The sequence below is a fragment of the Panicum virgatum genome, chromosome 2N (assembly GCF_016808335.1).
Source record: "Panicum virgatum strain AP13 chromosome 2N, P.virgatum_v5, whole genome shotgun sequence".
Taxonomy (NCBI): Eukaryota; Viridiplantae; Streptophyta; class Magnoliopsida; order Poales; family Poaceae; genus Panicum; species Panicum virgatum.
Window position 1 is genome coordinate 56,385,810 of NC_053146.1, and position 133,724 is coordinate 56,519,533.

At 48.0% G+C, this 133,724-nt stretch overlaps 13 protein-coding genes and 2 long non-coding RNA genes across 30 annotated transcripts in view; 8 read left to right on the forward strand and 7 right to left on the reverse strand.

Moving 5' to 3' along the window:
* The window catches only part of LOC120658363 (nicotinate-nucleotide pyrophosphorylase [carboxylating], chloroplastic-like), a 4,717-nt gene extending 1,358 nt beyond the window's left edge, over positions 1-3,359 (forward strand). Inside the window, exons 2-11 of one of the 2 annotated variants that reach the window (XR_005668601.1) lie at positions 87-220; positions 322-385; positions 497-579; positions 962-1,045; positions 1,139-1,291; positions 1,491-1,667; positions 1,812-1,879; positions 2,532-2,669; positions 2,743-2,817; positions 3,045-3,359. Coding sequence is in view for 1 of the 2 variants with exons in the window: in XM_039936630.1 (XP_039792564.1) it covers positions 87-220; positions 322-385; positions 497-579; positions 962-1,045; positions 1,139-1,291; positions 1,491-1,667; positions 1,812-1,879; positions 2,532-2,628 (860 nt within the window). In the remaining variant the exon portion in view is untranslated. Of the gene's footprint in view, positions 1-86; positions 221-321; positions 386-496; positions 580-961; positions 1,046-1,138; positions 1,292-1,490; positions 1,668-1,811; positions 1,880-2,531; positions 2,670-2,742 lie in introns of both variants that reach the window. The other variant, XM_039936630.1, reaches the window with a different exon arrangement.
* Positions 3,360-6,068: 2,709 nt separating this feature from the next.
* On the reverse strand, positions 6,069-7,549 carry LOC120658397. The gene has a single exon (XM_039936671.1). It carries the CDS (start codon positions 7,287-7,289, stop codon positions 6,480-6,482), a length of 810 nt encoding a protein of 269 aa, XP_039792605.1. The 5' UTR covers positions 7,290-7,549; the 3' UTR covers positions 6,069-6,479.
* Positions 7,550-11,876: 4,327 nt separating this feature from the next.
* LOC120658451 lies at positions 11,877-13,900 on the forward strand. Its single transcript, XM_039936733.1, has 3 exons — positions 11,877-12,122; positions 13,300-13,407; positions 13,498-13,900. Exons 1-3 carry the CDS (start codon positions 12,060-12,062, stop codon positions 13,717-13,719), a joined length of 393 nt encoding a protein of 130 aa, XP_039792667.1. The 5' UTR covers positions 11,877-12,059; the 3' UTR covers positions 13,720-13,900.
* A 482-nt stretch (positions 13,901-14,382) lies between these two features.
* On the forward strand, positions 14,383-17,391 carry LOC120658281 (protein PLASTID MOVEMENT IMPAIRED 1). Of its 2 annotated transcripts, XM_039936524.1 has the most exons (2): positions 14,383-17,089; positions 17,123-17,391. In XM_039936524.1, the coding sequence occupies exons 1-2, from the start codon at positions 14,576-14,578 to the stop codon at positions 17,219-17,221; spliced, it is 2,613 nt and encodes an 870-aa protein (XP_039792458.1). In that variant the 5' UTR covers positions 14,383-14,575; the 3' UTR covers positions 17,222-17,391. The 2 variants fall into 2 exon arrangements, with proteins under 2 accessions (XP_039792458.1, XP_039792457.1); XM_039936523.1 differs by having other exon boundaries at positions 14,383-17,391.
* A 110-nt stretch (positions 17,392-17,501) lies between these two features.
* Positions 17,502-20,944, reverse strand: LOC120658383 (mitochondrial phosphate carrier protein 1, mitochondrial-like). Its single transcript, XM_039936658.1, has 6 exons — positions 20,680-20,944; positions 19,859-20,208; positions 19,696-19,739; positions 18,952-19,166; positions 18,716-18,840; positions 17,502-17,957 (listed from the first exon to the last, which is right to left on the reverse strand). Exons 1-6 carry the CDS (start codon positions 20,848-20,850, stop codon positions 17,909-17,911), a joined length of 954 nt encoding a protein of 317 aa, XP_039792592.1. The 5' UTR covers positions 20,851-20,944; the 3' UTR covers positions 17,502-17,908.
* Positions 20,945-40,568: 19,624 nt separating this feature from the next.
* Positions 40,569-41,861, reverse strand: LOC120658430 (RING-H2 finger protein ATL74-like). The gene has a single exon (XM_039936709.1). The coding sequence runs from the start codon at positions 41,399-41,401 to the stop codon at positions 40,823-40,825; it is 579 nt and encodes a 192-aa protein (XP_039792643.1). The 5' UTR covers positions 41,402-41,861; the 3' UTR covers positions 40,569-40,822.
* A 5,435-nt stretch (positions 41,862-47,296) lies between these two features.
* Positions 47,297-52,438, forward strand: LOC120658352 (protein PIN-LIKES 7-like). 3 transcript variants are annotated; one of them, XM_039936615.1, is made up of 12 exons: positions 47,340-47,529; positions 47,747-48,159; positions 48,261-48,510; positions 48,602-48,681; positions 48,798-48,922; positions 49,013-49,137; positions 49,229-49,465; positions 51,082-51,198; positions 51,292-51,392; positions 51,494-51,546; positions 51,674-51,859; positions 51,988-52,438. In XM_039936615.1, the coding sequence occupies exons 3-12, from the start codon at positions 48,376-48,378 to the stop codon at positions 52,110-52,112; spliced, it is 1,284 nt and encodes a 427-aa protein (XP_039792549.1). In that variant the 5' UTR covers positions 47,340-47,529; positions 47,747-48,159; positions 48,261-48,375; the 3' UTR covers positions 52,113-52,438. The 3 variants fall into 3 exon arrangements, with proteins under 3 accessions (XP_039792547.1, XP_039792549.1, XP_039792548.1); XM_039936613.1 differs by lacking the exon at positions 47,747-48,159 and having other exon boundaries at positions 47,297-47,529; XM_039936614.1 differs by lacking the exon at positions 47,747-48,159 and having other exon boundaries at positions 48,258-48,510.
* A 317-nt stretch (positions 52,439-52,755) lies between these two features.
* On the forward strand, positions 52,756-60,953 carry LOC120658346. 3 transcript variants are annotated; one of them, XR_005668597.1, is made up of 3 exons: positions 52,756-52,908; positions 52,972-55,556; positions 60,466-60,953. XR_005668597.1 is itself a non-coding variant. In XM_039936607.1 (2 exons), exons 1-2 carry the CDS (start codon positions 55,067-55,069, stop codon positions 60,615-60,617), a joined length of 642 nt encoding a protein of 213 aa, XP_039792541.1. In that variant the 5' UTR covers positions 52,756-55,066; the 3' UTR covers positions 60,618-60,953. The 3 variants fall into 2 exon arrangements, 1 of the variants encoding a protein (XP_039792541.1); XR_005668596.1 differs by having other exon boundaries at positions 52,756-55,556.
* A 630-nt stretch (positions 60,954-61,583) lies between these two features.
* LOC120658297 (F-box/kelch-repeat protein At5g42360-like) lies at positions 61,584-64,204 on the forward strand. Its single transcript, XM_039936549.1, has 2 exons — positions 61,584-63,762; positions 64,078-64,204. Exon 1 carries the CDS (start codon positions 61,963-61,965, stop codon positions 63,715-63,717), a length of 1,755 nt encoding a protein of 584 aa, XP_039792483.1. The 5' UTR covers positions 61,584-61,962; the 3' UTR covers positions 63,718-63,762; positions 64,078-64,204.
* Positions 64,205-64,851: 647 nt separating this feature from the next.
* On the reverse strand, positions 64,852-76,566 carry LOC120658303 (pentatricopeptide repeat-containing protein At2g22410, mitochondrial-like). Its single transcript, XM_039936555.1, has 3 exons — positions 73,533-76,566; positions 65,686-65,873; positions 64,852-65,601 (listed from the first exon to the last, which is right to left on the reverse strand). The coding sequence occupies exon 1, from the start codon at positions 75,690-75,692 to the stop codon at positions 73,701-73,703; it is 1,992 nt and encodes a 663-aa protein (XP_039792489.1). The 5' UTR covers positions 75,693-76,566; the 3' UTR covers positions 64,852-65,601; positions 65,686-65,873; positions 73,533-73,700.
* A 66-nt stretch (positions 76,567-76,632) lies between these two features.
* On the forward strand, positions 76,633-77,240 carry LOC120658467. Its single transcript, XR_005668670.1, has 2 exons — positions 76,633-76,788; positions 76,896-77,240. It is a non-coding gene; the product is annotated as an uncharacterized LOC120658467 (long non-coding RNA).
* A 798-nt stretch (positions 77,241-78,038) lies between these two features.
* On the reverse strand, positions 78,039-79,067 carry LOC120662794 (ubiquitin-like). Its single transcript, XM_039941868.1, has 3 exons — positions 79,057-79,067; positions 78,806-78,864; positions 78,039-78,295 (listed from the first exon to the last, which is right to left on the reverse strand). The coding sequence occupies exons 1-3, from the start codon at positions 79,065-79,067 to the stop codon at positions 78,039-78,041; spliced, it is 327 nt and encodes a 108-aa protein (XP_039797802.1).
* Positions 79,068-80,614: 1,547 nt separating this feature from the next.
* On the reverse strand, positions 80,615-84,827 carry LOC120658348 (phytoene synthase 3, chloroplastic-like). The gene is made up of 5 exons (XM_039936610.1): positions 83,840-84,827; positions 83,240-83,290; positions 81,511-81,919; positions 81,208-81,400; positions 80,615-81,068 (listed from the first exon to the last, which is right to left on the reverse strand). The coding sequence occupies exons 1-5, from the start codon at positions 84,306-84,308 to the stop codon at positions 80,877-80,879; spliced, it is 1,314 nt and encodes a 437-aa protein (XP_039792544.1). The 5' UTR covers positions 84,309-84,827; the 3' UTR covers positions 80,615-80,876.
* Positions 80,946-81,492, forward strand: LOC120658485. The gene is made up of 2 exons (XR_005668698.1): positions 80,946-81,094; positions 81,168-81,492. It is a non-coding gene; the product is annotated as an uncharacterized LOC120658485 (long non-coding RNA).
* A 2,343-nt stretch (positions 84,828-87,170) lies between the features above and the next one.
* Positions 87,171-95,527, reverse strand: LOC120658295 (protein ACCUMULATION AND REPLICATION OF CHLOROPLASTS 3-like). Of its 10 annotated transcripts, none has more exons than XR_005668578.1 (17): positions 95,145-95,523; positions 93,995-94,053; positions 93,817-93,881; positions 93,461-93,595; positions 93,301-93,349; positions 92,686-92,798; positions 92,530-92,601; positions 92,331-92,441; positions 91,905-92,086; positions 90,028-90,288; positions 89,821-89,912; positions 89,372-89,748; positions 88,609-88,713; positions 88,399-88,536; positions 87,941-88,087; positions 87,678-87,824; positions 87,171-87,556 (listed from the first exon to the last, which is right to left on the reverse strand). XR_005668578.1 is itself a non-coding variant. In XM_039936544.1 (16 exons), the coding sequence occupies exons 1-16, from the start codon at positions 95,399-95,401 to the stop codon at positions 87,816-87,818; spliced, it is 2,172 nt and encodes a 723-aa protein (XP_039792478.1). In that variant the 5' UTR covers positions 95,402-95,523; the 3' UTR covers positions 87,171-87,815. The 10 variants fall into 10 exon arrangements, 6 of the variants coding, with proteins under 6 accessions (XP_039792478.1, XP_039792477.1, XP_039792479.1 ...); XR_005668576.1 differs by having other exon boundaries at positions 87,171-87,543; positions 87,921-88,087; positions 95,145-95,521; XR_005668577.1 differs by having other exon boundaries at positions 87,210-87,521; positions 87,921-88,087; positions 95,145-95,521.
* Positions 95,528-133,724: the final 38,197 nt, after the last annotated feature.

Sequence of the window (133,724 nt, forward strand, 5' to 3'; positions counted from 1 at the left end):
CCATTTTTATGCGAAACTATCTGCATTTGCAATGGATGCACATCTGTTAGTGCAAGAGTATGCTAATTGTTTGCTGACGCCTTCAGGGGATGTGTCTTGTTTGGCCACAATTCCTTCGGACGTGGAAGCTGAAGCCACGTTTATTGCTAAAGCAGATGGTGTTATTGCTGGAATAAGCCTAGCAGACATGATATTTAACCAAGTTGATCCATCGTTGAAGGTATCTACTTTGCATCTTTTCTCCCATTTTCAGTTTTGGCATGCGATGATTCTGTTGGTATTACAGGGAGTATTAACTGTCCTGACTTTACTGATTTCTAGGTTGAATGGTTTGAAAGTGATGGAAATTATGTCCATAAAGGGTTGCAATTTGGCAAAGTATATGGTAAAAATGTTCAATAAGATAGTCTGTTTTAGGTAGCAGTAGTTAGCATCTTGAACTTATAAATTCTTTTAGTACCTAACTAATTTTTCCCAATGCTATCTTTGGGTCAAGGGTGCGCTAGGAGCATCATCATTGCTGAAAGGGTTGTGCTCAATTTCATGCAGAGGATGAGTGGTATTGCGACCTTAACAAAGGTTATTTTTGCCCTTATTTTCATAATTAAGATGCTGCCCCTTTCCAGGGTGAACTGAAATTGGGTCCTTCTTTCCCTTAGGGTCTTGGCAGTGCTACAGTTTTGGAATTCAATATGTGTGCCCCTTAAATCGTTTCCTGATTTGTCCAACACATGCATAATATTCAATTCTCAGCCATCTGGATACTTGCATCCTTACAGGGCTGTTTGTATTCATTTGTCTCGGAGTCTACACCTAATACGCTTTGCTGCGTTTTTCGATTGCCACGAATAGCTGCCAAATGCTTGTTCTTCAGATTTCATATTTTGCAATCTTTCTGTTTTCTAGATCATGTCATTTTTTTTATATATTTCACTAAGCCTTCTGTCCTTACTCTCTCTAGGCTATGTCTGATGCTGCACGTCCAGCATGCATATTGGAAACAAGGAAAACTGCCCCAGGTTTACGTCTGGTTGACAAGTGGGCAGTAAGGATACTCTTTATGGTGTTGTTGATGTTCACCACTTTTGGCTTGTTAATCCTAATGTTGCAAATTTGCTTGTCCTTCGTGCTCATTTAGGTACTGATAGGTGGTGGAAAGAACCACAGGCTTGGTTTATTTGATATGGTTATGATAAAGGATAATCATATTTCTGTTGCTGGCGGGATTGCAAATGCAGTGAGATCCGTTGACCAATTCCTGGAGAAGGAAAAACTTACAATTCCTGTAGAGGTACTTTTTATTGACGCTCATGTTGAAAAGGTCATGCCTACGTGTCTGTGTTCATATTTTTTGGTTCACTTTTGTTGTTTAGTCTGATTTGGGCTTTCTACCTATTTACTTGTTTTCTTCAACTATGTCCATAAATGTCCTCATAGGAAAAGAAAGAAAATAAAAAAAATCATTGCATCTGTCATTTATAATAAATCAGGTTGAGACAAGGACATTTGAAGAAGTGAAAGATGTGCTGAAGTATGCTGCTGAGAACAGAACTTCATTAACCCATATAATGTTGGACAACATGGTCGTTCCTCTTCCAAATGGGGATGTGGATGTATCAATGCTTAAGGATGCAGTTCAATTGATAAATGGTAGATTTGAGACTGAGGTATGCAGATTCAACTTTGCAAGACATGCATTTTCTTATATGATGTAGTGCTAGTGGCAATGCTATTTTGTTGAAAGCAACTGGTTCTATCTGTTACTATCACCTTTGGTTGCTGAAGGGTAATAACATTATTTTTAACTGCAGGCATCTGGAAATGTGACAATCGATACAGTGAAGAAAATAGGAGAAACAGGAGTTACCTATATTTCAAGGTATTATTCTTTTCGAGATCAAAACTGACCAGTTTAAGGCCCTGTTTATTCCCAAAAAATTTCCTACAGTACCCGTCACATCAAATCTCCGGACACATGCATGGAGCATTAAATGCAGTTGAAAAAAATAACTAACTACACAGTTCAACTGGAAATGACGAGATAAATCTTTTAAGTCTAATTAGTCCATAATTGGACACTAATTATCAAATAACAACGAAAGTGTTACAGTACCAACAACAACAACAACATAGCCTTTTTTTCCCAAGCAAGTTGGGGTAGGCTAGAGATGAAACCCGAAAGAAATAAGTTCAAAGTTCAGGCACATTGATAGCTAGTCTCCAAGCGCTCCTATCCAAAGCTATCTCTTTAGAGATGTTCCAATCTTTAAGGTCTCTCTTAACCGACTTATCCCATGTCAGTTTAGGTCTACCTCTACCCCTCTTTACATTACGCACCGGCGCCTCAGGAGGCCTTCGTTGGACAAAAGTGTTACAGTACCAAAAGTCAAATTTTCATGAACTAAACACAGCCTAAACTTGTATTGAATGGGACAGAGTTTGTCAGCTGATTAGGTCTCTGATCTGTTTCGAAATTAATGACAACCCCCTGCTCGAATCATTAGTTCAATGGCTTCTTTGATTCGTTTCAGCGGAGCATTAACGCATTCTGTGAAGGCTCTTGACATCTCTCTCAAGATAGACACCGAGCTCGCTCTTCAAGTCGGAAGACGTACAAATCGTGCCTGACTCCACTGCATTATGTTGTACCCGCCTTGCCACATCTACAAGGCCTGTCCTTATATAGTAACTTGACTTTTATTCCCCTACTTCGCTAAGCCAGATCTTTGCTTCTGTCGCCAGGATGGTAGATTAACCCAGCGTGGCAAATCAAGTTAAATAACTTATCAAATCTGCGCCGGCCGCGTGGTGCTGAGAACTGTGACTGCTACAAAATGGGATTCATTATTCAGTTTTAGGTTTTCAGCCGAAATACACAAACACCACAATATGGAACAGAATAATTGGCAGGGTGGTAGGTTGCTTCTCGCATATGTTCTGGCACCAGATTTGGAAGCTGGAAAAGGAGCGGCTGCTGCGTTCTGCGGCAGGTAGCTCATAGCCGGTGAGGTAGATCTCCCTGCAACCTGCCCGGAAGGTAGGTTACTGTGAACGGGATGCCCCACTGAAGTTGTGAAGTTGCAATAATCTCTGTGTTCGCTTGGCTTGTCAACCAATCAGCCAGGAACACTGTTCTATCATACTAAATCAGCACCAGTTATGAGCCATTAGCTACTAGTCAGTCAGCAGTACTGTTCTCTCATAACACATCAACACCAGTTATCAGCCGCAGCCAAGGGCAACACAGCGAATACCACAGACAAAATAACGAGAGATCAACTCTGCCTCGGTGACGTGACACAAGACTAGATGAACAAAAAGTAAGGGGAGGTTGCAAGGTCAACTCCGTACTTCGCGTCTATTATTGGTCATGTTTAGTTCCCTAAAACCCGCAAAAAATTTTGCATTGAAGACCGTGCCCCCTCTCACGGAGCACACTTTCCAATATAAAAATCTACATTTTTTCTCAACTAAACACACCCATTGCGTCGTTACTGGTAATGCGCATTCTCAGACATGCTCCAAGCCCCCTAAACCGCCCCCCACCCTACTACGTAGGGGGGCTTTGGGGGAGCGAGCGCTCCAACGGCTCCCCCCACAGCTCCCCCCTATATGTGGGGGGAGTTGAAACTCCCCCCACGTATAGAGTGAGTTCGAACTCTCTTTATATTTTTAATCACACCGTTTCTTCGCGATATTAATCCCGTTTGAGCCCCGTAACTTGATGATAATGCGTATTATGACAGTATAAATACTGTATGATTTTTTTAAATTCAAAAATATTAAATAAATAATTAGTTAATGAGTGATAGTATATAAGGGAAATAGATATGGGGGAATGGTTAGAGAAAAGGAGTTATAGGGGAGGAATCTTTTGGAGGGATGTAGTAAAATATAGTAAATAGTATGTTTGGAGGGAGTTGGATGGGGGGAATGGTTGGAGATAGCCTTAGTCTACTACTATGCAGACAACCAATTACCGGACAAGCGCTCTGAAACAAAGAAAATGTAGGTCCCAGGGGTCATTTTTTATTTGAGGGCCACAAGGATCAATTTTTCCGCTGTTGTGCTTGAGAGCTCGTTTAGTTCCCGAAAATTTTGTCCCGCTATAGTAATTTACAACGTTTGACTACTAATTTGGAGTATTAAATGTGGATAACTAACAAAACCTATTTCATAACCTCCGGGTGAAATCGTGAGACGAATCTAATGAATCTAATTATGCAATGATTAGACAATGTTGTGCTACAGTAACAACCTCTAATGACAGATTAATTAGTCTTAATAGATTCGCATCGCGATTTCTCGTCCATCTGTATAATTAGTTTTATAATTAATTTATATTTATTACTCCTAATTAGCGGTCAAACAGCCTCAAAAAATTTCCCCCTGAAGTTTTCTGGCTAGGGTGTACGTACGGTTCACGGTCCCGAATCTTGACGCATGCCAGACCTGCTGCAAGGGGGCTCACAATTTCACAAAAAGACGAATGTCCGCATGGAGTATTAAATGAAGTCTATTTGCAAAACTTTTTCAGGGATGAGTGTAACTTTTCGAGACAAATCTAATGACTCAAGTTTCATCATGATTGGCTACAGTGATGCTACAGTGACCGCGCTCAATTATTCACTAATCGTACGGCCAAAGGCCTCATTAGTTAGAGCAACTGCTACAGTACCATAGTTGTGGAGTTAATTTTGTAATTTGACTTTATTTAATACCCTTAATTGGTGGTCAAAGTATCAAAAAGTTTTCCTCAAAACATTTTCACCCCTCATCCAACACATGGCCTCTAACACGGGGATGCTGGGCACACGGGACACCCGACCGCAGGTGACGATGGCTCATCCTCATCCCTATCCGATAAGAAAAATACGAGTTGGTGGCGTGGTGCCGGTGAGTGCAGCCCGCTGTTTTGGCAATCTGCTACGTCACGCGCCCCCATTGGGAACGGACAACCGAGTCGATCAAATCAAATTCAATGGGAAAGTGGGTAGGGGGTGTGGAGCTTCCGGTTCGCAGCTCACAAGCTACCCCGTTTAGTGCGGTGGTGCTCCATGCAGCGCTCGCTCTCTGTCCTCTGGCGCCGCCTGTTCGGTGCGCCGGGGGAGCCGTTTAATTTGGAGCTTCGATCGCATCAACGGCCGCGCCGCGTGAATGGCACGGTCATTTAGTCCCGGGATTTGATTTGCTTTGTTTGCGTCAGACGGTCAGCCGTCCTTCAGTCGTCGTTGCCTCGTTGGGGTGCTACCTGTTGGGTCATGCAGTCATGCTTCCTGCTGTTCTAGACTGCTACTGTATTCGCCTTGTCCATTTCGTCATGTCGTTTGGGGGTGTCAAGGTGTGTACCGAGTTCTGACCGGGATCAGCTGAACGAAACGTGAGATTGGGAACGGTGTTTACCAAAAGAAGAAGAAAGCCGGTGAGACCGTGAAGAGACAAGAATCCTGAAGCCGAAGTGTGCTTTATTTAACAGAGAGCTGCGAGAAGGAATGGCAAAGAAAAGAAAAGGAGAGGGAATATTCAGAGTCTTTTCCTTTGAACGAAAATTCCAAGACGTGAAGAGAGGAAAACTACTGAAGGCCCGCAGCCCGCTGGCTCCTCCAAGGCGGGTCAGAGCTTTCAGCATCTTCCTCGGGCCAACGCTTTCCCGACTCTATATTCTCCCGTCTCCCAACTCTCGCTTTGCCACGGCCGGACACCACTTCCTCCACTCCTCGGATCTCCGGAGTTGTTCTCTCCCCGGAGGCCAGCCACGTCTGGCCTAATCCCAAACTGCCATTCTGCACGGTGCATCCAACCGGGCGGGGCATTGAAGGCGTCCATATCACCACCATTCGCCACCCAACGCTCCAACAGCAACACCTCGGAAGGCGTCGGCACACCGAACGCGCACGCACACCTAAAAATGAGACGCACGCACACCTAAAAATGAGACCCTCTCGTCTCGTGGTTGGGTTCCAACGGCTCATCATCAATCAGATGCGGAGATGCTCCAGTTCGGCACCCGCGCCACCGTCTTCCCCTACCAATCGCCCAACAACCCGTGAGCAGGGCACAGATCAGGATTTGGTTCATCGTCACTCGGCAGATTAAGGAACAAAAGAACATGTCGGGATCACAGTTTTTTTCACAACAGAAACAGATTACTGGTACTACCACTGCACTAAAAAGGTTGGTAAGAGGTTGGGGGGCTAGCTTCCCTTTGGAGATCTACGCGGGCAGGAGACCTGCGCATTCCATCGTCGTCCTCCGGGCTGGCTGCCTGCCTGATTCTACAAAGAACACGGGATAAAATCAAAGCTAGACGGCATCAAACTAACAGGGATGCAACGAAGAGTAATTCTAGGCTATCTGCTGCTGATGCTGATGCTTCCTACTCTTCACCGCGACATCTGCACAGGGAAATGGGAAACCGTATGTACAGTTTCGGTACGGCAGAGGGGCCGGGTCCGGTCAGGTAGCGGTTGCTCTATGCTTCAGTTCTCCATGGCGCCCGCCGTGCCCGCCTCCTCGCCGGCGGCGGCGACGCTCTCGGAGGGCGCGGGCTCGTCGGCGGCGTCCACGACGCAGCCGTCGCGGTGGCGGTCCCGGCAGAGCTCCTCGACGGCCAGGAGACGGCGGCGGAGGTCGGCCATGTCGCGCTCCATCAGGAAGAGGCGCTCGCGGAGGGTGAGGTTCTCCTCCTCCAGCCTCGCCGCGCGCGCCTCCTCGTCCTCTTCCTCGTCGTCGTCCTCCTCGCCCAGGGCGGCCGGGGCAGGGAGCTGGACCATCTCGAAGCGGCTGAGGTCGTGGTCCAGGCGGCGCTCCACCTCAACGTGCTCTTCCACGTCGCTCTCGCCGGAGCCCTCCTCGCCGGCGGCCTCCCCGGCGTCGGCGCGGAGGCGGATGAGGCCCTTCATCGACCCGTACCCGTCCACGCCCCACGCCTCCTTGGCCATCTCCACAAGCACCTCCCGCGCCGGCGACAGCACCGGCGTCGGCAGCACCGCCGGCGTCACCGGGCACGGCGACACCAGCGACGCCACGCCGCCCGCCCGCTTCGCCCGGATCAGGAACGACGTCGTGTTGCGCGGGGCCGCCGCGCCGCCCCACCGGGCGCCGCCCGACGCCGCCGGCGGGGCCTTGCGCTTCCAGGGCGTCCGCGCCGACCGCTTCCACGCCGGCCGCGCCGGCTTGAACCCCAGCACCGGAGGCTCCATCGCCGGCGGGGGAGCCGCCGGCGCCGCCCCCCACATCGGGTGGTGGTACGGCAGCGGCGCCGGCGGTCGCATCATCTGCTCATTCATGGTGTGGCAAGGAAGAACTAATCCTCCCAGATCCGAAACCCTAACACTAAATCACAACCCCAAAACACCCCAAAAATCACACGATTAGCTCCGGGCCCTAATCGCGGGATCGGAACGTTTTCGTTTTAATCTCTTCAATCCCGTTCACCGTGTGTTTTTAGAGATTATTTAACGAATTCGTTTGATCCGATTTGGGGAGGAGGAAGCGGTGGGGAGAGAGGGAGGAGGGAGAGAGGAGAGAGAGACGGCGTGATCTAGGTAGGTGTGGGGGGCAGGGGGTACGCGGGTATATAAAGAGAGGTGGGCGGGTACGGACGGCTGGATCGGGGTAGTGGGGCACGGGCGGCTGAGATCGAGCCGGGAGGGTTCGTGCGGTTGCGTGTCGTGGATGGACAGCAGGGGCTGTGCCGCCATCGGACGCCTTCGGGTTGGGTGCGCAGATAAGGAAGCGGCAAAAGTGCACGGTTTGTTTTTCTTTTTTCCAGGCTTATCTTTCTCAACCTCATTTGGAACATTGTATTGGCACGGAGAGGTGATGTAATTTTTGTCCATTTTATGTGGAACTTTGTTTTTGCAACAAGAGGAGGCGAGCGAATACTAATGTGCGTTCAACGTGAGGAGAGTGTGTTGTTTTATTAGTGCAATTTGTTGTTTAATTTGCCATATTTGTGTTGCATATCGCATGAGCAATTTAAAACTTCTCTACTTTTACGAGATGATATCATGACATTGGACATGTTGCTTTCTACGTTTTCACTTTTCAATTCATGAAGGATGACATCCTTTATAGACGTGACAAGATATAATTTTGTAAAGAATAACTTATGCCGAAAAAGAGTTGAGAATGATTGACACTTCATGTCTTAACTTCAAAAGAGCACAAACCTTCTTTTGACAGAAGCGTAATTACTGCAGCTGGCAATGCACATCTGTAACAAGCAATGGGCAATGTTGTAGGTTTGGAGTAACTATAGCTCGTGAAAACTGTTAATCTATTTTTACAACAAGAGATATGCAGAGGCAATGCTAAGAAAAGAACGCCAACCTTTTCAATAAACTCCCTCTTAACCTGCTTCGCTCTTCAATAGAATGTAAGATTTATCTATTTACCAAGGTAAAGAATACATCATGTTTAATTTGAAGCATATTTTTATACTCTTCTTTTCCTTTCGCGAAGGGAACAATCTAAAATCATGTAGAAGGAATCATTGGGTTTCTACGAAATTCTATTGAAGCTTAAGCTCAAATTTGATGGTTGGCCCAAATTAAACTCGTTGATCAACAAAATGTGATTCATGTGCCAATAAGACTTAACACGTTACTCTATGAACTATACTTCATATACAAATTACAAACATGTACTTTGAACCATATACGAAATGAATTAATCAAGAAAATTATGGTTAGCTAATTGTGCTCTTCAATAGGTCGAAGATTAAAAAACACTAGTTAGACACAATCCCACTATAGAATAACTTTATTACGGTCTTAAATTCTTGACTCTTTCTCTAAATAGCTCGCTGCCTACCATTTCAATTCTCTTGTAGGCGATGCCATGCTACTTGCGTGTTTATGACATGGTAGTACTAAACCCTCGCCTGATTGGTGTTTATGATGCAACCATGCCCTATTATTCGGTTAGCACTTAGCAATTGTGTGCTTATGCTATGAATCTGTAATTTTGCAAGTTATAGTTCTCATATGGGTGGTATCTTGGCTTAACCCTTCCATTTCTTTACCTTTTTAGTTTTTATCAACTAATAAATTAAAAATAAGAAAGATTTTGAGAACTGAGCCTAGCTCAGTTAGTTTCAGAAGTGCTATTCTGTCGATATGTTTTGGCCCTGTTTGGATCCATGGGTTAGAGTTAGATTGGGTTAGATTGGAGCCATCTAACCCAAAAGTAGCCAAACAGGGTGGGTTAGATACATCTAACCCACCCCAAAAAACTATCCCCTCTAAGGGGTGCTTATTTGGGTTAGATTGAGGTGGGGCCCACTCTTTTTCCTCTTTCTCTCCCCTCCCCGGATCCATCTGTGGCCGCCGCCCTCCCCCTCCGCACCGCACCCCGAATCCCCGATCCGGACCCAGGAGCGCCGCCAGCCCGCTATCCCTCCGAGTGTGCTCGTCCGCCGGTCGCCGCTCCGAGCGCCGCCGTTCGCCGCCGCCGTGTGCGCTCGTCCACCGGTCGCCACTCCGAGCGCCGCCGTCCGCGTGCGCTAGTCCACCGATGGCCGCTCCGAGCGCCCGCGTTGCCCGGCAAGATCCGCCGCTCCGAGCTTGAGGCGGCCGAGCTCGAGGCGGCCGGAGAAGAGAGAGGGAGGAGGGAGGCACCGTGGGACCGGTGTGCTTGCTCTGCGCGCTCGCCGGCGCGCCCTCGCCACCATGCGTGCTTGCTGCGCGCGCCTGCTGCCGCCTGCTCGGCCTGCGCGCAGCCGTCCGCGCTCGGCAGCCTGCTCCACCCGCGCGCCGCCGCCAGCTCCGTCCACGTGCGCCGGATCTGAAGGAGCGCCAGAATGGGGAGTGAACGCGGCCGGCCGGAGATCCCACCGCCGGGGCGGAGCTCGAGCTCGAGCCGGGCCGCCACGAGCTCCACCGGGGAGGCTCCGCCGCCTGAGGGCAGGGGCAGGGGCAGGCGCCGGGCCACGCGTGCGCGGCCGCCGGGGCAGGGACGGGCGGCCGCCCGCGCACGGAGCTTCGCCGCCAGGGAGCAGGGTCAGGCGCCGGAGGAGGACCTCGGCGCCGCGGATCCGGTCGAGCTCGATGCCGGCGAGGTCGAGGTGGTCCGGGGTCCCGCCGCTGGAGTGCCGGAGCAGGGGAGGGGCGCGCGGGTGAAGCGAGAGAGAGAAGGAAGGACGGCCGGCCCGGCGAGGGAGGAGGATCGCCGGCGATGGAAGAGGGGAGGGAGGGAGGCGCACCGCGGGCAGTTGAGCGCCTTCTCCTTCTGCGGCCAAGCAAATGGGGTGGTGTGGGAGGGAGAGAGGAGCTAGGAGGAGGGCACACAAAGCTAGCCACACCAAATCTTGCTAGAGAGAGACCAAATGATTGGAAAAGTGCATTTAATCTAACTCTAACCCTTGCATCCAAACATATTTTTAGTTAGAGTTAGTTTTGTGTTAGTCATGAGCTAGAAACTAACTCTAACTTCTAACCAAGTTAGACTATCCAAACAGGGCCTTTGTGGTAGGGGATACGCCCGCAGATTTATGAGAAAAAAAAAGAAAGTAAGAAAAATCATCAAAGTCATGCGCCGGGGAGTCAAACCAAAGAAAAGCAAAGAATGTCATCAATTAGACGCCCTCTCATGATCTCATTGGTCTCACCACATCCTGTTTTGACTCCCGCCAAACATTTCGCTGCGTGCCTACCGTTCCAGGTCTGCTAGCGCGTCGGCTGCTCGCGGCGCGACCTCGTCCCGAGAAGCAGCAGCAGCCAGCAGCCATGCCGCGTCAGCTAGGGAAAAAAAAAGCCCAACGAACCCTCGCCGGCTCGCCCAGATTGCCACCCTTACCGGGGGTCACCGACCGCGCGCGCGCCGTGTCACGCTCAGGTTCCCCTTACCGGTGGGAACCGGTCCGGTTTCGGTTTGGGCCGGTATCAAACCGGCACAAATTCAAAATTTAAATTTGAATTCAAAAAATGAAAAATTTCTAAAAATACTTCAAGATGCGACGAATCTAATGGTGTCAAATTTTCTCAAAAATTCGTTCGTTTAACATACTTTTTCGTGCATTTAAAGTTAAAACAAAAAAGAAAAGGAAAAAAAAGAGACGGCCCATTAAAACCCACTTGATAAACCGGTCAAACTGGCCGTTAAACCGGTCTAACCGGCCGGTATACCGGTCGAAACCGGTTACACATGCGATTTTAAATTTGGATTTGAATTCCAACTGGTCAAACCGGCCGGTAAACCGGTCAAACCGACCGGTAAACCGGTATAACCGGTCGGTATACGGGTACGAACCGGTTGAACTGAGTTTTTTGAATTCAAATTTGAATTTGACCGGTTTCTATCGGTAACCGGTCAAACCGATCCAATAAATCGGAACCGGAGGCCGGCGGTTACCGCTAACCGGTCGGATATTTTAACCCTGGTCACGCAACGCGCACGGCCTCGTGGTCTCGTGGCCCCCCACCGACCAGGCGCGGGGAGAGCGGCGCGGCTCGATTCGATCCCGCTGCTGGCGTCCGTCGCGCGGGCGCCAACGGTTGCTTCCGCCGCATCATGCCTGCCTGATGCTGTGGTTAACGGGCGCCTTCCGGGGACGCCGCGGCCGCAAGGAAACGGCCGTGTCCGTCCGGCACGACCAGGCCAGGCGCGAATCGTGATGGACGATGGATGATGTGATGGGCGAGTCGTCACTCTCTCCCTCCCGTTGAGTTTTGGACGGTTGCTGCGGCACTATCCGGGCGGGCTGTTTGCTCGGCCAACCAGCCCAGCTCACCCGACAACGTGGGCCTTGCAATGTCCGTCTGGGAATCTCTCGCTCGCCCGCCACAGGCCAAGCTGGGCTCTTACCCGATTGCGAGTCTGGGAAGCCCAACGATACCTCGGGCCGAATCCGCTCACGGATCATCGGTCTTCCTCGACAATTCTCAAAAAAAAAAAAAACCCGAAACGGAGTGCCAACAGCCGATCCTGCCCCGGGCGGATCCCCAACCGCTGCACGGCAATACCGGCGAGCCGAGGAGGAGGGAGGAAGGGAAGAGCAGGGCGCGAATTCCACCCAGAAATCGAAGGTTTCGAGCAGAAAAAACGAGCGAGTCTCGATGGCGGAGGGGTCGAAGCCGGACGTGCCGCTGTTCCAGCTCCTCACCGACCTTCTCCAGCAGGTACGCTACGCCTCCATGGCCGCCGATCTGTCAATCGACCCAGTTCCTGCATGGCCGCCGATTTGGGGGAAATTTTGTCTCGCGGCCGCGCTAATTTTCGCCGATCCGGAGCATTACCGCGCTTTGTGGCTCCAGAGTCTTGTTTCCGGGATCTCCACTAGACCTATGGATACTACTGTTAGTATCAATTTTCTGTCCATCCAAATCAGCCGCGGAACGTTGGAGTCGCGGTATCTCATATCGCCGCCTAGGCGCCTAGTAAACCTAAGTAGTTGCTAGCATGAACCTGTTGCTGGCATGCCTATCCGGTTGATGCTGGATTGCCCTGCTTCACTGGTATTTTCCTTGCTGGCCATCATACCAGCATGCTTTGAATTGGGTTATCCGATTACTGCTTACAGTAAAAATCGGTAACCCAAGCTGAGTTTTCTATTGATTTACATCTACCTTACCACGACGTGCAGTGGTGAACCAACCGAACTCCTTGTACGCTATTCCTGAGCAAACATCTTTTCCTTTCTGCTTCTCACATGTGTGTGTTTCGCTTGTGGTGTCACAAGACAAAACTGGGATAATCATAATTTTGTTTTTGTTGTGATGACAAAATTGGAACAATCAGAATCATCATTTACTGTCTCCCTTGCGTCCACCAAACTACCAAAGGCCAGGTAGAGCCAGATGAGTTGATTTTGTCAGTTTATGTATAATGCCAGTCTGGCTGAAAACAACTTGGGTCACCTGCATTTTAGTTTTGCCAGATTACTCAACATGGAGCATAGCTATGGTCCTTTTCCTAGAAAAAAAGGGGAACATAGTTGGAGCCGGCAGAAACACCTATTTTGTGCTAATTAAAAATCGGACCCATTCTAGCACTAGGCACAAAGTAAAAGGAATCGAACAAATAGGCTAGTTAAATGATCCATAACATTTTGTGGGAAATGCCAAATTTGATCCATGTCTTAGTAGCATCAGCTTTTACTCCCCTGAGATGATGTGTGGTTTGTTTGCTGTGAATTTTGCTTCCGTTCATTTGCATTACCTTTCAAATTGGATCTTGGTTATGTGCCGTTATGGGAACTTCTATTTTCTGTTCCATATTTCAGACTTATGGTAACAAAGAAAGAAACACATTTGTTGTTTGATTATTGACAATAGGTATATGATTCAAAAAATGTAGGTGGAGTCAATGAGCAACCAGGAAGAAGTAGAGTTGCGTGCTAAGATCGAAGCATTAGGATTAGAAGTCACCAAGGTACCAGAGCAGGCACCTAAGCATCTTGATGAGGTAAACACAAATGCTCGAATCACGTTTAATTGTTCTCTGCACCGTGAACCTTTATAAATGGTCTCTTCCGCTTCTGTTGGACCGCTTTAGCTAGAAATAGCTGCAGAGCTGGACAAACTATCATCACGGCTTGATAACGTCGACAAGATGATATCATCTGCCATGGCCTCAGATCCGGAGGTGAAATCTCTATTGAGCAGCACTGCTGATATCTGGATGCCGGTCATAACTGCGTCCGCCGAGGAGAGACGGGGTTTTGCAGGGACGAGCAGTGAAGGCAACCAGGATGAGAAGGAGAATTCCAAGCAATAGCTGGCATACGGGCTGTATTTGTTTCATTTTATGGCTTTGTATCAATCTGATATATGTTCATTCAAACCAGTGTTCTCATCGGGGTCATGTATCGAAAGATTTTTGACGAAATATACAAATAAACACACGTTTAGCATGTACAATAATTCAATAATGAGTGCCATGATCTAAATTGTGAACCCTCAAGTTGGCCTTAATGTAACACTAATCTGTTTTCAGCTGTCACTTCAGTTCTTCTGCATCAAAGCTGCCCATGGTATTGAGCGTTGGCCGTACGCTTCCATGGGCAAAAAAAGGCCAGACAGCAGTATGATCCATGATGTTGATTGGAGCCAAATCTGATGAACAACCAGTGGATTGTGGATGGCACGATCGTGATGTTCTGTCACCTTGTTTCTCACAATCAGATTAGTGACTGCGTCTGTTAATCCAGCATGCCACGTCGATTGCCACGTACCATCCACGCATTATCCGAAGAAACCTTTTTTTTTGTGTGCTCGATGTGCTCTGCTTTATCATTTAACAGATTACAGGTAACCGAATTATCCATCCAGAATTCCAGACATACATCGGGACCAATTTGGCGCCAAACCAACGGCCACGCGGACACCACAAGTTTGCTCATCTCTTCTCCTCCATCCCCTTCTTCCAAATCCCTCCAAAACTGTCACCAAACCATGGCGCCGTCAGCGTCCTGCCGTCCTCCCTCTCGTAGTCTCGTCCCGCCATACACTTCACCGTCTCCTGATCTCCTCCTCTCCCTCACTTATCCGCTCGGGAGACTTCACTTGCTTCTCAGGTGGACGAGCTTAGATTGCTAGCGGCCGCCGGTGAGGTCGAGCGTTGCCACATCGCAATGGCCGGGGACGGCAGGTCCGACGATCAGATCCTCAATGAGCTCGACGCGCTCAGCCACACGCTCTACCAGCCGCACACCAAGCGCCGCACCGCCTCCCTCGCGCTCCCCCGCGCGCCCGGCGACGGCAATGCCGGCGGCGCCGACGCCGCCCGCGCAGAGGCGCGCCCGCTCTCCCGCCGCCTGTCCATGTCTCCGTTCCGGTCGAGGCCCAAGCTGGACAAGAACTTGAATGACGACGACGACGACGACGACGATGTGGCGGCGGGCGTGGCGCTGCCGTCCAAGAGCCAGAGCTTCGCCGCGGTGACCACGACGTCGTCCGTGGCCGGGGAGAAGAAGGGGATATGGGGCTGGAAGCCGATCCGCGCGCTGTCGCACATCGGCATGCAGCGGATGGGCTGCCTCTTCTCCGTGGAGGTGGTGGCCGCGCAGGGCCTCCCGCCGTCCATGGACGGGCTGCGCCTCGCCGTGGCCGTGCGCAAGAAGGAGACGCGCGACGGCGCCGTGCAGACCATGCCGTCGCGCGTGCAGCAGGGCGGGGCGGACTTCGAGGAGATGCTCTTCGTCCGGTGCAACCTCTACTGCAGCGGCGGCGGCGCCACGGGCAAGCCGCTCAGGTTCGAGCCCCGGCCGTTCCTCATATCGGCGGTCGCCGTGGAGGCGCCGGGGCTCGACCTCGGCCGGAACGCCGTGGACTTGAGCCTTCTCGTGAAGGAGTCCTCGGAAAAGAGCCGGCAAGGGGAGCGCGTCCGGCAGTGGGACATGGCGTTCCCGCTCGCCGGGAAGGCCAAGGGCGGCGAGATCGTCGTCAAGCTGTCGTTCCAGATCATGGACGATGGAGGCGTCGGGCTGTACAGCGAACCAGCTGTTGCAGGTAGGACTAGCTCATCTGCGTCCTCCTCCTTGTATGCTCGGAAGCAGAGCAAGTCGTCGTTCAGCATCGCGAGCCCCAAGGTGGCGCGCCCGGAGCCGGCGCTGACACCGTCCAAGGGCGAGCCATCGCCGGTTTTGCTGGGCATTGACGACTTCAAGCTCGACGAGCCTAGCCCGGTAGTGGCCGAGGTCAAGCAGGAGGAGCAGAAAGCAGAGCCAGAGCGCGAGGCCGAGGATGAGAAAGCCGATGACTCAGAGTTCCTGGAGTTCGACGTCGTCGACAAGGGCGTGGAAGGGGAAGAAGAGAAGGATGAACCGAAACAAGAGGTTGAAGACAAGAAAGAAGCTGAAAAGGAGGAGGAGGAGCAGGAGGCTGCTTCCGCGGCCGGTGGCGACGAGGTGGTCAAGGAGGTGGTGCACGACAGCGCGCACACATGGCGCCTCAACGAACTCGAGGCGATCACCAACCAGATCAAGGCCCTCGAGAATCTGATGCACAGCGACGTGCCGGACGCGGGCGCCGAGTCGCCGGAGCGCCAGGAGGCGGCGCCTGGGCTCGACGCCGACGAGGAGGAAGTGACTAGAGAGTTCTTGATGCTGCTGGAACAAGGAGAGGGCGGGGGCGGGACGGGCAAGCCGATGGCTGGCCAGCAGGTGTTCTCGCTCAAGTCCGGCGCGAAGCCTGGCTCCGGCGACGATGCCACGTGTTACATCTCCGACCTGGGCAAGGGGCTCGGCCCCGTCGTGCAGACCCGGGACGGCGGCTACCTGGCCGCCATGAACCCGTTCGACATCCCGGTGGAGCGGAAGGAGCTCCCCAAGCTCGCCATGCAGCTGTCCAAGCCGTTCATTCTCCGCGACCAGAAGCTTCCCGGCGGCGGCGCCGAGGTGTTCCAACGCCTGTGCGCCGGTGGATACGAAGCCCTGTGCGCGAAGCTGTGCGCGCTCATCTCCATGGACGATGTCGCTGGCAAGACGGCCGAACAGATCGCGTTCGAGGGCATGGCGTCGGCGATCATCACCGCACGGAGCAAGGAGCTCGTCGCGAGCTCCACCGCGGCGCAGTCCGTCTCGTTGCTCCGGACAATGTCCATGGCGATGAACGCCGGGCGCCAGGACAGGATCGCCACGGGCATCTGGTACGCCCAGGAAGCGCCGGTGACCGTCGACGAGATCCTGGCGTTCGCGCTGCAGAAGATAGAGACGATGGCCATCGAGGCGCTCAAGGTCCAGGCCGACATGATCGACGACCAGGCACCGTTCGAGGTGTCGCCAGAGAAGACACAGGCCGGGCACCTCCTGGACACCGCCGCGCCGCCGGAGGAGTGGGCGAGCGCCTGCGCCGGCGCGGACGCGGTCTCGTTGCTCGTGGTGGTCCAGCTGAGGGATCCCCTGCGCCGGTACGAGGCCGTCGGCGCGCCGTCGGTCGTGATCATCCAGGCCGGACGAGCCGCCGGCAGTGAGGACGACGAGCCGAGGTTCAAGGTAGCAAACCTTCACCTGGGTGGCCTGCGTCTGAAGGCCGACCGGCGAAACATGTGGGACGGCGAGAAGCAGCGGCTCACGGCAATGCACTGGCTCGTTGCCTACGGGCTCGGCAAGGCCGGCAGGAAGAGCCGGGCAGCAGCGGCGGGGAAGGCCGGGGATAGCCGGGCAGCAGCGGCGGGGAAGGCCGGGGATGAGGTGTTGTGGAGCATGTCGTCAAGGGTGATGGCTGACATGTGGCTGAAGCCGCTGCGCAACCCGGACGTGAAGATCCCCCAGAAGTAGCTGTAGAAATCTTTGTTCCTACAGCTCATGATTGTAAAATAGTGCATTCCTGCATTGTTGCAATGTGGTGAATCCAAAAATAAAGGACTGTTCGGTTTCCTATTTGTGTTTGAGAAAATTGTAAGAATCCATACTATGAACAAGGAATATTATGTTACAGTAAGTGAACAGATGTTTGGCCCAAACATGCAAAGAAACTGAAGATTAAGCAATGAAACAGCTGCCATTGCTGAACCTGAACATAGGCAGTGGTGAATGCGTTCAAGATGTATCAACCATGTGATTGAAAGAAAAATTAAGAGCATTAACATAACATAGAATTTCACTCAAATCTCGATTCTTCAAAATGATTATTTACACCACGAGGTTGCATTTATACATGAGAAATGCATAATTTTCTCATATACATGAACCTTAACAAATACAGAGCATCATGAATGCACCGGCACCACCTGACCACAATGTTGTACCTGGAGGGTGCTGAGGCTCAAGTTAAGTAAGATGTGCAGAAACATACAATGTGAGGCAGCCATTTTTCATATGCAGCTGCAGAAACCTTAATGATGTATTTTGGTCAGTTGTTTGCTGAAACTACCAATCATACTCTTCCCCGTAGCAAGTCAGAACCATAGAAAATACTAGTCCGTTCAAAAAATGCATCACGAAACCTATCTGAAACTGTTCAGATTATATGTTAACTTTTTCCAAATCACGGGGGAGACCTCCACTCGTTGGCCTGAAATGAACAGTTTTACTGTCATAATAAAGCTAGCACAGAAATGTATCAGGAATCCAAATAAATGCATCATGCTAATTAAAAATAAATGGATGGATATTGGCACATTTTTGAGATGGATATTTAAGTGTTTGCCTTGTTGATACTGACAAGGATGGCACCAAGTTTTCATTGTCCAACTGGTACTTGTAAGATAGTGGTGCGTCTGAATGTACATAACTAAAAAAAATTCCCACGAATTTCACATAAGGAGCTTGCACGGCAATGTTAGCATCAGTGGAAACTGGAAGAGCCAATCAAAAGGAGCATTGACAAACCAATCGTAGGAGGCAACATGGGATTTCTTTATTATCACTACCAATGTATGGCTAAATGCACTGTTGAAAGATGGTGCTCGTGTAGACTGTAGAGAAACCAGACATCAGCTAATGGTTAGAAGTGCATGTTTTTTATTTCAACAAATCTTCATCCTTTTAACAATCTAATACACAATTTTCATGTTCTTTATTTCAACACAGTTTTAATTTAGTCCATCCATCTTTTTGACAGATAGGTTTCAATTTAGATACCTGCACAGGCTGTCTTTCTTCTTTGTGGCAGTTTAACTAGGCCACTTTATACTTATATAGTATGACATCAAGCTTGATATACTATGAAATAGTCATAATTGTAAAATTAAAGTCCAGGTGTACATAGAGCTATCAACATTTCAAACAAACAGGAATACACTTGAGCTAACAGGGAAACTGCAGACTTACAATCCAGTCAGTATCTTGATTGTATCATAGAAGAACCATTGCATGGTTATGACGGGTCCAACAAGAGTGATCCGAATGGGCAGGCTTCTTGTGAACAAATTACGAAGCCCAATACTTTTCACAGCCTGAAAGCGTAAGATGGGATCATTAGATTATTGGCATGCTAATGATCGATGTAATGGTGGAACTTAACGACAACATTTTCCTTAGATCGAAAATTATAATTATATTCTTACATGTATGATGTTTTCAGCCTTTTTGTTGTACAGGGATGAGACAATATTGTCTGCAGGATTCGAAACAACAGTACCAACAGCACCAGAGATGTAACCGGCCAGACAAGTAGCACCAAGCTGCTGGATTGTTGAGCAGTCCTCCTTTCTCTTTTGAATAACTTTCTGATATAGGAAGTCCACAGTATGCTCAAATGTCGAAAACATAAGCATAGAAACTACAGGAAGTGGAAAGCACAGTAAATAAAAGATAAAAGGTATATGAAGATAAGAAGATTAACATCTCAAAACCAAAAGATGCATTAATGAAGTGACACAGTGGAGGAACTGGGAGAAGATTCAAACATAGCATAGAGGAGACGATTCAAGATGTTGGAAGAAGAGACTGATTGCCGATGCTGATTCTAAAAATTTCTTAGTTCACTGTACATCATGGTCTCCAAAAGAAAGAAGTTTGAAAGTAGAGATACTAATGCAGCAGCGATTGCTTCTAAAACTTAATAACCAGGGTAAGAAATGTAATTCAGTCTGACAAATCAGTGAAGGCAAGCAAATATGTACCCATTCTTACATAACATGTATGGAACAACTTTTGGAAAGAAATAAATGCTAAGGTCCAAAACTAATCAGATTTCATGCAGCATCAAGTCACATAACCATCACACACATTACTTTATCTGATTAAGCAGCATTTTCAGAAATAGAACATGTACAAAGCAGGGGGGGGGGGGGGGGGAGTGCAATTACATGGAAGATTCCGTCCCCAAAGAGGTAAAAGCCCCTTGTAAAAGCTGCAATAGAACAAGAATTATATTTTTCTCAGGACGGTAGATGAAGGCTTCCATCTTCATGCATGCAGAGAATGCATCAAATTGGTATAATGATCTATATCTTATTCATGATAGCTTACCCAGATAGGCCTTCAGTTGCATACACCCTCGGGAAGCCATCAATCAAGCCTTTTGCAAACATGGGCTGTGTCTGAACACGGACTTTAACCGATTCAAATGGGGACAGGCCAACATCAGCTATGATTTGAGCAGAGGCACTGCTAAGGAAGTATATGGTGCTCTTGTTACTGTCTGGTAGCATGTCAGAGTACCTCTTCTTGAAATACTCATATAGACCAAACCTGCAGCCACCCTGAACACCGTAGCCAAAAAATTTCCCTCCCCATCCTCTCCAAAGTGACGAAGGTCCCTCTTCTTTCACAAGAACGTTCAGTCCAGCAAATATACTGCTATACTTCATCGGATTCACCTGACAGATAAAGCAAGGGAAACGAATTATAACCTGTGTCCTGAAGGCACCTTTTCTGTAACAGTGATTAGGCATTACAGTAGATAATCGAAAGGCATGTACATAAACGCCAATTCATCAGTTCAAAACTGTGAAACTATTCACATAAATGCCCTCAATTCCATCTTCCGTTCATCACAGAAGCTAAGCATCTAACTTCTGTTTTAACATCTTTCACCAAGCTCTAAAGCTGAAATGATTCTCCACAGAAGCATTTCAGCAGTAAGTTCTAGTGCGCACCCCTAACATATCAAGCCCACTGCTAGAGTTAACTGATTGAAAGCCCCAAATTCGCATAGCACCGGGAAATAACAGCAGCAGCACAAACCCCAGAACCAACATCCTCAGGCCGCATCAGAACAAAGGTGCAGCACGCCACACGGGAGCGCCGCAACTGCATCTTGAGCACCCGACCCCCAAAAGTCGACTCACCTGCATGTTGACCTTGAGCACGTCGAGCGGGGTGATGGCGAGGTGCGTGGCGCCCGCCGCCAGCATCCCGCCGCCGGCGCAGAGCGCGTAGTACTCCGGCGAGAACACCCGCAACCCCGCCGCCGCCCCGCCGCCCCTCCCCGCCCTCGCGGCGGCCTCCGCGTCTCCCATTCGCGCGGATCGGAATCGATCAGCGTGCTCGCCTCCGCTCCGGCGTTGTTGGAGTCTGGACTGGAAATGGACCACGTAGCGGGGCCGCGTGCCTTCCGCTTGCCCTCCCCTTGTCGTTGAACGGCTGACTTGTCCAAACCAAGGGGAGGGACCTTAAACCCTAGCTGGGTGGCCCGCATGTCAGTGATGGTAGAGGACACAATTTTTTGTTTTTTTAGAGGGCTAGAGGACACGTAAGATGTAAGCTCCCTTGGCTGGGCCTGCCCAGTGGGGACCGATGCGACAACAGGCCCACAGCTTTCTGAGGCAAGGAGAAAGAGAAGATGCCACGGGAACGGGAGGCTTCAGGTTTCAGCTTCATCACCCGACAAAGGCAAAGCACCAGGTTCTCTGTTTCAACAGAGGCGGCCAAAACTCGGTTTCTAGCGCGCAACGAAAAATAAACCGGTTTCTAGAAATCACGTTTTTCGTTTCAATAAGGGAAAAAAAAAACTAAGGTCATGCTTGGTTGTATGGTTTTTCCCGATTCCTGCGAGCAATAAATCAGAGGCATGCGTCCGGAAACTGAACCCAGTTTTGCTACCAGGACGGCAGCACCAGTACACATTGCAAAACAACAGCTCATCGATATACTGACATTGTTCCATTTCTCCTTGGACGCAACATTCTTTACCAGTAATCACCAAGGCAAGAAAAGACCAAAAGGTTCAATGCAAAAGAAAAATAAGCAAATCTTGGCCAGACATGCTTGGGAAGCAACAAATATCCACGAACTGACATTGTTCCATTTCTCCTTGGACGCAACATTCTTTACCAGCAAGCAGCAGCCTTGTCTCCAGGGCACTACCATTCAAACCTGATCATCCGGTAGCCTCAGATCCGGCCGCGAACTTTAGATTTCAGAAGTTCAGAATGAGCCACGTTTCATACAAGCGACACAGCTTAGCAACAACAATAAAAAAAGTGATCAACAACACAACAGACAAATAGATAACAGAGGCTATTATATCTCAAACAAAGTACTGGTAGATAGATTGAGTTCACACAACATAATTGTTCCAAAAAGCAAACATTAACTGGTTTCCATATCCCATCATGGGCCAGATGCTGGTGAAGCCAAACACAGCTTCGTTATTATGCAGGCAGGCAATTAAACTAGTTCAGCCTGTCACTGGTTCAGCATTACACATATAACCCACCTGGAAGTGCAAAATCAAAGCATATTTGCTCTAACAAGTAGCAGGGCTTCCACCAAACTTCAGAATAGTGGCACGTTTTGGTGTAAATTGTGCCGCTTGATGGGCACTATCTCATATGATAAATTGGCTGCACCATTGCTTCCTTGCCCAAGTTGCAGAACTTGAGGGGTTTGGGCAGTCAGGACACCAGGGAGCATTCTTTTCTTCTCATGCCTCCCGTTGGTGGCTGCGCCAATGCCTCTCTTGCGGCTGGGGTAGGCCCTATTTTCTGCCCTGGATTGATCAAGCAGAACACTCCCCTGCGCTCTTGGTGATGGGATGCCTGAGACTTCCAACTGGAAACTCTCCAATATATGATTGTTATGTGTCATTTGTTCTGCTAAGTTGCTTGGACTGTTACTCGCTTGCCCTAATTCAGGCATTCCTTGTGCCAGGCTCTGCAGAATATCTATGTCCTCAGTTAGGATTGTTGGCGGGATGCTTGATGCAATTCCTTTCCCCTTCCCTGGTTCAGTACAGGAGTGGGCAGAGATGATCATGCCATGGTTGACAAGCCTGACATCATTGATGCTATGCCTCTGCCTCGTGTCATCTAGCTCATTTTTCTCTATTCTGTCGAAGTACTTCTGAGCATGGCTTGCGAGCTGCGCTGGGGTCCTGGAAGGGACGAAATACTCAGAGATAAATTTCCACGAACCTCGTCCCAGGCAATCCACACCACGTAGAAAATCCCTGCATTTGCATGTAGCTTTATAAGTTCTCCCAGGCAATGAAGTGCAACTATAAATTCAATATATCCGTCTGTACAGTTTTCTAGGCTACAAACACAAGATTCCATCTGAGTTCCACATGAAATTTACTTTTAATATAAAAGTCTCCACAATACATATTTCAATTTGAAGATGATGGCTTGTTTGCTTGATTGATAAACATATGGATATATGAAAAGCAAAGATGGGTGTCGAGGTAGTTTTAGTCATATCTATGTCACAAGATTCTTATTTGGTCTTGCAGTTCCTTAGAGTTTTCTAGGCTCAATAACCTGTTCTATTAGGATAATATTATGGAGATGACTATGATATGAACAAGTCTAGTCTTCGCTACAAACAAGTGTAGCTTCTGATATGCAGGAGTGGTGGCAGATGTTGGGATAAGTATGTAAAGTGCATAAAACTCAAACACATTTACTGTAGCAACTCCTTAGATTTATTTACAAAATTATGGAGCAGAGAAAAAAATAGATTTATTTAAAAAGCTGGAGCAGAGAGTAAACAAAGTTTTATAGGCTCAAGCCCATGCCTAATGATAAAAAAAATATGGCACTGCATATCCTCACACTGTGTATATCATATGTCCAAATTAACTACAAGGAATCACTGTGGTATAAATAAAAAAACTTGCCAGGAAAAGAAAGTCAAAACAATTTGGTAAAAAAGCAAAGAAACCATGTGCCATTTCACTTTGTAAGCATACCTTTTGCACATAGAGATTTGCCATTTTAGTAAATAAGGGTTGGCACAGCAAGATGTTTTAGTGTTTTCCTAAAGTACCCATGGTAATAATCTGACGTTCTTGTATGGTAGCTGCAAATATCCTGCCATTAGTGGCCAAACAGTCCGTGTTTCTAAAGCAACGAGCCAATTATTAACAAGTGTATTTTGTCATGGAATGTACATGAAATTTTTATATTAAAACATTTTGTGTGCCAGATGCATAGTTTCTTAAATAGATATATATGGCAAACCATCCAGTATTGTTTGGTCAATAATTGAAATATTGTTCTGCGCATATCTCCCTAATCAAAAGCCAGAAATCAAATTATTGAATATTAGTGATGTACCTGAAGATAACAGTGCTAGTTTTTTTTTGGCACCCCTATATATGTATTTTACCGGAGCATCAATGTCATATATACAATGGAAGTCTACACATCAGAACAGAAACAAGTCTCTGATATATACATCTTTTATAGAGTTAACACGCAAAGAACAAGGCAACATGCATAAGCATATTAGCAGTGAAATAAAATATAAAGGAACAAGAAGTTGATAAATAAATAAAAAGAGGATGAAAGACTGAAAGTACCTGTGTTCCTCGGCAGTCCAATACTGTTTTCTCTTCCGTGATGACTTGCAGTGTGACTTTTGTATTTCCTCCTGATGCCCTGCTGGTTCGAATAACAATTGTTTGGAAGGTTCAAATAAAGATGTTTCAACTAATGGGTCCATAACCAAGTCCTGTGTCTCTCCTTCTAAAAGTTTGTACCAATCATCCCAATCAATAGTTGCATCATCTTTGCTTGGTTCACCATCTGTCTCACCACAGAGCATATCCGCGAAGACCTCAGCATATTTATCCCTCAACTGCTGAATAGACTTTGAAGGGAACCTCTTTGCAAGTGCTTCCATCCTGTCACATGATTTTTCGTACCACAACTCAGCAAAATGTGCCTTGAACTCCTCTTCTTCGCAGGATGTCCATTCTTGGGTAGCCTTTGGATCCATTACTTCCAAGAAGCCCTTCCCCCTGTTGTAAAGGTAATATGTAAGTGTATAGCCAATCCAATCTGAACAGACAGCTGAGATTTGCATGGGCACGAAATAAGCTAAGCAAAGAAAAAGAAATCATCATTTCCCTTACCTTTGATTCAGACTGCTCAACCTCAAATAAAAATTCGGGATCAGAACAACACAACCACCTAGCGCTTTTCCATGAGCAAAGATCTAATCTTCCAACTCTTGGCAAAGAATGAAAGCTTTGAGGTTTTGTTATGTCAAACAAAGTTGGGCCTTAAAGGGAATATATAGGGTCCAAACTGTGTCGAGCATGCTTGCAATGATATCCAGCCATATCGCACAAAGATTATGCATTTATTTTCTCAATTGCATTTCAGGAATAAAAACTGAGTTTAACATTATTATAATACACTAGTTAATAATGAGAATAATCTTTAGTGTCGCATACATTTATACACCCAATATCATCATGCATGTTTGATGACAACATTTATCGGCGAAAAGATAATGTTGAATTGGATACTGCCTTATTTTAAAAGATAATCTCACAAATATTGGTTCAAGATATTGCGATATTCGACCCTCTTGAAAAAAAAACCAGCAAAGTATTCTTGGAGATACTGCTAACGTGTAAGTGATAGCCGTTTGTAAGCTATGACATGTTGACTTTGTGTCAACTTTCTTTCCTTAATCCATAGTGATAGATTTCAAGTATCTAAAGATCAAGTTGGGGATCAAAAGTTTAAATTTTCAACTCTTTGGGTCAAAATAAACAATTTGGGGGTTAATTAACTGCACAAGGCATGGGTAAACCTGATAGCTGACACTGCCTCATATAACTCGGCCCTTGAACCAGTGAAGCCTTTCTTTGTAGCCAAGTGATACACCAAAGCCAGAAACAAACAGTTTGTTCACTTGTGTCTGCAGGTAGCTATGAAAAATATTTGACATATTTAGTAAAAACACCACTACTATAATTAGCAAAACAAATGACTGATCGATGCACAGAAGCGGCAATCTGGAATATGCCTTTGAGTCCAATTTTTCCTAAGGAGAAAGAAGAGGCACATCCCTGCATAAGGAGTAAATCATCCTTTTCTACTTCACCACAATTATCAAACTATTGGTGTATATGTGAGCCCATGTATAGATGCCCATCTAGAGGCTCATGTATAGGATCTATATATCCCACCCTTCTAGGGTTTGGAGGAATACATCTCATTATTCTCTTCTACATGATATCATTAGCCTAGGTTCTCCTTCCTCCACCCTCAGCCGCCGCCGCCGCCGCCGGCAGCCATGGCCGGCTGGCCGCCGGCGCCGCTGGCCCTCTCCTCCTTCTCTGCTTCTGGATCTGCCCCGGCCGCCGCCATGGCGGGCTGGCCGCCGGCGCTACCTCCCCTTCCCTCCCCTTCTGCGCCACCCCTGCTCCAGCCTGCTGCAGCGCATGGAGCCTCTGCTGCTGTGGGCGGGGCGGGCCTGGGCGCCGCTGCCACGGGCGCTCCTCCCGCGGCCCTTGGTCCCGCCGCCCCTGCTCTTCCCGCTGACGGCGCGTGGATCTGCACGCCGGCCCAGCGCCCGCCGCAGGGGATGCCTCCTCTGCCTATGCGGCCTGGAATGCCGCCGCAGATGCCGTTCCAACGCCCGCCGTGCGCGGCCCTAAGTCCCGCCGCCGCCCCTGCTACTCCTGCCGCCGCCACCGCCCAGGCCGCTCCTGGCGTGGGCGCGGGCGCCCAGGACGCGAGAGCCGCGCCGCTGCTCCTGCAGTCGCCGCCGTCGCGGGGGCCCCCGTCGCCGCCCGATCCGGCCATTGGGGGGGGGGTGCGCCGCCGCCGCCCAGGCCCAGGGCGCGAGCCCTGGCGCACGCGCCGCCCCTGCCCCTGCTACGCTGGGCGCCAGTGCTGGGGGCGCCACCGCCCCGGCCTTCCAGGTCGCCCTGCGCGCGGCCGCCCAGGCCCCTGCCTTCAAGGCCGCCTAGGGCGCCGCCGCCCAGGCCCAGGGCGCGGGCAATGCCTTCCAGGCCGCCCTGGCTGCGCCCCTGGCGCCTTGGCCGCCGAGGCCGTCCGCCGCCGCGCTCCCTGGAGCGCCGCCCGTGGCTGCGGCCCTGCCTAGGCCGCCTGCCACTGCGCCCCTGGTGCCCTGGCCGCCGAGACCGCCCGCCACCGCGCCCCCTGGAGCGGCGCCGGCGCCCGTGCACTCCCCCGCGGCGATCCTGCACGCCGCCACTGCTACCGCGCATGAGCGCACGCAGGAGGTGCTACGGGACCTTGATGCCAAGCTCGTCGAGGCCAAGCTCATCCAGGCCGTGCGGGCGCACGCCGCGCCGGCCACCGCGTCCGCCGCACATGCCGCGCAAACCGCGCGGGCGCACGCCGCGCCGGCAGCCGCCGCCGCGCACACTTCGCAAGCCGTCGCGCCAGTCGCGCACGCCGCGCAGGCCGCGTGGGCCGCTGCCTCCCTCGCCGCCGCGCACGCCGTGCAGGCCGCCGCGCAGGTCGTCGCACCCTGGGACCCCGCGCGGGCCACTGCCTCCCTCGCAGCCGCGCGCGCCGCGCAGTCTGCCGCCCCCGGCACGTGGCTGCCCCAGGGCGCCGCCGCCATCCCGGCCGCCGGATCCGCCAGATCTGCCTTTCCTGCTGTACCGCCCCTGCCTGCGCCCGCGACGGCCGCGCTGTCCATGGCGTGTCCTGCGTTCGGTATGCCGCCCGCGGTCGCAACGTTCTGGACCCCGCCCGCTCAGCCCAGCCAGCAGCCGACCTGGCCTGGGGGTGGGACCAGACTGCACTGGCGCAGTCCTTCAGTGCCACGGGCCTGACGCCGCCGATCAGCACCGAGTAGATCGCCGACTCGGGGGCCTCCTTCCACATCACCCCAGATGCCAGTATCCTCTCTTCTGTTCGGCCCCCACACCCCTCTTGTCCTTCTTCCATCATGGTTGGTGATGGGTCTTGCCTTCCTGTCACCGCCGTGGGTTCTGCTCCTGGTTCTTTTCGTCTTCCCAATGTCCTTGTTGCTCCTCAGATGGTTCATAACCTTCTTTCCATTCGTCAGTTTACAGCTGACAATTCTTGTTCCATCGAATTTGCCTCTTCTGGCCTCACTGTAAAGGATTCGGCCTCCCGGCGTCCGCTTCTCCGGTGTGACAGCACGAGGCACCTTTACACCCTTCGCCTTCTGTCTTCTGCTGCACCACTTTCGCCTTCTTCTTCGTCTGCCGCTTTTGCCACGACGTCGTCCTCCACCACCTGGCACTACCGTCTTGGTCACCCTGGCCGCGACGTTCTGGCTCAACTCAGTCGTAGTACCGATGTTCCTTGTACTAGGGCTCCTGCTGAGCACCTCTGCTATGCGTGCCAGCTTGGTCGCCATGTTCGACTTCCCTTTTCTTCTTCTTCTTCGCATGCGATGCATGCCTTTGATCTTGTTCACTGCGACCTGTGGACATCTCATGTACTCAGCATGTCTGGCTACAAATACTATCTGGTCATGGTCGATGATTTCTCACACTACTCTTGGACTTTTCCTTTGCGCACCAAGTCTGAGACCTTCCCCACTGTTGACGCAAATCTAGGTCAACACACGAATGCACTAGATCGCACGGTGCGAAGAGGGGCTCCTTGCAGCACCTCTTGCGTGGAGTGGTCAGACCGGTCAGAGGGACCGATCAGACCGGTCGCCGTGCAGAACAGCGACGATCCTACGAACGCTAGCCCGGGAGGGACCCCGTCGGGGCAAGCGCGTGTAGGATTGCCCTAGGCTCGGCAGGCCAGCTAGGGCGTCCTCAAACGCCATGGAGACAAGAGAAGAACAGCATGTCGAAGTTGGAAAAGTAGGGTAAAGGTAAAGAGATAAAAGATATGTTTTTGATAGATTCGATTGGGTTGTTCCTTCAATCGGCCGTGACCCTTTATATTTATAGGGTGGGGAAGACTTACCCCGCAAGAAATCATGTTTACAGATCTAAATCTATTAAGAACTCTAATTGTACTCAGACTCCTCCTAGACCGGTCAGACCGGTCGGACCTACCGGTCAGACCGGTTGGTCATGCCAGACCGTCTACAAATGCCTAGACCGGTCAGACCGCCTGGACACACCGGTCAGACCGGTCTGTTCAGGTTACTGCCAATTTTGGTCGTCAACATATGCCCCCCTGTTCTTTGGCAAAGCTTGCGTGCCAAAGAACACTTCTCTGGACCAAAATTGTCTAAGGGCGACGATTAACAATACGTCGGCCACACATTATATTTAAACATGCTAAAATAGCCGAACTAAGAGAACTAGTATGTAACAATTTCTAGCTTAGGATCAGCAAACTATTTCGGCTTTACATTCCTTAGCATGTTCAATAACAAAAATCTTGAGACGGCCAATGCGGCCGATTATACAAATCATAGCTCCTTGGTAAAGTATAAAACTGATAATCATAATATGGCAGCCAAAGATTTTGACCAAACCGTGGATTAAACAAACCTGAATATGCAGACCATGGTACATGCATCGACGGGATGAATGACGAAGACCAATACGATGACCGTTGATACTTTCTTGATCTTGGTGATGAAGAACTCCTTTTTCGTTTGCCTTCCAATTGATTGCTTTGTTTTTGCGCAGATATCTTCTTGTATTTATCCAGAAGCTCCTCAAAGGTCGGCTTGATCCTATTTTTTGCACCACCAGACTTTCCAGGTTCAGACCGGTCTGACGGTCTGACGAACCGGTCAGACCGGTCCTGTCAGAACCGATATAGATGCTCTTATCTTGCCCCCCAGCCGAATTTGAACATTGTTCGACTATATTGTTTGAAGTATGGTCTCCGTTGGGGACAATCTGAGCAACGGAACTAGCCGATGTTTCTTCAACGGTTGGTTTTTCTTTATCTTGTGTCAAATCTGAATTTTTATTCAATCGCCCATCTTTTTTGACACGATAAACTTGCTTGATCACCATGTGTTTATTTTTTTGTACAGGCCGATTTTTTGGATCAAAACGGCCATTATTTGTAGGTGATGGCTTACTAATTGCCGGCTCCCTATAGGTAATATAATTTGGGCACAAATATGTAGGAAGAGACGGCATATAGGAATTAAAATACCATGACGGATAAAAACAAGGCATGCTATAATAAGACCCGTATGGTATATGTGTAGACGACCTATGTGATGAAAACGGCACTGAATTAGGAAAATTATTCGTCTGCCGATTCCGATCATGGAATTGTTGTCTTGGAGTAGATCTTGAGTATTTTGGATGTTTTAGCCGACTAGCATCATTATTTCGTTTTCTGAATTTAGCCGGAAGATCTCCAAGAAAGGGCTTCGGCTTTTCCTTTTGATGCTTGTGACGGCTTTTGGATTCAACAGTTTTCCAAATACCAATCTCGGGTTTTTTTGGGCTTAACCATCTTAGGTTTTGATTTATTCTGCAAAACCTTAAATGAACCGGTTAGACCGGTCGTGGAACCGGTCAGACCGGTTGTAATGCAACCAGCATCTTTGCCTTTGTTTTGTTGCCCCCGAGCGTTGAAGTACTAGATTTAGTCTTTGTGCTCTTGTTAGGGGATTTTGGTTCAACAATTTCGGCTTGGGACGGCCGAATTGTATCTTGACAAGCAACATCAGGCAAATTTTTGCAAGGATAATTAGCCGGTTTTTTAATAGCCGACTTTTGAATAACAGGAATTGGATTTACTTTATCCACTATATCAATTAGTTCAGGTTTACCAAGCAAATACTTGATATAGATACGATCACTATGGGATAAAATACTTGTAGACAATACCTTTCTCAGAACATCGCGGTATGATGGCGATCCTTTGTTCTCCATCCAGCATGAAAAACTCAGGTCGATCTGTACTCGAAGAATCTCCTGACATAGTTCAGAAGTCATCGCCATAGGTATGTCTTCAGATTGCACCATATTGCTAGGGCTTGATTTTGGTTATGCAAAACCGAAACACTTTTTTCCCCAACGGAGTCGCCAATTTGTGTTGACGCAAATCTCGATTAACACACGAATGCACTAGATCACGCGGTGCGAAGAGGGGCTCCTTGCAGCACCTCTTGCGTGGAGCGGTCAGACCGGTCAGAGGGACCGGTCAGACCGGTCGCCGTGCAGAATGGCGATGATTCTACGAACGCTAGCCCGGGAGGGACCCCGTTCGGGGCAAGCACGTGTAGGGTTGCCCTAGGCTCGGCAGGCCAGCTAGGGCGTCCTCAAACGCCATGGAGACGAGAGAAGAACAGCATGTCGAGGTTGGAAAAGTAGGGTAAAGGTAAAGAGATAAAAGATATGTTTTTGATAAATTCGATTGGGTTGTTCTTTCAATCGGCCGTGACCCTTTATATTTATAGGGTGGGGAAGACTTACCCCGTAAGAAATCCTATTTACAGATCTAAATCTATTAAGAACTCTAATTGTACTCGGACTCCTCCTAGACCGGTCAGACCGGTCGGACCTACCGGTCAGACCGGTTGGTCATGCCAGACCGTCTACAAACGCCTAGACAAGTCAGACCTCCTGGACACACCGGTCAGACCGGTCTGTTCAGGTTACTGCCAATTTTGGTCGTCAACACCCACCCTCCTTCACCTCTTTGCCTAGGTGTCCACTCAGTTCGGCCTCACAGTTAAGGCCGTCCAGTGTGACAACGGGCGTGAGTTCGATAACTCCACCTCCCGTTCCTTCTCCCTATCTCGGGGTGTTCAGCTGCGTATGTCTTGTCCGTACACCTCTCCTCAGAACGGCAAGGCTGAGCGGATGATTTGCACGACGAACGACGTCATGCACACCCTTCTGATCCAGGCCTCTCTGTCCCCGCACTTCTAGGCTGAGAGCCTCCACACCACCACCTACTTGCTCAACCGCCTTCCGTCCACTGCTTCTCCTACTCCCACTCCACACCACGCTCTCTTCGGTACCCCTCCTCGCTACGACCACCTTCGGGTCTTCGGATGTGCGTGTTACCCTAACACCTCCGCCACTGCTCCTCACAAGCTGGCGCCCCGCTCGACTCGTTGTGTGTTCCTTGGTTACTCCCCTGACCACAAGGGGTACTGATGCTTTGACCTCACCTCTCATCGCGTCCTGATCTCCTGACACGTCGTCTTTGACGAGTCGGACTTCCCCTACTCCACCTCCTCCACACCTTCTCCTTACCCCGAGCTGGAGTCTCTGTTTCCGACTGAACCGGTGGTTCAGCCACCTTTTCCTGTCTGTCCTTTCCCGGCAGTTTATCCCGGCACACCGACGCCGCTTCCGGTGATCCCTGCTGCGCCACGCGCGGCCCCGGTGCCTGTGGCCGAACCACGTGCGGCCCTCGGACCTCCGGTCGTGCCGTGCGGGGACACGGTGTCTCCTGCTATACCATGCGCGGCCCCGGTGCCTCTCCCTGCACCTGTGTGATATGCTCAGCCGGTGCAGGTGTACCAGCATCGCTCAGCGCCGACACCGGCGCCGCCGCGGTACGCTCAGCCGGTGCAGGTGTACCGGCGTCGTTCAGCTCCGACACCGGTGCTGCCTCCGGCTCCGGAGGCTCCTGCGGCGCCTACACCGGAGCCGTCGCCGCCGCCGCCTCCACCGACTCGCTCTCGAGACGAGCCAGCGGTGTACCACCCGCCAGTTATCCATCAGGATCCTCAGCATATCCATCCCATGGTGACTCGGTGGATGGCATCTCAGGCCGCGACTCTCTTCGCCACTGAGGGAGAGCCGCGGGTCTCTCCGGTACCCTCCTCTGTTCGCGACGTCTTGGCGGATCCTCACTGGCGTCGCGCGATGGAAGAGGAGTACGCGTCTCTTCTTGCCAACCAAACGTGGGACCTCGTGCCGCGTTCGTCTAGTTGCAATGTGGTGACTGGCAAGTGGATCTGGACGCATAAGCGTCGGGCTGATGGCACACTGGAGCGCTACAAGGCTCACTGGGTTCTCTGGGGGTTCACTCAGCGGCCTGGTGTGGATTATTATGAGACCTTCAGTCTAGTGGTGAAGCCTGCTACTGTGCGCACGGTCCTCTCGCTTGCACTCTCGCGTTCTTGGCCTGTGTACCAGCTGGACGTGAAGAATGTGTTTCTTCATGGCACTCTGTCAGAGACTGTCTACTGCTCTCAGCCAGCGGGATTTTTGGACTCGAGTCATCCGGATATGGTCTGCCGGCCCAGCAAGTCTCTCTATGGTCTGAAGCAGGCTCCTTGGGCTTGGTACTCTCGGTTCGCCACGTTCTTGCTGATATTGGGGTTCACCGATGCCAAGTCTGACACGTCTCTCTTCGTCTACCACCGTGGGGATGAGACTGCATATATGCTGCTCTATGTCGATGACATTGTGCTCACGGCCTCCAGTCAGCAGTTGCTTCAGAGTGTCATCTCCTCTCTGCAGCAAGAGTTTGCTATGAAGGATCTGGGTCAGCTCCACCACTTCTTGGGTGTCACTGTTGAGCCTCGCCCGTCTGGTCTTCTCCTTCACCAGCGGCAATATGCCCTTGATATTCTGGAGTGGGCTGGGATGACTGATTGCAAGCCCTGCTCCACTCCTGTCGACACTCAGGCGAAGCTGTCTGCTGATCTGGGTGATCCGGTGGCTGATCGTACTGCCTACCGGAGTCTAGCCGGTGCTTTGCAGTACCTCACCTTCACCAGGCCGGACCTCACCTACGCTGTTCAGCAGGTCTGTCTCCATATGCATGATCCTCGGGAGTCACACCTTGCTACGCTGAAGCATCTCCTCCGCTACGTCCGTGGCACTATGGACCTCGGCCTGGTGCTTCACCGCTCGTCCTCTGCTGAGCCGGTGGTCTACACCGACGCTGACTGGGCTGGCTACCCGGACACTCGTTGCTCCACTTCCGGCTACGCCGTCTTTCTGGGCGGCAACCTGGTCTCCTGGTTGTCCAAGCGGCAGCCGGTTGTCTCCCGCTCCAGTGCCGAGGCGGAGTACCGGCCTGTCGCTAATGGCGTGGCGGAGGCGTCCTGGCTACGACAGCTCTTAGCGGAGCTCCACAGCCCGCTCGCCAAGAGCACGCTCGTCTGCTGCGACAACGTCAGCGCCGTGTATCTCTCCACCAACCCCAACCAGCATCAACGGACGAAGGATATGGAGATCGACATACACTTCGTGCGCGACAGGGTCGCCATCGGCGATGTTCGGGTACTCCATATCCCGACTACCTCCCAATTTGCTGACATCTTCACCAAGAGACTACCCTCCTCGATCTTCTCGAAGTTTCGCTCCAGCCTCAACGTAGCAGGTGGCTAGTTGTGGCTGCGGGGGGTATTTGCCCTTTGTACTCTCTTCTTGTCCAGTCTTGAACACCGCTGCACCGGTTGTTCAGACTGCGGGGGGGGGGGTGTTGTCTTTCTTGTTGTCCAGTCTTGAACACCGCTGTGCCGGTAGTTCAGACTACGGGGGAGGGGGTGTTGGTGTATATGTGAGCCAATGTATAGAGGCCCATCTAGAGGCCCATATATAGGATCTATATATCCCACCCTTCTAGGGTTTGGAGGAATACATCTCATTATTCTCTCCTACACAAACTAACACTACGCAAAGGAGATAAAAATGGAAACCCAAGTGAACATATGGGATGAAAAAGATTGTATGTCCGAGTTAACAACAATGATCACAGAATCTGTATGTTCAGCAACATGAAGCTAATATTTATTTACTTCTACACATGGATAAAACAACAGGTTTTTACCATTATTTCTTCATATCCGTTCCTTTGGTATCTGATCCAGCTATCGTAATGAGCTTGGCTTCCTGGTACAACATTCAAAACAAAAAAAACATTCAAAACACTCATAGGCCAGTAAGGCACCTGCAACATCCAAAATACGAAGCTTGAACCGATTATACAGCCAAGTAGGAAACACTAAAGTTTCGTGGAACTTGTTCAAAAAACACACCCTTGAAAGACGCTAATATGATGAGCTTGTCCAAAACACAAAGTACACTATCACTGATAAACACCCATTGACAAAGTTTATTCAAAATACAAAGCATACCGCCGCTCAAAAGCACAAGTTTCAGACTAGTTTCAGCAAACACATCTAGGTTTCCATCAGCAGTCAAACTGACCCTGTCAGCATCAGACCAAGACCCAGCTAGTCCATCGCCCAGTAACATCTGGGTTCCCATTTACCTCCGATGATCCCGCGTCGCCTCGCGTAAGGCGGTATGGGGTCATCCTGCATCCATACATTCCGATTTTTTTATTTTTAACCTTTTTTAATAATATTTTAATTTTAACCCGTATCAAGGATTATTTGCACCACGTAGCCCATTTGGTCACGCCAATGCACCTGGCATGACAAGTAGCCTCTGTCGCGCCAGTGCATGTGGCACGACAGGGCTGCCATGCTGGCGCTCGGCGCAGCGCTGCGCCACGGCTGCGCTGACGGGGCAATGACGTGGCACCTCTGTCGCGCCACATGCGCTGGTGCAACAGAGGCCTGTCGCGCCAGGCGGGCTGGCGCGACAAGGGCTAATACCTGGGCCCGCGCAGCCCCCTCCCTCCCCACCCTCCCCACTCTTCCTCCACCCTCCCGACCATAGCGCCGGCCAGGCGCGCCGCCGCCGCCACCCAGATCCCCCCCCAAATCCGGCGATTTTGGGGGGGGGGAGGGAGAAGTAGAGGAAATGGATCCCCACCCTCTCCCGAAGGTATTGCTCCCATTTTCTATTCGTTTTACCTTGTGCATTAGTAGGTTTTAGGGTTGTTTGTTGTTTAGGGTTAGGATCTTGAAGTGAGAATTAGTGTTGTAGTTGCTAGTGTAGTTATGTTTGGAGGTTTAGGTAGTACTCAGATGGTACTCTGCTCACGATTTTAATGTGAGAAAGTAGTTGCATGGATCGTTTAGGGTTTGTTCTAGCATTGATTAGTGGAAAATGTAATGAGAGTTTTTTTTCAACCATACACAGGAAAAATAGGGTTAAAGTTTGTATGATGCTAAGGGAATAAGATTATCTATGGCATAGAATGGTTTGTGTGTGGTATTTGATAGTCATTAGTATGGTTAGTTGAGCTTATTTGTACCCCCAATTTTTGGTATGACCTGGCAATATTTTGTTTTGTACCCCAATTAGTTGCATAGGTCGTTTAACATTTGTTCTAGGATTTAGGACTGCAAAATATAATGAGGGTTTGTTTTATGAATAATAGGCAATTTGGAATTGTTTGTGTAAGTGATTTCTTTGTATACGTGATCAAGGTATAGACAATGGATGAATTAGTTCGGTTCTTTCACGGGGGTATGGTTAAGGAAAATGGAGAATTTGAGAATATGATAGAGGATGTTGAGCTTTTCGATAGTTCTCCATCGTTCAATGATTTGGTAGACCGAGTTGTTTCAAAGCATTATTGTGGTATTGATGAAATAACTCTGAGGGGCAAATTTGATTGTGGTAAAGCTAGAGTCCATTATGTTATATTGACATTGGAATCGGAGATGCATTGGAGGAAGTACAAGGATATAGTAGCGCGTGCAAATGTGGTTTGTTGGGAGGTGGTTGTTGAAATAACCCATATTTCTAGATCACAAGAACTAGTTGGGATAGTAGATGTAGTTCTATTTCGTATGGAGAATATAACTCAAGAGTCAACCGTAGTAGAAGATGTCCCAAATTTCACTTGTGCTAGTGAATTTGTTGTGGATTATGATATGGTCATCGCTTCGGACCATTTCGACTACGGAACCTTCGAGGAGGACGATGACAAGGGTGTTGGGGACGATGATGTTGTTTCTTTCGGTTCAGAGGAGAATGAATACAATAGTAGTGATGACGAGGACGATGATGAAGGCACTGGGGAAGAAGAACCTGAGGGTAATGCAAGTGTGCCCCAAGTAGAGCAGGAAAATGATGATGCCGATGGATCCAGCGCTAGTGATGAGGAAATAAGTGGTGATGATGAGTGTAGGGATGGGACAATGGGTCGGGCTGTTAATAACGCTAATACACATTTTAGTTATACCGCTGAAGAGTTGCGCATGATAAAGCTAGCCCACGTTGAAGTCCCGGCGGTTTCAAATGCTAAGGATTTTAGCAAGATCCATAGAGCCATTTGTGACTCATATATTTTTGAAAGTGAGTCTGTAATTGATAGTGACAGTCCAGAGATTCGCAAGGGCATGAAATTCAATTCACTTTCAGAGTTGCAGTTTTTCTTGACTGATTATGCAGTGCGTCATCATCGTCCATTTAATGTGGTTCATTCGGACAAGAGCGTACGATACGATGTGCTATGCAAGCAGGGATGCACGCTGCCACTTGCTTTTCTTCATTGGTCATTGGAGGAGGATTAGGTGGAAGAGGCACCCACCTCTTGAACTCATTGAGTGGTTTTATCTCATCCTTATTATATGGAAAAGGCCGGATCCTAGGGTCAAACTTGTCTAGTCCATCAATCCATTGAAGAACATACACGGCTGTGTCCAGTAATATGTATCTCTTCTAGCACTCACAGAGTGCATTTCCCACTTAACAGAACACATGTAGTATGCTCTAGCAGCTGTGGTCGGCCACCTAGATTGCTTCACCTCTGCCGGAATACCGCATTCACAATTTGGGACAGATAGTGCTGGAGGGACTGGGGCATCCTCGCATCTTATTGTAGGATACTGTATCCCAACCTTACGCTTGCGTTCCGCCATCAACCTAAAGACAATGTTATTATTGGACATCCAAATAAGTTAAATTCCACTACTCAATCCTAGAATTCATATTAATCGATGCAGAGAACCATCTACATATCAAATAAAGCTCTAATAATGAGAACACTATCAACTACAATACATAGTAGCACGATGGAGAAGTACCTAAAAGTTAGACATCCACAATAATTTTCTCCAACTCTCCATTTTCTTTATACATACTCCGTGCAACAACTGAGCGAAATCATCTATCTACAAAGAAAGCAACTACACAAACAATTCCATGTTGCCTATTATCCATGAATGAAACTCATATTAATAGATCCTCAATCCTAATATCATTCCCTCTACTCAATCCTAGAATAGATATTAATCGGTGCATGCACGTACTACCTCACGTCCAAATCGCGAGCAGAGTACCATCTATGTGTCATCCAAAACTTTAATCATGACTACACTATCAACTACCACATCATTTCTCAAATCAATACCTAAACCCTAATCACCTTGAACCACTAATAACTACTAATGTACATGGTCAAACGAAGGAAAAATAGGGGCAATACCTTCGGGGAAGGATGGGGAACGATTTCCCCCACTTTTCCCTCCACAAAACGCCGGATTTTAGGAGGATCTAGGGGGGCGAATGGCCAGCGACAGCTTCAGCAAGCCTCTCGGCTCGGGCAGGAGGGGGAAGAAAAGAAGGGTGAGGGAGGAAGGGGCCGGCGCGGGCTCAGGACATAGCGCTTGTCGCGCCAGACGGGGTGGCGCGACAGGCCTTCCCACGTTACCTGCCTGTGTGGCTCGTCGCACCCCTCCTGCCAGCGTGGCACGCTTGTCCCGCCAGCATCACTGGCACGACAGAGGCTACTTGTCACGCCACTGATGCTGGCGCGACCAAACGGGCTATGTCCTGCAAATAAAACGACAACCGGGTTAAACTTAAAATATTATTAAAAAAATTAAAAAACATACATTCCACCAGATAAGCCCCGAACCAAGTGACCAGACTGAAATGCACCCCCCCCCCCCCCACCCCCACCCCCACCGGAACCACCAAATGAGCAAGCACGCATCGACCCACCAACGTCGCCGCGTCGTCCCCCATCTTCGGTTTTCCTTTTCGCTCGCTCCTCACATCTCCGCACTGCAATGACGAAATGGCATGAAATGTGAATGGGATCCGCATGAGTTGACAAGGAACTAACAAAGTTGCGCCGAAATGAGACCGGGAAGGAAAAGAGGATGAGCCTGGGAGAGCAGCGCGACATCGCCTGGGGCTGGGCTGCGGTCTCTCCGGATTCAGATCGGTGACGGAGACGAAGGGTGCGTTTTCTGGGAAAGAAAGAGAAAACAAAAAAAAAAGTATGTTTGTGCTCGTCAATTTGGCCTTTTGGGCTGTGGTGAAGAAAGCCACCCACAGAGATCGCGGCCTGAGGTTATCATTTTTTATCTTTTTTATAATTTAGCAAAACACTTTAAAGAAATTGTTTTTCATGTCTCCATCACAGAGGATAATCTATATATGAATGTCAAGGGGACCAGAATTGTTTTTACTGTGATCGATGTTTGTGTAGATATTGTATCAAATGGAAAACGGTGAACTTATATGGAAAAACTTATATTTATTGAAATTAGGCTATGCAGTCAAGGGATAAATCAGCCACCTAAACGCAGTTCATATAGAAAGCCCTTTGACTGGTACGTATAGCATGACATGAATTCATGGACTGTGAAGTTGGCAGCTCGAGATTTCATGATACAAGAGCATCTTTAGCGGTCCCTCAATAATCATTTTCTAATAACTGGATGGGTAACGTCCCACTTGACCGTCCTACTATTAAACTATAAGCTAATTCGCACATTAAAACTATACTTATTCTGAGACTTTCCCTCCGGCGATACGATCCATGATAAGCAAAGCCAGCGGGCCATGCGGCGGCCCACGCTGCGCCCATCCGACCCGTATGCCGCTATGCCCATCCCCATGGCAAGGATGGATTCGGATCAGATACAGATGAAATTGAATCCGAATGTCACCTTTTACCACATTTTAATTCGGATACGAATGCGAATGCGGATCTCATCGGATACGAATACAAAATGGATAGTTCGAATCCGGATACCTTCTCGATTTGAAACATAGAACTATCACGAGTATCAGTTTAATGTGTCAACAATTTTATAGTAGATCAAAATCATTATACAAGTAGGGAGTAAAGGATTAGAAGATAGCTAATAAAAAATATAATTATCTATGTATAGCTTTTATATTAAATATATAATACTAATTTTGAAAATAAAATAAATAAATATTTCAATACTTAATAATTAAGATATATTAAAAAGATTTTATCATTAAATAAATAATTAATTTGACTCTATAAAATAATTTTAATCATGAAATAAATATATTAAATAGTTAAAATCAATTTTTATATCACTACTAATTTTAATAAATATATTATTAGTTATCTAGCTTTCTAAATAATTTAAATAGTGTACATCATTAAGTAATTATGTATAAAGATAAGTTTAAGATTGTCTCACTAGTCACTTTTTCTTTGCGGATACAGACAGATACGGATATGATCGGATATTTCTCGAATACGAATACGGAATCGGACAGAGAAAAGTTCTCAAATTCGGATTTGGATGCATCCATATGACATCTATATTAAAATCAAATACAAATATGAATATCTATATTTACATTTTAAATAGATACGAATACAAATAATTCGGATGTTCAGCCATCCGCATCCATCCATAGCCCATGAGCCGTTGACATCGAGCAGCGCGCGTACTCACTCACACTAGTGTCCGTACGTGCGTACGCCCACGTCACGGACCTAATTTGTGAGCACGGCGAATCGTACAGTGACCGAAATAACCCCATCCCACCGTGCCGGCCACGATGCGATCGAAGCGACGCGACCGCCGCCATCTCCACCCCCGTGGATTCCATGATGATCTATCTCTGTAGTACAAAAGCGCCGTCCTGATCGATCAATTCTGTCGATGCTCTTTCTTTCTTCTTTCCGCCGTGTTTAGTTCAAAAAATCAAAATTTCAAAAAAAAAATTCCAGCACCTGCATGGAGATTTCAATCTAGACGAAATAAAAAACACATTGCTTTCAAAAAAAAACACACATTGCGACTGATACGTGTAAATCTAGGCTGTAATTAGACGTTAAATTGCTACATTAATGCTACAGTAAAGACCTCTGATGACGGATTAATTAGGCTCATTAGATTCGTCTCGCGATTTACAGACGAATTCTGTAATTATTTTTGTGATTAGTCTATGTTTAGTACTTCAAATGTAGAAAAATATCTTTTCAAAAACTTTAAGAGAGGCAACTAAACACGCCCTTCATTCTCGAGTGCCTTTTTTTTAATCGTACATCAGCAGTTAACCGCGAGGAACCAAAACGAAAATGTTCTTGCCACATATAGTTAAGAAAGCCTTTTTTACTAGGTATTCACAGATCAGATTAAAATGTCCCATTGCACACTGTACAGCATCAGCAATCCATCAGTGATCGTGGCAGGGTGTGGAGATATGTACAAGGACACAGGGTGTTGGCGCCCGTGGACGGGCTCGCCAGCCTACGGCACCGACGTCCGGCAAGGGCCGCCGCGCTCGACGACGACGGCGACGGCGACGGAGTACTCTGGCTCCGCGAGGGCCGCCTGCGCCGACGCGCAGCACCGGGGAGGATCTGTAGTACTGTTGGACGCCGGCGCCAGCACGAGGGCGCTGCGGCAGGAGGGGCAAGTGGAGGTGCAGAGGAGCCAGGTGTCGACGCAGGCGGCGTGGAAGGCGTGGCCGCACGGCGGGAGCACGCGGACCTCGTCCCCGCACGCGAACTCGGCGAGGCAGATGGCGCACTCCAGCCGCTCCCCGGCGTCGCCCCCCTCGAACGGCACGGTCGGCAGCATCCGCAGCGCCTCCTTCTCGACCCCCTTGCGCGCCGCCGCCGGCATTGCCGCCGCGTCGACGGAGTAGGCCGAGGGGTTGCACAGCCGCGAGCACCGCGCGACGAAGGCGAGCCCGACGACGCAGAGCAGGAAGCAGAGCACGGCGGCGAGGATGAGGAGCGTGTCCGTGTGGACGCCCCCGGTGGCCGCCGGTGTCGCGGCGGCCACCGCGGCCAGGCGCTCGACGGAGGCCAGCAGGCGCCCCATGCTCGGTGGGAGTAGTGGGGCGCGGGAAGAAGCGGGGCCAGTTTAGGTCAGTGTCCAGTGGAGTAGAGTGGACTCTCTGTTCGGCTGGTGGAGCTGGAAGGAGGCCAGAGTCTGGCGCCGGGGCTGCTTCGTTTTTATAGCGCGTCCGAGAAGCCAGCGATAGTGCAGCACCGGGTAATATACATATATATTTAATATAGTACAGGGATAATAGCGATAATTCACAAGCAAGCAGCTCCACAAAGCGGAAGTGTCACTCTCCAGTCTCCAGCAATTCTTCTCAGAAAGTTCCGGGGTTCCTTTTGCCACCCCTTTTTCTGCTGCAACTGGACGAGGCGGGTCCTTTTTTCTTGATTAGGCGTGAGCTGATCCCTTGGCCGGGGCTGAGCAGTCCCCGTCCGGGGTGCACTTCAGGTACAGCCGTCGTGCTCGAAAAGCACAGCCCGCGACCTAGGAAACGAGCGTGAAGTAGAGCATCTACGCAGAGCTTGCAAAAAAAGGAGTATGCGATGCGAGCACCGAAGGATGCGATTCCACACGATCGGGCGCTAAAAGCAAAGAGCTCGACGAGGAAAAGGGTGGTTCTCCGGCCGGCCACCCTCCGGGGCGACTGGCGAGAGAGGCCGACCGGGCCCATGTGTAGGGTACCCCGCCACGTCAGGTCCATGTCGACTGCTCAAGTACAATATTTGAACGGCACAGTCAGCAGTCAGCACCATACGAACCCCGGCCCGCCGCCTTTGAGGATATGCCGGCGCACTACGAACCTTATCCCAGCTCGTTCAGTCCCACAACGTGCTTTATTAAGCAAGAAAAGTCACAAAAGGCGGTCCAGGTTCGATGCACCTGATCCCGGACGCCCTGGATGCCACGCCGCACACTTCCGGGCAGCTCCATTGGAGCAGGGCGAGCAGCAGCACCACCACCACATCGGCATTGCTTTCTTCCCCGGCGAAAAAGGGCGTGTGGGGTGACTCGCGCCGCGCCGCGAACGGCGAATCGTGCGGCCGCGCGTGCTCGCCGCGGCCTAAAACGCTCACTCACTGACCCTGACCGGCGGCGACGAGACGAGCCCAAGTGGGCGTGACCCGCCGGGCCGGCTCGCCGAGTGCGCGCCGTACGCGCGGGTGGGCACGACGGGGCACCGTGTTTCCCTCGTTTCCCTGGCGCGGGGATCACGCGCGGGGATCGGGCAAGTTGGTTGGAAAGCGGAGCCGGGGAGAGAGGCGTGCCGACGGGAGACTGGGACACGAGTGCTTAGTGCGCGCGCTCTCCATCACGCTTCCGTCTTTTCCTTCTGTCAGCCACTGACCCGTTATCTACTGATCTCCATGTGAATTCAGGCTCGAATCTTCGGACGCATGTATGGAGCATTAAATATAATTAAAAAATAATTAATTACACAGTTCAATTGTAAATGACGAGATGAATTTTTTAAATCTAATTAATCTATAATTTGACATTAATTATCAAATAACAAAAAATGCTACAGTACCGAAATCCAAAAAATTTCACAAACTAAACACAACCTCATAATTCCCCGCGGCAATCATGGTGCTTAGAAATCGAACAAAAGCCGGGGGGACGGACAGGAGCAGGCAAGGACGACGGAATAAAGCGCAGGAGAGCTCACCTGGCACCCCGGGATCGGGGCAGGATACGGTTGAAAAATATCCTCGGCCAGACCGGCCACTCGCCTCGTCCCCACGGTCCGGTCAGCAGCAGCAGTCACCACCGATCCATTCACTCACTGGGCTGTGGTGATTAGCCTTTTGATTGGCGATTGACGCCTTAACCAGGCACGCTGCCGGCTGGGCAAAGTGCGAGTGGTGGTACGGGGCCACGCACGGCACGGGCTCAGGGGGGTGGTTGGCGGCGCGTCCTGCTGCTCTTCGACAGCCGCAGCGGTCAAGGTGGCCATCATCTCTGGGGACGGGGGGCGGGGGCGCGCTTTCGCTTTGGGTTGGGCTTGGGTTGATTGCCCGGATAGATTGGGATGGGGCGCGGCGCGCTGGCTTTCCGCTGTCCTGCCGCCATTGGAGCGCCCGGATAGATAGACGTGGCTGTAATCTTCGAAAATAAATAGATAGACGTGGCTGTCTCTGCCTTCCCTTTCTTTTTTTTTTTGTTTCTGGTTCTAAACTTCTTTATCTGATGGGAGCTCGCCTTGTCCAGGGGCGCTGCTGGCCTCTGAAGCTTCGTCAGGCCTCTCGCTTTCACTCGGCGTGCTAAACTGATCCGCAGTCGGAAAAGGCGCCGCCGCCGCCCGCTGCCGAGCTCCGTCGCCACGTTTTCCGTCCCCGGCAGCGGCGATACCGCCGCCATCCGCCCCGACATTGGTCCACCCAGTTCTCGCGCCGGGCCAGTGACGTTGCGCTCTTCGGCGACGCGGCGAATTCCGTCCAGAGCGCGCGCGCGCGACAAATAGCATCGGCGTCGGCGACACGGCGACACCGACTCACCGAGGAGCACGGAACACATGCGTCGAGTGGAGGCGGCGACAACGTGGACTAGAGAAGGCTTCCTGTGGCACATGACGAGGCGGGAGAGGTGCCCTTGTGCAGCCCAACAATGCTGCCCACGGCCCACTTGCAAAGATCTAGGTATTTTTTTCGCGCCCAAACCAAACACAACATAGATCTAGGAGTAATCGAGGGGACATGCTGACCAACGGAGCTGCTGGTGTTTAGTTTGTGAAAATTTTTGGATTTTGGTACTGTAGTACATTTTGTTGTTATTTGACAATTAATGTTTAATCATGAATTAATTAGGCTTAAAAGATTCATCATGTGGATCAATTAAACTGTGTAATTAGTTATTTTTTAACTGCACTTAATGCTCCATGCATGTGTTTAAAAATTCGATATGACGGATACTGGCCGTATTTGGTTTGATGTCACATCAAATTTACATAAAAAGACGAATGCCTGCATGGAGTACTAAATGAAGTCTATTTGCAAAACCTTTTCAGAGATAGGTGTAATTTTTCGAGACGAATCTAATGACGGTAACTAAATATTGATTTGCTACAGTAACTATCCTCTAATTAGTAATTAGATTTCATTTACTACCCCTAATTAGTGGTCAAAGGGGCAAAAAGTTTCCATAAAAATTTTTCCACCTCAAACCAAACACAGCCACTGTAGAAAATTTTTTGAGAACTAAACCGGGCCGACATGAAGAGGAAGACGCAGAACCCGTCAGACTGTCAAGACATCCTCAGATCGCAGCCACCCTGGAGACCGCCCGGTGCAATCAGCAAGCCGAGCCAGCACCTCGAAGCACACCAGGCAGGCGGCGCCAGGAAGGCAACGAGACGGACGCGGACGTCACGGCCCACTCGAACCACACACTCACATCACAGCCGAAAATGGCAGACCCGACCCGATGACGGCAACGTGCCCACAATCCCAAGGCCGCGCGATCCCACATCGCGGGTAGACAGGCCGGCCGGCCGGCCTCCGGCAAGCATGCAAGTATGCAACGCCCCAGCAGCGACGCGCCCTGTCCTGAACACGACTGGCCGACCGGCCCGGCCTCGCCGGCGACAAGCCCACAACCCATGGCTGATGGCGTTGGCGTGCCACGCCGTAACGGGGGTGGCTCCTTCCGATCCTGCCGGCTGCCGGTACGCGGCGGGGCGAATGGCAGGCCGCCAGGCCGCAGGCGTCAGGTGGCGCTCCGTTGAGGAGTCGTCGGGTCCTTCACGTCGCCGCGGGCTGTGGCTGTGGCGCTGCGCCGACCTGCGGTCCTGCACACCGTTCGTGGTGGTGCAGAAACGCAGCGGGTTCGTGGCTTCCGTGCGGTGCAGGCCGTTCCTGTCAGAAAGACGCCCGGGCCCCATTGTCCCACGCTTCTGGATCCAAGATTGACCAGGTCTCGTGAGGTGACTGGTAACTTGGTAAGCATGGCACGAGAGGGGAGAGACTCGTTCAGGCCTCAGGCTAGGGGAGGAATGCTCCACTAGATCACTACCCTACAAGGTCTTCTACTTTTCTACTAGACAGGCCATACGTTCAGACTTCCTGGACATCTCTCAGTATTTGTGGTTCACGAGAAGTGCATGGGTCGTGGAAAAAAAGGGCCAAAAGGTGGGGGAAGAACCTTTGAGAGCCTCGCGATATCCTCCACATGTTTACGTTTGGTTTTTATCCAACTCGTCGATCTCATCATTGTCACACATGTCACATTCAGTCATCGGCAATGATCAGAACCAGCAAAGGGCAAATACCAGAGAATACTAGATGGAATTGCCAAAAGTGACCACCACGTCCACGAGATAAGAGCTCTTGTTTGCTATAGAATTCACTCGCAGTCGTTGCGCAGCCAACCTGACGTCATCAGAACGCAGCACACTCGCCTGCCCGGCCCGGCCGGCGGTCGGCAAGTCAAGCCACCCCAGTCGTCGCCTCGTCGGGTGGTGTCATACCGTCAAAGCACGCCGTGGGCCACGAAGGCAACGAGACGGAGACGGGCTTGCCGAGTTGCACATGCAATCGTCACGGCTGACTCAGCCGCTGTGGCGAAAAAGAAAGAGGCGACCAACCCCGCAGCTCGCGACCCCGCATGATGCAGGATTTGGATCCAAGACCACCACGCCAGCCGCCTGTTTTCCAAGTTACAGCCCTGTTCCTGTTTGTTTCACTTGCGCTACTCGCGCTTAAAAAAGAATTTTTCATGCATGAAGTACTAAACAAAATTTATTTGTAAAATCTTTTCACAGATAGGTGCAACTTTGCGCGACGAATCTAATGATGGTAATTAACCTATAATTGGCCACAGTAATCATTCTCTAATCGTGCGGTCAAAGATCTCATTAGATTCGTCTCGTGAAGTAGCACAAGAGTTGTGAAGTTAGTTTAACAAAATAACTTTATCTAATATTTTAAGTTAATGATCAAAATTTGCTACAGTAACATATGCTGAAGAAGAGGGAGGGGGTGGGGCTGAATTCCCCATGGATGGGGGCAGGGAGGCATTGGCAGGTTGACGGTGAAGAAGAGGTTGGATCATGCATGCCCAGACGGCATATACAAGCTGCAGGCTGCGGAAGCCGTATGTACGCCGCTTACGTGGTTTGACCAGATTTTCGCTCTTATCACGGCTCTGAAGCGAAGCATACGCGGAACTGGCTTGATCGGCCCGAGCAAGGGGGTGTTTAGTTGGCGAAAAAGTTTGAGTTTTGATATTGTAGTACATTTCATTGTTATTTAACAAATAATGTCCAATCATTGACTAATTATGCTTAAAAGATTTATCTCATCCTAATCAGTTAAACTGTGTAATTAGTTATTTTTTCAACTATATTTAATACTCCATACATGTATCCGAAGATTCGATGTGACGGAATTATTTTGGGAACTAACACCCCCTTCATCGGAAGATCAGATCATATCAGTTACTGTAACATTCAGACACAAAGAGAGGTACACGTACACGTACACCCGCGGATCGCTCGTCCGGCCGGAACACCCATTCCATCCGTTGCTGAACTTGCAAACCAAGTGCGATTTGGGTTGTTCCTGGCACACGCGCACATCGCAATCAGCCCGGACGTAACAAATAAAAGTAAACTAATAATGGCAGGCATGCCATGCCATGTGCGCTATTTGAAGCTGAGCTGGAGCCCCGATCGGACGGGACGGGAGATTATATTGAGACGGCGGCGAGCGCACGTAACAGGAAGGAAGCAGCGAAACGCCCACGAGTAGATTAATCGGTTAACCAAGCGGACGACACCGAACTGGCGAGTCCAAGAGAGAAGGAGCGGGCGGGTAGGACAGGACCAGGACAGGTAACGGCGATGGCGATGGGCGCCGTGGCTGGCAGCCGACCGCCGCGTTGGCGCCCGGGTGGATGCGGTGCAGGCGCCATCCATCTCTTCGTCACCGCCTCACCCCCGGCTGCGCCTGCGCTCGGCTCGGCTGCCTTGCTGGCTGCCTGCCGTTTGAGCGGACCGGCCGCGGCCGCCTGGCATATAAGAGCCCTCCTCTCCCGTCTCCCGGAACCCCGGTGGGCTCGCAGGAGTAGACGGGTACTGCACGATTCCGTCGCCTCATTGGCGGCTCCTGCCAGGCCGCGCGCTCCTCTTGCCGCGTCTCCTTCCCCACCGGTTGCGCGTTCCTCAGGTGAGCCTCCTCCTCATCGTCATGCTGCTGCTGCTGCTGCTGCCGTATCGCAGCTTTCTTCTGTTCCTGGCTCTTCGTTCTCATCTGGTTTCTGGACTTCGGTTTCCATGGGGATCCTGCCATCCTGGGTGTGCTTGCCCTGGGTTCACCGATGATCTTGCAACCTGTGGCTGGTTGGTTCCGGAAATCCCGTGCTCATCATTTAATTTGGGGGCAGAGGGAATTCAGATTTCCAGACCGCAGGGCGGCTGTCACTGCTGGAATTAATGCTGGGATAATGGAACGTTGTAATTCCCATATCTGGCATGCTGCTAAGCTTTGGTTCGACTTGCGAAGCTCAATTCGCACGGGCCATCCAAGTTGTCATTCCTGAAACGACGAGTGCTCACAAGAACATGCTTAAGCTTAACACCGTAGGAAGTGCACGCGAATTTGGGGCCGGCAAAAGCTTCAGCGGACCTGAATTTTCTTCTGTTTATTCCTAATCTTGGAATTCTTCATCTATTCCGCATTTAATTTCTTTGAAAACGAAACATGCGTTCCGAGCAATGTGGAGTTGTCCTTTTCAAGTTTCGACTTAGCATGTGCAGGAAAGTAATAAAGGTCTCCGCATTGAGATGTGGCACAAGTGTAAATTGCCAGCTCTTGTTCCTTTTTCCTCTCTTCGTTTCTTCAGATTCTTCCAGATGCTTATTCTACTTTTTTTTTTGCTTGAATTGTTATCTTATCAGGGTGGAGCATCATCCTTCAGATAAACTCTTGACACGTTCAGGAGACGTTTGAAACCGTCCTTCAGCGTCATATAACAAGCAGATCAACGGGAGCTTGATCCTACGTCAGTAAACGATGGGTTTCTTCTCATTGTTTCTGGTGGCTTCTATGCCAATCATCCAGGTCCTGCTCATTGGTCTCGTTGGAGCGTACCTGGCCTCCGGCTTCAGCAATGTCCTGACCACAAGTGCTCGAAGGGATATGAACAAGGTGAGTCCTGTCTGATGTCCACAGAACGTTTCACAATTTATTTACTGAATATTATTATTATAAAGTCTAACCTTACTCAAATTTCTGACAGGTCGTTTTTACCGTATTCACCCCATCTCTGATGTTCGCTAGCCTTGCAAAGACGGTCAAGCTCGAGGATGTCATTTCTTGGTGAGTAGCATGGCCACCTCTTTCAGAGCAATACTGATCACACAGCTACTGCAAGTCTGCACTTCTGCTTCTCTGTGATTGTTCAAGGGCCCTAACGTACGCCTTCTATTCTTCAGGTGGTTTATGCCAGTTAATATAGCAATCGCGTTCATGGTCGGTGGCGTTCTGGGTTGGATAGCATGCAACATTTTGAAGCCACCACAGCACTTCAGGGGCCTGATCATGGCCTTCTGCTCAGCAGGTTCAGTGGAATCCATGCTTCATTACCCTTCATGTACATATATGCCGAGCTGATGCTGATACCAGCAGTGGCCTCAAACTGAAAATGCAGGAAATCTCGGAAACCTGCTCTTGATCACTGTCCCGGCCGTTTGCGATGAAGATGGGAACCCATTTGGGAAGGATCGGAGCATTTGCCGCTCGCGCGGGATCTCCTACTCATCGTTGTCCATGGCTGTAAGACAATTTATTTCGCAGATACGATAGGCTAGTTCTTCAGTTTGAGTGTTTGAGTGATCTCTTTTATTTACTCTGGAGGATTCTGCAGTTGGGTGGCCTTTTCATATGGACACACACATACAGCCTGATGCAGAAGTCAGGCAAACTGTATCACAAGATGCAGTCCAGAAGCATCCAGTGCCCAGCCGACAGCGACGAGGAGCATTCTGTCCAAGACGCGGAGCATTCCAAAGGCAAAGGAGATGGTCCATCTGCCTACAGTGACGAGGAGGCATCTCTTCCGACGTCAGTTAAGCCTGATGAGCGGACAGATGAGAATCCAATGGTAAGTTCAGAACAGTCCACTGCATCCATGGACCATGGTCATTTGGTCACTCTGAAAGTGATCGGGTGCTCTAGCCTAAGAGGGGGAGGGGGTGAATTAGGCACTAATAAAAATTTAGACCTATGGCTCCAACTAGTTTGCACAAAGCTTAAACTAAAACAAGCTATCTAGATGTGCAACTAGGTTGTTCTAGTGTAAAACCCCTATCCCAAAAGAGTTTAGCAATCTATAGCCTTTCCTATCAAGAAACTATTCTATGAAAGTAAAGGCATACAAATTACTAGAATGAAATACGGAAGCTTAAAGAGCGGGATAGGAGATAGCAAACTCTTGACGCGGGTGTTTATCCCGTGGTTCGGTTAGCCACAAAGGCACACCTACATCCACGTTGTTGTAGCACTCACTAAGAGTATTGCTACTCGGCCACCAAGTCTCTCCCGTGAACACAATCACGGTCACCTTGGCCCCGGGTTCCACTAAGGAGCTTCTCCACAAAGGATGGGGGTCTCCACGTCCCCCGCACAAAGGTGTCGTCGCCGCTCCACACCAAGTCGGAGGGTCGATGACGTTGCCGGCGAGCTCCACGCTCCAAGGTGCCGGCGCACCAAGCTCTTGTTTTGGTTCACTAATGAACCACAGCACAAAGGCTCTAAGCCTTGCAAACTCACTCACTAAGAGCTAATCCTTTACACAACACTCTCAAAGTGTGCTAAGGGCTAAGGATATGATCTTGATGCTTTTGTATGGCTTGGAGATGTTCTTGGGTGTGTGTGGGATGTCCAGCAACTCCAGCAATCTTCAAATGGCCGGGGTGAGGCATATATATAGGCCACCAAGTCTTGTAGTCGTTGCTCCAACGGTTAGCTGAAAATCTGCGTACCACCGGAAGAACCGATGCCTCTTGGCAGGGTAGCGTCGGTTCATCCGGTCACTCATAACACGAAGTAGCCGTTGGACTCCTGACGACTGACGCAGAGACCACCGGTTGAACCGATGCAATGCACCGATGCCTCACCGGTTCAACCGGTGCTGAAGGAATCTTCTCCTGGACGCTGACGTCATTACACCGGTGGTATGCACCGATGCCCCATCGGTTGAACCGGTGCTGAAGACACTTCTCCTGGGCACTGACATCGCCTCTGGTACAAAGGACGGCCAATGCACCGATGCCCCATTTTGACCCGTCGGTTCAACCGGTGCCTGTAGGCTGACTTGGCTTCGATTTCCTCCTGCACCAAACATCGTAGCGTCGGTTCTTCCGACAAGCGTCGGATGCACCGGTGCCCCTGGCGTCGGTTCTTCCGGTGCTCCTGATCCGAAGAGCTTTCAGGGCGCTGCCCTGAGACCCGCGAGGGGCGGCTCCCCCTCGACCCCCGTCCGCTAACCGGGTAGCGGAACCCCCGTAGGGGCTGCCCTTCGGGCCTTGCTACGCCTATTTTCTCTTTCTCTTTGTCATCACTTGAACCTAAAAGTCTGAGAATGATCATCTTAACAATCATATTAGTCCAAGTGTTGTGTTGTCATTCGATCACCAAAATCACTCGAAATGGCATCAATGGTGCCATGTTCGTTACACACTCAACATCTTCAGAGAGTCTGAATGGCCAGAACTGCAGGAGGCCCCGCTCTTGTCCTGCGAAAGTGAGCTCGCCGACAAGGGATTCTGGACAAATCTGAAGGATACTGTCCACCAATTTGTCGAGGAGCTGATGGCACCACCAACGATATCCGCAGTATGTTTGATGTTTTTGCATCTCACTTCACAATAATGGCACATAAAATGCATGGACTAACTCTGATGTGATGCTACCTTCTTCTTGGGTCAGTTAACTGGGTTTGTTGTTGGCCTGGTCCCATGGTTGAAATCGCTAATCATCGGCGAGGGAGCTCCGTTCAAAGTCTTACAGGATTCCCTCCAACTGATGGGGTAAGCACACATTTGACGACCGCTGTCCGAGTGTCTGCCGACCTGCTGCAGCATATTTTCAGTGTTTCTTTAGTATCACTCACTGTTTGCTCCACCTGCAGCGATGGCACGATTCCTTGCATCACCCTCATCCTAGGTGGAAACCTGACGCAAGGTGGGTGTTAGTCTAGTGTTACTGGTCAGCTACTATTTTGATGATGATCAGACTCTTGGCGATCCATCGTATCCACCTGGACAACGGCCGTGCTCTGAAACTGAAACTGCTATGAATGCGCGCGCAGGGCTTCGGAAGTCGGGGCTCAAGCGCACGGTGATCATCACGATCGTCTGCATACGCTTCGTGATCCTGCCGCTGATCGGCATCGCCGTGGTCCATGCCGCGTACGGAGTCGGGTTCCTGTCGCACGACCCGCTCTACCGCTACGTGCTCATGGTGCAGTTCGCCCTGCCTCCGGCGATGAACATTGGTACGCGCTACTGAAAGCTCTGAAACAAAAAATGTCGTTCTGTTGTGTGAGGCAGCTGCTTTCCTGAGAGAGACCTGGCCGCCTCAGTTTCCAACAATAAAGCTAACCATCTCCGAGCTCTGTTTCAGGAACCATGGCCCAGCTGTTTGATGTTGCACAAGAGGAATGCTCCGTGATCTTTCTCTGGACGTACCTCGTTGCGGCGATTGCGCTGACGACATGGTCGACGATCTTCATGTCCATTCTGTCTTGAGCCACCGCAGGTGCAGGAGCCATGGTCGTATTTGCGAGCCTGTGCTTGCAAAGATTCAGCTTAGCAAGGAGAGGGGACGATATTCCCCTTCCTGTATAGTACAGCAGTATAGATACGTTATTTGCAGTAGATTATGATCAAATGATCATTTAGGTAATTATTTGTTGTTGTGTTTGTATTGATCTGATGCCTGACCTGATGGTCGGCATAGTTCAAACAATTTCATGGGAGTTCGGTTGCAGTTTTGTTCACGTACACATGCAGAAACAAGGAATTGTCTCAAAAGAAAAGAAATGAAGAAATGGATAAAGATACTGTCTCAGACACGCGGCCTTTTATCTCTTCACGAAGCGCCCTGGTCCTTTTTGCTTATAGAGTTTTTAGAAGTTTTTTTTTTGCTTTTAGAATAATCAGTGGGCTATTAATTGGGCTAAATAGCTCAAATACTCCCCCCTTCGGATCCCAATCCCACTGCATTCTAGACTTGAATCACAGCCTATCACGGCCTTTCATCCCCTTCCAGCGGCCCATTGATTAAGATGATGCGACCGAGTAGCAAAGGAGCAGGCCTGCAGGGATCGTAGCTGAAAACGGTTTCATTAAAAAGAAAAAAAAAACGTAGCTGAAAACGGCAGCGTTGCAGTCAAGGAATCAGTGCTCTGAAAAAATGTTCCTAGTGGAACAGCACCGGGTCGGAGGCGCGATGTTCCGCTCCGTTCCTCTCGCGCAACACCTCGGCGCTTCTGTCTCCTTCCCCTTCGATTCCTCATCCGCGTTTCGTCGATCGAAATCTGAGGTGAGCTCGTTGATCGAATGCGCGAATTCGACTTCTGTGAATCTCAAAAACATCTCAATCCAGTTACGATGGACTTCGAGGCGAAACCCCGAGCCCGAGATTCCAAAGGAATCGCAAAAAGTTCATCTGGCAGGAGATTCGATCGCCGGAGGGGGAATCTCTCTCCCGGTGGATCCACATCGTACTGGTTTTGGGAAGATCTCAAAACCGGTCGCGGTGCGCTTACCTCCTGTTTGTCGGATTCGGGAAGGAATTTTGGGCGTCGATCCTTCTCATGGGACACGGGGTGTTCATCTGGGGGGAGAGGGTTTCTCTAGACCCGAAGCTTGTGGCCGAATCCGTCATTCGAGTAGCCTGTGGCCGACCCGGCTAGGGTTTGAGGAATCATCCCCCACGGAAGCCCCGCCGCAATTTGCTTTGATCGGCAGATTTGTGGGGTACTTCCAGCAACCACAATTGGGGGATGTACGTACAAAATCCTACGCTCAAGTTGTTCGGGATTCGTTTTGTGCAAGTGTTTCTGGTGCTGAGATGAGTCGGCAAGAGGGCTTCGGATCTGGCCGCCAGGGTCGAGGTGCTGGGCGAACCAATGCTCGTACCAATGTGTGGCAACACATCGATGGTCGGGATCAGAGTGGACATGATCATGAGAGTAAGGAGGTTGACCTCTCTGGACAGTTTCAGCATAAGATGAATTCCAGGGGTTCTGATGATTTGGTTGAGCACAACAGAAATACCCATGGCTCCAGTGATGAAAGAGGTGAATGGCACATGTATGGGGATCGCAACTCTAGTCGTGGGAAGGATTCTGGTGCTGCTGGTTCATCTTCTAGTAATTGGGATCGAGCCGCGTGGCAAAGTGGGGTGGGAATTCCAGTTGCAGACACACAAGTTAAGGAGCCCAAGCAGACAAGAGAATCTCATTACCAAGTTGATCAGAATGCTCAGCAACAACAAGGCCCTGGGGGGATGCTGCATCAAAAGGCACTCAATAGAAATATCAGGAGGATCCTAATCAAGGCAAACACCAAAATCTTGGAAGAATGGCTTGTGCTATTTGTGGGCCTAAAAACCACTCCACTGGGGATTGTAGGAGAAATATGTTCTGTGAGTTATGTGGCTTTGCTAACCATACTACCCTTGACTGTAAGAGAGAGCCATTCTGGAATGTTGGACCTGAGTTGTGTGCTGCACAGGTTCCAAATCAGAGTTTCTTTTATATAGATGAAAGTATTGATCCTAAGGCTGTTAGGGAAAAGGCTAGTACTGCAATTATAACAGTGAAGAGAGGAGAACTTACTGCAAAGCAAATTGAAAATGAATTCAAATCAGTTGTGAGCAGTGAACACTGGAAATGGAGTGAAAGGAAGATAACCAACAACAAATTCTCTATGAGGTTTCCCACAGCCAAAATGGTCCTAGAGTACATCAAATTTGACTTGGGGGATGAAAGGACTTGATGTGTAGTTCTCTGTTGAACCATGGACATCTGTTGTGAATGCTAAGGGTCAATTGCAACAGGCTTGGTTCAAGGTGGGTGGAATTCCTGCTGACCAAAGAGGGCTTAGAACCATAGCCAAGATTGGTGGCTTGGTGGGGAAAACAATACAGATTGATGAATCAACAAGATTCAACAGAGATTTTGTAAGGGTAAAAATAGCCTGCAGAAATGTTGATCTTGTTCCTCCATCTGCTGAGTGTAACCTGGGATTATACATCTATGACTTCTTCTTTAAAAGGGAAGCTCTTCAAGAGGATAACATGATAAACTTGGGGGTTGCTGATTCATTGGAGAACCCTGAAACTCAAGCAAGTCCAAAAAGACCAAGAACATATTACCATGGCCCTTCTGATTCTGGAACAAAAACCAGTAAAGGGAAAGATCCTGTGACTGACTCCTTTCAAGGAAAGCAACATTGCAGAACTGGGTCTGTTGTGGATGTGGCTGTAAGACTCTCTAGATCTGCACCCAGTAAGCTCATGATGAACAAGGTAAAAACTCAATTTCCTAACCTGGTGGAGAAAGACTCAGGAGACCATATGGGAATAGAAGAAGCCATTCCTGCTGCTACCTATGTGCCTATTGTTGAAGATCTCAGTGATGATAGTGATAGCAGTACTGATTTTGAAAAACAGGTGAACAATGTGCTAGGAACAGATGCTGAACCCTCTACAAAAAGAAATGAAAATCAGTGGATGGCAAGCTGTCAGTTTGTTTGTCTCTGTTCAGAAATTTCCAGATCCTCATATTCTAGACTCTCTCATTAATGGTCATGTGGATGCTGTTAATACTTCCAATGAAGGTGATGGTCCTCTCATGACAACTACCACTAAAGGGTCAACTCCCCAAGTAATGCTGCAGTCTGGAACTGAAAAGGATCTCTGCTTACCAGAAGTTCAGGAAATTATCAAAGAATCTGAAATCCCAAATCTAGATGAACATAATGCTGACCAGGAAGTTGGGCAAAAGTATTTTGTGGAAGATAATGTCAGTATGCTTGCTTCTAAGAAAATCAACCTAAAGAACCTGCACAATCCTTGTGAGGAACTCAGGAAGAAAAGAAAGGAAAGAAGAACAAGTGACAGACAAATGACTAAACTCTTGAAGACAGAAGATGACAACCATCTGAAGAAGAGGCCATTTGAAGGTACCCATTATGAATTCTCAAACTCTTTTTCTACACTTGACAATGATATTATCATTTAGAAAGCAACAAACATGGGGGTAGTTCTTAATTCTAATACTTTTCAAACAATAGACCTTATTTAAAGAGCTTGAGATTGCTAGATATAATCTTAATAAAAAAGCTGCTGAATCTGTTATCAATTCTTGCCATGAAGAACTTAACACTGAATTACCTGATGTTATAGTTATTCCTTCTGCTTCTGGCATCTATTCTTCTCTACTTGAGTGGGAAAACAATGAATCCTATGTGGATGAAGAGTTCACTTTGGTAACTTTCAAACGTAGTAGGAAATCAATCAAAAGACTTTCCCACTCTGGAAGGAAACCTTCCAAACCTAAACACAAGGAAAATTCTGGTGTCTCAAAAAAAGGTAGGAGTTCTGGTCATGGAATCCATGACCTTTCTCCACCTAAAAAATATTCCAGAAAGAAAAAATGAAAGGTCTTCTATGGAATTGCAGAGGCATCAGGAAAATTGGTGTCTCTTCCTTTCTTAGAAATCTCATTCAAGAACACTAATTTCATTTCATTGGTTTACAAGAAACCATTATAGGCAATTTTGAAGATAGCACTCTTGCTAAGTTTGATCCACACAAAAATTATTTGTGGAAATGGATTCCTGCCAAAGGTAGGTCTGGTTGTATTCTCACTGGAATTAATACAGACAAGCTGGAAGTGGGTTCTTTTAGGGAAGGCAAATACATGCTCCAGATGACTATCTGGGATAAATTGCTCAAGGTGAAATGATCCTTCCTGAATGTATATGGAGCAGCCCAAGAGGAAAACAAAGATGAATTCCTTGCTGAACTTGCAAGGTTTTGTGATACTTGTAAAGACCCCATCCTGGTGGGTAGAGACTTCAACATTATAAGATTTGCTTGTGAAAAGAACAAAAATAATGGAGTTCATAAGCATACTGATCTATTCAACTCTATCATAGCTTCACAAGAGCTGATTGAAATTCAGATGACTGGTGGAAGATTCACCTTGTCTAATAACCAAGAATTTCCAACTCTTGAAAAGCTGGATAGGGATCTTGTTCACAAATTTTGGGAATCTATCTTCCCAACTGCCCTAGTCTATAAACTTCCAAGGGACCTCTCAGATCATAATCCACTTATTCTAACCACTCAGAGTAATGTGCCTATTACTAAGCTCTCCTTCAAGTTTGAGTTAACTTGGCTTAAGGATCCAAATTTCCTACCTACTGTCCAAAAACTTTGGAACAAACCTTGTTTTGCCTAAACACCTCTGGACAGAGTACAAGCAAAGCTCAAAAGATTTAAACAACATTATCAAGAGTTGGGCTACTATCCCTTGAACAATAGAAGCTGACCTTGCAATAGAAAACACCTCTGGACAGAGTAGAAGCAAGGTGTCCTTAGAAAAACTAAAGCTGATATGCATGATGAGCTTCTTACTCTTCAAACAATAGAAGAGGATGGGCTACTATCCCTTGAACAGATAGTGAGAAAATCTCACCTGCTTTAGAACATTATCAAAATTAATGAGGAGGAAGAGTTGTATTGGTTCAAAAGATCTCATGAAAAATGGTTACTTGAAGGTGATAGTAATACTGAATATTTCCATAGGGTTGCAAATGGAAGAAAAAGGAAAAATACCATCCTGACCTTGCTGGATGGGGATAATATCATTGAAGGAGATGATAATATCTTAGCTCATGCTACAAATTACTATAAAACCCTGTTTGGACCTTCCCCTGGAAATTCATTTCCTATTGATCCGAATTTACGGGAGCTAGCTGAAAAGGTTTCTGATGAGGACAATTTCTCTTTAACCCAGCCTTTTTCTGAAGCTGAAATCAAACATGCTCTGTTTCAAATGGAAAGAAACAAAGTTGCTGGTCCTGATAAAATCCCTATTGAATTCTATCAATCATGTTGGGATATTGTGAAAACTGATATTCTGGAGCTCTTTGATGACTTTCACAAATGTGGTTTCGACATGAGGAGACTAAATTATGGAGTCATTACACTCCTTCCAAAGATACAAGATGTATAAAAAAAATCCAGTAGTTTAGACCCATTTATTTACTCAACTGCTTATACAAATGGATCACTAAGGTCTTGTCTATCAGATTGGAGAATCTTGTGGATAAACTCATTCTGAAATCACAGTCTGCCTTTATGAAAGGTAGAAATATTATGAATGGAGTACTTGCTCTTCATGAAATCCTACATGAAACCAAAAGAGGAAATGAGGTGGGAATTATTTTAAAACTGGATTTTGAAAAAGCTTATGATAAAGTGAATTGGGATTTTCTGTTCTCTTGCCTGAAACTATGGGGTTTCTGTGACATCTGGTGCCATTGGATAAAGATGGTGGTGTCAGGAGGTACCACGTGTATTAAGTTGAACTAGGCAGGTTGGCGCGCTTTGCGCGCCTGTAGCAAAAGATTTGATGTAAAATAATAATAAAAATATATTATCGTATATTACAGTTAAAGCAATATCGTGCTGATATATTTTGGCAACGTGTTGATGTATTGAATGAAGTGTGATAGGTATAGTTGATAGATTGTCATATAATTATATTTTGCGAGTTTATGAAGTGGAATTAAAATCCAATAAGTAGTAGGGGCTAGCACGTGTAGACGTAGTGTATGAAATATGGTTATTGTTTTCATGTAAATAAATAATTAAATATATTTTGTGGGTGGATTCCAATTGAATATTATGTGGGTAACACCTAAATAACACACAGGGCTCATTCCTGTATAAATAGTACATAGAAGAATTTATTTTGTGTATGTTAGTAGATATAATTGATGGATTAGGTTGCACTAATTATTAATTTTGGTAGAAAAAATGATAGGGTTAGAAATGAATGTATGATTCAATTATATTTTGCGAGTTCACAAAGTGAAAATGAAATCCAATATATTATAGAGGTAAATGTAGTATATAATTTTTTTTCATAAAAAACTAAACATTTAAACACATGGGGTCGCTTTTTAATTTTTTTATTTTTAATTTCGAATTATATTTTTTTATTATGAACAGTACCCGGTGGGGCCCACATGGATAGTACTTTTTTATTATTTTTTATTATGAACAGTACCCCCACATGAACAGTACTTTTTATTATTTTTAAATGGTGAACAGTACCCCCGGGCCCACGTGGGGCCGCGACGCATGAGCGCGCGCCAATTCCTGGCGCGTTAGTATAGTACTCAATAACAAAGAAGGACCTTATTTTGTGAGCCACAAGGGAGTTAGACAGGGGGATCCCCTGTCCCCAATTCTTTTCAATTTTGCTGCAGACTATTTATCCAGAATGATCAGGCAGGCCCAGAGGAATGACTTGCTTTGTGGTCTTGCTGACAACTTATTTTCTGGAGGAGTGGTCATTCTGCAATATGCAGATGACACAATCATCTGCCTCAAAGATAATATGGATATGGCCTGAAATCTCAAACTCCTATTATATCTATATGAAATGATGTCTGGTTTGAAGATAAATTTTGACAAAAGTGAGGTGCTTTTGATTCATAGAGATATGAACAAATGCCTAGCCTATGCAGAAATCTTTAACTGTCAGGTGGGCTCTTTCCCTCTAAAATACTTGGGTGTACCTGTCAGCCCTAGCAGATTACATGTCAAAAATTGGGATAATCTAATAGAGAAAAATGCAAAGAAGTTGATGAGTTGGAAAGGCAATTCCTTGTCTATTGCTGGTAGGACCATTCTGATAAATTCAAGCTTATCCACTACTTTCATCTACCATATGTCCATGTACCTCGTATCCAAAACTATTACAGCCAGGCTTGATAAACAAAGAAGAACTTTCTTCTGGGAAGACAATACTATCAAGAGAAAGTATCATTTAATTAAATGGAGTACTATATGTCAAAGTAAGGAAAAAGGAGGCCTGGGCATTAAGAGTATTGGGAAGATGAATATTAGTCTTCTGTGTAAATGGTGGTGGAAACTGGACAATGAAAAAGGCCTATAGCAAGATATTGTGAAAGCTAAATATTTCAGAGGGAGTCTGATTAGCACCATTAAGCACAAATTAGATGATTCTCCAGTTTGGTCTGATCTTCTCAGTGTGAGGAGTTTCTATTTAAGAGGAAGAAAACTGAAAGTGAACAATGGCAAATTGACTCTTTTTTGGGAAGATACTTGGCTACACAATAAACCTCTCTGTTTTCTTGCTCCCACACTGTATGATCTCTGTCTGGAGAAATTCACTAATGTTCATCATGTTTTATATGTGGACGGCCGTCTAGAATTCAGGAGGCGGCTTCCTTCTATTCTACTTGATAGATGGATTAGTATTCTGGAGGAGGTTTATGACTATAATTTCAACAACTCTGATGATGAGGTTATTTGGAAGTGGAATAAATCTGGACTCTTCTCCACCAAATCAATGTACAATTATCTAACTTCTGAGGAAGTAGGCCAAAAATATTCTCACATTTGGAGAGCAAAGATCCCTTACAAAATCAAGATCTTCTGCTGGCTTGCAGAAAAGGATGCTATATTGTCTAAAGAAAATTTGGTGAAACGAAATTGGTCAGGCAATCCCACATGCTGTTTCTGTCAAGCTTCTGAATCAACATGTCATCTCTTCTTTCTCTACCCTGTTGCTAGGGTTATCTAGGGGATTGTAGGTCTTTGCCTGGGAGCAACAAACATTCCTGGAGACTTTATACAACACCGTGGTTGGATTCAGAAATGGCTTGGGGGGGGGGGGGGGGGGGGGGTCAGCAACACATATGCTTTGCCTAGCTGCTATTTGCTGGGCTATTTGGAAACACATAAACAAAGCTTGTTTCGAGGATAAAAAACAGAAACACTCGGCCGAGATTATCATTCATGCTTGTTCCTTCATTTTTTATTGGGCAGGTTTGTATGGTGAGGATCTGCAGAACAAGATCTTGGAAGGAGGCAAGGTGCTGCTCGCGTGTGCTTACAAGGTTCTGGCTCAGGAACCCCGTCCGCTGATCTGCTTACCGGCACCCCAAGACGACGCTTCTGATGAAGAGGGCGATGCATGATGGAAGCTTTCTGCCCGTAATCCTGTTGCTGCCGTCTCGCTTTTGAATGTTGTGTGGCATGTCTTACAGACTATTCGCTTTGTCGCTCTGTCTTTAGTCTAATTCGCCTTTCGTGGCTCCCTGTTAGAGTTGTCATAAGGTACTTAAGTGTGAACTAGCCTTAGGAAGCCTAGGGCCTTGGTGGGTTGTGGTTCAGAGCTCCTGAAATTTTGAATGTCAAAATTCAGGTGTCTCTCTATCCGAACCGTACCACCCCCTTCTACTCTTATCTGTATCAGACTCCCGATATTTCCGTTTGCAATGGAAATGGGGTATGACCTCGATTCGAAAAAAAAAGAATCAGTGCTCTTAAGTCCTAATGTAAGGAATGTACAAAAATTCACGCCTTTGCCCAAAGAAAAAAAAAATCACGCCTATGGTGTTTGTTTCTGATTGCTGCAAGGCCGGCTGCAGATGCAGCTGCAGCTGCAAAACCTGCCCTACATGTGACTGATATGATAGCTGTATCAGCGCATAGCATATGTTCCCCCTATCACTGTAATTGTAAAACCAAACGCTTATTTTTTTGGGATTATTCTACAAAGATTATTAGAGAAGTTATTGGTCTAAAAAAAGAAAGTTATTGGTCTCACAAGACTTCAACCATAGCAAGAAAAAGGCTTGAAACAGAGTACCGAACGGTCAAACTCTGTTACCGGACAGCGGACTCGCCGACTCGCGCAGCCACTAAGCCCCAGATCGTCCTTTGCCAATTCACGACTGTACGAGGAACTACACGTTCACCCAACGGCCGATGCTCAAAGTCGCAAAGCCGTTAGTCTCAGTCACACTCACATGCGCACGGGCACGGCCCCCCTCCGCCGCTCTCGGGCACGGGATCCAGCGCCCGCTCGTCCGCAGGCCCGGCCGGATGGATCCCGCCGAGGCGGCATCCAAAAAGCTCCCGCGCACGCGCGCCCCGGCCCATCGGCGCCCATGGAAGCCCCGTGAATCGCGCGGACGGCAGCGCAACGACTCTCCCCCTCCGCGCCACCACCCGCTAGCTGTGTCCTCTATCTCCGCTTCGATCCATTCCGCTCCACCACCCGCGCGTGGCGTCACCCACACCCACCCCTCGTCGGGACGTCGGCGCCTCGTCCACTTTCCCCAACTCCCACTCCACCCACCCACCACCGCCCCAAATAATCCGCTCCGGGCTCCGGCGCGATGCTCTCCATTTCCTCCCTCGCCAAGCTCCTCGCCGTCCTGCTCCGGGGCATCCTCCTCCACCTCCACGCCCCGGCGGCCATCCCCTCCTCCGCGCACCACTTCTTCTCCACCTAGCGCCGGCTGGTCGCTTCCGCCGATGCCGAGGGCTCTCCAGAGATCCGGCAGCAACAGCCTGGCCTCCCTGCTCCGCGCCGACCCTGCGGATGATGTGGTCGTCGCCGACCCCCGGAAGCGTGGCGAGCGCGATGGCCGCCGCCGCGGGGGCACCGGGAGGAGGACGAGGAGGAGGAGCTGCCTCAGGCTGCCCCTCGGCGCGGCCGGCGGGTGCCGCGTCTGCGACTGCGACGAGATGGACTCCGCCGCGCCCGCGGCGGCCCCGCGCCGGCGCCCCGCGGGAAACGACGGCGAAGGCGAGGAGGAGGAGGAGGACGGCGCGCTGCAGTGCTTCTCGTGGAAGAAAGGCGCTGCGGCCGCCAGTGCCGAGCCGCACCGGACGTCGGGAGCTGGCGCCGATGCGGTGGTGGTGGTGAAGGAGGCGGCGGCGGCGTCCCTGGCGGTGCTCCCGGACGACGTGATGGAGATGGTGCTGGGCCGCCTGCCGCTGGCCTCGCTCCTGGCCGCGCGGTGCGTGTGCAGGCGCTGGAGGGACCTCACTGTCGCCCCGCAGTTCCTGCGGATGCGCCGCGAGGAGCAGGGGGACGCGGACCCGCGCCGGGCGCCGTGGCTGTTCCTGCTCGGGGTCGACGGCGACGTCGGGTGGGGCGCCGCGCCTGCCCCGGCCGTGCACGCGCTCGACGTGGCCGCGCACCGGTGGCGCCGCATCGGGGCGAGCGGGCTCAAGGGGAGGTTCCTGTTCTCCGTCGCCGGCGTCGGGGACGACCTCTACGTCGTCGGCGGCCGGTCCGGTGGCTCGGACGCCGGAGGCAAGGTCAAGACCCACAAGGGGGTCCTGGTGTTCAGCCCTCTCACCGGCTCGTGGCGGAAGGCGGCGCCCATGCGGACCGCGCGGTCGCGGCCGGTGCTGGGAGTGTTTGAGATGTCCGCCACCTGCAGCATTCTCCACGCTCGCGCCGAGAAGCATGTCCGGCGGGGCAGGTCCCGGTTGGGAGGCGCCTCCGCCGTGTACGAGGACCCGCACAGGCTTTCCCTCCGGCGCCTCCGGCTCAAGGACATGCTGAACGAGGACGCCGACTCCACGGAGCTCGATTGGTCTCATGACAAATCCGCCGGACCGGAGGGCGAGGAAGGCCAGCCGAGGCTCGCCATTGTCGCCGTCGGCGGGCGCGGGCACTGGGACGAGCCGCTGGTGTCCGGGGAGATATACGATCCCCTGATCGACAAGTGGGTCGAAATCGCCGGGTTCCCCACCGACGTCGGGCTGGCGTGCTCCGGCGCCGTCTGCGGCCGGGTGTTCTACGTCTACTGCGAGTCCGACACGCTCGTCGGCTACCATCTGGACAAGGGCTCCTGGGTCGTCGTCCAGACGTCCCGCCCGCCGCCGCGGCTCCGCGACTACGCCCCGACGCTGGCGTGCTGCGCGTCGCGGCTGTTCATGCTCTGCGTGTCGTGGTGCGACCGCCACGGGCCGGCGGACCGGCGGGAGAAGGTGGTGCGGAAGCTGTTCGAGCTCGACCTCGCCTCGCTGCAGTGGGCTGAGGCGGCGGTGCACCCGGACGCGCCCATGGACCCCAACGCGGCGTTCGCCGCCGGCCGGGACAGGATCTACGCCGTGGAGATGTTCAGGATCTTCGGCAAGGTCCTGGATTTCGTGACGGCCTGCCGGGTTTCGGACACCGAGCAGAAGTGGAGCCGGATCGGCCGGGAAAACGCGGCGACGGAGGCCGACGCCATGTCCGGCAGGCTGAAATCCATGGCCGTGCTGCACCTGTAATTGCACTGCTTACGTTTGCACAGATTTGTATGTCTTACGGAACCATTGATTGATGGGAGCATATCTGGTGCAAACCACAATTTCGTGAAAACCCGTGCAAACCACGGCAAAAAGATTGTCTAAATTCTCCAAAAAAATCACACATATAGATAATATGGTGATATATAATCTTGTAAAATATCTTGTCCATTGTTATTTTTATATCTCACAAACGAAGTCGAGTTTGGATAAGATATTTTACAAGATTGTGTATCATCATATCATCTACATGTGTGATTTTTTGGGTGAATTTAGACGACTTTTTTACTATGGTTTGCATGAGTTTTCACGAAGACTGTGGTTTGCACTGGATACGTTCCCTTGATTGAATTACATTGCTTGTAGACGTCATAGTGACAATTCATACTCATGTTTTCCCAACTTAATTTATAGGATGACATGATCTTTTTTTAATGATATTGAACAGATTCATACTTCAGAACATCTATATTCTTGTGCCAACTACTCCCATTACTGCTACAAACATTCTTGATATTATTGGGCACACGTTGATGAGCCGTAGTTCTTGTTGCTTTGCGTTCTTCTCTAATAACGAAACTAACCCACTTGGATGCAGTTGCACACTCTTTTATTTTGTGATGCTACCAAATCCCTTTCGGTCATACAGGGATTGGCGACCTCATCACCGTGATTATAGATATCATTAATTCATTCGGTTGGTACTGACCCAGCGACGCCATGATATAATTTAAGGCGTGGGGCACAGGCATTGTGGCTTACTTATCCTGAATCCTGATCTTGCGCTTGCAAGCTGTATAGGCCATATATTTAGCTGTTGGCTCTTGGACGAGGCGTCCTGACACGCCTAGGAATTTTTTCATGTTCGATTCAGATGCTCAAGCTTTAAGGTTAATTCGAAATTATATTTCTTTGTCTTGCATATTCTAGCTTCTTTAGTTTTTGTGAGCAATTGAGCTCATGATCGGATTAGATATGCATGCAGGATTAGAATCTAGAAAAGGAGGCACATCTTTACGCCTGCAAATAACCTACCATAGATCTTTCTAGTAGTGTATCCTCCCTGCCATATAGTTGGGGGCAAAAAAAGATAAAACAACACGTCCATCATTCTGGTAGGCTTGATCTTCTTTTTTTAATTATTAAAACAGAATGCAAGTCATCATAAGCAAAGCTCCCGGAACATGCTTTATCCAAGAACCTTTAAAAAACAAAGCAGCTCCTTGATTTCTATAAAGAAAAAGAAGAGCAAAGCAACCTCCCAAAGCATCACTATATTCCCATTCGCCGGAACCAAATCATCTAGCCATCGACTTGCAACAGCACCACATATTTCTGAACGTGTACCAACCAGTAGGCTACCGATTCAGATCAGCGAAGTGATGTGGCCATGTGCTGTGGCCATCCTGGAGTGCGTCTCGAACCCTCGATGGCCAATGGCGCTTTGCGTTGTGCTGTGCCAATAGCCACTCGCAGCTTTTCGGCGCTTAACTGCCAAAGCACAACGCATGATGGTGGTTGATGGCCCATGGGCGCTCTCTGGTAGGAGTACAATTACTTAACTGAGGTATGCACAACTGACAAGCGGCAAACTGCAGGCCCCCACTTACTTAACTGAGGTATGCAGCTCGGTGCACCATTAAGAGAAGCATGTGGCAGGCATCACGAACTAGCTAATGTGGGCACGGGATCCATCCCACCTTGCAACCGTTTCATTCAACCAACCGATCGTGTTCTCCACAGAACAAAGTTTGATGGGCTCATGCAGTGTAAAGGTGTGAAATTGTTAAGGTTGTTGGCTTGTTGCTACCTTTGGTCTGCTCACCCCCAATGAGTCTCAAGCTTTGTTACCGTGGTGCAATCAACCTGGTCCAAGGATAAAGGGACAAGAAAAATTGCATATCAGTAGATAGTTCAGTCACTAGAAAAGCTAATAGGTTTGAATCTTACCTTGCTGCCAACTCAAAGTGCTGCCCTGTGAACGTTTTGCTGAATTCTTGTTGCAGGCTTTAGTCTCTCATGATATTGTTGAAACATCAGTGTCACAGGAGATGGCGACCACTGAATTTGTGGGCGTAAGACGGCCAGTCGACCTATCTGTAGAGTTGGTTGAGTGGCTTTCCAGCAAACCATGACATCTACAGAAAACCACAAATCCAACCAATTAACAAGCTAAAATGAAGGGTTGCATTGCATGGTCAATACGGAAAACAGAAAATGACAACTTATTTCTGAATCCAAACAAAAGCACAAAGAATAAGTTGTCCTATTCAGTATTTTCTATCTAAGCGGACTTTATAACTTGAACCGACCAGCTGCACTTATTTTATTCGTTGGGTCTGATGAGCCTGGACACTCTTTAAGAAACGGGCTTAGTCAGAATTGTTAGGAGAATTTTGTGTAGACAAAATGTGTGGTGAAAAGTCAAATTCCATTGATCTCAAGGATTACAATATATAGGGAGATTTACAATGTCACTAACTTCAGGAATTGTAACTCTTGTAACAGCAGCAATAAAGATGATTTATTGCCATGAAATGGCTGTTAGCATAGCCTTAACCATGGCTGTTAGCCTAGCCTTAACCATGGCCTTAACTATGTTTCATGGCCTCCATTTGTAACAGCTCATTTGATGAGATCAAATAAAGCTTCTGTAACACTCCCCCTTTTGATCGAATCCATCTTGGGATCAACATATGATTAAATTCCTTTTAAAAACCCTGTGGGAAAAAATTAGGAATAATATGAATGATTATTACTTTGCCATAAACCTGCAAGGTTTAGGGAGTAATATATATATGTCTTGATTTTATCTCTAGAAAAACCCCTGTGGGGAAAACATGAGATAAGACATATGCTCGTATTGTACATTGTCTCATTAAAAACTTTGAATGAGAAAACCTGATAGTAAAACTCATCAAAGAAAAGAGTGCAATGTGAAGCGTTTAGCTGGGTCCATCATTCAGAGAGTCTCCCCCTGAAACTTGCAAGTCTTTGAGCCGTCTCATACCGATTCCCTTAACACATTTCTCAAATATGGAAGTAGGCAGGGATTTGGTGAAGAGATCTGCTAGATTATCACAAGACTTTGTTTGTAAGATGTTTATCTCTCCACTTTGCTGAAGCTCATGGGGATAAAACAACTTAGGTGCAATATGTTTGGTAATATTGCTTTTGATGTAACCTTTTTGCATCTGTGTAATACAAGCGGCATTATCTTCATAGATAATGGTAGGTGATTCTGCGGAATCAATACCACAAGATTTCTCAATGTGGTTTATCATTCTGCGGAGCCACACGCATTCACGTGATGCCTCAAATAGTGCAATAATCTCAGAATGATTTGTAGAGGTAGCCACTAAGGTTTGTTTAGATGACTTCCATGATAAAGCGGTTCCACCGTGAAGGAACACAAAACCTGTCTGTGATCTGACATTGTGGGGATCAGACAAATAGCCAGCATCAGCGTATCCAATTAAGCTAGGATCATTGGTTTTCTGAAAGAATAAGCCAAGATCCTTAGTACCATTCAGGTATCTAAGGATTTGTTTTGCTCCGGTCCAATGACGCTTAGTCGGGGCAGCACTATGTCTTGCTAACAGATTAACTGCAAATGCAATGTCAGGCCTGGTACTGTTTGCAAGGTACATTAGTGCTCCGATGAGACTGAGATAAGGATATTCTGATCCTAATATCTCTTCTCCTTCCTCCCGTGGTCGGAAAATGTCCTTTTCCTTATCAAGAGATCGAACAACCATGGGAGTTTTATTTGGATATGCTTTGTCCATATTGAATTTCTCCAATAGTTTCTGGACATAGACAGATTGGTGCACTAAAATTCCTGAGTGAAGGTGCTCGATTTGCAAACCTAAGCAAAATTTGGTTCTACCCAAATCCTTCATCTCAAATTCCGTCTTAAGATGTTTGCGGGCTTCATCAATATCTTGTGTGTTGCCAATGATATTCAAATAATCTACATACACTGATATAATGCAAAATCCTGTGGAGGATCTTTTTGTGAAGACGCACGGGCAATCATCATTATTGGAGTAACCCTTTTGCAAAAGGTACTCACTCAGTCGGTTGTACCACATCCTTCCCGACTGCTTAAGACCATAGAGTGATCTTTTGAGCTTTACACAATACATATTGCGATTTGCGCTTTTATTCGGTATTGGGATCCCATCGGGGACCTTCATATATATATATCCGAATCTAGTGACCCATATAAATATGCTGTCACGACATCCATCAACTGCATAGATAGACGTTTTTGAGTTGCCAGCGAAATCAAATATCGGAACGTAATTCCACTCATAACTGGAGAATATGTTTCATTGAAATCAATGCCGGGTCTCTGCGTGAACCCTTGTGCTACAAGCCTCGCCTTGTATCTCACCACCTCATTGTTCTCGTTCCGCTTCCGGACGAAAACCCATTTAAAACCCACAGGGAAGGTTTTAGGAGGTGTAGGTATCACTGATGAGAATACCTCTCTTTTATTGAGCGAGGCTAACTCTGCTTCAATTGCTTCCTTCCATTTGTTCCAGTCTGAGCGTTTCTTACACTCTACCATGGATTTTGGATCTGGATCATTTTGGATGGTTTCTGCAATTGATGAGGCAAAGTATATGTCGACAATTGTAGTCTTACGATCAAATGATTCTCCAGAATCAACATAGTTTATGGAAATTTCATGTACCCCGTTTGACGGTTCGGTATTTCCCAATACGACCGCGTCAGGGCGTTCCAATGTCCCATCATCAGAAATTGAGTGCACTGTTGATGTGGGAGGCGGATTGGGTAAATCCACTTGGTGTCTCTCAACTTGAGGTTGAGTTTCATTTACTGTGTCAGAGGATTGTTTTCTCTGTTTTCTCGTGCGCTTTCGAGGGTTTGCCGTACTTCCCCCACTCTCTTTTGAGATAAGGAGTTGAATAGTTTTATTTGGTACCTCTACTCTTTCCGGCACATTCCTTGCAGGAATGAATGATTTTGTGACACCTTTACTCACAGTAAATGAGTCTGGCAAATTATTTGCAGCATTCTGCAAATTAATGATTCTTTGAACTTGTAGTTCAGATTCTGTGGTACGAGGATCCTCTTTTAGGGTGTCAAAGGCATCCCAATTTATTTCCGGGCATTCAGTGTGGTACTTAAATTCTCCCCCTAATGCCGGAAAATGTTCTTCATTGAAGATACAATCAGCGTACCGAGCTGTGAGCAAATCCCCTGTAAGGGGCTCCAGGTATTTAATGATCGACGGAGATAAATACCCCACGTAGATCCCCATTTTCCTGTGAGGGCCCATTGATGTACGCTTTGGTGGTGAGATCGGTACGTATACAGCGCAACCGAATTTCCGCAGATGGGAAATACTAGGAGGATCACCACGAACCAATTGCAGCGGGGAAGTTGTATGGTATGCAGTTGGGCGCAATTGTATTAAGTCACCAGCGTGTAAAACTGCGTGACCCCAACATGAGGTTGGTAAGTTACAACTTTGCAATAATGGTCTGGCAATGAGCTTTATTCTCTTGATAAGAGCTTCAGCTAAACCATTCTGAGTGTGGACATATGGTACAGAATGTTGAACTTCAATTCCTAAAGCCATACAATAATCATTGAAGGCCTTGGAAGAAAATTCTGCAGCATTGTCCAATCTAATTGATTTTATCTGGTGTTCAGGTTGACTTGCTCTAAGTCTGATGACTTGTGCAATCAATTTTGCAAAAGCATGATTCCGTGTCGATAATAGACACACATGAGACCATCGTGTGGATGCATCTATTAGAACCATAAAGTACCTGAATGGTCCAGACAAAGGTTGAATGGGGCCACAAATGTCTCCTTGAATGCGTTCAAGAAACTTTAGTGGTTCAGCTTGTATTTTGAGATGTGATGGTCTCAAAATTAATTTCCCAGTTGCACATGAGGTGCACACAAAATCTGAGGATTTGGGGAATTTTCTGTCGCTCATACCATGTCCATTAGAATTACTCATGATTTTTCTCATCATCCCGATGCCAGGATGGCCAAGGCGTTCATGCCAAGTTTTGAATGTATCAACATTCTGAAAAATCACTTTGTATGTAAAATGTGGTACGGGTTTGATGTATGTGTAGTACAATCCAGACGGGAGAGAAGGCACTTTTTCAAGTGTTTGTTTGCCATATCCAGTATTTTTTGTGAAGAAGAGGAACTCCTCATTGTGTTCTTCATATGTTTCTACATGAATTTCATTTTTTCGGATATCTCTATAACTTAGTAGGGTACGTGTTGAATCGGGATACAGTAATGCCTCCTCGATATAAATTTGAGTACCCATTGGAAGTATGAAAGTGGCCCTGCCGGAGCCAACGATCATAGCATCGCGTCCAGCGATGGTCAAAACTTGTCCTTCTCTCTTGGTGAGAGTTTGGAAAAATTTGACTTCCCTAAGTATAGTGTTAGTGGTACAACTGTCCACTAGGCACATTTCTTCTTCCATTGGATTGACTCCCGTAACAATCTATATAATGCAGAATTTAAATTCATTAAATACAAAATATAGAAAGTACATACAAATACAAATTATTTATTGCATAAAAAAATATTTATTACAATGAGAAAGTAGCAACATCATGTCTTTTACTACAAGAATAATTCTGCAAATTTAAATATGAAGGTATGGAGCCTATTTGAGGTCTCCAAAGATGTCATTGGTGGAGAAATCCACGAGCATATCGTCGATGTCCAGAGAGCCTTCGTCAGTTGGCGGAGTCTTGGTGTTGCTTGGTCCCGCTCCTTGAGGGATGGGTTCCATAGCTTTAGTCTCCAGCACTTGAGAAACGAAGTGTGCTTCTGGCTTCTGGGTGTTTTGTGTACGACCCATGGACTTCATGTATAGTTCAACAAGATGCTTTGGGGTCCTGCATTTCTTAGTAACATGATTATAGCAGCCACACCTGTAGCAGGCGGTCTTGTTGCTATTATCAGTTTTTGGCTTAGAAATGCCTTTCCCCTTTTGGACGTTAACACGTGGCTTTCTGGCTCTCTTTTGTTTGCCCTTTGATGAGGAATTTCCAGATTGTTGGTTCCTGTTGGAACCAGTATTCTTCACATTTGCATGAACTTCAGGCAGTGGTGCAGTACCCAAAGGGCGCTGATTTGAGTTCCATACAGTGAGCTCATGATTCTTTTCTGCCTGTTTCAATGTCTGTATGAGTGAAGAATATACTGTGAAATTCTTCTCACGGTACTGTTGAGTTAGAATCCTTTCTGAAGGGAGCATTGTGGACAAAGTCTTTTCAATTTTATCCGCTTCAGAAGGCTCTTTCTCACAAAACCGGAGTTTAGAGCAAATCTTATGAACAGCGTGGTTAAACTCGTCTACAGATTTGAAATCCTGTAGACGTAAGTGGTTCCACTCTTGCGTTGCCTCGGGGAGGATAATTGCTTTGTGCTGTTCATAGCGATTTTTGAGAGCTGTCCATAAGGCACGTGGATCCTCCTCATACATGTATTCCATTTTCAGATCCTGATGGATATGATTCCTCATAACCTTTAAGGCAGAGTAATTAGACATGCTTGAGGGGGTAACAGTCCCAGCAGCTGTTTCGTCTATACATCTGTATAGTCCAAGGGTCGACAGACTGACTTTGAGATCCATCGCCCATGAAGGGAAATTGGAACCATCAAGAGCGAGAATTTCAAACTCTTTGGTTGCCATATCACCTACATTGTGAAAAGCCAAAAATTTTGAGAAATTATGGCATACTTATTTAATTTTGTGAATTCAGAATGAACTCGAACAATGAATAAAATTTCCGTCATATTTGGTAGAGAATTCTGAGTAAGAGGGATTATCGCAATGCTGATGCATACGTAAATCCATATGATCTCATACTTCAAAGAATTGATCCAAATTAGAGGGATTTTTGCATTGAATAATTTAAAGGACGTGGAAATTTAAATTTGCATAATACTTGTAAAATAAATATCATGGAAATGCATGAAGTGCTGAAAATAAATGAAAAACAGAGAAATTTACAAGATGCTGAAAGCATAAAGTCTCTGATTATTCGCGGAATTTAAATAGTTCGGAGTACAAAACTTGAATTTAAATTCTTGCTGAAATTGAAATGCTGAAAATAGTAAATATTATTGGGCGGTGGGCCGAGACAATCTCGATTGCGGCCCACCGCCGCTTTGGGTCCAGGGGGGCAGGGGTGACGCGCAGGCCGGCGCGGCCTATCGGGCCGTTCAGGCCGGCCCAGCAGCCAATGGCCTAAAGGCCGGCTCGGGCTAGGGTTGGGGGGAGCCCCCACCCCGCCGCGCCGCGCGCCAGGCGGCCGCCGCCGCCGCGCCTACCGCCAGCCGCCGCCGCGCCTGAAGGGCGCCATCGCCGCGACTGAAGGCCGCCGCTGCCGCGCCTGAAGCCGCCGTCGCCGCGCCACCGGTGCGCACGGAGGTGCCGCGCCGGGCCACCGCGTCGCCAGCGGGCGCAGAGGCGCCGCCGGGCCGCCGATGTCGCGCCTGGGAGGCGCGCTGATGCGCCGCCGCCAGGGCAGCCCGCCTCGCCGCCGCGCTGATGCGCCGCGCCAAGCCGGCCCGCCTCGCCGCGAGCGCTGATGCGCCGCCGCCCCGTCGCGCCGTCCTTCGCCTCCCGCCACCGCCCGGACCCATCTCCACCGCGCACCTTAGGCCTCCCCCTCACCTGAGGGTGGGGGGCGTCTTGCCGCGCCGTCGCCGCTCGTCTCGGCCGAGCGATGCCCGGTCGGGATGATGCGGTGGCGGTAGGCAGGACGGGTGGTGGCCGCCGCGCTCGTCTCGGCCGGACGATGCCCGGTCGGGATGATGCGGTGGTGGTAGGCGGGACGGGTATTGGTCGCCGCCGCTGCTGCTGCGGTCGGGGTGGTGACAGTGGGCGTGGTTGCCACCGCTGTTGCGGTCGGGCGGCCGGCAGTCGCGTTGGCCGGCTGTGGAAGTGGAGGCGGCGTCGCCGTAGGGAGCCTGCTGGAGCTGCTGCCCGTCGTCATGGAGAAGTATGGGGCGTCACGGCGTGCAGCGATCGTTCCTCGGAGGAGGAGGTCTGGCGGTGGTGCCGGAGTTGGGGAAGTTGGCGGCGTCGCCGGCGTGGACTCCGACGAGGACCCATCGTTGCCACAGGGGTATATGGACCGGCCATGGCGAGGGCAGAATGCCGTCACCATGACTGGTCCCCCCTGTTGGATCTCCGAGTTGCCGCGCTGATGCGCGTTTGTGCTGGAGTTGTGGCTGTGAGCACCTCTCCCTGCAACAGCGTTGCCGCTGCGACGACCTCCTCTCCGGGTGTAGGAGCCCCTGCCACGGCGAGGGTGGTGCAGGGGAGTCCGAAGGAGGGCATCCACCATACGGCGGAGAAGACGAGCACGAAGGTGCCTCGGAAGTGAAGAAGCAGCGTCAAAGGATGAAGAACGTGGTGCCATCCTTACCGTAAGGTAATTCTTCTTCTTCTACTCAGCTAGCTAGGGCCAGTGCTGATAACGTGTTAGGAGAATTTTGTGTAGACAAAATGTGTGGTGAAAAGTCAAATTCCATTGATCTCAAGGATTACAATATATAGGGAGATTTACAATGTCACTAACTTCAGGAATTGTAACTCTTGTAACAGCAGCAATAAAGATGATTTATTGCCATGAAATGGCTGTTAGCATAGCCTTAACCATGGCTGTTAGCCTAGCCTTAACCATGGCCTTAACTATGTTTCATGGCCTCCATTTGTAACAGCTCATTTGATGAGATCAAATAAAGCTTCTGTAACAAGAATTACCTACCTTCAGGCATCAACAGACGTCTGCTTGGCAATGAGCATTATCTTGTAAAGCAATGCACCAGCCACATTCATCTTCATTTTGTGCTTTTGTATAGTGCCTGACTCTGTAGCGTAGTAGCACAACAGTATGAGCTTACAACTGATACTGGAAAGAATTCCAAATAGTGCTTCACTCTACCACACATAGCTCTTCCAGATCCACAGGCAACACATGCAGAGAAATCAAATGACATGACAGATGATCAACTGCTGTATATATCGCACTTGAGCTTTCATGTCTAATATCTTCCACTCCAAATTCATGGATGCTATTGTTCACTTCAATTGAGCTAATACCCATATCCTTTCTGGCTCCCCACTCTTTCATTAGCTTCCTAAGTCTTTTCATGTCTTCCCACCGGTGAGTTTCGTATAGCAAGTTTGAAATTAGAACAAGCAGACCTCCGCTGATGCCCTCCAACTCAAGTAATTGCTTGATCACCTGCCTTCCAATCTCGACACTCCCATGAATTCTGCAGGCTCCCAGCAAAGCGCCCCAGACCACAACATCAGGCTTCATTGGCATTTCTTTTATTAGACAAACAGCCTTTTCAAGATAGCCACGACGGCCAAGAAGATCAACCATGCAAGCATAATGTTCAAGTTCATACTTAACACTGTAAACATGTCTCATAGCTTCAAAGTAATGCTGCCCAGCTTCTAGTAGACCCCCATGACTGCACGCAGAAAGAAGGGCCACGAAAGTGATCTCATCAGGCGAGAAGGAGTCTCTTACCATTGATCTGAAGAACATGACGCTGTCCAGTGCACGGCCATGCATTGCCAGACCCCCAATAATTACATTCCAAGAAACAACGTTTTTATGACACATTTTACTGAACAGGCTGATTGCTGTGTCTACCTGACCACATTTTGCGTACATGTCCACAAGTGAATTAACTAGAGAGACATCAGGATTATTGATTTTGTCTCTAATGTAAAGGTGCATCATCTTCCCAAAAGTCAAGTCACCAATTTGTCCACAAGCAGAGAGGACAGCCACCAAGGTAACCTCATCTGGAGCAACACCCTGGGATTGCATACTGTTATAAAGATCCAATGCTTCACGGCATTGGCCACATTGAACATAGCAAGAGATCATGGCATTCCACGAGACTATGTTCCTCTCTGGCATCTGGTCAAACCAATCCCTTGCAGCATCAACTGAACCATGCTTTGCCCAAGCGCAAAGCATGGACGTCCATGAAACGACATTCTTGAGGGGCATCATTTCAAAGCATCTGAGAGCCATCAACAGATCACCACACTTACCGTACATGTCCACCAAAGCATTTCCAAGAATCAGATCAACCTGAGATCCGCTAACCAACATATGACAATGCAAGAGCCGGCCAAATTCAAGGTTTCCCTCTTGTGAGCAGGCGAGAAGCAGGTTGACCAACGTGAACTCATCTTCCACAAAGCCTTGACGCCTCATCTCCCCAAATAAGACGCGTGCCTCCCTAGTGTCCCCCTCCTGGGCGTATCCACCGATCATCGAGTTCCATGACACAACGTTCCTCTCCACCATCTCATCAAAGAACCGCCTAGAGTCTGCCAGAGAGCCAGCTGAAGCGTAAAAATGCAGAAGCGCGTTCCCCACAAACACCTGCCCCGCAAAGCCGAGCTTCACAACCACGCCATGGGCAGCCCGCGCGTGGCCCCACGCCCGCGCTCTCGTGCACGCCTTGAGAACGAACGGCAGGGTGAACTCGTTGGGCAGTATCCCTCGCTCGAGCATGCTGCGGTGGAGGCGGAGCGCTTCTTGCGGGCAGCTGCCGTCGCAGCAGGCTCTGATGACGGTGTTGTACATGAACCTGTCCGGTTCGTGGATTCCGTCGAACAGGCGGCGGGCGTGGCGGAGCGCGGCATGCCCGGCGGCTGCGGGGAGCGCGCAGTAGGAGGCGAGGAGCTGAGACGCGACGGCGGCGGCCGAGAACGAGCCGTGGACGAGGAGGAGGGCGTGGATCTGGTTGAGGCGCTGGATGGAGCGGCACTGGCGCAGCAGTTTCAGCAGGGAGGGGGTGGTGTGGCGGGAGGCGACCGCGGCCGCGGGCGGAGGCATCGAAGGCGAAGCTTGCGCCCGTTTTTTTTTTTTTTTGCGAAAGGATGGGGATTTCATTAATTAAGATCAACAGTACAACCCCCATTTTCATCAACACCCTGGAAACCATAAAGAAAAGCAAAAAAGTACACGGGGGACTTCTTTGCAAAACTGCACGCCTTCCAGGAGGTTCTCCGGTCACCACGACGACCGACCATGGCCACCGCTCGCCGCGGACCACCGCCTTGCCCAGCTGCCATCGTCGAAGAGGACCCACGCATGTGAAGCCGCAGAAGCCAACGGCACAGATCCACCATGCCGCATCTATCCCGGTGAACGGACATCGGCATCCTCTCCGGCAGGAACAGCCGGACCAGCTTTCCGCCACCGCCGGCAAAAGGACCAGCAGCCGGAATCCAAATCCCACATATGGGGAAGACAGGAAGCTCCCATCCCTTCGCAGAGATGAAGCACAACACAAGCCACACCGGAATCGACGTCGCCCCCTTCAGTTGAGCAAAATCGAAGGAAGAAACCGAGGTCAATCCGTCGGCAGAAGCAAAGGCGAGGCAAACGAACCTCGCAGACGCTGCCCTCCCGGAGAAGACGCAAGGAGCATCCTCAAGACCGGAGGCAGAGCTTATTCGCCGCCGGAGCCGCTCCACACCCGCCGCTCCCGGCACCACAAGCGCCGCCATGAACATGACGGAGCACCCTACCTACCCTAGATCTATAAGCTACCTAGGTAGTATGGACAGCCGGCGGTCGATTCCCCGCCCTCCTCCTTCTCCGGCGCCGAAAAGGACACCGGAGAAGGAGGAGGCCGCCGGAATCGGCCCCGAAAAGCGGCGTCGCCCTCGCTTTCGCCTCTGGGAACTGTAGAAAGGGGAAAGAACGAGCGAGCAGACCCCCCCGGCAGAATGACTGCTAGCTTGCGCCCGTTACGGGGGTCGGAGGCGCAGCAGCTTTGCGAAGAGCCAGCCCGCCATGAGGCAAAGCCCAGCCCATGGGCCACACATGACTCTTGTTGGACCCTTAAGGCCCATGGAGTGGTTGTGAAGCTTTACTTAATTCTGCGGCAAGCCCGGCCACACCACAGCACAGGCAGAGGCAGCAGCATGAGGCTGTTCGGGAAGCACGTGTTCCCGAGGCAGATCGCCCTGTTCGCCGCCGGGTAGGTGCCTGCTCCTCCTCTTCCCCCGCCGTACCTATCCATCGATTCTCCTCAGCTGCAACAGCATCATGGCGCCTGTCGCCTGAGGCGTTTGATTGGGGGTGCAGGCTGCTGTTCATCGGGGCGACGACGTACGACGTGCACCGGTCCATCAAGAACAACGAGCAGCCGCCGACGAGGGAGCAGATGGAGGCGCTGCAGGACTACATCAACTCCCGGAAGCAGTAGGCCTCCGATTTGCGCCTCCTAGGTGTGTAATCGTCTGCAAATAAGGTCGGAGCACAAGGGGGGTTCTTCTCGTGGAGGGCGGAGGTCGAGTGGGTGGGGGTGCGTGCTACGTGTTCGACGTTATCTCCGTGAGGACTTCGATGTGTGTGTAAATCAATACGAGTACCTGGCTGTGTAATTGTAAAGCTGCTTCGACTTTTATAGACATTTCTTTCGTGCACCTACCCCATGCTTTCCCGTTCGTCTAGGCGTGCAGAGCTGGCATTCGTTGGCGCCATGGCGACAGGCACCCCCGAAACATTACACTATATAGTATATAAATGCAGAAATCTCACAAACAAGATAAATATGAACAATACCCGCAAAAAAAAGATAAATATGAGAACAGGGCTTGCCCCCTATGAACTTTATTCATCATAAATCATAAACGAAGAAAACGTTCAATATCTAGACATTGGAAAGTAAAATATTTCAACTGATGCATGACAGCTAGCGCGCTCAAGTTCCACCGGTCTTGGACATGAACCTCTCCTTAGACCTTAGCTGAAAAACAATAAACATACAGAACATAAAATTAGAGGGAGAAAATGCAGATCAGATGAAAGAAAAGGCTAGTACCATCTGTTCAGTAGTGTAGCACAACCGATAGAGCACATAGAGTAAACTCAATTAAAGACAATACACTTTAAGATCATTGATGCAAAACTCTATCTGATCACTATACGTAGGGTGAATATAAGAAACATGCATGTTCATCAATTCTCACCTCGTTGCTGTGGCCGCACTTCTTCTTGCGGCAGTTGGTAGCCCTGTTTGGAAGCCGTGCATATATAGCACCTGCAAACAAGAGCGTGAGCGATCCAAGTTAGGCCATATGCATATCGCATCTACGGCGATCTACTCCGTAGCTTCTAGTTCTACTAGCAGCAGCAGGAACAAATTTATTAAGAAGTGAACGGGCGCGAGATCAGCAAGCAGAGCTCATCGACTGATGGCCACGGGGAGATTATTCGATCAGGGGCTTACTTTCGGCAGACCATCTTCCTCTCGTTGTACTTCTGCGCGAGCTCGCGGAGGCTGGGCTCGATCCCCTTGGGGTACCCGCCGCGGAGGCGCAGCACCAGGTGCAGCGTCGACTCCTTCTGGATGTTGTAGTCGGCGAGGGTGCGGCCGTCCTCGAGCTGCTTCCCGGCGAAGATGAGTCGCTGTTGGTCCGGCGGGATGCCCTCCTTGTCCTGGATCTTGGCCTTGACGTTGTCGATGGTGTCGCTGCTCTCCCCTACGAAACCCACAAATGGGCCATCACGGTTCTTCAATTTCTACATATTGTTACGGCCCATATAACCAACTGGAGTGGGCAAGCGGAAAAAACTGCTCACGTGATGGGCCTGACGGCTGGCCTAAATATAGAGAGGGTGGTGGGCCTTCCCAAGTTCACCCGCGTCTGGGCTGAATCTCCTGGGCCGCCGGTAGTAGTGGCGGCGTTCCCAGAAATTTTCTTCGAAGCAAGAAGACATGGAAATTGGAATATTTTTCGGCCTAGAAGGAAAGTCTAGCCATGGAAGCTTCACTGCCTCCGCCTCAGGCCTCGCCCCGCAGGAATGGCCGGCTGGCCGTCATCGCTAGCTGCCACTCCCCAGGGCGTACTGCTACACGAGGCTGGTGATTCCTCTGCTGCTTTTAGATTTTCGGCAGGCAGTCTGTGGCCTGTGGATCGCCTAGAAAAGGAGGCATTCGGACTGCCAATGCTGCAGCACAAATAGGTACTATAGAGGCTTCCTGCCCTTACATTCCTTGACCATAAACAATGCTGCTACGTGCGCCGACGGCCTGCGAGGCTGCGAGTCTCTGATCACGCACGCCCAACAAGCAACAAGCCTGCTTGGTATAATACTCCACTTCTACTACTTACTAGATAACCTAAAATATCCCATGAAAAAGAGGCGTGCGAAAGATCAGATCTCTCGAGCGGCTTGCCTTGCACTTCCACCACACAAGCGTAAACAATCTGCAGAATCCGCTGGGAGACGAAGCACGTACGATGGCGGCATGGCGCCATCCATCCATCCCATCAGCTAGAGCTAGCATCAGTCTCTGACTCTGTCTGTCTGACGAATAAACAAAGAGAGCTTGGGAGAAAGAAGCACGCAATGCCATCCCAAGATTCATCTGAGCTCATGCGAACCTGCAAGGTGGCATCTCACCAGAATTATGGGCTAAACAAGTACGTACACGCACTAGTTGGATTTCTCCAGGATCTCGCAGCAACGAACCGAGAGCATAAACATATTAGCTACTACTATTTCGCGCCAGCTGACAGTGCAAGCATATGCATCGCTGTCCCAATGGGATCCCAGCGCTAACTGAATTTAGTACTGACATGCAAAGATTTTGTTGCTCTGATCCTTCGGTGCCAAACGGCGCCATCTGTTGCTCATCCCGGTTTCGAACTTAGCTTGTTTCTTTCTTTGTGCTATACCTAACCTTACAGCTATGCTACTAAAAAGATTGTGGAGGTATTTTCTGCAGATTAGTATATGGATCCGTTTGCTATTTTAAGAAGCTAGCTCACTCCATTTGCTAGAACTAGAATACTATGTATAGACCTCGGGGCGTCCTTGGGCCCGTGCGGGCTGTGCGACCGCACAGGGTCCCTAAATTTGGAAGGTCCCCAAAATGTGAAGTACATTATGTAAATATTAGAGGCTTCGATTCCATGAGTTTGCAACTCATTTCGTAGCAAAACGAGGCCCAAATTGCTACAAGTTGAATAGATGTCGTTTGATCGCGTGAGTGCCCGACGCCTGGTCTTCCAATTCCTCTCGGCGCACATTCGCGACGCGAAACCCCAGGCCAGACCGACGGTGATGCTTCGACTTCCTCTCACGATCGTGCACGCACGCCTCGCTCACGAGTCACGGCCTCGCCGCTCGCGTCTCCCGTCTCGGTCGCGGGCGCCGGCCAGCATCGCCGTTGGCGTCAGCATCGCCCATCGTGGCATCGCTATCACGGCATCACGGGCGCGCCCACGCAGCTGCAGCCTCACGGCGTCCGCGTCGACGAGTAGGACTCAGCGCCCAAGGCCCATCCAATTCCATCATCGCTCACTCGCTTGCAATTGCAGAGGCACTTACTCGGCACTCGCCAAGACCAGGCCAAGAGTAAGACTTAATTTCGTGTTATTTTTCTTCTTTCATCATTTAATTATGTTCATGTCTTGATGATTAAAATACATCTATTAATTTTGTTTTTTCCATAATTCCATTGCAAATGTAAGTCATGTCGTCGGTAAAACAGCATAGAAAATATAATTCTGGCTATCAAAAGTGTAAAAAGAAACAAGTGGCATAGGTACGATAAATCTTGAAATATCCCATTTATATATTATTTGTTACTATTATTTGATTTTGTGGTGCCACTGGAGCCTCGTCTTAGCATTTCGCACTGGCCCCCGATTTGACCGGGACGCCCCTGCCTCCGATCCTGCCGACGGTCTGAAAAAAAAGGGCTAAGCTCGCTGCTCACTGAAGCAATAAGGAAGCAACGAGTGAGTGACACAGCATTATTCGGTCAATCAAAACCGCCTGCATAAACATAATAAGCAAGAAGCAAGGTCACACACTACTCTATTTTATTTCTATTTTACTCTACATATTGCTTAGTATACATATATATCCAGTGTTTTGATTTGTACATGGCAGCAGGACGAACTCTGATTCTCTGAGTGCAAGGATCTAATAACATGAACACCACATGTACGTCAATCGTCTATTTTTCATGTGGCCTGACCTGCAGGAATTTGTACATCATTCACTGCTTTTTACCGCATGCATGTGACAGACTGACTGACAGAGACCACTCTATGTTAGGCTGGAGTAGTGTCTCTGGCTCTGGGTCAGAGAAGAGGGGGCCATCAGTGATCTCAGGTAAGCCTTGGGCAGCGCCATCAGCTTCTTCGCCTTGGGGACGTAGGCCCTCTTGGTGAAGTTGTCGTAGTCGTTCGCCTCGATCTCGTCCAGGATCTGCCGGTACAGAAGCAGAGAAGCCCACACCTGAAACAGCAGTTGCAGGCTTGCAGGTAAGCAGATTGTTGTTCAATTCATCTAAGGCAGACAGAGTTGTGTGATGCTGATTGCTGAAGAAATGTATAGATGGCCAGGGCCAGGAGAGAGTAAGATGCTGATGTCTCACCGGCCATCGGCTCTCCTGATTGAGCTCGGTGGCGCCTTCCTCTGCTCTCCTGAAGAACGACCTCGCCCTCGTGATCTGGCCCCCCATGAAGCTCCTCCACTCGTCGGTGACGCGGCCGTTGAAGATGTCGGCTTCGGAGAGCCCCGCCATCTCCAGCTCGTCCTGCGGGAGATAGATCCTTCCTCTCCTCGCACTGTCGAAATTAAACACAAACATGTAAAGATGGGAGAGCGAGCTGACATCGGAGATGACGGCAAGATTGCCTGGCAGGCATGATCTGATCCAGGTGAGGTGACTACGTACTCCTCGCCAACGTCCCTGAGGATGTTGGTGAGCTGGTTGGCGAGGCCCAGGGCCAGCGCCCCCTTGTAGACCGTCTCGGTGGCCGCCCTGGAGTCCGGCGAGATGCCCATCACCGGGACGCTCATGAGCCCCACGGTGCCGGCGACGTAGTAGCAGTAGAGGTAGAGCTCGTCGAAGGTCCGGTACCGGGACTTCCTCAGGTCCATGCGCATCCCCTCGATCATGTCCCTGAACGGCTGGATGTCGACGGGGAAGCTGGCGACGGTGTCGGAGAGGGCGGCGTCGAGCATGTCGTAGGGCCGGCCGGCGAAGATGTCCTCCAGCCGCGACTCCCACCGGTCCAGCGCCAGGGCCGAGATGTGGGACGCGTTGGGCCCGTCCACCAGCTCGTCCGTCCTCCTGCACCACACTGATGAACACACGCACACGCACAGATGGAACCACGGTCAGGCGTCAGCGATCGATCGCACAGTGTCATCCCATCCCTGGTCAATCGAGTCATCCAACTCGTCTTCTTCTTTAAAGAAATGGAGCTAGCTAGATGAAGGTCATGGAGCATAAACTAGGCTACTAACAGTCGGTGTATGCAAAGATTTTCACACTGCTTAGGCTTAGCCATGGTATCGACTCACTGGATTGAGATGACAGCATCAGCAGCTATCGTTTCTGCGCGTCCTATGCTGCAACAAAGTCGACCATGTCGAAAACGAGAGCAGGAACCTATGCAGCAGCGGCGGCAGTGTCACGGCCCATGCGCCGCGCGGCTACTGTAGCGCACGGTAGCACTGCGGCACAGCTCTGCTTTAGTCCCAGACTAGAAACGGAAAGTGAGTGGAAACGGAAAGAGAGTTGGACTGACTTAAATAGCCGGTCTCTGGGAAGCTAATAACTCCGGTTTGAACCTTTTGCGCGAAGCGAGGACGAAAGCGCAAGAGAGTTATTTAGCAGGTGTGGTTTACTCAACGTGTAGAGTAGATCTTAGCCGTTATCCTGGGCCGGGTCGTTACAGGGGTATCAGAGCCATACTCTCGCGGTTTCACGCCACGTACGCGCAGAAGTGAGCGTACATGAGCACGTCGGCGCGTGGAAACACGCATGTGGACGGACACACATGGGCTGCTGGCAGTGAACCCACGGACCTGGCACATGGGATCGTAGCACTAGACGTATGGGACGTGGCCCAAGAGAGGGGATCCTGCTCCCTTGTCCTCTATGGGTAAGTTGGTTCGACGAGGACGTCGAACTCTAACGGGGGAGATTGTCACGGCCCATGGGCCGACTGGGCCGCGCGGTTACTGTAGCACACGGTAGCACCGCGGCACAGCTCCGCTTTAGTCCTAGACTGGAAACGGAAAGGGAGTTGGACTGACTTAAATAGCCGGTCCCTAGGAAGCTAATAACTCCGGTTTGAACCTTTTGCGCGAAGCGAGGACGAAAGCGCAAAAGAGTTTATTTAGTAGGTGTGGTTTACTCAACGTGTAAAATAGATCTTAGTCATTATCTTGGGCCGGGTCGTTACAGACAGTGCTAGGCAGCCGGTCCCTAGGAAGCTAATAACTCCGGTTTGAACCTTTTGCGCGAAGCGAGGACGAAAGCGCAAAAGAGTTTATTTAGTAGGTGTGGTTTACTCAACGTGTAAAATAGATCTCAGCCATTATCCTGGGCCGGGTCGTTACAGACAGTGCCAGGCAGACAAGGAACAGGGACATGTGGGGCTTGGTCTGCTTACCGTAGATCGCCCAGATCGCCCTCCTTCTCTCTGGCGTCATCAGCTGCGTCGCTGCAACACAAGAAACAGCATCAGGTCAGGTCAGAGATCGGACATGCGCATGTGCAGTGGGATGGCTGTTATTGATTGAAGAAGCTGACTGGTCGGTATGTGGCGCCCGGAACTACTGACACAATGGCGTGGTCTCTAGGTGTGTCCATGATCGGGTGTTTGAGTTCATACTCATGTGAAGCTCATCTCTCTTTTTTTAATTGATGTGAAGCTCATCTAGTTTCACGAATGCTGTCAATTCTTCAGGTCGTTGTCATAATCAAATGTTAAGTGTAGCTGATGCAGCAAGTAAAGTACTAGCGAAAGTTGGGAGCAAATGGGAAATGGGGTCTGGACTTGAACAGTCAGCCAGAGTCAACGTGCCTAGCAGGAATGTTACTGGGATTTTCATCATTTGCATTGCCCTTTTTAAGGCAAATACTCTTTTGCTTAGTTTGAAAGTTTTGCAGAAAAAAACACACATGTAGAGACGGCAAAACATTCTTTTTTTTTTGCAAAACTGTGTTCTGATGAACAAGAATAGTAGCAGGGAATTTCGATGTCGCTTACCCAGGTAGAATGTCTTGGCGTACTCGTTGCAGACCTCCCCGCATCGGTCGAAGGCCGCCTTGAGCGCGCCGGACACGGGCTCCGGCTCGATCCGCGCCGTCCGCGGCGCCGCGGCCGCGAGCGCCGCCTGCTTGAGCACGACCTCGCGCACCCTATGCTCGGACGGCACGGCGAGCGCGTCCCCGGGCGCCGGCGCGGCCACCTGCAGGCCCGCCAGCGCCAGCGCGGGCGCCACGGCGCCCCACGGCTCGGCCTCCAGGCAGCCAATGGCGGCGCCGGGGCCCGCGGCGCGCGCGGAGGCGGAGCACGGCGCCGGCGCCGCGCCGCGGCCCCGCGCCCCGTGCCCGCACCTTGCCAGGAGCCTCGCCGCGCCCGCGCGTCCCGGCGCGCACCCGTGCTGCTGCCGCCGCCTCGGCCGAGCAGGGCAGGCCGGCGGCGACGACACCACCGCGCGGCTGGTGGGCATCATGGCTGACACGCGGCGAGAGCGCGCTCGATCGGAGAGACCGATGGGTCGATCGGAAGGCAGTGGAACGGAACAGATGGGTGGAGCTGGAGCTGGTGAGCAGAGGCGCAGAGCTATATAGAGTGATCGAGGGAGTAGAGCAGAGCAGAGGCGGGCACACACGGGCACGGCCACAGCTGCACGCGCCACGCACCACCCAGGCTCTCCGGGCGCGGCCGTGGCATGGCGGGCCTTTTGTAATGCGGAGATCGGGTGAGGCCAGGTGGCGGCCGTTGGCAGGCAGGGGGTGCTTCTGTCCAGGAGGTGGAGGGCTCCCGGAAAGAGGAAGGTGACTAGGTGAGGTCAGTGGTGACTGGTGATGCAGCATTTCATGGGCTCACGGAGAGGTTCCGACGGCGTCCTGGTGGAGATGGCAAGCCCATTTTCGTATGGCGGCAGATCACGGAGAGGAAGGAGCTGCTTGCTGGCTTGCCTGGCCAAATAATACTGCCAATGCAGGTACTGAGCGAGTAGCACTCCTGGTTACATGGCTACAAGTCCTGCGACGCAGCACACACTGTGACTGACACAGACCATTTGGAACAGTTCGAGCCTGATGCTCTCTTGAGTAAACCATTGCAAATCTGTTTTTAAAAAACTGAGAGATGGCCGGGTAGCGGTGCCTGTAGACTGTAGTGTAACGTGAATACGTGATCGACCGCGTCACTTTCAAGGATCAGTGGACATCGCTCTCTCCCCGTCTCTCTCTGGTCAAGTCAACGATGGACTCAAGTGTCCTGCCGACCACAGGGCCGCTGGGACCCGCCGCCCCACGTCCGGGCGGGGGCCACACGCTGTGCGTACGCGTTGGCCGAGTGACCGTGGCCGTCGCCGCCGCCCGGTCGGCGCACAGCAGCACATGGAGAGGCCGGTACCGGTAACCCAGGCATCAGGCAGCGCGCCGGAGGGGACACGTGGTGGGGGCGCGTGGCCGTGGCCCTGTCGGCACGTGGGAACGGCGCGCGAGGGGCACGAGCACCGCACGGCGGGCCCTCCTGCGCCCCCACCACCAGTCGCCCAGTCCCTGCTGGGGTTCTTCCTCTCGTCGTCCACCAGGGCACCACCTGGTTTGGTGATGGACTGATGGCGGCCCGGGGCCGTCGTTGTTGCTGCGCCCCGCCCAATCCCCACTCCCACCCGGTTGCCCCCCGCGCGCGCTGCGGCCGATGCTGGCTGGCTGGCCTCCACCGCTGGTGCGGGACGCGTGCGCGCGCTGGCGTCGGGGCACCCACCACCGCCCAGCCCGCGGGGCGCGTGTCCGGCCGGCCACCGCGCGCACGGCAACGCGGTTGGCGTTGCCGCCCGCTGCCTGCATGCGTGCGTGCGTACGTGAGCGGCGGGGCGGCGACCAATTGGTACTCCTAGGTGGCAGGGCGCGCGCTTTTCCACGTACCGGTCTCCCCGTCTGGACGGCGGGGGCGTGACGGCGACCTCACCCAGACCCCCGGGCGGGGCGGTCGCCGTCGTCCCGGCCTCGCTCGCCGGTCGGCTGTGGAGCTCCAGTGCCGGTGACAGGATCACAGTCACAGGATAACGCGAGTGCGACGGCGACGGCAACTTTGCGGTGCACGGCGGGCAGGATATGCTGTGCTTGCTGCTGGTCCGCGTGCTGTGCGGGTGTTCGGTCGGTCGTGTGTGGATCCGATGATGGACCACGAGACCATCCATGCCAAAAGGGGCAGCTCCACTAGAGGTTTTTCAAGGCGGGCGCTCCAATGGCGACCTGACAGTTACCGGAGGTTGCTTTCTATCCATCCACACCGCCACACGGTGAGAGGCGCACGCGTCGCGGGGGTACTGGCGCTCCGCGGTGTAGTGCGCCAGCCGGGCAATTCACTCACGTGGCATTTGTTTATGCCATTGCTGTTATACGGAAGCCAATTTCTGAGAGTTCAGGAGCCGCTGTTAACATTGCGAGACAGCCGCTGCAAGGAATTGCAAGCGAAGGGAGGAAGTACATAGTTCCTGTCCGGGTGCATGCACACTGCACAGCGACAGAGCAGTATGGCACTGCCGGATACTCATTGTTTTTTATGGTCCACGAAATACACGGATGAAGGTTGGTCGACGCAAGGGACACATGACCGGATTGGCAGGGGGGAAGCAAAATGCATGCCCGCAGATTCACGGCTGGCGAAGTGCCAAGTTGCCGTGCGACTTCAATCCGCGCAGCCGCTAGCTTGCGTCCGATATGAAATACTCAAATGTACCAGCACAGCAATCAGCCAGCGGCTCTGCCAGGAAGTGATAGCACGCAAGAGAGCCCTAGAACCACTTGGGACGTGACAGCAGATATGTTTTCTTATGCCATGCAGGCGTACCTTGGGTGCTCGGCAAGATCCCCGGCCTTCTGCCACTTAGATTTTGAAACAGCAAGGCGATGGATGGAATGAATCTGGTAGGTGCTGATACCGTCCAGATCAAGAAGGGGAGTTGCACTTGAGCTCCTAAGCTGTCAGTCCCCAGAATATTTTGATTAAACTGGCTCCATTGTATACTTCAAAAGTTTCCTTTATTCGTACCCAAATCAGTGGGTGTCGTTGTCTGCACAGATTTGCCTCTAGCTCATTGAAACACCCAAACTTCGAATCCCAGATGGCATTCGTCGGAGACATGATGAATCATATATTGTCCAGCTCCAACAGCGATGAACTTGAGATCTTCTCTCCAACTAAACAGAAGATTAGGTCTTCAGAATTTTCTTAGCATTCATCTGATTCCTGTCATCCAAGCGGTGAACCAACAGCAAGCCAAACTGAGAAACAGTAGAACTCTATCTATGCAATGTATAGCATCTCTATGACCATTGTACCACTTTTTTCATGACTAATTCCTACAAGATTCTTCAAATTATTGGGAGCTGCCTTTGACTGAGCTGGGTGAAATGATTATACTGGACCAAGATATTATCGAAACATAATGGGTAGATGACATTGATGGAAACCAAAAAAAAAAAGGAAAGGGCCCAATTTGGGCCCACATTTGTGGAAACTCAAGTACTCAATTGGAAATAAAGAGGAAGGCTATGGGAGATTGTTCATCCATGTACAGACCACCCTAGTCAGAGAAGAAAATATCCAGACACACTTCACGCCCAGGCACAGTTGAGCAGCTGCTCCCAGCTTCTAGTGGTACATCAGCAGTATGAAGAAAGCCTTCTCCCATGCTCCCATGCTTCTATTGGTATATACAGAAATCGCTACAGTTGGCAGCTTTTTTTATTAAAAAAAGAAAAATTAGGCATCAAAACTTTAGTGCTCCCAAGAGGCACCTATTTACGATTTTCAAGACTTAAAATAGAATCACTTCCTGTTTAGTGGAGAGGCTCCATACCAGAGTGCCTTGTAACATCTGAGATTTTCAAGCATAGCTGGAGATGCAAAATTTTGCCAATATCTGAAGATTTACTTAGATCCAAAGCCCTATTTCTCCATTTTAGTTCTCCTAACTAGTACACCCTCATCCCACACTTCAATCCACCTGTAAAGATAAGCAAGGATAGAGGTAAGTCCCTCTAGGGTACGAAGATGTACCCTTTCTGGAGTTCATCAGAGGCATTAAATGTATCAGAGCAACCTTGATCCATTTGCATCTACCAATAGGCTCTCCCCATGGCGCCATCCATTTTGGAAATGGCCAAAGAAGATACTCCCGTCCTTGCAGTAAAATCTACCCTCGCCATTAGCCTTCCCTTTCCAAAAATTTGCAAACCAGCGGTCACCACTGTGAAAATAGTACCAGCCCTAGATGAAAGGGGGAAAGCTCAGTAAGTCACATGAGTGTCAATACTGTTAGATTGTTCAATTTGATATAAAAATAAAGTTTGGAATAAGTAGCTTGAATAAGTTAAGGTGCTTGGATATTTCATGGCCGGTTATTTTATAATAAAAAATCAAGACAAATGATCTTGAAGTAAAAGCTCTAAGCACATAGTAGTCACGGTTAGTAGGCATATAAATGAACTGCCAACTGTGAGTCTGAAAGCAGTTTGCTAGTGTTTCCATTTCACAAATGCAATATACAACATGAGAGCAACTTTAACATGCTGCCATACCTTTCCATGAATAAGGTCATCCCTCCATGTTCCGTGATATACATCACCATTACTGTGAAAGAGAGTCCCCAAACCAGATCTCTTACCATACCTCCAAAGTCCATCATAAAAGCTCCCATCACTGAAGGTTAGACGTCCCTGTAATTGTTAACAGGTAAAACTGTTGGATTTGTCAAATAAGTTGGAAAGGACATGTAATTACGATCACACCTTTCCTTCAGGGACACCTTCTTGGCATCTGCCTCTATAAGTTCCCCCTCCATACCGTATTTCAACGATGGGGCTCCATGTCTTTTCTGGTTCTCTTTCTGCATCCTGCAAGAAAAATAATGGATTGCAGATGCTAAGGCTCTTAGGACATGAAGAGTCAGAGCAAAGCAACAAGTGTTATCCAGATTCTGGCTGAAAATAAAACACTTTTCCCTCCAGAAAAGTAGAAACAGGATACATCACTAAAGACAAGATAAATATTGAGCTAAGAATGTTCATATTGGCATAATGTGAGGATTTTATCACACACAAAAAAGAGTCAAGAGAAGCGTCTAAGTAGTATCATAAACACCTTACATGCACAAATGTAACTGAATGAAAAGGCCATCTTAATATCACAAGACAATGGAACTAGCGAGCTAGCAACACAAATGGAACTTCTAAGGGAGGCTGCAACATATGATTCTGGAGCTGAAACTAGGATGGTTTTGGACTTTTGGTGCACAGAACAATTATAAAATTTTGGATTGGTAAACCTGGCTGCCAGTTTGTTCAACCTATATGGAATCTGAAATCAGACTAATAAGAAACAAAAAGACTCCTTATCACTGAATTTAATAAAGGAAATTTTTTCTGCACTTCTCCAAGCTGATTTGATCTGGGCAAGGCACCTATTTCCTATTTGTGTTCAAACAAGGTTGGAGTTTATAACAAACGATGTCAGCATGACATCCAGAATCATACGCAGGAGAAAGAAACTAACGAGCATCAATGCAGCCCGGCTGGATATTGAGTTTGAACCACGCTTTCGAGACCTATCCATTTTGCCCCTCAGAAATGTGACTGCAGAACTACACATGTCCATGACTTTTTCCAGACGAACATCAGAAAATGGTACTGCAAAAGTAGCATGCCCAGTAGCTGCAGTTGTGCCAGCATCAGGAGTTTCAGGGTGCGTATTTGGAGACTGATCAGACTGAAACTCGCTAAGTTTTACACCAACAGGAAGAGTGACAATATCAAGCTCATCATTTTTACGGCTTCCACTTGCCATTGTACGCTCTTTAGCCCACAATTGTGCAATGCCAAAACCAGGGGGGTTGCTCAAGAAACCATGCTCCTGGTGTGAACCTAAATGCTCTGCCAATGAAGTTAAAGTTAAAAAAGCACAAACAAACAAAACAGGGATCATGCTGTACGTAAAAAAAAAACCTCTGTTGTCATCTCTGCCCATTTCTTCAGCAACCAGAAGAGGACCTTCTAGAGATTCTGGTTTTATTCTCCAATTCCAGTCATTACTCTCTCTAAGACAGAATTTCAATGAACATGCTTGATCATAGTAATAGAAAGTATTTTTTTTAAAAAAAGGAACTGGATTTCCTTGGATAAAAGGAAAGAAACCAAGCATCTGTATGTTACCTCTCAGATTCCAAACCCTCAATTTCTTCAGGAGATAATTTTGTAACAGTAGCATCAGAAGAACCGTTAGAAAGTTGTGAGAATTCTCGCTCTACAGAATTAGATCCATTGTCAGGCAGTCGATCAAATGAATGTTTTTGCCTAGTTTGTTTCTGCTCAAGTATATCTCCTCCCATAAGAGAGGACATAAAAGGAAAATGCAAGGCCAAACTTGAAAGAAAGTCCTCTTGTACTGTGGGAACACTTTCATCCTCGTAGTTTCTGTAAACAAATATTGCAGCGCATTATTAACCAGTAATATCAACAGTCATCACCAATGGGTGAGCAAAGCAAAACTGCAATTTAACTTTCTACTCATACCACATGACAGTATATCACGACCAAGCACATATTGGAATGAATCGACTAAAATCTAGTAATCTTTTGTGCTGCTACTTTTTAGACTACATATGCTGCTATAGACTACTGTTATCTTCTTCTTTTTTTTGAAAGAATATCCCAAGGGAGACCCTGAAGGTTTTAATGTGCCGCACCCAGGGTTCGAACCCTGGGCGGGAGCCTCCCGGCTAGTGGCCTTTGCCACTGCGCCATGAGCTCCTTGGCTATAGACTACTGTTATCAACACAAGAATCACATACTGATATAATTCGTAACATTATGAGACCATATATCAGCCAAATATAGAAAAAAATGACAATCACACTCCAATTTTGCACATGCTAGTCTAAAATAAAAGGTACCGCATGATGGGAAATGTTATCCAATTAATTTAATGGTTCTTTCAAACAACAGCACTATTCAAGGACAATGGGAAATTGAAGGTATTCTCCAATAAAAAAAATGACAGGGCAATCTTTTAACCATGAAGACTGGAAAGTTAAGCGGATACTACAATTATAAGACTGACTAACAGAAATAAAGTTTGCACCATAATAGTTATGTTATGTGAATCGTGAAAAACTATATACTACCACCCAGAATTATTCAATACTCAGCAAATAGACAAGAGGGCCTCAGAGCAAATAGACAAGACACTTGCAGAGTAGGAATCTGACAAGAAATGGAAAGGGAATAGCTGAAAGATGCTACGCGTGACATAAGATGGATCAAGCCAACAAGGACATCCAGCATCTGGTCACTACATACGTGTTTGCTAGAGAGGTCTGGTATCGGCTCTTCTCCAGATTTGGACTGCTGAATCTAACGCCCCGACCCACAGACCGCGTGTACAAGTGGTGCAGTGCATTAGTGAGTACTGGCAAAGAGAAGCGCAAGGGGTTCAATTCGCTTGCCATACTTGGTGCCTGGGTGCTCTGAGATCAACAGAACAACATACTCTTCAACAACAGCTCACCATCAGTCCAGCATCTTCTGCAGGTGGTGGACAATGAGGTGCACCTGTGGAGCCTCACCAGCGCCAAGGGGCCTTGGAAGCCATTAGTTCAAGTAAGACCTGGTTTTTCAAAAATCCTAAAAAAGCGCGATGTAATCTATAAACTGCAAGGGCAGATGTAACAGATTTTATTCCTTCTTAGCGCAATGACACACAGTTCTGCATTTTCAAAAAAAAGGCACTCATGTCTGCTAAAATTGTTTTACTAAAATAAATGCACCGCTCTATGTTTATTTCAAGATCACATGTTCAGATTTTTATTCATATATCAGTCAGATAGTTAAACATGCAGTACAATTCAAACATTCAACCATAGCTAACAAACTATTCTTGACTTGAAAGATTTGCTGGACAAAATACAGGATAGTATGAAGTACACACTAAAGTCACAGACTATGATTGGGAATGATGAATACAAAAGGTCATTAAAAGTCAGATCAAATCATTTAAAATGTTCTGCATCAGGTGCTATGTGACGACTTACCGGATAGTTAGAAGAGAAACTACTATCAGTTTTGGCTCTAGATCAGGTTCAGAATTTCTAGAAAATATAATATCTTTGGTGAATCCGGTAACTCGACGAAAAATGTGCAGGATGGAGATCATATCACTTTCAGACAATACCCAAGCAGTTGTAAGGGAGAGGAAAACCACATTGTTCAGGTCCTGCACAATAATGAATTAATGATGCCAAAAAAAGCCAGTGCATCAAAACATAACAGAGTTGCACAAAGATTCCATGGCTACAGATTTCCTTAGATATACAACCTTTTGCACTGTGCGCAGGTGCCCTTGAAGGCTTGAACTTAGGGTACCAAAATATGAACAGATTTATTTGTTTCCTCTTAATATTTCTTACAGAAGATAGAATAAACTCAGTAAAAGTTACAAAAAAGACAATAAATTCCACCTTTATGCCACCACGAAGAAATGGACAGTGGAAGACAGCCTGCTTAATTGCTGACTGGATATTATAACCAGCACCAAAGCCAACTCTAGCTTCCCCATAGCTCCTAAGTAGCTGTTACAGCTGAAGACTGTAAGAATCACTTAAGAAAAACTCATGTCTAGATGATAGAGCTTAGTAGGAAGGAAATATCTTAGATTACCTTGGCTACTTCCTCAGGATCAACTTCCTTAATTAGCGCATTAAGGGAACTCCAGAACATCTTATTATAACCCTGATATTGCAAGAAAATGTGATTGGAACAGTGGAATGCAATATTTCATATCAAACACACAGCATGGAAGGATTTAAAACTCACAGACATCATGATAGATATCATGCTAATAGTTGACAGGACAGCATTATTGGCACTTTCCAAAGCTTCAGCAAGAGTTTCCACTTCCGTCTCAAGCAATGAATCAGCTTCAACAACTGTGCCAGTAGAGATAAAACTGTAATTGTTTAGACTACAAGCCTTTGTTCTTGGATGTGGCAAATTACATATATATTTCGGTGTTAATATTTGCATGGAAAACAAACAGAACCACACCACAAGATTCCAGAATAAATTGATACATTGAATATATCAATCATCAATATCCACACCACCAAAAAGAAGCAGTTATTATATTACTGAAAGCACCCAAAATGACTTAGCTTGCCATAAATAACTTTTCTTCTTTTATCATTTCAACCTTTAGGTGGGACGGTATGGGAATCAGGGTCAACCGGTCAAGAAACTTAGAACCCATTAATTGGGAGCGTAAGGAACAACTAGTGCTACGTCAAAATCCTTAGGTCCATAATGATGGAAGCAATGTAAAGCCCATGTAGAACAAAGTGAGAAAAGCTTTTGTGTCATCTTTTTACTTTTTCATGCCATATTGCAAAACATTAACACATGGTGTATAAGGTAGGCTAGAAAATGGGTTACCAATGTGAAAGTTTGAGCACGTTCGAAGCTTGCCAATCAAATCAGCTGCCTGCAGATAGCACAAATTAATAGTAAGTTATTTGAATCTTTTAAGCAACCTGCATCCCACAAAGTTCACTGTTCATGTAAACTAAGAAAAATTACTACAGAAGTTATTTACCTCTAATTGCCGTCTTTGTCCCTCAAAGCAGAAGGGCTTCAAAAATATTGATGCAGCTAGATTACCAGCAGATTTGACAGCGCTAAGAAGTTCCATTGCAGTAATATGATCAGCATCCTGACCTGCACTTGAAACCTAAATTTAAAAAGCCATAGTAAGATAGGTGATCAGATCTTGATCTCAGTTGACAAAAATCAATAGTAACATGTGTTTATATTTAAATTATCCAACAGAGTAGTAAGGGAGATAGAAAAATATCTATAAAGCAACTAATTAGATGCATACTCAATGTCCTAATGTCAAACAATAAGAGAACAACATATGGTGTCAAAAAGAAAGATGGGAAGTGTACAAACAAGAATAACTGCAGGTGGGCAGGGATGAAGAAATAAGGGAGGTTCCAGGTCTCTGAACACTGCACCTGAAAAACATAGAGATGTCAGCTTCATGCTAAAGATAATAGCCCAGAGAAACATGTGCACTTAAGTAACGTTGAACCAACTCAAGAACTTGAGACCAGGAAAGACACAGTACCAGTTCCATGACCTTTTTGTATTAGCTGTACTCTAGAATTATCCATCACATGTACTGTCCTGAAACAAAACTTTCAGAGATGGTTCAAATGTTTAGGTAAGAAACTGAAAACATGAAATAATAGCATTATAGTAAACAAGCATTTCACTTAAAAGATGATTTCATGCCAGGCTTATATGCAACAAAATAAATTAGAGGCTCATCTTCATACGCAGCTCTAGTGATATCACAGCTATTTGATGGAGATATATTAATATGGAGAAACTGCACCATACGCTTTGAATTTGTGCGAAATATAGAATGGTCACAATAGTCTTTCTAGCATTCTTTACATTGGGTTAGGAAATGCAAGTAAGCTACTGGGTAGTAGGTACAAGATGAAGTCCTTAAATATATCTAAACAAACCGGGTTTCACATACCAAACTTTAGAACTATTTAGCACGCTGAAGACTACTCTAACTCCTACAGAATTTTAAAAGAACCAACATGCCACTGATTAAATAGTGTGTAAGGATGTACTAGCAAATGGACCACGGTATAGTCTACTACAACATTCTTATAATTTCCTTGATTCCATCACAGAAACAAATTACCATTTGCTGCAGAAAGGTTCGCTATACTATGACTACAAAAATTAACCACTTGAATCTCATAAAGAACTCTCTGCTCTCCCAGAATATTAATGTGGTACGCAGAAAATCTTGAAAAACTCGCAATGCTGGGTAACATACATATTAGATTAACACCTGGTTATGCACACCATATAATTGGAAAAGTAATATAGTGAAATTTGTGCTGATAGTGAAGAAAAATCATCATCATAGCAACAGAGTCATTTTCATCACTCCGTTTGGACAATAAACACTACGGGAAGGCAAATCACGGACGAGATATTTTCCGAAATTGCAGCATCATGGAGAAAACCCCATAGATGATTCAACGTTTAGAAAATATCACTGGTGGAAATCGAAGACACGATACTAAATTAACTTCGGCCGTTGATCAATTCTTCCAGCTGGGGCCCCAATTGGACATATCAATAGCCCCCAGAACTACAATGCGCAAAATAAGGCGGCCTGAAGGCCAAAACAAGCTCGGCATCGCGATCGCACCAGACCTCGATTTACGAATTCGGTGTCGGTTCCGTACCAGAAGCGGATGGGAGTGGAGGACAGTGTGCGGGAGCCCAGGCAGAAGTCGATGACGGCGTCCTTCCGGCTCCCGACCCCTACCACCTCCACGGGATCCGTGGCCCGCGAAGCACCCTCCGCCGCCGCACGCACTCCGTGGACGCGTCGTCGGCTGCTGCTGCTGCGTCCCCGTGTGGAAGGGTCAAGGCGCCGCGGGGACGTGCTGGGGTAGGCGAGGGGCGGCGGAAGCGCGAGGCCCCTGACTGGAGCCGCCATGGGCACGTATGAGTGGCACGGACAGCGAGTGAGGCTGTTGAGAGGGAGGACCGGAGGAAGGAGAAGCCGACGAGCCGTGGCTTAGCGGCATCTCGCCGTCAAATGCGTGCTGCCGGTGACGGTGGTGACTGCGAACGCGCTTTTTTTCATTTTTATATTAAAAAAAATCAAAACTCTATGCTGAATTGGTAAATTTTCAAAAATGGGCAGTTGGCGACAGCGCCCAGGACGCATTAAACAGTGAACTTGTAAAATCGATATAAAATCGTAGAAAAATAAAAAAAATACAAACTCAACTGTTCTGAATTCTATGAAACAATATCTACAACTTTTGTTACATAAAGTTTTTCATTTGATCAATGTATCTTGCTCTATTTTAAATACCAGTTTAATGCACTTTTATTTAAATCTCAAGATCCATCCTTTGGATGGATGTCATCTTTGGCCAGAGTGTTGCATATGGTGAGCATATGCTTGTACAAAATTGGTAGGCCCAGAAAACATTTTTAGAATAATTTTTTAAATTAGATCTTGCAATATGTCTAGTTTAAATGAGTTATTTATGCATGCTGCTATACTGAGTATTAAAAGTCATAACTTTTATAGTACAATTATTTTATTTCCTAAGAGCTATAAAAAAGTTTGGTAAATTTTAGATAAACACAACTATACCAAATAAATTATTTCAGATTTTTCTAAGTACAAGAACTATTTTTCTTGATTTAAATACATTGATCAAATGAAAAACTTTATATAACAAAAGTTGTAGATATTATTTCAATGAATCAAGAACAGTTGAGTTTGTATTTTTCCGATTTTTCTACGATTTTATATTAATTTTACAAGTTCACTGTTTAATACGCCCTCGGCGCCAGAATCTAAATGTAATTTTTTTTATATTTAGGTCACGTCGCCAACTGAATGGGCAGCAGGCACCCATTTTTTAAAATTACCCATTTTTGAAAATTTCCCTATTCGGCATATATTTTTGAAATTTTATTTTTTTAATATAAAAATAAAAAAAAGGCGACATGGAACTGTATTGGGCCTGAGTCCAACGTTGAACCCGTTTACTGCTTGGCCCAAATAAGTATTTCAGTTTTGGCTTTTAGCAGTGGCAATCGGCGGCATAAAAAAAATGATCGTGTTTTGGCTTGGAAAAAGTTCATTAACCTAAACTGTGAGCCAAATTTACGTTTCCACTCTGAATATGAAAACAAGTTATTTTAGCTCCTCAGACTAATGATACCGAATAAATAATCTTCTTGAGTAGTTTTTCTTAGTGGTTTTTCTCATTTTCTTTTATACTTATTTTGTATAAATTGTTGATAAATTATAGTAAATTATAAAATGGAAAATCTAATTTTGTTGAAATCCCCATGAGTAGATCTATGCAGTAAATATGCATTAAACATGTGATATGATATAATTTAGTAGTAAATATATTTTTACTATTAGATATATATAGTTTTCGGTAATTAATTTATATCTATATTTTTCGCGGTCCAATTATAATGAAATTTTTATGGTGGTCTAATTATTTTATAATAGAGATTTAATAAAAATTTCATCATCATTGTACTATGTATGTCTAAGTTATAGATTCAGAAGTTTAATTCCAAGTTATATCAGACTCTTCAGTTGCTCAAACATACATGATCCAATGAGCATTAAATTTTTACTACAACTAACAAATATAATTAGTACCCCACTGTGATAGACCCACCGAGTTAAAACGCTTAATTAAGCGTAACCGCCATCATCTGAACGTATCAGGCGCATTAGTTTAATTAAGTATAACTTGACAGGCTGTTTCCAACCCACAGGCCGATCGAAACACACCAGAGGTCTCGCACGACGGCGAGCGCAGATGGTACCAGCATGATAAAATTTTACAACAATAGTAATTAATTTTAAATTATTTACCAAAACACTTTTCATTTAGAATAAACATAAGAAATAATAGCAGCAGAAGAGAATTTAACCTGAGGAGCATTTTTAATAGAGAACAAATAAAATAAACAAAATAAATCAAGAACTACCGAGGCGTGAAGACATGACGTCACATCGAGCCCACCGATGCGAATCCTGGTTAACTCCTATACCTGAAAATAGGGTAAACAACAAACCCTGAGTATACTAATACTCAGCAAGACTTACCCGACTGTTGGGTATACTTAGCCCACATATCTAGACATGCAAAGCTTTCTGGCTGGTGGTTTATTTTGTAGAAAAGCGTCTCAAAGTGGATCTTTATTTTCAATATTTTAGCTCCAGGTTCTATATAGATTAATCATAATCTAATATTTGCACAAACCAACTGTAAGCATCTAGGCCCTCTAGGTATGTTTCGGAGATTAATGACAACCATTATTGTGACTAATGAGTTTGTGCAGCCTAATGAAACATTATTGCTCATTTGGTCATATGTTAAAGAGGCCCCTCAATTTCATTATTCAAAAAGGCGATCTCGGTATTCAACTCAAATATATATCAAAACTAATGATCTTTCTAGTCCTAAGTGTCGTAAGGTTGAGAAGGACACTTAGGTTAGTATAGGTTTTATAGTTTTGTAGAGGTCGCACTATTAAGAGGGGTTAAGGCTAAGTAATTTGAGCATGGACATGGTCAATTAAAAATGGATGCAAACTATGGTCACTCAGGTTCTAAAGAAGTTCAAATAAGTAGTTTTCAACTTATATCTCAAGAATATTTGGATTTCATTCAAGACTCAAATCAGAAAAGGCATAATCAGAAAAAGTCTATACACCGGTTTAACCGACGACTCCATTTTTCTATACGTCGGTTAAACGCAGTTAGCAGAGTCTGGACAAGTACTTACACCAGTTAAACCGATGTAAGCATCTATGCCCTCAAGGTATGTTTCGGTGATTAATGACAACCATTATTGTGACTAATGAGTTTGTGCAGCTTAATAGATCATTATCGCTCATTTGATCATATGTCAAAAGAGGCCCCTTAATTTCATTATTCAAAAAGGCGATCTCGGTATTCAACTCAATTTTATGTCAAGACTAAGGATCTTTCTAGTCCTAAGTGTCATAAGGTTGAGAAGGACACTTAGGTTAGTATAGGTTTTATAGTTTTGTAGTGATCGCACTATTAAGAGGGGTTAAGGCTAAGTAACTTGAGCATGGACATGATCATTTGAAAATAGATGCACACTATGGTCACTCAGGTTTCTAGAAGTTAGAAAAGACAAAATCAGAAAAAGTCTATACACCGGTTTAACCGACGCTCTAAATTTTCTATACGTCGGTTAAACGAAGTCAGCAGAGTCTGGACAAATTCAATACACCGGTTAAACCGACGTGTTTGAAGTTAACATCGGTGCATTAGTCCAGAGTTGGTTTTTCCAGGGTATTTCAAGTTCTATACACCGGCTAAACCGACAATGTTTGAATCAAGACGTCGGTGCAATTGACCGGTGAGATGGTTTTTCAGAGGAATTCAAAAGTTGTACTCACCGGTTAAACCGACGATAGGTTTGAGTTAACGTCGGTGCAGTTGTCCAGAGACTTGGTTTTTCAGTTGATCAGTGGACAACTACACTCACCGGTTAAACCGATGATACGTCGGTTAATCTGCCCAAGTGGTAACGGCTAGTTTTCAGAAGTGACAGTTTACATTCACCGGTTAAACCGACGCTGGCTATTGGAGGGACGTTGGATTAACCGGCGCTACGCAGTTTTCTGGCAGCTTTTCTCCAACGGCTCTATTTGTGTGAGCTGCCTATATATACCCCTCCAATGGGTCATTTCGCCCACTCTTGACACCAGGCAACATCCATACACTCATACTATAGTCAAGAGCCACCTTGAGCTTCATCATTCATATACTTGTGCATTCAATCAATCAAGAAGCAAGATTAAGGACTTGAGTAGAGAGAAGCTAGTGTGCATCCGTTCTTGGTGATCGGTTCTTGCTCAAGTGAAGCCTTAGCTTGTTACTCTTGGTGATTGGCATCACCTAGGCGATCTTGGTGATCGAGGTGTTTTCTCGCGGAGCTTGCCAAGGATTGTGGGAGCCCGGAGAAGAAGATTGTACGTGGCTTGATCTCCACCACGCCGGGATGGTGAACGGAGACTCTTAGTGAGCGCCCTCGTCTCGGTGACTTGGGAGGTGACAAGACTCTTTGAGAGTGTCACAACGTGGATTAGGGGTGTGTGCCAACACATCGATACCACGGGAAAAAATCCGGTCGTCTCTTGTTCACTCTCTTTATTCAAGCATTTTCTTTCTGGCAATTTACTCATGTGCTTGACTTAGAGATCATAACTTAGCTCTACCTTGCTAGGCTTTACTTTGTTTTTATCTCTCTTAGCTTGTGTAGGTAGCTTAGTTATCCGGTTGGTGAATTGGTGCCCTACTAGCTTTGCATAGGTTAAGGTTGCTTTACTTTGTTTTAGAAATTGAAAAAGGCCCAATTCACCCCCCCTCTTGGTCCATCGATCCTTACAATTGGTATCAGAGCCTCGTTGCTCATTTGGATCATTAGGCTTCACCGCCTAGAGCTATGGCCAAGATGGGTGGTTCGCCGCCTCACTTCGAGGGCAAGAACTTTGCTTATTGAAAAGTTCGCATGGCCGCATATCTTGATGCGATTGCCCCCGAAGTGTGGTTGGCCACTAAGACCGGGTTCACCGGAACTCCCACCACCGAACAATTAAAATGGAATGCCAAGGCTAGAAATGCAATTTTCGAAGCTATTAGTGAGGAAGTCTTTGCTAGAGTAAATGGCATGGACTTAGCAAGTGATATTTGGAAGGAGCTCATTGAAATTCATGAAGGTTCCACTAAAGTTCGTGAAAAAAAATATCACTTGTTTAGAGCTAAGTATGATTCTTTTAAAATGCTAGCTCATGAAAATTGCAATGATATGTACTCTCGCTTGAATGTCATTGTCAAAGACATTAATGCACTTGAAATATCCAAAATTGACAGTGCCTCCATCAATCGCAAGATTCTCATGCTCCTCCCGAAGCCCAAGTATAACATCATCAATGCTATGCTTCAAAAGGAGAATCTTGACACAATGGAAGTAGGAGAACTTGTGGGCGAAATTCGCGCTCATGAGATGAGTATCCTTGGTATGTCCGAAGAGCCAATTTCAAGCAAATCAATTGCTCTAAAGACCAAGGCAAACAAAGCCCGCAAGCTCAAGATGATCAAGCAAGATTCAAGCTCAAGCAATGAAGAAGATGATCATCATGAAAGCTCATCCGATGTTGAAGATGATGGAGAGCTTGCTCTCATGATGAGAAAGTTCACTCGCTTGAATGACAAGATCAACAAGAAGGGTTTCAACTTTGACTCTAAAAAGGGAATGTTCCGGTCAATGGATGTCAAGAACAAAATTTACTACAGTTGTGGAGAAAAAGGTCACATCCGTCCAAATTGCCCCAAGCCGGACAAAAGAAACAAGGACAACAAGAGCAAGCATCGCCATGATTCAAGCGATGATGAAGAAGAAGAAAGGAAAAACAAGAACAAGAGACTTGGGAAGAAAAAGAGCCATGACAAGAAGACCAAGCTCTTCCCAAAGAAGAAAGGGCACACCAAGAGAAGCTTCTTGGTGGAAAAACAAGAATGGGTGACTGATGTCTCATCAAGCGAAGAGTCAAGTGATGAAGAAGACATAGTCACCATCGCCCTCACAAATGAAGAACCATCACTACCTCCACCTTCAATGTGCCTCATGGCCAAAGGTAACTCTAAGGTATGTGAGAATGAAGATGATAGTGATGATGAGTTTGACCCTAATGAGTTTGCTAACCTCATTAATGAGTATACATCCGTTATCAAGAGGGAAAAGGGCAAAGTCAAGGTTCTTGAGAGCACTCGTGCCAAATTAGAGCTTGCCCACTCCGATTTGCTTGGCAAGTACAATGACTTGCTTAAAAAGCACAATGAGTCACTTGTACTTGCTAAGCAAGTTGAAGAGAGCCACAAAAAGCTTAAACAAGAGCATAGAGAGTTGGCTCACAAGTATCAAGAACTTGAATTTGCCTATGAAGCAATTGACCCAAGTCTTGAGAACTTTGCTCATGAAACTATTGAGAAGGTCAATGCTTCTACTTCATGTGATGACCTACTCATTAATGCAAATGCTACTAATGTTTTGCCCGAGCTTGCACCTTCTAGGGAAAAGGAATTGATGGATCAAGTTGCAAGCCTCAAGAGTAGTGTGGAGAAGCTCTCAAGAGGAGAATACATCCACAAAGAGATTCTCTTCAACAATGCCCGTGACTATGGCAAAAGAGGTCTTGGTTCATTTCCGGAGCCAAACATAGTCACTACTCCTTCTCCGGAGATAAAGATTAGCTTCATCAAGGAAGTTGGATCATATTGCCAACATTGCCAAGTCACCGGGCACCACACTAGGGAGTGCACTTTACCATCACGTCCTCTTCCTAAATTACCCAAGAATTACTCCTCAATGTTTCAAAATAACCATTTTCTCTTGAGTAAAGTGAAGGGCAAGGTGAAGGCCAAATTCATTGGCAAACTCACTAAGGAGTCAAAGAAAAAGGTCCCCAAGCAACTTTGGGTCCCAAAAGCTCTTGTCGCACATGTGCAAGGCCCAAAACTTGTTTGGGTTCCTAAAACTCAAAAGTGAATTCTCATGTGTGTAGGTGAACTACAAAGCCGGTGGAAAACATTGGGTACTTGATAGCGGTTGCTCTCAACACATGACCGGCAATGATAGCATGTTCACCTCCCTTGAAGACCTCGGCGATCATGAACATGTCACCTATGGTGATAACTCAAGGGGAAAAGTTTTAGGTTTGGGTAGAATAGCTATCTCTAAAGATTTATCTATCTCTAATGTCTTGTTTGTAGAAGCACTTAGTTTTAATCTTATTTCTATTGCTCAATTGTGTGATCTTGGACTAACGTGTACCTTTGACAAGAATAGTGTTGTAGTAACTCTTGAAGAAGACAAGTCAATGGTATTCACGGGGTTTAGGCATGGCAACATCTATTTAGTGGACTTCTCTTCAAAGCAAACAAGTACCATGACATGCCTCTTCACCAAGTCTTCTCTTGGGTGGCTTTGGCATAGAAGAATTGCTCATATTGGCATGAGCAACCTCAAGAAAGCCCACAAGAGAGGGATGATCACCGGCTTAAAGGATGTCACGTTTGACAAAAACAAGCTATGTAAAGCATGCCAAGCCGGGAAGCAAGTTGCAACACATCATCCCATCAAGACGATGTTGTCTACCTCCAAGCCGCTCGAGCTTCTTCACATGGATCTCTTTGGTCCAACTACATACAAGAGCATTGGTGGTAACCTCTATTGCCTAGTAATTGTTGATGATTTTTCACGTTACACTTGGGTTATGTTTCTAGGCGAGAAGAGCTCAAAGGGAGTACAACCTCCGGATTGTGAAGATCTGGAGTGACAACGGCACCGAGTTCAAAAATATGAAGATTGAAGAATGGTGCGATGAAGAGGGCATCAAGCATGAGTTTTTCGCCACCTACACACCTCAACAAAATGGAGTGGTGGAAAGAAAGAACAAGACACTCATCACCCTAGCTAGAGCAATGTTGGATGATTATGGCACGTCCGAGAAGTTTTGGGCGGAAGCAATCAACACGGCGTGTCATGCATCCAACCGAGTATATCCTCACCGACTCCTCAAGAAAACTCCATATGAGCTCATCACCGGGAAGAAACCAAATATATCATACTTTCGAGTCTTTGGTTGCAAATGCTTCATCTACAAGAAGAAAAGGCTCGGTAAGTTTGAAAGTAGATGTGATGAAGGTTTCTTTCTTGGTTATGCATCAAACTCCAAAGCATATAGAGTATTCAATCAAACCTCCAGGTTAGTTGAAGAAACATGTGATGTGGAGTTTGATGAATCTAATGGCTCCCAAGAGGAGGTTGTTGGCTATGAAAATGTAGGTGATGAGGAGATTGATGAAGTTTTGAAGAATATGTCCATTGGGGATATCAAGCCGGAAGAGGTGCATGAAGGCAATGATCAAGGGGGAGGACCTTCCTCATCTACACCAAACACCTCCACGGCGCCCCAAGTGGATGAAGATCAAGAAAAAGATGATACACAACGTCAAGAAGATGTGCCAACACCAACACCCCAAGTTCAAGAACAAGAAGAGCAAAGTGTTCCACCACAAGCACAAGTCACCCATGATCCACCCCAACAAGCATCCACGCAAGAACCGCTAGTGAAGCATGGTCGCATCTCCAAGGATCATCCAATTGGTCAAATCATTGGTAGTCCATCAAAGGGAGTAAGAACTCGCTCTAAACATGCTTCATTTTGCGAATATCACTCGTTTGTTTCTTGTATTGAACCCACTAGCATAGAGGAAGCGCTTGAGGACTCGGATTGGGTGATGGCCATGCATAATGAGTTGAACAACTTCACCCGCAATGAAGTTTGGGTCCTCGAAGCTCCTCCGAAAGACAAAAACATCATCGGCACCAAGTGGGTCTTTCAAAACAAGCAAGATGAACATGGGGTGGTGATACGTAACAAAGCAAGACTTGTGGCAAAAGGGTTCTCTCAAGTCGAAGGTTTGGATTTTGGTGAAACTTTTGCTCCGGTCGCAAGACTTGAAGCTATCCGTATTCTTCTTGCTTACTCTTCACATCATAACATTAAGTTGTATCAAATGGATGTGAAAAGCGCATTCTTAAATGGCGTTATTAACGAACTTGTTTATGTTGAGCAACCTCCCGGGTTTGAAGATCCGAGGAATCCTAACCATGTTTATAGGTTGCACAAGGAACTCTATGGGCTCAAACAAGCTCCAAGGGCTTGGTATGAGAGGCTTCGTGACTTCCTAATCATGCAAGGCTTCAAGATCGGGAGGGTGGACAGCACTTTGTTCACTAAAGACGTCAACAGGGATCTTTTTATTTGTCAAATTTATGTTCACGATATTATCTTTGGCTCAACTAATGATTTACTAAGCCATGAGTTTGCTACCATGATGTCTAGGGAATTCGAGATGTCCATGATTGGCGAATTGACCTTCTTCCTTGGTTTTCAAGTCAAACAAATGAAGGAAGGGACATTCATCCATCAAGAAAAGTACACCAAAGATATCTTGAAGAAGTTCAAGATGGATGAGTGCAAGCCAATCAAGACACCCATGGCAACCAATGGGCATCTCGACTTGGATGTGGACGGTAAACCGGTTGATCAATCCCTCTATCGTTCTATGATAGGGTCTTTGCTTTACCTTACCGCATCTAGGCCCGATATAATGTTTAGTGTGTGCTTGTGTGCCCGCTTTCAAGCTAACCCAAAGGAGTCACACCTCTCGGCTGTGAATAGAATCCTTCGGTATCTCAAGCACACCCCAAGCATAGGCTTGTGGTACCCCAAAGGCGCTAGCTTAGATCTCTTGGGATACTCGGATTCGGATTTTGCCGGAAGCCGTGTCGATCGCAAGAGTACCTCCGGGGGTTGCCACTTGCTTGGGCGTTCTCTAGTTTCTTGGTCAAGTAAGAAGCAAAATTCCGTGGCTTTGTCCACCGCGGAAGCGGAATATATAGCGGCCGGTGCATGTTGTGCCCAAATCCTATATATGAAGCAAACCCTTTTGGACTTTGGTGTGAAACTAGATAGGATCCCACTCCTTTGTGACAATGAAAGTGCCGTAAAAATTGCCAAGAATCCGGTTCAACACTCTCGCACAAAGCACATTGATATTCGCCATCACTTCTTGCGTGATCACGAAGCCAAAGGAGACATATCTCTTCAAGGTGTGAGATCCGAGGAGCAATTGGCGGATATTTTCACAAAACCATTAGACGAGAGTACCTTTGTTAGGCTAAGGAATGAGCTTAATGTGTTAGATGCGGCAAACGTCATATAAGTTGCCATGTCATATAGAAAAATGCATACATATAGGACACTTGTCTAACCATGGTAAGATAGTGATGAGCAAGGGTTTAGCTAGAGGTGGTGGTCCACTTGTGTTCCTCTAGGCTTGTAGAAAGGCTCATCATGAAGAAGCTTCCCGTGGGTTCAAACTTGACAAGTAGATCTTAATTTCTTGTTATGCATTTCTTGTCATATAGATGTGCACTTCATGTTTACTTTACTTTCGCATGTGGTTGTAGCTTGCATTATCATTGCATGCGTAAGGGTCACAAAGGAGATCACTTGATGAAAATGAGACTTGTTTTGATATACAAGATCTTAATTCATGAAAAGTGAAAAGAGCAAAGAGTTAGGTGCGTTATTGCCTAGTGAGCAATGTCATGATGAGTTTGAAGCTTTCTATCTTCAATATTCCTATGACATGGCTCATACATTTTATTTGGCGCTTTGTCTCTCTTGCGGCTTTTCCTTGTGTTTAAAAAGAAATTTATTTAAGCAAGTGTGCTATCCTATTTATTTTGAGGGGTAAAGTCGCCTATGCAAGTCCATTAACTTGAGATTATTTGAGTTTTGTAAGATTATTGGACTTAGCATAGAAGAGTGAGCTGAGTGTGGGGTTTTTGGCTTCACCGGTTAAACCGACGTTCAATGGATCTATACCCATCGGTTTAACTGGCGTTACTAAGTTGTGGCTCAGCTCAGTCAAGTTTCAGGCGTTTAACCGACGTATACAAAAGTCAGAGCATCGGATCAACCGGTGATCATAAGTGCAGATCAGACCAAGCAATCAACCGGCGTTTTGATCAATCAACCGACGGGTTCACATTTGGCATCATCGGTTCAACCGGCGTTCAAAAACAGGTCTGGTAGAGTCTCGGGTGAACTACACCGACGCAATCAACCGGCGTTCAAACCCTACGCGTCGGATCGACCGGTGTTAAAGAAAACCGCGGGTCCCACCTGTCATATATGTGTCTTGCCCGCGGACGCCTGGCTCTCTTTTTGTTTTCCCCGACTTCCCATCGCGCCGCCGCCTGATCCTGTTACGCCGCCGCCGCTCCGCAGTCGCCTCCACGCCGCCACCAGTCGCCGTCACTCGCCCACGACTCACGCCGCCGCTCGCCTGCACGCCGCCAGCAGAGCCGCCGCCGCCTGCGCGCCCTCCTGCGCCGCCTGCGCACGCGCCGCCACCATCTGCGCCGCTCCGCTCCCGCACTCGCGCCCGCGCCGCCAACACGCCGCCCGTGCGCTGCCGCCACCGTGTGCCTCCACGCCGCCGTCAGGGTCAGAGCCGCCGTCCCTACACCACACCCCTTTCACGCCACAGCAGCACCCAATCAGTGCTCACCAGGTGTTCGAGGTTTTGACTGATAGAGATGGGTCGCGAGAAGAGGAAGGGGAAGGAAGTCGTTGTCGAGAAGCCCGCTCGCAAGCGGACTCGTGCAGAGAAGGAGGCCGAGAGGGCCGAGATGGTGGCCAAGGCCGCCGAGGAGCAGGCATCAGGCCGTGCTCGTCCGTTCCAGATCAGGGAGGACCCCAGAGGCAGAGGCAGAGGCAGAGGCAGAGGCAGGGGTATGGGCAGAGTGAGAGGTGCCAGGGCCACCAGAGCCGCGACGGCAGCAGCAGCAGAGTCAGATCAGTCAGATACAGCCGCAGATTTAGATTCAGAGGCAGAGCAGTCTGAGCAGTCTCAGGGGCAGAGCACACAGGAGTCACCGACTCTACGACGGTCTGGCCGCACTCGGCAGACATCCCCAGCAGCAGAGACTTCACAAGCGACCGAGCGTCGCACTGGACCGAGGACGCGAGGAGGTCACCAGCCACAGGAGCCTCGCAGGTCCGCAGCTGCAGCAGCAGCAGCTCGTAGAGCCGAGGCCCTAGAGGCCGAGCACGCAGTGTTCCGTATGGACACCGTTGTGCGTTTGGAGCCAGGTGTGCTGCTCCAGAACTTGACCAAGGCCAATGCGGCGAAGGTCAAGAGGCTCAGGTGGAGTGTTCAGGAGGAGGACTGGTTCCCCGTGACCCGTGACAGCCGAGTCGACCGTAGGTTCTGGACGCTTCTTCAGGTCAGTTTCTACGAGACCTACCAGAGACGGGGTCACAGGATCTTCCCGCACAGAGTGCTTAACTGGGTGTCTCTGAGGACAGCCGCAGGGGGAGCAGATGTCAGAGAGCACTTCGCTCACTTCAGGGGCCTGCCCAGGTTACTCCAGATTGAGCAGAACAGATATATTGAGGACTGGGTCAGAGTCTTCTATGCCACGGCCTGGATTGCTCCCGAGCGTCGAGCAATACACTTTGTTTATGGAGGCCAGGTCTTTGGTTTGTCGAGAGCGACGATAGCAGGGATTCTCGGAGTTGACTTAGTTGACGTCTCCCTGCACGAGATGGTTTACGGAGATGCAGATCCACCGCGCAGAGCGATGATTGGCGGGATTGCACCTTCTCATGAGGCGATCTCTCAGTGTTTCCGCCAGCCGTTCCCTGCCTCCTATGCCAGAGTTCCCAGCCTGCTGACCCCAGAGGCATACGCAGTACACATGGCACTCCGGAGGACTTTGCTACCGAGGAGTGGCTACCCAGAGGGGTTTACAGGACTGCAGCAGCTCCTGCTTCTACACATCCTCACTCACGAGCCGTTTGACATAGTTGATTTTATTCTGGCTGAGATAGAGGATGTGATCACAGACGGGATGGGTGTGGTGCGACAGTTTCCCTTTGCACACTGGATCAGCTATATATGTTCTATGATTGTGCCAGCAGAGTCACCCATCAGCGCTCCCTACCGTCACGACGAGGCTCCTCGGTTCCCAGTTTACCGACCGACAGCTCCACAGGACCGGAGGAGGGGCAGACAGGCAGAGAGAGCTGCCATGGCACAGTTGTCACCAGAGGCACAGGCCCGTGTGGCACAGGAGGACGAGGCACTGCTTGCCGCCGAGGCACTGCTTCCCGGAGGAGAGGATGAGATACACTGGTCTGAGCTTGAGTCAGACTTCCTCCGAGGACGTAGAGTACTTCCCTACAGCAGCCCCAGCTAGTCACGACCACGAGGCAGGGGGGTCTAGAGAGCCAGCTCCAGAGTCACCAGCACCTGCTACAGTCTCTGAGTCCCAGGTGTCTCAGCCGTCCGATCTCACCGCACTTCTACAGCAGCTCGTGACTCAGCAGAGAGAGGACAGGCTTGCACAGGAGGAGGCCCGGAGAGCCCATGAGGCTCAGCTTGCTGCTATACAGAGAGAGGCCGCCCGAGAGCGGGCTGCGACCGAGGAGCGTTTTGTCGGGCTTATCGACAGAGTTTCACAGAGGACAGACGCTCAGTTTCAGCAGATGCAGCAGGGGATGATGGCGATGTTCGGGATGATCTCACAGCTTTACTCTCACACCGGACTCGCCCTGCAGCAGCCAGGACAGCCAGGCCTTCAGGGTGTTGGAGCACCTCAGCTTGCCATTACACCAGCTCCAGCCCCTACTGCAGCTCCAGCTACCTCAGCGACACCGGAGACCACGTTCTCGATGTCCGCATTACTTGGGTCTGCCGGTCGTCCACTGTTCTCTCCACTGCCAGCGACTTCACTCTTCCAGGAGTCTCCTTCAGCAGTCCAGTCAGTCGCCCTCCCCGTCGTACCACAGACACTACCTTCAGGGGGAGGAGGAGAGGGTTCCTTGCTTCAGCAGCCGTCACAGCCGGCAGCTTCAGCACTCACTACTTCAGATGTTGACACATCTTCTGCTGAGCCGGTTACTACTTCTACGGACCCTCTTCCAGGCAGTGCCAGCACGCGAGCCTCTACCACAGCTACACCCCCAGTCACTTCAGATCCAGCAGGCAGTTCTGACCAGCAGCTCCCGTCTGTCACCGAGGGTACACCGTCCAACGACGACGACGATGATGACCCGGACCGCTTCCTTGCAGTACCACGACAGCCGGACCAGTAGCTCGCCTTTTTGGTGCTTTGACGCCAAAGGGGGAGAGAGTCAGGGGGAGTCAGAGTTAGGGGGAGGGTAGAGCTAGAGAGAGCTCGTAGTTATCAGGACTTTGATTCTTTATATCATTTGGTGTTAGTTCATGGATATGTACATCTGTCGCTTGAGTATGCCGTGCTTTGAGACATATCTATGGATTTCATTTGAGCCGTTGTGCTCTTTGGTCCTTCTTTTCGAGTTCGTTTGTGTTTATCTTGCTTTATCTTTCTCGCTCTCTCGTTATTTATGGTTGTGTTGTCATCAATCACCAAAAAGGGGGAGATTGTAAGCATCTAGGCCCTCAAGGTATGTTTCGGTGATTAATGATAACCATTATTGTGACTAATGAGTTTGTACAGCTTAATATATCATTATCGCTCATTTGGTCATATGTCAAAAGAGGCCCCTCAATTTCATTATTCAAAAAGGCGATCTCGGTATTCAACTCAATTTTATGTCAAGACTAAGTATCTTTCTAGTCCTAAGTGTCATAAGATTGAGAAGGACACTTAGGTTAGTATAGGTTTTATAGTTTTGTAGTGATCGCACTATTAAGAGGGGTTAAGGCTAAGTAACTTGAGCATGGACATGATCATTTGAAAATGGATGCACACTATGGTCACTCAGGTTTCTAGAAGTTCAAATAAGTGGTTTTCAAACTATATCTCAAGAATATTTGGATTTCATTCAAGACTCAAATCAGAAAAGACAAAATCAGAAAAAGTCTATACACCGGTTTAACCGACGCTCTAAATTTTCTATACGTCGGTTAAACGAAGTCAGCAGAGTCTGGACAAATTCAATACACCGGTTAAACCGATGTGTTTGAAGTTAACATCGGTGCATTAGTCCAGAGTTGGTTTTTGCAGGGTATTTCAAGTTCTATACACCGGTTAAACCGACGATGTTTGAATCAAGACGTCGGTGCAATTGCCCAGTGAGATGGTTTTTCAGAGGAATTCAAAAGTTGTACTCACCGGTTAAACCGACGATAGGTTTGAGTTAACGTCGGTGCAGTTGTCCAGAGACTTGGTTTTTCAGTTGATCAGTGGACAACTACACTCACCGGTTAAACCGATGATACGTCGGTTAATCTGCCCAAGTGGTAACGGCTAGTTTTCAGAAGTGGCAGTTTACATTCACCGGTTAAACCGACGATGGCTATTGGAGGGACGTCGGATTAACCGGCGCTACGCAGTTTTCTGGCAGCTTTTCTCCAACGGCTCTATTTGTGTGAGCTGCCTATATATACCCCTCCAATGGGTCATTTCGCCCACTCTTGACACCAGGCAACATCCATACACTCATACTATAGTCAAGAGCCACCTTGAGCTTCATCATTCACATACTTGTGCATTCAATCAATCAAGAAGCAAGATTAAGGACTTGAGTAGAGAGAAGCTAGTGTGCATCCGTTCTTGGTGATCAGTTCTTGCTCAAGTGAAGGCCTTAGCTTGTTACTCTTGGTGATTGGCATCACCTAGGCGATCTTGGTGATCGAGGTGTTTTCTTGCGGAGCTTGCCAAGGATTGTGGGAGCCCGGAGAAGAAGATTGTACGTGGCTTGATCTCCACCACGCCGGGATGGTGAACGGAGACTCTTAGTGAGCGCCCTCGTCTCGGTGACTTGGGAGGTGACAAGACTCTTTGAGAGTGTCACAACGTGGATTAGGGGTGTGTGCCAACACATCGATACCACGGGAAAAAATCCGGTCGTCTCTTGTTCACTCTCTTTATTCAAGCATTTTCTTTCTTGCAATTTACTCATGTGCTCGACTTAGAGATCATAACTTAGCTCTACCTTGCTAGGCTTTACTTTGCTTTTATCTATCTTAGCTTGTGTAGGGTAGCTTAGTTATCCGGTTGGTGAATTGGTGCCCTACTAGCTTTGCATAGGTTAAGGTTGCTTTACTTTGTTTTAGAAATTGAAAAAGGCCCAATTCACCCCCCCTCTTGGTCCATCGATCCTTACAACCGACGATATGAAAATTAACGTCGGTGCAGTTGTCAAGAACGTTGGTTTTTCAGGGTGTTTCAAGTTACATTCACCGGTTAAACCGACGATGTTTGAAATTAACGTCGGTGCAATTGTCCAGTGAGTTCGTTTTTCCAGGAATTTCAGAAGTTATACTCACCGGTTAAACCGACGATGGATTTGAATTAACGTCGGTGCAGTTGTCCAGAGAGTTGGTTTTTCAGTTGATCAGTGGACAACTACACTCACCGGTTAAACCGATGATAAGTCGGTTAATCTGCCCAAGTTGTAACGGCTAGTTTTCCAAATGGGCAGTTTACATTCATCGGTTAAACCGACGATGACAATTGGAGGACCGTCCGATTAACCGGCGTTAAGTACTTTTCTGGCAGCTTTTCTCCAACGGCTCTATTCGTGTGAGCTGCCTATATATACCCCTCCAATGGGTCATTTTTCTCTCTCTTGACACCAGGCAACATTCATACACTCATACTATAGTTGAGAGCCACCTTGAGCTTCATCTTCCACACATTTGTTCATTCAATCATTCAAGAAGCAAGACTAAGGACTTGAGTAGAGAGAAACTTGTGTGCATCTGTTCTTAGTGATCGGTTCTTGCTCAAGTGAAGGCCCTACCTTGTTACTCTTGGTGATTGGCAGCACCTAGGCGATCTTGGTGATTGAAGGTGTTTCTTCCGGAGCTTGCCAAGGATTGTGGGAGCCCGAAGAAGTTTGTACGTGGCTTGAGCTCCACCACGCCGGGATGGTGAACGGAGACTCTTAGTGAGCGCCCACGTCTCGGTGACATGGGAGGTGACAAGACTCTTAGTGAGTGTCACAACGTGGATTAGGGGTGTGTGCCAACACATCAACACCACGGGAAAAAATCCGGTTGTCTCTTGTCCTCTCTTTACTTTCAAGCACTTACTTTCATGCAATTATTCATGTGCTTGACCTTAGAGATCATAACTTAGCTCTACCTTGCTAGTTCCATATCTTGTTGTATCTTTGATAGCTTGTGTAGTTTGCTTAGTTAGCCGGTTGGTGAATTGAGCCTTACTAGCATTGCATAGGTTAAGGTTGCTTTAATTTATTTTAGAATTTTGAAAAAGGCCCAATTCACCCCCCCTCTTGGTTCATCGATCCTTACAATTGGTATCAGAGCCGCGTTGCTTATTTGGATCATCAGGCTTCACCGCCTAGAGCTATGGCCAAGATGGGAGGTTCGCCGCCTCACTTCGAGGGCAAGAACTTTGCTTATTGGAAAGTTCGCATGGCCGCATACCTTGATGCGAATGCCCCCGAAGTGTGATTGGCAACAAAGACCGGGTTCACCGGAACTCCCACCTCGGAACAATTAAAGTGGAATGCCAAGGCTAGAAATGCAATTTTCGAAGCCATTAGTGAGGAAGTCTTTGCTAGAGTAAATGGCATGGACTTAGCAAGTGATATTTGGAAAGGGCTAATTGAAATTCATGAAGGCTCCACAAAAGTTTGTGAGCAAAAATATCACTTGTTTAGAGCTAAGTATGATTCCTTTAAGATGCTAGCTCATGAAAATTGCAATGATATGTATTCTCGCTTGAATGTCATTGTCAAGGACATTAATGCTCTTGAAGTATCTAAAATTGACAGTGGCTCCATTAACCGCAAGATTCTCATGCTCCTTCCGAAGCCCAAGTACAACATCATCAATGCTATGCTTCAAAAGGAGAATCTGGATACGATGGAAGTGGGAGAGCTTGTGGGCGAAATTCGCGCTCATGAAATGGGGATCCTTGGTATGTCCGAAGAGCCAACTACAAGCAAAACAATCGCTCTCAAAACCAAGGCCAACAAGCACCGCAAGCTCAAGATGATCAAGCAAGAATCAAGCTCAAGCAATGAAGAATAAGATCGTCATGAAAGCTCATCCAATGATGAAGAAGATGGAGAACTTACTCTCATGATGAGAAAGTTCACACGCTTGAGCGACAAGATAAACAAGAAGGGTTACAACTTTGACCCTAAAAGAAGAATGTTCCGGACAAGGGAAGATGTCAAGCACAAAACATGCTACAATTGTGGAGAAAAAGACCACATCTCTCCCGATTGCCCCAAGCCGGACAAGAGAAAGAAGGACAACAAGAGCAAACATCGCCATGACTCAAGCGATGATGATGAAGATGAAAAGAAGAACAAGAAAAGAAACTTGGGAAGAAGAAGAGCCATGACAAGAAAACCAAGCTCTTCCCAAAGAAGAAAGGCCACACCAAGAGAAGCTTCTTGGTGGAAAAACAAGAATGGGTGACCGATGTCTCATCAAGCTAAGATTCAAGTGATGAAGAAGACATCGTCACCATCGCTCTCACAAATGAAGAACTATCGCTACCTCCACCGCCCATGTGCCTCATGGACAAATGTAACTATAAGGTATGTGAGAGTGAAGATGAAAGTGATGATGAGCTTGACCCTTATGAGTTTACTAACCTCATTAATGAGTATACATCCGTTATCAAGAGGGAAAAGGGCAAAGTCAAGATTCTTGAGAGCACTCATGCCAAGTTAGAGCTTGCTCACTCCGATTTGCTTGGCAAGTACAATGACTTGCTCAAAAAGCACAATGAGTCACTTGTACTTGCTAAGCAAGTTGAAGTGAGTCACAAAAATCTTAAACAAGAGCATAGGGAGTTGGCTCACAAATATCAAGAACTTGAATTTGCCTATGAAGCAATTGACCCGAGTCTTGAGAACTTTGTCAATGAAACTATTGAAAAGGTCATGTGATAACCTACTCATTAATGCAAGTGCTACTAATATTGTGCCCGAGCTTGCTCCTTCTAGGGAAAAGGAATTGATGGATCAAGTGGCAAGCCTCAAGAGTAGTGTGGAGAAGCTCTCAAGAGGAGAATACATCCATAAGGAAATTCTCTTCAACAATGCTCGTGACTATGGCAAGAGAGGTCTTGGTTCATTTCCGGAGCCAAATCAAGGCACTACTTCTCCGGAGATCAAGACTAGCTTCATCAAGGAAGTTGGTTCATATTGTCAACATAGCCAAGTCACCGGGCACCACACTAGGGAGTGCACCTTACCATCACGCCCTCTTCCCACTTTACCAAAAAATTACTCATCAATGTTTCAAAATAACCATTTTATTTTGAGTAAAGTGAAGGGCAAGGTGAAGGCCAAATTCATTGGCAAAATCACTAACGAGTCAAAGAAGAAGCTCCCCAAGCAACTTTGGGTCCCAAAAGCTCTTGTCACACATGTGCAAGGCCCAAAGCTTGTTTGGGTTCCAAAAACTCAAAAGTGAATTCTCATGTGTGTAGGTGAACTACAAAATCGGTGGAAAACATTGGGTACTTGATAGTAGTTGCTCTCAACACATGACCGGCAATGATAGCATGTTCACATCTCTTGAAGACCCCGACGATCATGAACATGTCACCTATGGTGATAACTCAAGGGGAAAAGTCTTATGTTTGGGTAGAATAGCAATTTCTAAAGATTTATCTATTTCTAATGTCTTGTTTGTAGAAGAACTTAGTTTTAATCTTATTTCAATTGCTCAATTATGTGATCTTGGACTAACGTGTACTTTTGACAAGAATGGTGTTGTAGTAACTCTTGAAGAAGACAAGTCATTGGTATTTACGGGGTTTAGGCATGGCAACATTTACTTGGTGGACTTCTCTTTAAAGCAAACAAACTCCATGACATGCCTCTTCACCAAGTCATCTCTTGGGTGGCTTTGGCATAGAAGAATTGCTCATATTGGCATGAGCAACCTCAAGAAAGCCCACAAGACAGGGATGATCACCAGCTTGAAGGACGTCACATTTGACAAGAACAAACTATGTAAAGCATGTCAAGCCGGAAAGCAAGTTACAACACATCATCCTATCAAGACGATGTTGTCTACCTCCAAGCCGCTCGAGCTACTACACATGGATCTTTTTGGTCCAACTACATACAAGAGCATTGGTGATAACCTCTAGGCGATAAGAGTGAAACTCCGGAAGTCTTCAAGACATTTGCAAGAAGAGCTCAAAGGGAGTACAACTCCCCAATTGTGAAGATCCGGAGTGACAACGGCACCGAGTTCAAAAATATGAAGATTGAAGAATGGTGCGATGAAGAGGGCATCAAGCATGAGTTCTCCGCCACCTACACGCCTCAACAAAATGGAGTGGTGGAAAAAAAGAACAAGACACTAATCACTCTAGCAAGACCAATGTTGGATGATTATGGCACGACCGAGAAGTTTTGGGCGAAAGCAATCAATACGGCTTGCCATGTATCCAACCGAGTGTATCCCCACCGACTCCTCAAGAAAACACCATATGAGCTCATCACCGGGAAGAAACCAAATATATCCTATTTTCGAGTCTTTGGTTACAAATGATTCATTTATAAGAAGAAAAAGCTCGGTAAGTTTGATAGTAGATGTGATGAAGGATTCTTTCTTGGTTATGCATCAAACTCCAAAGCATATAGAGTATTCAATCAAACCTCCAGGTTAGTTGAAGAAACATGTGATGTGGAGTTTGATGAATCTAATGACTCCCAAGAAGAGGTTGTTTGCTATGACAATGTAGGTGATGAGGAGATTGATGAAGCTTTGAAGAAGATGTCCATTGGGGATATCAAGCCATAAGAGGTGCATGAAGGCAATGATCAAGAGGGAGGACCTTTCTCATCTACACCAAGCACCTCCACGGCACCCCAAGTGGATGAAGATCAAGAGAAAGATGATCCACAACCTCAAGAAAGTGTTCCAACGCCAACACCCGACAAGAAGAGCAAAATGTTCCACCACAAGCACAAGTCACCCATGATCCACCCTAACAAACATCCACGCATGTACCGCTAGTGAAGCATGGTCGCATCTCCAAGGATCATCCAATTGGTCAAATCATTGGTAGTCCTTCCAAGGGAGTAAGAACTCGCTCTAAGCATGCTTCATTTTGCGAATATTACTCGTTTGTTTTTTTATTGAACCCACTAGCATAGAGGAAGCGCTTGAGGACTCGAATTGGGTGATGGCCATGCAAGAATAATTGAACAACTTCACCCGCAATGAAGTTTGGGTCCTCGAACTCCTCCGAAAAACAAGAACATCATCGGCACCAAGTGGGTCTTCCGAAACAAGCAAGATGAACATAGGGTGGTGATACGCAATAAATCAAGACTTGTGGCAAAAGGGTTTTCTCAAGTCGAAGGTTTGGATTTTGGTGAAACTTTTGCTCCGGTCGCAAGACTTGAAGCTATCCACATCCTTCTTTCTTATTCTTCACATCATAATATCAAGTTATATCAAATGGATGTGAAAAGTGCATTCTTAAATGGCGTTATTAACGAACTTGTTTATGTTGAGCAACCTCCCGGGTTTGAAGATCCGAGGAATCCTAACCATGTTTATAGGTTGCACAAGGCACTCTATGGGCTCAAACAAGCTCCAAGGGCTTGGTATGAGAGGCTTCGTAACTTCCTAATCATGCAAGGCTTCAAGATCGGGAGGGTGGACACCACACTGTTCACAAAAGATGTCAACAGGGATCTTTTCATTTGTCAAATTTATGTTGACGATATTATCTTTGGCTAAACTAATGACTTACTAAGCCATGAGTTTGCTACCATGATGTCTAGGGAATTCGAGATGTCCATGATCGGCGAATTGACCTTCTTCCTTGGTTTTCAAGTCAAACAATTGAAGGAAGGGACATTCATCCATCAAGAAAAGTATACTAAAGATATCTTGAAGAAGTTCAAGATGGATGAATGCAAGCCGATCAAGACACCCATGGCAACCAATGGGCATCTCGACTTGGATGTGGACGGTAAACCGGTTGATCAATCCCTCTATCGTTCTATGATAGGGTCTTTGCTTTACCTTACCACATCTAGGCCCGATATAATGTTTAGTGTGTGCTTGTGTGCCCGCTTTCAAGTAAACCCAAAAGAATCACACCTCTCGGCTGTGAATAGGATCCTTCGGTATCTCAAGCACACCCCAAGCATAGGCTTGTGGTACCCCAAAGGCGCTAGCTTAGATCTTTTGGGATACTCGGATTCGGATTTTGCCAGAAGCCGTGTGGATCGCAAGAGTACCTCCGGGGGTTGCCACTTGCTTGGGCGTTCTCTAGTTTCTTGGTCGAGTAAGAAGCAAAATTCCGTGACTTTGTCCACCGCGGAAGCGGAATATATAGCGGCCGGTGCATGTTGTGCCCAAATTCTATATATGAAGCAAACCCTTTTGGACTTTGGTGTAAAATTAGATAGGATACCACTCATTTGTGACAATGAAAGTGCCGTAAAAATTGCCAAAAATCCAGTTCAACACTTGCACAAAGCACATTGATATTCGCCATCACTTCTTGCGTGATCACGAAGCTAAAGGAGACATATCTCTTCAAGGTGTGAGATCCGAGGAGCAATTGGCGGATATATTCAACCATTAGACGAGAGTACTTTTGTTAGGCTAAGGAATGAGCTTAATGTATTAGATGTGGCAAACGTCATGTAAGTTGCCATGTCATATAGAAAAATGCATACATATAGGACACTTGTCTAACCATGGTAAGATAGTGATGAGCAAGAGTTTAGCTAGAGGTGGTGGTCCACTTGTTTTCCTCTAGGCTTGTAGAAAGGCTCATCATGAAGAAGCTTCCCGTGGGTTCAAACTTGACAAGTAGATCTTAAATTCTTGTTTTGCATTTCTTGTCATATAGATGTGCACTTCATGTTTACTTTTCTTTCGCATGTGGTTGTAGCTTGCACCATCATTGCATGCGTAAGGGTCACAAAGGAGATCACTTGATGAAAATGAGACTTGTTTCATATGCAAGATCTTAATTCATGAAAAGTGAAAAGAGCAAAGTGTTAGGTGCGTTATTGCCTAGTGAGTCGTGTCATGATGAGTTTGAAGCTTTCTATCTTCAATATTCCTATGACATGGCTCATACATTTTATTTGGCGCTTTGTCTCGCTTTGCGGCTTTTCCTTGTGTTTGAAAAGAAAATTATTAAGCTAGTGTGCTATCCTAAGTATTTTGAGGGGTAAAGTCGCCTATGCAAGTCCATTAACTTGAGTTTAGTTGAATTTTATAAGTTTATTGGACTTAGCATAGAAGAGTGAGCTGAGTGAAGGTTTTTCGGGATCATCGGTTAAACCGACGCTGAATGGATCTCTACCCATTGGTTTAACCGGTGTTACTAGGTTTCTGTCTCAGCTCAGTCAAATTTCAGGCATTCAACCGGCGTATGCAAATGTCAGAGCATCGGATCAACCGGTGAACACAACTCAGTTCTGACCAAGCAATCATCCGGTGATAGCTGTGTTCAACCGGCGAGTTCAAATTGCATATCGTCGGATCAATCGGCATTCAGATGCATTTCTGCTGGAGTCTCGGGTGAACTGAACCGATGCAATCAACCGTCGTTCTAAACCTAAGCATCGGTTTAACTGGTGTTAAGGAAAATCGCGGGGCCCACTTGTCATATATGGTTCTTGCCCACGCCGCCGGCCTATGTTTCCTTTTCTCTTTTCACGCCGTCACTCACTCGCTCATGCCGCCGCTCGCTGCACGCGTCGCCTGCACACCGCCGGCCCGAACCGCCACCGCCGCGCGCCATCCTCGCCGCTGCGCGCCCACACCGCAGCGCATTCAGCTCCGCCCACCTGCGCTGCCCGCGCGCGCCACCGCCGCCACGCGCCGCCGTGTGCCTCCGCGCCGCCGCCACACACTCTGAGCCACCGCTCCCGCACCTTGCACCACCCACGCAGCCGCACCTCCAAGCCTTTCACGCCGCAGCCACAACCGCTCAGTGCTCGTAGGGTGCTCGATGATTTGCTTGAGCCGCTTTTTGCACTGCTTTCGCGCCGCATTCGCGTTCCTGCACTTCCGCGCCACGATCTAGCCACCGCCATGATGGGTCGTGAGAAGTGGAAGGGGAAGGAGGTTGTTGTCGAGAAGCCCGTCCGCAAGTGGACCCGCGCAGAGAGAGAGGCTGAGAGGGACGAGATGGTGGCCAAGTCCGCCGAGGAGCAGGCATCAGGCCGTGCTCGACCGTTCAGTATCAGGGAGCAGCCCAGCAGGGGCAGAGGCAGAGGCAGAGGTATGGGCAGGGTCCGAGGTGCCAGGGCCACTACTGAGGCAGCTGCAGAGTCAGATCGATCAGATTCAGATGCAGTTTTAGAGGCAGCACAGTCAGAGCAGTCTCAGGGAGAGAGTACTCAGGGGTCACAGACTCCACGACTTTCTGGCCGCACTCGGCAGACGTCCCCAGCAGGAGAGTCTTCGCCCGCGACCGAGTGTCGCACTGGACCGAGGACGCGAGGAGGTCACCAGCCACAGGAGCCTCGCAGGTCCGCAACAGTAGCAGCAGCAGCCCGTAGAGCCGAGGCCCTAGAGGCCGAGCGTGTTGTGTTCCGTATGGACACTGTTGTGCGTCTGGAGCCAGGTGTGCTGCTCCAGAACTTGACCAAGGCCAATGCGGCGAAGGTCAAGAGGCTCAGGTGGAGCGTAGCAGAGGAGGACTGGTTCCCCGTGACACTTGACAGCAGGGTTGACCGTAGGTTCTGGACGCTCCTTCAGGCCAGTTTCTACGAGACCTATCAGAGGCGGGGCCACAGGATTTTCCCACACAGGGTGCTTGACTGGGTCTCACTGAGGACAGCCGCAGGGGGAGCAGATGTTAGAGAGCACTTTGCACACTTTTGAGGTCTGCCCAGGCTACTTGAGATGGAGCAGAACAGATATATAGAGGACTGGATCATAGTGTTCTATGCCACAGCTTGGATAGCTCCCGAGCGTAGAGCCGTGCACTTCGTGTTTGGAGGCCAGGTCTTTGGTCTGTCGAGGGCGACCATTGCAGGGATCCTTGGAGTCGAGGTCGATGTCTCCCTGCACGAGATGGTATACGAAGATGCAGATCCACCACGCAGGGCGATGATTGACGGGATTGCACCTTCTCACGAGGCGATCTCTCAGTGCTTCCGCCAGCTGTTTCCAGCCTCACATGCTAGAGTTCCTAACCTGCTGACCCCAGAGGCGTACGCAGTTCACATGGCACTCCTGAGGACTCTGTTACCGAGGAGTGGCTACCCAGAGGGGTTCACAGGCTTGCAGCAGCTGCTACTACTTCACATCCTCACTCATGAGCCTTTCGACATAGTGGATTTTCTTCTGGCTGAGATCGAGGATGTGATCACTGATGGGATAGGTGTTGTACGTCAGTTTCCTTATGCTCACTGGATCAGTTATATCTGCTCTATGATCGTGCCAGCTGAGTCACCCGTCAGTGCAGTTTACCGTCAGGATGAGGCCCCCAGGTTCCCAGTCTACCGTCCCACAGCACCACAGGACAGGAGGAAGGGCAGACAGGCAGATAGAGCCGCTATGGCACGGCTATCACCTGAGGTGCAGGCCCGAGTGGCACAGGAGGACGAGGCACTACTAGCTGCCGAGGCACAGCTTCCCGGAGGAGATGATGAGATTCACTGGTCTGAGCTTGAGTCAGACTCCTCCGAGGATGACGAGTACTTTCCTGCAGCACCAGCCAGTCATGACCACGAGGTAGGAGGGTCCAGAGAGCCAGCTCCCTCGTCACCTACAGCTGCTACAGTCACAGAGTCCCAGGTGACTCAGTTGTCCGAGCTTACCTCTCTCCTTCAGCAGCGTGTCACTCAACAGAGCAGAGAGAGGATCGGATAGCACAGGAGGAGGCCAGGAGAGCCCATGAGGCTCAGCTTGCAGTCATTCAGAGGGAAGCTGCCCGAGAGCGTGCTGCAGCCGAGGAGTGTTTTGTCGGGCTCATTGACCGAGTTTCACAGAGGACAGACGCTCAGTTCCAGCAGATGCAGCAGGGCATGATGGCGATGTTCGGGATGATCACACAGCTTTACACTCACACCGGACTCGCCCCGCAGCAGCCAGGCCTTCAGGGTGTTGGAGCACCTCAGCTTGCAGTCACTCCAGCTCCAGACCCTACTGCAGCTCCAGCTACTTAGACGACATCGGAGACCACGTTCTCGATGTCCGCACTCCTTGGGCCTGCCGGTCGTCCGCTCTTCTCGCCACTGCCAGCGACTACACTCTTTCAGGACTGACTGTCGGCAGTTCAGTCAGTCGCCCTCCCCGTCATACCACAGACACTACCTTCAGGGGGAGGAGGAGAGGAGTCTATACTTCAGCAGTCGACAGGTTCAGCAGTCACGACTTCAGATATTGACACATCTTCTGCTGACCCGATTACCACTTCTACGGACCCTCTCCCAGGCAATACTAGCACGAGAGCCTCCACGATAGCTACACCCCCAGTCAGTTCAGACCAGCAGCTCCCGTCCATCATGGAGGGCTCTCCGTCCGACGACGACAACGACCCGGACCACTTCCTCGCCGTGCCACGACAGCCGGATCAGTAGCTCGCCTTTTTGGTGCTTTGATGCCAAAGGGGGAGAGAGTTAGGGGGAGTTGGAGTCAGGGGGAGGGTAGAGCTAGAGAGAGCTTGTAGTTACAGGATCTTGATGTTTTATATCTCATTTGATGTTAGTTCATGGATATGTACATTTGACTCTTGAGTATGCCGTGTTCTGAGACATATCTATGGATTTCGTTTGAGCCGTTGAGCTCCTTGGTTCTCTTTCGAGTTTGCTTGAGTTTATCCTATATTATGTTTCTCGCTCTCTCGTTATATTTATGTTTGTGTTGTCATCAATCACCAAAAAGGGGGAGATTGTAAGCATTTAGGCCCTCTAGGTATGTTTCGGTGATTAATGACAACCATTATTGTGACTAACGAGTTTGTTCAGCCTAATGAAACATTATTGCTCATTTGGTCATATGTTAAAGAGGCCCCTCAATTTCATTATTCAAAAAGGCGATCTCGGTATTCAACTCAAATATATATATCAAGACTAAGGATCTTTCTAGTTCTAAGTATCGTAAGGTTGAGAAGGACACTTAGGTTAGTATAGGTTTTATAGTTTTGTAGAGGTCGCACTATTAAGGGGGGTTAAGGCTAAGTAACTTGAGCATGGACATGGTCAATCAAAAATGGATGCAAACTATGGTCACTCAGGTTCTAAAGAAGTTCAAATAAGTAGTTTTCAACTTATATCTCAAGAATATTTGGATTTCATTCAAGACTCAAATCAGAAAAGGCAAAATCAGAAAAAGTCTATACACCGGTTTAACCGACGACTCCATTTTTCTATATGTCGGTTAAACGTAGTTAGCAGAGTCTGGACAAGTACTTACACCGGTTAAACCGATGATATGAAAATTAACATCGGTGCAGTTGTCAAGAACGTTGGTTTTTCAGGGTGTTTCAAGTTACATTCACCGGTTAAACCGACGATGTTTGAAATTAACATCGGTGCAATTGTCTAGTGAGTTGGTTTTTCCAGGGATTTCAGAAGTTATACTCACCGGTTAAATCGATGATGGATTTGAGTTAACGTCGGTGCAGTTGTCCAGAGAGTTGGTTTTTCAGTTGATCAGTGGACAACTGCACTCACCGGTTAAACCGATGATACGTCGGTTAATCTGCCCAAGTTGTAACGGCTAGTTTTCCAAATGGGCAGTTTACATTCATCGGTTAAACCGACGATGACAATTGGAGGACCATCGGATTAACCGGCGTTAAGTACTTTTCTGGCAGCTTTTCTCCAACGGCTCTATTCGTATGAGCTGCCTATATATACCCCTCCAATGAGTCATTTTGCTCTCTCTTGACACCAGGCAACATTCATACACTCATACTATAGTTGAGAGCCACCATGAGCTTCATTTTCCACACATTTGTTCATTCAATCATTCAAGAAGCAAGACTAAGGACTTGAGTAGAGAGAAGCTTGTGTGCATCCGTTCTTGGTGATCGGTTCTTGCTCAAGTGAAGGCCCTAGCTTGTTACTCTTGGTGATTGGTAGCACCTAGGCGATCTTGGTGATTGAAGGTGTTTCTTCCGGAACTTGCCATGGATTGTGGGAGCCCGAAGAAGTTTGTACGTGGCTTGAGCTCCACCACGCCGGGATGGTGAACGGAGACTCTTAGTGAGCGCCCACGTCTCGGTGACATGGGAGGTGACAAGACTCTTAGTGACTGTCACAACGTGGATTAGGGGTGTATGCCAACACATCGACACCACGAGAAAAAATCCGGTTGTCTCTTGTCCTCTCTTTACTTTCAAGCACTTACTTTCATGCAATTATTCATGTGCTTGACCTTAGAGATCATAACTTAGCTCTACCTTGCTTAGTTCCATATCTTGTTGTATCTTTGATAGCTTGTGTAGTTTGCTTAGTTAGCCGGTTGGTGAATTGAGCCTTACTAGCATTGCATAGGTTAAGATTGCTTTAATTTATTTTAGAAATTTGAAAAAGGCCCAATTCACCCCCTCTTGGTCCATCGATCCTTACACCAACTAGAGCAAACATGGTAGAGTATTAAATCACAATTCAATGTAGACATCAACATATATAATATAATCCATGTTCCATATCATATTACTACGATGTGACGCAGTTGATCAAGGTACTCATATCCGAGAGCGACTGACGGCGAATCGATCCGATTTAACCTTGCAAGGTTGGCCTAACCAACACGACACACAAAAGCCCCGTCGAACCCCACGCACCGACCTTTCCCCTCCCCGCCTCGAACTACAGGACCGCCCCACCATCATATGGTCAGCCGAGCTCAACGTGAGACCACCAAAAGTAATATATGCATCCCCGTTTCTCTGCGACTACTCAACCACCCCAGGAGGTGAGATGGTGTCCTGTACTTTCGAAGCAAGGCAGTACTCGGCTTACCGGTTTCGACCACCTCCTACTCCCAGCATGCGGTTAGTACAATTCAACATGATCACCAGGGCCAACAATGGTACGGTGCTAAATCGACACAGACGGGACTAACACACCCAGGAACTCTGTCCTGCTGCCATACCTACATACCCTTATCATTCCCGTCCGATCTCAATTCTTCATTCATTCCATATCGAATACACAACTCATGTACTAGAATAGGAATTGTCGTGGTGTGCAAACCCACAGCCGGGTGGCGTAGTGCACCCGCCTTAACCCAAAGGGTGCGTACTCGGGGGTTAGCTAGGATTAGTCCAATCTAGATGCAAGAATGCGATGAATACAAAGGGTTTAGAGTGGTTCCGGCCGCCGGAGCGTAATACCCTACGTCCACTGTATGTTGTATTGCTTGTGTTCTCAGAGGTTGAGAACGGGATTGTTCGGAGTCCAGAGAGACCAGAGAGACGAGAGAGACCAGAGTGTCCAGCCCTGGGTCTGCCTTCCCTTGGCCTTTTTTTGAGTCTCGTGTATGTGTGAACCTGTGTTCTCAGAGGTTGTGCTCTCCCTTTTATATGTCCAAGGGGAGCACCTACACTGAGTGGGGAGCCGACAGGTGGGCCCGGCGATATATTTGATATTGTACACAGCAGAGCCTTAAATGCTACAGATCCGGAGATCTTCGTCGTCGGCCTCCGTGCGTACCTTCCGACTGGGTATGGTCTTGAGCCGTCCTATCGGTGTACGCAGCTACGAACGTAGAGGGTAGAGTGCAGCGCCGCGTTACCCTCTCTGTTCACTGTTGCGGCATACTATTACCGAGTTGTCAGAAGTAGGTCATCATGACTTGCCGCCCATGCGCGGCGCTACGTCTTTAATGCTTGCCTTGGTAACTGACGAGCCGCCTCGGTAACTGGCGATCCATAGTGTGGACTGACAAAAGCTGCTCCGTGCCCAGCGGCAGCAGAGCATGACTGAACCGCTCGCACTTAATGTGGGTGGGTGAGGGAGCTTCCAGCAGAAGGCTTGTGCCCGCCCCCGCGTCTGTGTGACACGTGGCGGCTCCGGACCCCTCCCGAGTAGCTAGCTGAGCCGAGAGCTCACGGGGGTCCGGATAGGCACGTGGAGGTCCCGGACCCATCTGCTGGAGTCCGGATGGCATGTGGAGGTCCTGGACCCACCTGCGTGGGTCCGGGTCCGCGGCCACAGGTGCTGAGCATTTTCACCTCTGGGACACGTGGTGACACCGGACCCGTCCCCGAGCGGGAGGCGGGTCTGGGACCGTTGGTCCGGTGAGATGGAGTCGGACCCCAGGGGTCCGACTGCTCAGCTCCTTAGGGCATAGTTACGGATAACTACGCGAGTCTTGGCACAGTAGGAGTGGGTACCCCAGTTGTAGGGTACCGACAGGAATATATCATATATCTCGCGAGTAACCAGAAATTACTCGACTTCTAAACATCCTATATCTCGTGAGTGACAAGAGAGCATTCGTCTTCTACCGGGAACCATTAAGCACAGCACTTCTATCGTCCTATACATATTAGTCTAACTCAAGGAAACCTAGGGATCATGCAACTAGGGTTCCAAACAATTCCTAAACCTAATGCACAAATAATAAAGACATAAATATGTATCATAATTTTAAATAATAGGATGTGCACCGGGACTTGCCTAGGGTAACACTAAGTCAGTGTTAATGCTATTAAGGCCTTGGGCCCTTCCGACCTTGGGCCGGGTCTTTGGTTGCTTCAGCGGGTCCTTCCATCTTCTGGCAATATCCGTCGAACACCGTCTTGTGGGTCGACTCCAACACTGCGTGCTTCACGTCCAAACGTGTACATCTAGCACACCTAAATGAGGTGCAATAATGCATATGCATGAATATATATGAAATGACAATTAATGCACATGCATATGACACAAATTAGTGCAGCTAAAATTCCCTACTTATAAAAGAATCATACTAAAAAATAAACTAGTTGGCGGACTGTCCGCTATGCAGCAGCGGACTGTCCGCAACTCAAACTTACCGACCTACCAGACCTACCAACGTCTCTGGATAAACTTACAACTATACGGCGGATGGTCCGCGATCCAGTAGCGGACTGTCCGCAGTACACCTCTGCCAACTCGCCAGAACCTACAACGTCTCTGGACGAAATTCAAGCTCTATGGCGGACTGTCCGCTATCCATTAGCGGACCGTCCGCAGTTCACTCTGCCAATCCGCCAGAGACAACGACGTCTCTGGACAAACTTCTAATCTTACCGGCGGACCGTCCGGCCCTCCTTGGCGGACCGTCCACGGTTCATTTACGCGAGACCACCAGAAACACAACGTTTCTGGACAAACTCTAACCTAACTTGCGGACTGTCCGGCCCTCCTTGGCGGACTGTCCGCAGTTCACTTTTGCAGACCCGCCAGAGCCAACGACGTCTCTGGACCCACCCTAATCTTACTGGCAGACTGTCCGGCCCCCCTAGGCGGACCGTCCGCGGTTCGCGGACGGTCCGCCTCTTTGACACCACGCGATAGGCGGCAGCAGGTGCGGCGGCGGCGGCGCACAACAGGAGGGGAAAAAAAGGCCAGAGAGCACAAGTAACTCACCACGAATCCATTCTCGCGATCGGTTCGGGCGGAGGATGACTGGAGAAGCGGATCGATGGTGGAGCAAAGCTTCAAGCGGGCTCCAATGGTGACCGGCGGGGGGGGGGGGGGGCGATTCCGGTCAGGAGGAGCTGGGCTAGGGGTTGGGGAAGGTGGAGGTGCCGGGGAAGATGCTCGCGCAAAGAATCGAGGTATGGTGGCCGGAGGAGGGAGATCGAAGGAAGGGGGCGACGGCGGAGCTCGTCTCTGATCGATGGGGAAAGATGAAGGAGGAGATGATGACCGGGCCCCACAACCAGATAAATATCTGGGCGTTACTTTGGCGGACCGTCCGCAGTTTCCTGGGTGTTACACCCACCATAAAAATTTCACCATATTTGGACTAAAGAAAAAGTATATATTTACAGAGAAAGTATACATCTAAAAGTAAAAAATATTTTTTACTAAATTTACATAGATATACTCATGCGGATTCTAATAAAATTGGACTTTCCATTTTTATGATACTTTTTTGTGATTTATTATAATTTTTCGAAGATTTATTCAAAATAAATATAAAAAAAGAAAAACTACTAAGAAAACACACTCAAGGAGGTCATTTCTCCTGTATCATGAGTTTGATGAGTCAACATAACTGATTTTTGAGTTCGGAGTGGAAACATAAACTCAACCCATTGTCCGGAAAGGTAAATAGGACTATATTTTTTGGCTTTACCTAAGACAATGCTCCATGTATCATTGCCAACCATAAAACCTGTGATTTAGTTATTGATGAAATTCATATGTGAGAAAATTAAATTCTTAAATTTTTATTTATGTTGAGAAATAATGATAATGGTTGTTATGTATCACACCGTGAATAACGTCAGGTATTTAAATTCATGAGATGTGGTCTCATTGAGTTGTTTTCGTAATCGCTCTGCAAGTCCTGGGAAACTTGATGCCAGTTGCCAGCATTTTCCATCAGAACCCCGTTGCATCATAGAACCGGAAGTCCTGGCAACGGAACATGAACACCAACATCTAATTTGTACCGGGCCCAACAGGCTTTTTTTCCATCAACTTCAGTGAACCTAAGCTGCTGGGCTGGGCTGGCGGCCTAGCGATATCCTCCAACGAAGGAAACGAACAACCCAAACCACGTGAGCCTAAAACAAAAACAATAAACAATAAAAAACACGTGCTGAAGAAGCAAATCGTGGAAGCCAACACAGTTGAACAGTGGATAGATACTGAAAAAACAAAGAGCACACAAATCAAGGACAGGCATGAGACGTATCGAGAGATTCTTTTCTTTACGCTGGACTTGTCGGTGTCCCGACCCGGAGGTCCGGATCCCAACTAGTAAATACTGCGTGTTTTCTCGTCCCAGATGTTGATGCAAGAGGCAACACAGTAACGCACGGGTTTATCCTGGTTCCGGCCGCGGGGCCGTACGTCCAGCAAGAGGGTGTGCGAGGGCACTGTATTATCCTGCATCCGGAGTGCTTGTAGTAGGGGGTACAAGCGAGGCGAGAGAGGGAGGGAGGCTCCCAAGTCTCTGCTAGAAGAGGAGTTAGGCGTGGCGAGTAGCGACGTTGGGGCTGGAAGCGGGCGTGTGTGCTTTGAGCGGTGTAATGTCTAGAGAGCCGACCGACCCCCTTAAGGGAAGCCCGCCTCCTCCTTTTATAGACTCAAGGAGGGACGGGTACATGTACAGGGGATCGCGAAAGTCGTCGTGTTCTCCCCGAGCTGCGGGGATACAACAGTCGAGTACTGTGGGAAGTACACTGTGGGGTATGGCGTCGGGCGTGGTGGTCGTCCTTGTTCTTGCGGAGATTGCGCCGACGTCCTGCCAACCCAGCAAGCGGCGTGGTCCTCGCAGTAGGATGTTCAGTCCTCCAGATGTGGCGTTCCGTGGATCCTGCAGGTCAGGATCCAGCGTGCACCAGTGGTGGCGGGGCACGCGGCGGTCCCGGACCCCCTAGATAAAGTGCCGGTGTGCGCACTAAGGAGATCCGAGGGTTGCGTGGAGGTCCCGGACTCCTCGAGGGGGCAGGTCCGGGACTCCGGCTGCGTGTGCTGTGCGTCCTTCTTGGAGGGGCACGTGGCGTCACCGGACCCCTTCCCAAGCAGGAGGCGGGTCCGGGGCCATGCGTGTGATGAGGTGGAGTCCGGACGGCCGGAGTTGGCAAAATAGTACGAGAGCAGTGCCGAGCACGCTGCGTCCCGCGTCGTAGGTCCCATAGTGCTGCCACAGCATCCGGGATGGCGGAGCAGTGACCGGAGTTGGCGGATGGGACTCCGGTCACAGCCACTGTGGGGAATGGCAGCCTGACGCCGTCTGTCCTGAGCACTGTGGAGGAGTGGTTGACGTTCAATGCCTCCGTACGACGGGCGGTTGAGCGGCAGGGCCGTTTGTCCCTTACGCCGAGGGGTGGCCTCGAGCGAGGCGGAGATGATTTACCTGATCGAGGGAGGTTCGATGCCCTCGAGCGAGGTGGAGATGATTTGCCCGCTCGAGGGAGGTTCGCTGCCATCGAGCGAGGCGGAGATGAGTTACCTGCTCGAGGGTAGATTTGCTACCCTCGAGCGAGGCGGAGATGCGGGGCGCAGTCGAGGGTCCCAATGGGAGCCCTCGAGCGAGGCGGAGATCGTCCCGCGGGCCCGAGAGGGGTGCTAATGGGCCGCATGCTGGGCTTCTTTGAATCCTTTCCTTTCTTCCAGATTGGAAGGAGGCCGTGGGCCCTCGTGGGTCTAGTTGCCTTAACACGTGTTTGTGTTTTTTAGAGTGATCTTAGTACCCTGATTAAGGTGTCCCTAATCGTAGTACCCGACAGGACTGGAGCAACTTTTCTTTTTCTCAGATAGGAACCGATGGAGCAAGTTGGTTTCCGTTGTGTTGAGAGGAAACTAGTGCGAATTTGGCAACACTTGACTTAGACCTTTTGTAGTGCCCCCGGCATTTACAGTGAAATCGCAGCATAACGCCAGCCAAAATCTCTTGTTTCCTCTAGTATCTTTCTAGTTTGAGCCGTTGTTGATCATGTCATGTGCTTTGCCTATGGGCCAGCTTAGTTGCCAAAAGTTTTTGGGCAATTTTTTTTGTGCCTCTTTTACAACACTAATTAGAAGTATTAAATATAGACTAATTATAAAACTAATTACACCGATGAACGGATGTAAGGATCACCAGGGTGTCCGACCCTAGAGGGGGAGGGGGTGAATAGGGTCGCTAATCGCTTTTCTATCCTAGGGCTCAATCTAATTGCATAAGATCTACTTACCCCAAAAGACTTGCAACCTATAGCCAATCCTAATCAAACTAACTAGGAAAGTAAAGGTAAGCAAGAAAGAGTAAATGCGGAAACGTAATGCGGTAAGGGAGAGGATATGCAAACTCCCGTGAAGACACCAAGACACACGATTTAACGTGGTTCGGTTAGGACACCAAAGTCCCTCCCTACGTCCACGGCCACTTGCTCACAAAGAACAAGTGGGATGCCGAGTCTCTTCGTTTGATCACCGTCTTGCCACGCCTCCAAGGCTCCCGACAAGCAAAGGCTAAGTGACGCCAAGTCACAAAGACGAGGTCACCGCCACCGTCTATCTCGAAGCGTCACCACGGCACCGTCTTCACTATCTTGGAGCTTTAACACCAAGTAGGGGCCTCCTTCCCCGCACAAAGTGTCGTTGCCACTCCACACCAAGTCGGAGGGTCACACGACGAGTACACAAGTTGCTTGCCGCAGCAAGACTTTCTCTCAAGCTAGTTCTCTCAAGAACTAAGCCTAAACAAGCACTAAGCACTCTCACAAGTGTGCTTAAGCCTATATGATGTACAATGAAGCTCTATAGTGGTTGGAGATGATCTTTAGCTCTTGTATACTTCCTTGAACTCCAGCACTCTCAAATGACCCGGCCTTGGGGGTATATATAGGCAGCCCAAGTAAATGTAGCCGTTGGAGAAAAGCTGCCAGAAAACTGCGTAACGCCGGTTAAACCGACGTACCCCAAAAGCCATCATCGGTTTAACCGGTGTATGTAAACTGCTACTTGAAAAACTAGCCGTTAGCAATTAACCGGTGTATCGCCGGTTTAACCGATGCAATCAACCGGTGTATGTAAAATTGGCGTCGGTTTAACCGGTGATTGTAACTTCTTCACGTTCCTCCAAAAACCACCTCTCTGGACAACTGAACCGATGCAATTGACCGATGCATCGTCGGTTCAACCGGTGTATGTATTTTCATCGGTCTTCGTTTGGCAATGCACCGACGTATGAATTTTCTTCAACGTCGGTTAATCCGGTGAGTGTATCTTCAGTTTCCAGCTTCTGGACAATTACACCGGCGTGTGTCTTTTCCTTAACGTCGGTTCAACCGGTGTATTGAATTTCTTCACAGTCTCTTCGATTCTTGTCCTTTGGACCGAAGAGGTTTCAGGGCGCTGCTCTGAGACCCGCGAGGGGCGGCTCCCCCTCGACCCCCGTCCGCTAACCGGGTAGCGGAACCCCCGTAGGGGTGGCCCTTCGGGCCTTGCTACGCTTCTCTTCTCTTTGTCATCACTTGAACCTAAAAGTCTGAGAATAGTCATCTTAACAATCACATTAGTCCAAGTGTTGTGTGTGTCATCAATCGCCAAAACATTATATTGAAATATGGCATGAGAGGCCATTTTCGCTACAACGGAAAATCGTGAGGTGAATCTATTAAGGCTAATTATCATCATTAGTGGTTGTTTACTGTAGCACGACATTATCTAATCATTGCATAATTAGATTCATTAGGTTCGTCTCGCGATTTTGCCCGGGGGTTATGGAATGGGTTTTGTCAATTATCTACATTTAATACATCTAATTAGTGATCAAATGTTCAAAGTTATTGTAGCGCATGAAAAATTCTGGAAGCTAAACGCGCCCTAACCCAACAATCACGTGCATGTGTACTTCACATTATTCATGGATTCCTACCATATTATTATTATTATATACTACTCTATTCGTCTTAAATTATTATTATACGGAGTATGTACTGTGGATTTATAGGGCTTTGCTAATGCTTAATAATTTGAGAGTAAGTACTATAGCAAAAAAAAGTAACTAACCACTCTTTTTTAAAATATAAATAGAAAAAACAAAGCGGGTTGTTGATGCTTTGCGTTACGGGATTGGAGAGGATAGGAGTGGAGGAGGCGGCCGTCAGGTCTCCACTCTCCACGATGACAATATAAATAGGATTGGAGAGAATAAGTAGAATAATATTTTTTAGTTGGAACAATTTATTATAATCCTAACAAATATAAACATGCGTTGCTGGAGGTGATACTGTGAAACATTTATTAACTTATCGGTTTAATATCATCAAATTTCACATGACAATATCTTGTTGAAAATCCTTTCAAATAAAATTTTGATCTCTAATACTTTTTAACACTTTCATACATGTCATATGCCCCTTTCCTCAAAATTTCTCCTTATCCTTCGTGATGCTGGCTGTTGTGACATTGACTTTAGCAATGATGGGTGCCCACCATATTAGCATGCTGCTCGTCTCAACACTAATGATATGATGACTTGATGATTTACACCTACTGATCTACTAAGCATTCACCGTTCACTCTTATCCCTAAGTAGGGTTACCAGAAAAGCTTAAGACTCACGAGCTATTTATATTTAACTTGCTAAAAACTCAATTCAAGCTAAATTATACTTAGAATCAAGCCAAGCTTCGACCTAACATGAAGCTCGCGAGCTTCAAGATCTGAGATTGATGAAGCTCGAGTATTTCAGGTTTGCCTGGCATGTGCATACACCCTGCTACCTCTATTAATTTAGTTGCCAACCATTGAAAGGTAAAATTATATAGCTGGAGGCAAGTCTTGCATTAGCTAGCGAGCTACTATATTGCACAAGCTAAAATAGGTATAAAATAATACTTCCTATATTTTATTTTGATAGTTCTTTTTCATCTTGGTATGAAAATCAAGGAGAAGATTTTCAAGAGAAGTCACTTTGCACAGGAATCGAACGACCATCCATACTATTCCAAGATGTCAACTTGTATGTGACTATCAAAATAATATAATTCAATTTTGGAGGGGACTGTCAAAAGAAAATAAAATAGAGGGAATAAAGCTAAATATTCAATATGATTCTCTTTCCATTTATTTATTGAATTTAATTTATCTTTTATGCCAATCTCAGTACATAGTTTATTGCACTATTACGACAATGAATCTGGTAACTGAATTGGATTAGTGTTATGAGGATGGAACTTCTCTCACATCCATGGAAATTCTTCCTTATCTCTCACAGTGATACTGCCATGTCAGCAAATTTGTTGATGTGGCACAAGATTTAATACCATGAAATTTGTACTGAAACTAGCCTTATACATGTGTCTCCCTATCTATAATTAATATTGATGTCGTGAAGTCATTCTATTGTGGACTTCATATAAGTCAAGGATTTGGAATGTAAGAATGCAAAATATAGGAATGAAGAAAACTGCAGAAATCATGTGAAGTAAAACGTGGAAAACTACGAAATTTCAAAAATTTCAAAACACAGTAATGAAAAGTTTAAGTCATTTGGATCGCAGGAAAATATGAAACTTTCGCAAATGTAATGAAACAAAAATCCAACAATTCACTCTAATTAAACTAGGTTTGCATGGTAAGACATGAGAATAAATTCTTATATATTTCTTTCTCAAATTTCCTCCTTGCTTCTTCCTTTCTTTCTCCTATAATAATCACGCCCCTTCTCATCCCCTTCTAATTATTCTTATTTTAAAGATCCCACATGTTACTATTCGAATTGACGAGGTTTTAGGCTCAATCACGGTTCATCGGCAATAAATCATGAAGCACAGTAACATAGTTAGATCTACTCTCCAGTAAGATCATCTTGATAAAATGCCGCATGAATTTTTCCTTTGGATTCTGTTGGATGTTTTCCCCAATGTTTTGTGAAGGGAAAGAAACCTTTTCTTAGAGATGGAAATAAGTTTTCCTCCATTTCAAACACCTAAACCATAAATTTTTATAACAAATCTATTTATTTAGTTTTTCTATAAAATTACTTCAACTTGTTGAAGGATGCATGCGGCAAC

Coding starts and splice junctions, on each gene's coding strand:
- LOC120658397 (XM_039936671.1), bottom strand. CDS start 7,289: ATGAATGAGCAGATGATGCGACCGCCGGCGCCGCTGCCGTACCACCAC.
- LOC120658451 (XM_039936733.1), top strand. CDS start 12,060: ATGGCGGAGGGGTCGAAGCCGGACGTGCCGCTGTTCCAGCTCCTCACC. Junction 12,123..13,299: donor TCACCGACCTTCTCCAGCAG/GTACGCTACGCC, acceptor CAAAAAATGTAG/GTGGAGTCAATGAGCAACCA. Junction 13,408..13,497: donor CACCTAAGCATCTTGATGAG/GTAAACACAAAT, acceptor GGACCGCTTTAG/CTAGAAATAGCTGCAGAGCT.
- LOC120658281 (XM_039936523.1), top strand. CDS start 14,576: ATGGCCGGGGACGGCAGGTCCGACGATCAGATCCTCAATGAGCTCGAC.
- LOC120658383 (XM_039936658.1), bottom strand. CDS start 20,850: ATGGGAGACGCGGAGGCCGCCGCGAGGGCGGGGAGGGGCGGCGGGGCG. Junction 19,740..19,858: donor GCAACTGAAGGCCTATCTGG/GTAAGCTATCAT, acceptor GTTCTATTGCAG/CTTTTACAAGGGGCTTTTAC. Junction 19,167..19,695: donor TTGGGGACGGAATCTTCCAT/GTAATTGCACTC, acceptor CACTTCCTGTAG/TTTCTATGCTTATGTTTTCG.
- LOC120658430 (XM_039936709.1), bottom strand. CDS start 41,401: ATGGGGCGCCTGCTGGCCTCCGTCGAGCGCCTGGCCGCGGTGGCCGCC.
- LOC120658352 (XM_039936613.1), top strand. CDS start 48,376: ATGGGTTTCTTCTCATTGTTTCTGGTGGCTTCTATGCCAATCATCCAG. Junction 48,511..48,601: donor CTCGAAGGGATATGAACAAG/GTGAGTCCTGTC, acceptor AATTTCTGACAG/GTCGTTTTTACCGTATTCAC. Junction 49,138..49,228: donor ACTCATCGTTGTCCATGGCT/GTAAGACAATTT, acceptor AGGATTCTGCAG/TTGGGTGGCCTTTTCATATG.
- LOC120658346 (XM_039936607.1), top strand. CDS start 55,067: ATGCTGAACCCTCTACAAAAAGAAATGAAAATCAGTGGATGGCAAGCT. Junction 55,557..60,465: donor GAAGAAGAGGCCATTTGAAG/GTACCCATTATG, acceptor TTTATTGGGCAG/GTTTGTATGGTGAGGATCTG.
- LOC120658297 (XM_039936549.1), top strand. CDS start 61,963: ATGCCGAGGGCTCTCCAGAGATCCGGCAGCAACAGCCTGGCCTCCCTG.
- LOC120658303 (XM_039936555.1), bottom strand. CDS start 75,692: ATGAAATCCCCATCCTTTCGCAAAAAAAAAAAAAAACGGGCGCAAGCT.
- LOC120662794 (XM_039941868.1), bottom strand. Junction 78,296..78,805: donor ATTGTTTATGGTCAAGGAAT/GTAAGGGCAGGA, acceptor TGGGTTTCGTAG/GGGAGAGCAGCGACACCATC.
- LOC120658348 (XM_039936610.1), bottom strand. CDS start 84,308: ATGATGCCCACCAGCCGCGCGGTGGTGTCGTCGCCGCCGGCCTGCCCT. Junction 81,920..83,239: donor GGCGATCTGGGCGATCTACG/GTAAGCAGACCA, acceptor TGTGTTCATCAG/TGTGGTGCAGGAGGACGGAC. Junction 81,069..81,207: donor ATCAGGAGAGCCGATGGCCG/GTGAGACATCAG, acceptor CTGCTGTTTCAG/GTGTGGGCTTCTCTGCTTCT.
- LOC120658295 (XM_039936543.1), bottom strand. CDS start 95,401: ATGGCGGCTCCAGTCAGGGGCCTCGCGCTTCCGCCGCCCCTCGCCTAC. Junction 94,054..95,144: donor TCCACTCCCATCCGCTTCTG/GTACGGAACCGA, acceptor GTTTTGTTTCAG/GACAGTACATGTGATGGATA. Junction 93,350..93,460: donor GACAAAGACGGCAATTAGAG/GTAAATAACTTC, acceptor TGCTATCTGCAG/GCAGCTGATTTGATTGGCAA.